Here is a 144,179-nt window from a genome sequence, read left to right as displayed (position 1 = left end):
AGCTGCGGGGTATCCGGTAGACGCAGTATTGGAATGGGCAAGGGATTGGTAGGAGAACCCATTTCACTATGCGTAGAATCTCAAGAAGGTCTGCGGGGTGAAGATCAGGCCATGAAAGTAGGGGAGCGTAGGAGGGGATAAGAGGATAGTTTAAGTCCCTTGGGTTAGCAGGCAATGTGGGAGCGGTAATACTACCGCTTTGGTCAGAGATGTCTTGATAGATTTTATCGATTTTTGTGATAAAAAACTGATCGAGTTCATCACATTTGCTACTGGACAAGGGCGGAGGTTTAGCTGTGGTGTGAGCGCCAGCAAGATTTTTGACCAAGCCAAAGAGTACTTTGGATTTATTTGCTGCTTCAGTTATCGTTTTAGTGACATAGTTGGCCCTAGTTAGGGCGCAGGCTTTATGATAGCGCTTTAATTTGCTTTTATAGGTGAGACCTGCTGTGGGAGAGTAGTCCTTTCTCCAAATACGTTCCAGTTTTTTACGCTGCGATTCATCCGCTTTTAATGCTTCGTTGAACCAGGGTGCCGTTGTTTTGTGTTCAGCCACCTTCTTATTGGAAATCGGAAGGCAGATGTCAATAGCCTCAAGGAGCCAGGAATTTGTGATACCTGCTCCAGTATCCATATCGATCGACTTAAGAGGATCGGTGGGAAGGTGAGTCGCAAGGATATTATTAAGAGAGATAATGTCCAGCTTATTCCAGTTCCTTTTGCTAGTGACTGATGGAACTCTGCAGTGAGGCAATACGTCAGTGGGTGTAAACATAAATCTGATGAGATAGTGGTCAGACCAAAGGACGGGTAAGGCAGGAGAACAATGTAGATAAGGAACATTGGAGAAAATAGGGTCCAAGAAGTGACCACAGCTGTGCGTGGGGCCACGATTATGTAGAGTGATATTCATAGCTTCCAAGTCGGCAATTAAGTTCCTGCTTATACTATTCTTAGAATCCTCCAGGTGAACATTAAAGTCGCCTACAATCAAAAAATTACTGGAAGTTGTAAGAATAGAAGCTATGTAGTCGGAAAGTTGTGTCGACCAGGCATTCACAGGGCCGGGAGAGCGGTAGACCAAATGGCCCGTAAGAGTAACCCTAGGATGAAGGGCAAGTTTAAAACGCGCTGCCTCGCAATTACTTAAAATATCAGGATCAAGCAGGCATTGGAAGGTGTTTAAATATGATCGCAATGCCACCCCCGATTTTATTGGGTCTGTCGCTCCTAGCAATGGCGTAATTAGAAGGTAGTGCTTCCGCTATGTCTGGACCAGCGCTTTCATGCAGCCATGTCTCAGTAACAAATAGAGCGTCAGGTAGTTCCTCAATTAAAAGATCAAAAATCTCACGTCTATCATCCCCTTTGGTATCGCTTTGTTCGCCCTAAGTTGGCAGGGTATGCCCAGACGTGTGTCCCTTGCTCACTCTGACACTTGATTCAAGATAGCCTGGCTGATGAAGGGTATGAACCCGAAACCGGTCCCAGGATGCTTGTTTCCGGGCCAGGGAAGACATGGCTTGGCAGTTTGGGCTGGACTGTTCCCACGAGGCACAGGGTCAGACTGATTTGCATATGGCCATGTCTGAACTGCGGTGGTGGAGTGAGCTAAAGAATGATTATGGATTAAACCCAGATCAGTTGACTGGGGGTGAGTGTTTGATTTGCTCAAGCGCTCCATCCATCATCCCCTTTGGTATCACTTTGTTTGCCCTAAATTGGCAGAGTATGCCCAGATGCGGGTCCCTTGCTCACTCTGCCACTGGTTTTAAGATAGCCTGGCTGATGAGGGTCCCAGGATGCTTGTTTCCGGTCCAGGGAAGACATGGCTTGGCAGTTCGGGCTCCATGAGGCACAGAATCAGACTGATTTGCATTTGGCCATGTCTGAACTGGGGTGGTGGAATGAGCTGAAGAATGATCATTGATTAAACCCAGATAAGTTGACTGGGGGTGAGTGTTCGATTTGCTCAAGCGCGCCGTCCATCATCCCCTTTGGTGTCGTTAGATAGCGACCTGGCATTAAAATATAAACATCTAAGTGTTTGTGGTTCTTCTGTCTCTGTGTGGGCACGGTCAGAAAACACTAAGCTATGCCACTTACAGCCACGGCAGGAAAACGGGCCCTCAGTGTTTCCTGGATGGGCTTTTATGCACTGCGTATTGGTGTTTCTCGGATTTAGAGATATCCCTAACAAAGACTCCCTTGAGTAGTGTTCTACGGTACTTATGTCTGTTTCGGCTGGGTTGCGGGGAGGAGGGGTCGTGGCCCCTTGTCCAGGCCGGGCGCAGGCACGCTTGCCTTAGACTTGCCTTGGGCGCGCATGCTGCGTGCATCTGCTGCGCGAATGTTGACACATCGGTCCTATATAGGGGGAAGCGCAGGAAAGTTCCTCCCCCCTCCTGGACCGGAAGTGCCTCACCGGAGTCCCTGATGCTGCCTGCCCCGCCTTCCACACATATACGGCACAGGGCGGGGAACCCGGTGCAGCCTATGGTCAGATGAGGAGTGAGGGCTAAAGCAAGTAAGTGCAAAGAACAAAATAAAATACAATGCGCAGAGCTTAAAATAAGTTTGATAAAAGATTAAGAAACATTTATTTAACAATGCAGATTTTGTAAAAGCAGTTCAGTTTTAAGTCTTTATGTGATGCAGAATGTCATCTGTTGTCTGGCCTTCAGCTGTTGTCTGGCCTTCAGGTGTTGCGTTTTATTTCATCTTCTTCAGATGACCTTCTTTTAGCCTTAGCCAATACGTGTTTCGTCGTTTCTGGGAGATATGCCTATGACATCATAAGTGCTAAAACAACGCAGATACCAACGTTGTCAAAAAAATGGTACGACAGGGTTTTCATAGAGCGATTACAGTGCGTGCTCTTATATAAATTCAGTAAACAACAACAGGAGTATAACCCATAGACCGAATTGAGATCTGGGTGTATCTGTATTTAAGAACAACAATATCTCAATCGGATTTAATGAGAAATACAAATATACGTGTATGTACAAGACATTACAGGATCACAAAGGAATGAGAGTCTCTTGGAATCAAGTTTTTTAGAAAGTGCATGTAGCATCATATATATATATTTTTTAAAAGGAACATTTCATACAGGACAGTTGTAGAAGCACTGTTAGCATAAAATGCTGTGGCAACCCAAGGGGGCTTTTTGCACTTTGGTAATCGTAAGACAAACAGTGACGGCGCGAGTGACAAGTGAAAAAAACACAGCGACAGACGCAAGGTGTCAAAGTGGAAGACAATATGTAGAGAATCAATGGTTCGTCGTCAATAAATGAAGAGGAATGTTTTTGTTTGGGAACCAAGGTTGAGGGTGCGACGTGAGTTGCACTGTACGTTAGGATCTTCATCAGGACCAGGTTGCCAAATTCGGAAAGTGATGTGACCACGGCATGGAGCGCTCAAGGTGGTCCAAGATTTTGGCTACTTTGGGTGGAGGGGCTGGATTGAGCCAAGGAGTCGAGGAGTACTCCTCGGTGTAGCGGCAGGGGATGCCGTGTTCTCGAGTACGAGGTCATGCAGAATGGCTTGTAAACTGAACTGCAGAATTGGAGCTCCGAACTGCAGTGGGAATTCCGTTGGTTCAATCAATCAATCAATCATCGCATTTATATAGCGCACTACTCACCCAGAGGGTCTCAAGGCGCTGGGGGAGGGGGGTCTGCTACTGCTCGAACAACCAGGTCTTGAGTTGCTTCCTGAAGGCAAGGTGGTCCTGGGTCAGGTGGAGGTGGGTGGGGAGGGAGTTCCATGTCTTGGCGGCGAGGTAGGAGAAGGAACGTCCCCCTGTGGTGGCTCTTCGGATGCGGGGGACGGCGGCGAGGGCGTGGCTGGTCGATCGAAGCTGGCGTTTCGGAGCGTAGAAGTTGAGGCGGCTGTTGAGGTATCCTGGGCCTTGGTTGTGTAGGGCTTTGTGTGCGTGGGTGGGGAGACGGAAGGTGATTCTCTTGTTGACCGGGAGCCAGTGCAGGTCTCTCAGGTGTCTGGAGATGTGGCTGCGACGGGGGATGTCTAGGATGAGTCGTGCTGAGGCGTTCTGGATCCGCTGGAGTCTCTTCTGGAGTTTGGCGGTGGTTCCGGCGTAGAGGGAGTTGCCGTAGTCCAGACGGCTGGTGACGAGGGCCTGGGTGACCGTCTTCCTGGTCTCGGTGGGGATCCACCGGAAGATCTTACGTAGCATGCGCAGGATGTTGAAGCACGACGAGGAGACGGCGTTGACTTGTCTGGTCATGGAGAGGGAGGAGTCCAGGATGAAGCCCAGGTTGCGTGCGTGGTCACAAATAGGAGTGGTGGAGCAGGTTCGGGCCGCCGATCTCCTGCTCGGGTCCCGGTATGGTGATCTCTGTCTGGACGTGGTTTTCAGGACTCCAACGAGTGAATCAGGGGACCATCGGGGCAGAAGTCTCAAGACTTGGTTATAGTGATTACACCCCGGAACCAGAGTGTTCTGGCGAGGCAACGGGAGTACAGTAAAGGCTGACGGGGTAGGCGTGGTCTACCATCGCAGGGAGGAGTGGGAGGGGACGGGTGGGTGGGGAGAGTGTTGACTCGCTGAATGATACATATTGTCTTCCACTTTTGTCACCTTGCGTCCGTCACTGTTTTTTTTCACTTGTCACTCGCGCCGTCACTCTTTGTCTTACGATCACCAAAGTGCACAAAGCCCCCTCGGGTTGCCACAGCATTTTATGCGAACAGTGCTTCTACTACTGCCCTGTATGAAATATTTCTTTTAAAAAAGATAATTATATATGATGCAACATGCACTTTCCAAACAAACTTGATACCGAGAGTCTCTCATTCCTTTGTGATCCTGTATTGTCTTGTACATACGCGTATATTTGTCTTTCTCATTAAATCCAATTGAGATATTGTTGTTCTTAAATACTTATATAAATTCAGGCGCTTAGAGCACCGTCACACTCAGGGGCAGATTTACGAGCCCCTTGTGAAATATTTACCCCGCCGTTGTGTCACTTCTGTGACGCAGCAGCAGCATTAAACCATGCGCCATGTTGCACCTTATTTACAATGTGACGCATCTAGGGAGATGCGTCACATTATAAAGCCCTGCGCCACATTAAACCTGCGCCAGGTTTAATGTATGCAGGGTGGGCGTTCCGTTGGAAAAAGCCTTGAAATAAAAGTGACGCAGTGAAATCTCCGAGATTTCACTGAGTCACTTTTCCGACACCACTACGTCAAAACCCTGCGGTTGCTTGAAGCAGGCGTAAAGCGTGACGCAGCATGTTAGGTATAGGCAGCCCCTGAGCGTTGCTAGAGTTGCGTCGCACTTGCGACACGACTCCAACAATGCGCCGCCATTATGCCATCAAATGCATCACGCATCTGTTTATCCTTGCACCACGATTCGCCGCATTTTAAATGTGTTGCATCTCTGGGGGCACAAGGGTAAACTTGCGTGACGCATCTTACCTGGCGCATCCCTGCTTATATGCAGGGATGTGCCACTCCTTGTAAATATGCCCCTCTGTGTATATCCTGGTTCACCACCGAGCTCCAGAACTCCAAACACGCATGCCACAAACTGGAGAATAAATGTCTCCACGAACGCACACCGGACAGCCACTCAGCCCACAAGGACACCACCAGCAGACATCACCACCTCATCAGATTAGCCAAGAGATCCTCCTTCAAAGACCGCCTGGATAACAACGCACACAACAGCAAAGAGCTTTTCAGCATTGTGAAGGAACTTTCCAACCCCAACGCCAACACCAATGACGTCCCGCCCTCACAAGAACTGTGCAACTCACTGGCCACCTTCTTCCACCGCAAGATGGCTGACATCCATGACAGCTTCTACACCATGACCGCCACAACTACGCCGGACTTCACCCAACCTGCGCGCACCACCCACACCACCCGCCTGACCTCCTGGGCCAATGCCAATGACGACGAGACACTCAAGGTCATGACCTGACCTCCACCCACTCAGGTTCTCCGTCAGACCCGTGCCCACACCACGTATTTAGCAAAGCAAACGCAGCCATTGCACCCCAACTCTGAAAGGTCATCAACATCTCCTTCGAAACAGCGACATTCCCTGACAGCTGGAAGCAGACCGAAATCAACGCCCTCCTCAAGAAGCCCAAGGCGGACCCCAAGGATCTCAAGAACTTCCGGCCCATCTCCCTTCTCCCGTACCCAGTGAAGGTCATCGAGAAAATGGTCAACATGCAACTGACCCGCCACCTCGAAGACAACAACATCCTAGACCCATCCCAGTTCGGATTCAGACGAAAGCACAGCACCGAGACAGCCCTCATCGCTGCCATAGATGACATCAGGCACCAACTAGACAACAGCGAAACATCAGCCCTCATCCTGTTAGACCTGTCAGCCACCTTCGACACGGTCTGCCACCGCACTCTAAAGACATGTCTCTAAGAAGCCGAAATCCAAGAGAAGGCCCTCGACTGGACCACATCCTTCCTCACCGGCAGAACCCAGAGCGTGCACCTCCCACCCTACCGATCCAAAGACATCATCTGCGGCAACCCCCAGGGCTCATCCATCAGCCCGACGCTGTTCTACGTCTACATGGCCCCCCTCGCACAAGTTGCCCGACAGCACGACCTCAACATCATCTCATACGCCGATGACACCCAGCTTATCCTCTCCCTCACCAAGGACCCGCACACCGTCAAAACCAACCTCCACGAGGGAATGAAGCAGGGGCGGCTCTAGGTTCAAGGCGGCCCTGGGCAGGTCCGGGCGGGGCAGAGTGCGGAGGCCAGTGAAGAGGTGGGGGGGTGGGGCGTCAGGGTGTTTGGAAGTGGAACAGAGCCGGAGGCCGCCAAATCCCTTCCAGGGGCCGCCACACAAATATGCACCCATCCTCAGAGGATTATTATATTAAGGATATATATTGGCATGGGGGCCCCAGGGGTCTGGTGGCCCTGTGCAGGTGCACAGCTTGCACATGCTTAAGGCCGCCCCTGAATGAAGGCCGTTGCAGACTGGAAGAGGAGCAGCCGTCTGAAGCTGAACTCGGACAAGACGGAGGTCCTCATCCTCGGACCCACCCTCTCAGCCTGGGACGACTCCTAGTGGCTGACCACTCTGGGAACAGCACCGACACCCACTGACCATGCACGCAACTTAGGATTCATCCTCAACTCCTCCCTCTCCATGTCGAAGCTGGTCAGCGCGGTCTCCTCCTCCTGCTATAACACCTTCCGCATGCTCCACAGGATCTACAAGTGGACCCCAACTGAAACCAGAAGAACAGTGACACAGGCCCTCGTCAGCAGCAGGCTGGACTATGGCAACACACTCTACGCAGGCATCCCAGCCAAACACCTGCGTCGACTACAACGCATCCAAAACGCCTCCACCCGATTGATCCTAAACTTCCCCCGCAGCAGCCACACCACCCCGCACCTGAAAGACCTACACTGGCTGCCCGTCAACAACAGGATCACTTTCAAGCTCCTCACCTATGCACACAAAGCACTCCACAACGCCGGACCGACCTACCTGAACAGCAGACTCAACTTCTACACCCCCACCAACCAGCTCCGCTCCACCATCCTCGCCCTCGCCGCTGTCCCCGCATTCAACGAAAGACCTCCGGCAGCAGATCAGTCTCCTACCCCGCCGCCAAGACCTGGAACACCCTCCCGACCCACCTACGGCAGACCCAAGACTTACTCATCTTCAGAAGACTCCTCAAGACCTGGCTCTTCGAGCAGTAGCGCCCCCACCCCTCCCCCACCCACCCTTCCCCCCTCCGCGTCTTGAGACACTCACAGGTAAGTTGCGTGCTTTACAAATTCTTTGATTGATTGATTGATCCTGGTTGTCATTGCAAACATGGAAACACATGCCAAATTCATTTCTAGAGTTCGTATGGCTGTAATCATGAGACATACTGTGCAAGACTAATGAGAAATCATGCACGGTGATGGAACATCCATTGCATTAAGCTCAAGCATGTGAGTAAAGCTATTGTGACATGTGACAAATTATGTGGCAAATGTGGATTTTCCTTATGTCTATCCCTCCCACCCAGATTATAATGTGAAGGACAGTTCTATCTGAGTCCTAGATAATAAAAAGAAAAATTGAATTCTCTCTGGGTATGCTTACTCAGAAGGCATATTGTACCTGGTCTCTTGTAGGGGTTCTGTAGTCAGACCTGTGTTCGACAAGAGACATTGCAGCAATAGCGCGTGGCCCGAGAAGCACGCAAAAGAGGTACGCAATATTTCACATTTGTGAGTAGAAATCCTAATAAAATTGGGACAGGTTAAGAAACAGTAGAGCAGTGCCACCTTGTAGACAAAACACTTTATAACCCATAGGGGAAAACATGAACTTTAAATAACTTCCCTTTCAAGCAAGTCATTTTACCTATTATGCTTTAAAGCCTGTGGCTAAGCTGCGAAACTCGAGCTGGAGTGGGGTGCCTGTTATGTCGTTTATACGTTTGCCTATCTTGCGCCAGAATTTTTTAACCTTGGGACAGTGTAAGGTCAGGTGTGCTAGGTCGCCTTTCTGTTTGTTGCAGTTCCAGCATGTGTCATTTTTTCGCGGATTCCTATGGAGGCTAGGCGGGCGGGGGTCCAGTATGCTTTGTGTATCAGCCAGAAATTGGTTTGGTCTAGGGTGGTCGTTACTTTCTTTCTCGAGGTGGATGTCCAGAGGACGGACTTTTCTTTCTCACTGAGTTCCCTGCCCATTAGTGATTCCCAGTAGGCCGTGGCCTTGTTGTTAAGTTTGGTGGATCTTGGGCACAGGGCTTTGTAGAGGTATGCTACCTGCTGTCCTGTTCTATTTAGGTTGGTAGCGTATTGCAGTATTGAAGGTGTTTGTTTGTTGAGGTCTGCTTTGCTAATTGCTACTTTGATCTTAAGAAAGTTGTCTAGCTCAATGCTGTCTAGTTTGTGTTCGGTCATGAGTGAGTCAAAGGTGGTGTGTGTGCCTTGGGTGTGTAGTTGACTAGCTGTGGAGATGCTGTGCCTGTACCAGGAGTGCATGTCTAGTGTTCTATCCCTATATTTGATCTTGGGGTTGTGCCATATGGACTCTCACTGAGTGTTCCTCACGCTTGTATGCAACATCCTGTCTATGTTGAGGAGGGCCGTCTTGGTGTTCCTCAGTATGGGGTTGTGCGTGATTGCGGGATGTTTGGTTGCACGGTGGTCAAGACAGTACTGACAACTGGAAAGACACGGGGAAGGCCTCTTTCAAAACCTGGTTCAACTGGGTCACCTTTCTAAGGGGGGCAGACACCATAAGGCCAACCACACACCGAAGACACACACAAAGTGCGAAATGTGGCTCTCCCTGGACAACTACCTGTCCTCGCACAAGCCGCCGTAGACATCGCAGCAAGCAACGCTCCTGCAGGAGTCATAATCCGGTCCTAGAATAGTAACGCACGCCCTCCAGTACCACAACCAAACTAAACTCTCCCTATGCCTCCCACCTTTTGCTCCTTCTCTTTCTCTTTTCCTGCCACTGAGGGGGTGGACAATCAATGGCCGTGAAAGGGACAATCTTACCGGCCACACGAATGTATACATAGCTCGACCGCAAATGCGGGGAGGGCGGGAACGACGGGGCAGAAAGCCGAGATGTAACCCACAAGAAGACAGGAACAACAGGACGCAATGCCAAGACTACGCAGCCAGTCAGAAATGCCAAATGCCAATGTTATGTTATGTGATATTGTTACTTCTGTGCCCCCCCCAGGGGCGTCTCTTCTGCCTCTCGTCTAATTGCTACCCATGTAAGTGTAATGCACCGTGTATATATAATTTCAATAAAAAATTTACTGTAATAAAAAAAAAACACCCATGGCAGCTTCATTTATACAGAAAAAACAAAATAAAAATGGATAAATACAGACAAAATTTGCAAAAAATAAATGTGGATAAATACAGACGGAAATGTAGAAAATATAAATACCATACAACCGGGAGCCCTATATATAATATATACAGCCCCTCGTATGGTGAGGCCATCAAGATGTGTAACTGCCTCACATCAGCAGAGGAGCTGAGGCAGGAATGGCCAGGTGTATATGCAGGACCAAGGGACACTCTCCATCCACAGTCCAAAACAACCCTTTTAAAAAAAAAAGAATTGGACACCGAGAATTGCATCCAGTCTACCTCACCCGAACAAGACTAGACCTGACAGATCTCTACTCCACCTGCTGTGGCCCCTAAATTCCTCTCATCTGGTATACAGATGGCATGACCAGGAGGAACAAAGAGGAAGGCCAGATGGGCTGGGGCAGGTATAAGTACCTCACCCAGTCCCTCTGGGCGCCCAAATTGACGTGGTGCCATACTTTGGGAACTCCCAGAGGTTCCCGTCGGCTAGAACGTGGTGATGTGCCTAATGTGGCACTAAGTTGGCCACCCTTTGAATGGGCAAACTGCGCGCAGCCTCATTTCACAACTTCCTGCAATACTTATCGCTTTCCAGGACATATCATTTCAAAACTGGGCTGTAAAATACACCGTTTTGCCCCGTTTGTATCCTAATGTTTTTGGGTCAAGCCTCTTACCCTGATGGAAAAGGAGACTGACTAAAGAGCCATTGGTACAATTAAGGGTAGGCATTTCAAACCACCAACTTTGAAGTCAAACTAGGGTCAAATAAACTGAGTAAAATTGATAGATGATAGTGTATGCAAAAAAATAATGTTGTACCTATTTAAATTGTTTTGAGCTGTCTGTGCTTAGACAAAACATCCAAAAAGCAAGCATTCATAGGGATCCAATGCTTACCTTGTTGCCAACCCATAGCAATACAGTGTCCTTTCCCCACAATCCATTTAATATTGATTTAATGACTTCAGATGCAAATTATAGGATCACTAAAAAGGTAACGCCACATGGACATGGGCAACTGTGTACATTTCAGCTACTCTTTATCCATTTCAAAGAGCAGCTCGGGGCAGCTTGGAAACTGGAAACAGGGAGTAGGTCCCCTACCACCCAGGAGGACTATTTCAGCCCCCACAGAAAGATCTATACATGTATTTATGTATGGAGCTCCATGCTTCAATAGTGGATATCCAGCTATATACCAAACAAGTGCACTACAGAGCAGTAGCGGCTGCTACCGGACTGGGGTGGTCGGACTGCTCGAACAGCCAGCTCAAGACCTGGCTGTTCGAGCAGTAACTTACCCCTCCCCCAGCGCCTTGAAACCCTCCCGGGTGAGTAGTGTGCTTTACAAATGCCGTGATTGACTGATTGATTGATTGAAAGAAATGCCATTTTAAAAAAAAGGACTTACCTTTAATGTCCGGGCAACTGCCTCCACCCCTCCTCCTATCTCTTCTCCTATAGCACACTGCTCTGTTTAGCATCCCCTTTGTGCCAAGGGGTGCTACATGGATTCAAATGTTGCACTAAAGCCAAAGTACCCATTTGTTTAACGCAGACATCAATCTACTAAAAGGAACAGACTAGGCATGGCATAAAAAAGAATGCCTTTGACACAAGTACGAAGTTGAGGCAATGTATGGCCTCATGTATAAAGAATCAATTCAGTCAAATTAGTCAAATATCTTTATTCGGTACTTAAAAAGATACCATTAAAGAACATGAAAATACAGACATACAATATTTAAAAAGCATATTTTAAAATTACATTTTAAGAGCAATAAAAATAGGTCTAAAAAGGGGCGAAATTAACATTAGATCATTGGGGATCTTATACAGACATTGATTCAGTCTATGAATTAATGTGGGCCGATATTTCCCTGGTATTCCTTAATCTCATGGCCACCTTAATAAAACTTATAATACATAACAGAGTATATGGGTCTGAGGCTTTTTGCAGAAAAAGGAGGGCTGCTTTAGCATGTCTCAGTTTTTTATTTTTCAAGATCCTTACTAAAAACTTCCGTCTGGGAACTGAGTAAAAAGCACATAATAAAACAAAGTGAAGGGTATCCTGCGGAGACCTAGTGTCGCAGCCGCAGGTACCCTTCAACTCTACCGAGCGTGTGAAGCCTGCAGGAACAGACAGTAAATGGTGAAGGAGATTCAGTCGGAACCTAGTCATATAGAATCTTTCCTGCGCATTGTGCATCACCGCTAGGTATGGTTCCATTCCAGGTGTTGTTTTTAGTAAACTATGGGCCACAACGGATGTTTTCCCGGTTTCAACGTGGGCTCTTCTGGCGGATGCCCAGTCAGTAAAAAGTTTTTTGACCAAGGTTTTATTCAGGTTGGTCGTGGACTCCGGCTCAGAGAACAAATTCTTGTAACCAATTTCTTCCATAGTGTCTTTTACATATTTGAGCCATGGGATTTGTCCCCCTCTGTCCCGGCTCAGGCAATCCTTAATGATCTGTCTGCTGAGGCCAGCCTCTGGATTAGTCCAGATGTTTATCCAGGCCAGGATGGGTCGAACCATAGTTCTATCCTCAATATATGGCTCGCCCAGTTCCATGTGTGTTATGTATGAGGGTGTGCTCTGAGGAACCTTTAATAGTCTTTTAAAAAATTTATTTTCCTCAGCCTGTATCTGGTGCACATGATTGATTTTGCAGCCCCAGACTTCTGCCCCGTATGACACATTGGAGCAAGAAACCGCTCTATATAAATTCAGAATCTGTTCCGGTGACCATCTGCCTAGCCTCCTCCCATATGCCATTATGGCACCCGTTGAGGCCACCAGTTTCACTACATGTTTTTCGGCCAGATTTCTGAATTCCAGTTTCTCATCGAAAAGCACGCCTAGATAAGAGAAGGACTTAACTCTTCCTAGTCTATGTGGTCCTATGCTATGTGAAAAGTCCTTTTTGGTGTTTGTACCTGTGGACATAACAAATGACTTATCCAGGTTAGCTGAGAGATCCAGTGAATTCATGAAGTTGACGAAACCATCAATTAACTTTTGTAAACCCAGTGGGGTGCGGGCTAGCAACACTGCGTCGTCCGCATACAAGAGGACGGGTACCGAACGCTGGCCTATTTGGGGGGAGTCTACTCCCAACTTCATAAGTTCTCGGTCCAGATTATTAATATACAATGAAAATAAAAAAGGAGCTAATATACAGCCCTGCTGGACACCGCTTGTACAAGGAAATGGCTCTGTCTTCATTCCTTCTTTGTTATAACGGACAGAAGCTGTGGTCTCCCAGTGTAATGCCTTCAATGTGTCAACTAACCCTTGATCCACCCCCAGAGAGATCATCAGGGCCCATAGCTTCTGTCTGTTGACACGATCAAAGGCCGCTGAGAGGTCCATAAAGCCCATATGAATAGTCCCTTTGGCGGCAATGGTATATTTAGCAGTGAGAAGGTACAAGTTTAAGCATTGATCTGTTGTGGATCTCCCTTCTCTGAACCCATATTGTACATCTGTTAAAATGTGATTGTCCTCTGCCCAAGTTTGTAGGCGATTTAAAATCACACGTCCCAAAACCTTAGCCGTTACATCTATTAATGATATAGGACGGTAGCATTGGGGGTCGTCCCGGCTACCCTTCTTATGAATTGGGACGATGACTGCCGAGGACCAAGAACGAGGCAGTCCTGCCACTACTGCCTTGTTCAAGACCCTAGTGAGGATGGGTGCCCACAAGTCAATATTGCTCAGATAGAGGTCTGGGGGGATGCCATCAGGGCCTGGCGCTTTGTTTTTTGAGAGCCCTTGGATTGCTGCTTTTACTTCTCCCAACGAAAAATCTAAGCTTACGGGTGTTGCTATTTTTGCGCCTTCCTCTTGCAATACCGTCCCAGTGTGGTTGTACAGGCTAAGATAGTGATTGTACCATTGCTCAGGGAGAATTGCATTCACTATATCTGGGCCCCTCGGATCTTTAAAACACGGGTCGTTGATGACTCTCCAAAATGCTGTGATATCACCCCTCTCTGCTGCTTCCCTTAGGTCCTCCCATGCTTGATTTTGTAAAGATCTTTTGCGCGCTTTCTGGGCTTTTTTATAATTGGATCTGCTGCCTGCTATTTTAGCTTTGTCCTTTGGTTGACCAGCAAGGCATTTTTTCAAGTCTTTCAATGCCTTGGTACAATCATGATCGAACCAACGTGGGGTCTGAGGCAGTTTAGCTCCTGTGGGGGATTTCAATAGGGTATCCACGAGTTGGGCGATTTCTTCAAAGGCCCTGACCACAGTTTGGCCGCCCTTATTTTCATCCAGGCAATCATTTAATTGTTTTTGGCCTTTCGTTACAAGATTGAAGTAAAATGTATCTCCCTTAATCTTGGCCCATTTAAGTCTTCTCCCTTGTGCCGTTGCCTGTTCTATGACATCGGGTACACCCTCTGCTGTTCTAAGGTTCATGCATTTGAGAACCAATACCAACTGGTTATGGTCACTGAAGGGGCTATGTGCAATATTCCAGTAAATGACTCTTATACCATGCTGAGACACAAACTTGTTTGCGCCAGCCCCTGCAGGACTCCTATCTATATCCTCCCCTACTACAAAAGGGGTATCCAACTTGTCTGGTGTGGTTTCTACCCTTGATTCAGCTACATGCCCAATCCTTAGTATATCATTCGAGTCAGCTGCTATAGATTTATGAGTAGGTACCACAACAGAACTGCCTGTCTCTGCTAAGGGGGTAAGTGACAACCACCCTGATCGTCAGGAATCTATCTCTAAACTGTCCCTAATAGGCTGAAGTGGGCACATTTTATTACACTCGAGTCAGTCGACATTATCCAAGGCATAGAACCTGTTCCAATGTGCATGCATTGCAACTGCAGGATCGTAGAGAGGGAATGCCTGCCAGGGAGTCTGCCAGTTATCTGCTCTATTTAGCTGCACAGGGTGCAGAGCCCTATTTGCCTGACCCCTGTTTAAATGTGTAGGTCTCTGTGGGGAGGGTAGGGGGTAAAAATAGGATAAGTGTATGGGGTATATGTTAGTTAGTGGTCCCAACATTGGGGAGTTGCATATATGGGTTACTACAGAGGTGTCCCTGAAGTTTATTGCAATAACATCCCCCGCAATGGTTTTTGCTCCATTTCCTATCCATTGCCCCCTTCTTACAGACAATATTTCCCCAGAGATGTGTGATGGTAATGGCTTGTTGGCTCTTAGCCATTGTATGCATTTATTCCTTAGCTCCACTTCATTTTCTCTTTTGCCTTCCTTTAGAGGCGGCACACCTGTTAACACGACTACATAGGGTAATGCTTCAGGTGGTAAATTAATTGACCGGAAGCGTACTCCCGTTTTTACCCTAGCTGCAACTATTGGGGTGGTAGTCTTTACTTGGATAGGTGTCTCCTTTGGGGTATTGCCTGCAGTGTCCTTACTAGGTGGCAGGGAGCTCTTCCCTTGATCGCAAACATCTATCTACTAAAAGGAACAGACTAGGCATGGCATAAAAAAGAATGCCTTTGACACAGGTACGAAGTTGAGGCAATGTATGGCCTCATGTATAAAGAATCAATTCACTAAAAGTGATCACAAGTTGTGCTCCCATTTTATCTGAATTATTTTTGATTTTGCTAACTGGCCTATGTACTCTTAGAACCGTTCACAAAATACAGAATCGTAATGGGTTGCAATTAGACCTACCTTATCAATATACATGAGAAAAGGGTTGAAAAATGTGACCCACCTCAATTAACCACAAGCACACCACCATGTCTGTGATTACATTTAAATAAAGCAATATTGTATTTCCATATGCAGGACATTTTCCTTAACCCCTTGCATGCTAATGACGAACCCCAGCCGTCATGCACTACGGTGCTCGTGTGCTGATGACGGCTGGGGTTCGTCATGGCCCGCCCCTGTTCATTTGTTTACCGCACAGGGGCGGAAACGGGCCAGCAGTGAAGGGGTTAAAGGAAAACAGAATGTTTTTAAGTAAAATAAAAAGATATGCAAAACATGTTTAGGAGTAACACTGCCTACTCCTAAAAACATTTATGTCAACATTCAGAAAGGGGAAGGGGTCCATTTGGGTCTGTTCCTGTTTGTGAATGGCTTACTACCTCCTTTGAGTCTGTGGTAAACACAACTTCAAGTATTGTTGATCATCTGGGACTAGATATGCAGCCCATCACCAAGATACTAGAGACAAAACCCCTGCTACTATGGCCCTTCATCTGAGAAAAAAAATGTAGCCAAACTAACCCAAGAGATGACAAGGGACTGCATGCAAGATTGCAGCTGCTCACTGAGATGAAGAATACTCTGTAAAGTATTGGAGTCAATGAAATGCATCTCTGGGAGTTCCCGGAGGATATGGCAAGATTCCCCAAAAATACTTTAAAGCAACTGGTTGAGGAACAAATCTGGCTAGCCACTTTGGTGGAAGGGTATACTCAGATGTGAGTCCCTTGCTCATTGCACCATCAGGATTCAGGCAAGCCGGGCCGAAGACGGCTGAAATGCCAGAAACCGGTCCCCGGAAGCTTGTTTCCTTCCCAGTATAAGAATTGGCTTGGTAGTTTGGTCTGCCCTGTTCCCATGATGCACTGGGCCAGGGTCAGACTAATTTGCATGTAGCCAGGTTCTGAGCTGGGATGGTGCAGTGAGCTAAAAAACGGTGATGGATCAAGCCCTGATCTTTGGACTGGGTAAGAGTGGTCTGCTTAATTCAGACACTCTGTTCATCACTACCCCCTTTTCTGAATCACTTTGGTGGATGAGCCACGCTCAATGGTTGCACTCTACATATCTCACACTTCTCACCAGGGTCCAAAAGGGTATCTGGGTTGGTTTCATAATTGGGATCATAATTCATACCATAGATTTCTAGTAACACTTTTTCATTTCTCTGTTTTTTCTCATCTGCTGGCATTTACAGAAAGTTCTAAGTGGGTTCAACATGACATCAACTGTCCTCGGGACAATGCTGCTGTGCAATCCTCTTTGAAGTGCTGGCCTGTCTTCGTATATCACAGTCTACAATCTTCTGATGGGAATGAACGATATGAAGACCTGCTATTTCTTACCGTCCTACCTAGCCTATGCTGTCGAAATATACAAAACACTTCCTGGCAATCTGGGGGATTGAGAAGCATATGATATGTAGTTGTGGTCATTGTCTTTTAATCTGCTGTATTTAATTGTTTTAACTTTTTATCTTATTTTTTCTTATATCTTTGGCTTTTATATTTATCTTATGCCCTATAGTGTTTTTAATTGCTTGCCATAAATTATTTATTATGTGCTTTCATGGCTACATTGACGTGTGTAGAATTTTTGGGAGTCGGAGGTAAACTATTAATGTTCAGTCGCATTAATACATTCTATAAGAAATGGATATTAGTAAGGGATGTCCTAAACACATCCCTTCTAACTACTGAGTCCTTATTGCTCCCTAAACTCATTTAATGATTCAGAAAACCTTTTAGCTGTTGAAAAGTCACAGATTTACCAAATTAGAGCATTTGCGATCGTTAAATTACTATGGGCCAGATGCATCAAGCATCCATTTTGCGATTCCTTATTAGCGAAAAATAAGGAATCGCTAATAAGGAATAGCAAAATGGAATGCATCAAACAATCACTATAAAAATAGCGATTCCTTAGAATTCCTTAATTGCGACTCCCCTAGAGGCCCAAAGGAATGAATGGGAAGACAATCTCAATTTGCGAATCGCAATTAGCGATTCGCAAATTGAGATTGCGAGTTCAAGGGTGCAGGGGTGTCCAAAAAACAACCTGTTACACCCCTGAATGTGAACTGTGCACATATGTTGCGCACACACATGCCCTTAGGGCATGTGTGTGCGCAACATGAAACTTTGAAAAATGCACAAAAGTGCATTTTTCAGAGTTTTTGCAAATTACCATGAAGTTGTACTTCGTGGTAATTTGCGTGCCCTATTAGCGAATTCGCTATTTTTGATACTTTCATGCATTGCATTTAAGGAATCTCAATTTGAGATTCCTTAAATGCAAACAATCGCAATTTTGCGAATTCTCTATTTGCGATTTTTGCATTTGGGATGATGCATCCCAAATGCAAAAATTGCACTCGCAAAGGGCCAGATTCTGAGAATCTGGCCCTTTTGCGAGCGCATTTCGCTTGATGCATCTGGCCCTTTGGGTATACATTTCACACTTTGTATGTGTGCTGTCCTGTCCAGCACACACATTTACTGTATGACATGTTAAACACGTCTAACCATAGTATTTTGCACTGGAATGATCACCTTCCAATATTTCACCCTATAACCTCCCAGTGCAAACCTTCTGCTTCCGAGCACACACACATCTTTGTACTGTGCTGCAAAGGTGCTGGCATGGTGCTAGACAGCCTGCCTGTGTGTGTGCCAGAGAAGAGAGCAGCAGCACCATATCTTAGACGATTTCTCTCTGCTGTGCCCACCTTCTGCAATACAATAAAATACAATCCAACCAAGCAATCGTTTTTTTTGCTTTGCTGCATTGCAGAATGTTTTAGAAAATCCGCCATATGTATGTGTTGTTAGAATTTAACTTTTGCTAAAATATTACGGCATGCATTTGTTGCTGTACACGGCATCGATGCAAATGTGACTTTTTCTTATCTTATTCTTGCATTAGACAAGTTTTCCCACTTCCCACCTTGCTTCTTGAAGACATGTGGCAGCAGAAGCTACAATGGGCAGTGTTTGAAGCACAATCACACTGGCTCCCTCTCTGACGGACATCTTTGCACTGGTTTGCAGCTTACCCAACCGAGCGAAGGCCTGGGAACCTTTAGCCACTTTGAACCCCTCAACTTGGAAGCCTGTTTGACTGTTATTGGGCTGTAGAGGACCATGAACAATACAGGACAGGGAAACAGTGGATCTGAGCACCACAGTGATGGGATCCGTGGTTGTGGAGGTAGGTCCCTTGTTACGCACTGCTGCTTGGACGATGAATCAGAGAAGAGATGTGTAACCGGTCTACCTCTTCGCGGTGCTGCTGGAACCAGGGGTTCTGGGGGTGCTGTAGCACCACCAAACTTGGAGACACTTCAGAAAGATAATGGACAATAACAGGCCCAGCCTCTGAGCAGGTCTATTGAGTGCAGGGTTTGCTGTATATTCATATAGTAAGTCACAGAATCCACATCCAATACTTCTTACAGTTCACTGTGTACAGTTTTATTGTGTACATCCATCCTTATTGTGCCTGTCTGCAAAGTGCTGTCATTAGGTAACTTAAACTTTAGGAGCATTCTTTCAGGTCAACAGGGTGGGTGCAAGAAGGAAGCATGAGAAAGGAGATTCATCACACATACATGTAAACAGCCATTATCTATATCCATTTTTAAAGATGCATATATTTACAAAGAGGCCTATTCAGGCATCATAGTGAGAGAATATGACGGCAACACATGATTTGTAAGTAGGATAACCTGATAAAGCAAGCATGTTATTTTTCCTTTGTGTAATGCCCAAGGCTAAAATCTCAACAATATATGGTTGGTGTGGTAAATATCACCTTTTAAATTACAATTAACTCAATGCACACACATGAAACACTGTATCTTTGGCCAGTGGTATCTGTCCTTCACTATTGTGTTTATTTATGCATTTTCACCTGGGTACATCGATACACTTTTCTGGTTGTGTTATATTATGGTATGTTACATTGGACTCCATTGCTCTAGACTATGGTAAGCTATGCTATATATATGCACCTGACCATCTATGTTGTTTTTTTTTCTTCTGGTTTGATGTTCTTTGGAATCTGTGCAGTTGGTGAATGAAACCACTGAACCTCTTCTGTTTACTATCAAATAGTAAATTGATGACTTGTTAAAGGCTAATTCCTGGTTCTCCTGGTTGTAAGATGTAGTTGACCTGTGTCAACACAAGGTATGTAGAATGTAGTGCTTATAAACGTAACATGCCTATAGGAGCTACAAAGAACAAAACGTTTGAGCTCAATTAATTCTTGCTTGTCAGTAAGACCATAAGTTCCCAACTTTATTGAGAATAAATACTGGACAGCTCAGGGGTAGGTACCACAGGCGCAATTGCTTACAATAATTACAACACACATACTGCAGGTCTTCCTCACGAGGCAGGTGGGATGTGATTTAGCTGAACACTTTCTTTGACGTTGGCACTGGAACAGACACATTTTTGCAAAGTGTTTTGCTCAGCGGGCTCTCACCCGTGAAAAGGCGCTGCCAGGGATGTTTTTGTTTTTGTTGTTGTGTGTGATATCATAGGGCACACAATGCAGTTTTGTTGGCACCAGGCTCTCTCTGCAAATAGTGTGGGTCGGGAGGTTGTGGAAAGATGGCTGGCCTGAGTTATTCTTAGGGACATTATCATATTGCACGAAGCTAGGACAAGGCATCATTTCTACAGGAAACACCGATTTATGATGTTAGTATTATTCTTGTCACTATCAGCCTGATTCATGAACGGGCCGTTTTGCGAGGCTCAAATAGCGAATCATAAGGAATCGCTATTTGAGACTCGCAAAACGGTATTCATGTAGGAATCGCAATATTAATTGCGATTCCCACTGATTCCTTATTTGCGATTAGCTAATTGCTAATCGCAAATAAGGAATAACTCCCCATGCATTCCTATGGGCCAAAAGGCCCATAGGAATGCATGGGGAGTCATTCCTCATTTGCGATTAGCAATTAGCTAATCGCAAATGAGATTGCGAGTACAAGGGTGCCAGGGGTGTCCAAAGGACACCCTGTAGCACCCCTGCAATGGAAATTAACACAGGTGTTGCACACACACATGTCCAAAGGACATGTGTGTGTAACGTGCAACTCAGAAAAATGCATTTAAATGCATTTTTCGGAGTTTTCGCTATTTACTACGAGGTTTGACCTCGCGGTAAATTGCGGCCCGAAAATGCGATTTCGCAATTGTAAAATGGATGATGAATTACATTTAAGGAATCTCAAATAGAGATTCCTTAAATGTAAATCCTCGCAAATATGCGAATGAGCAAATAGCGATTTTTGTTTTTGATGTTGAATCCCAAATGCAAACATTGCACTTGCAAAGGGCCAGATTCTCAGAATCTGGCCCTTTGCGAGACGATTTAGGCTTCATGAATTAGGCTGTATACGTCTTATGGGAATTTGTATTTTTTTAATGACTCCATTTGGTTGATATCTGCTTATTCCCCTGACATATTTATGATGGATTTCTGCCTTGGCTCAATATTCTTCAATGGCTTAAGAAGGTTCCTCTTGTGTGTGCAGGCATCCCATTGAGACAAAATGTACCAAGCATTTGCAATGCAATAGGCCTCGCATTTACGTGAGTTTAAGCCACTGGCATTGTAAATCACAATGCCTTTTATTTATGTTTTAAAAACGCAAAAAAGAATAAAAGGCATTGTCATTTGCAAAGTCAATAGCTCAAAATCGCGTAAATGCGAGACCTATTGCATTGCAAATGCTTGTTTCTAGTTCGTATGGTGCCAACCAGTACCATATGCGTTAAGTTCAAGTTGACTAGTGACCAGACGCTGCTCTAATATCATTACTAAATGCATGTGTGTATTGTCTGCCTAGCAGAGCTCCATGTTCAGTGTGAGTGTAGCTTCACTACATCAATGGATCCCATTCTGGACGGCCTGGTACAAAATATCACAAGACTGAGGTTGCAGCTTAGCCTTCCCAGGCAAGGACGCATATTGCTGGCACTGCCGTACTGGGAGAAACTTTGTTATTTCTTTTCTGATATTAAGTAGTCCTTTATGCATTTAAACATAGCAGGTTCCATGGGGTGGGGGTTGAAAGAACCTAAACAGGAGCATCCACCTTTGAAAAGCATGTTAAAATTGGTCGAAATACCAGCTGTTACTACAAGTAGGCGAAAAGAAAAGGCCCTAATGTTAAAGAATCTGATGGAGAGAACATGCAGGATATATATACAATTATGCTCATGGAAAGTATTTACTGCCAATTCATATACAGTAAACACAAGTACAGCCAATGAAGATTGCTGAATATTTCCGTGTACACCACCACATCCGGTCCATATTTGTAGGAGCGCAACTCACTATACTGTAACATCTACACAGTATGGTTCTTTTTCCTAATAGAAACCAGCACTTAGATAATCTATATGTGGAACTGCCCTTGCCCAGCAGTCTAGGATACAAGTTACTAAAGACCAGCAAATGGTGAAGTATTCTCCACAGCCAGCCACTGTGTAGAGCTGGGGGTGGTGAGTGTTAATCTGTAGCCTTGTAAACATCTTCCAGTCCAGAAAATTGGTTTAGCAATTTGGCCAACCTGGATTGCCTCGATATTGGTATGTACATCTTTTCAAAAACACTACAGACCACCTAGATCATTTAATCAGGACTCAGAGGGCTTCAGGGAAGGTAGCTAATTTTTGCAGGGAAAAGCAGGTTTGGAGGACAAGGAACACCACTGTGTAGGTGGCTACTGAACGGTGGCTGTTTTCAGTCTTAGTGCAGTGTCTGGGGTGACCAGATGGTTTTGGATTTCTTTTCTGTGGTGCAATCTGCAGTGACCTTCTGTTGAGAGCCTTGGCATTTATTATATTACAAATTAAGCACTGGTAGGTCCCCATTTGTAATGGTACAGATGAACGGAAAAGAATGAACTGGAATGAGGATAAGTCAAGCTTCCGACCCTTGACTTTTTCGTGCCATCTTTGTAAACAAATGCATTCTTCTGGACCAGTGAATATTTGATTGGTAAATTTAATTGCAAAAGACTCACAAATGATGGACATAATACATAACAAATCAAAACATTCACTCCCAGTCAAGAGATGTGGGTTAAATCCATTGTTCTTTTGCTCACCATGCCATCCCATTTTAGACCCAGCCATATGTAAATCAGTCTTGGGCCTGGGCCTTATGGGTACAGTCCAGCCCGAATTGCCAGGCCAGGTCCTCCCTGGACCATAAACAAGCATCCTAGGAGCTGTTTCAGGGTTTCACCCTTCATCAGCCAGGGTAGCTTGAATCCAGTGGCACAGAGAGCCCGGGACCCACGTCTGGGCATACCGGGCGCACTTAGGGCAAGAAAGCAAAAGACACACAAATGGTGGAAGGAATGCAAAACAAATCAAAACTTTCACCCCCGGCAAGAGATCTGGGTTAAATCTATTATTCTTTTGCACACCATGCCACCTCAATGCGAATGCCTATCCGGTAGGCAGACACATTGATAAACTACTGGTTTGGGCTTTGATAGAGGATCATATTGGATGATTCACCCATGGTTCCGCCCATGCAGTTCTTCTAAAAGGGCAGATATGCATGACAGTCCGTCTCTTTGTGGAGCAGAGCCACGTCATTTTTCCATTTCTATCCAAGAAGCCTGTTTACTTCATATTTGAAATGCCCAAAACCCCTGAGTTGCATCCAAAGGTGTTTCCATGGAAATGGTCAACTAGTGTAGGGGGCATCTTGTAAGTGAATATCAGCAGTGGTTCCAGGTCCATTTGGCAGCTCAAATAGGATGCACTGTAATTGTATCGGGCAAACTCACCGATCAATGACAGCTTACTATAAGGCATGCTGTAAAAGTATTAGATGTCACTTCCTTACATCCTCACTTGGAGCAAGTAAAAGCTCTCTGGGCTTGCTGTTGGTAAGCCAGGACTGTCCAACATTAGCCAACGAGGGGTTGATCCACGGCTGACCTTCAGGATATCTACAGGAGATATGCTCAAATACATTGAATCTAAATGGGAATCATATGCAAAGTCAGGGGTTACATTCAGTGCCACTGGAATTATGGGATTCTGCAGCCACAGTTTTTTGCCACACTTGCCACACAATCCATCCGCTGCTGCATAACCTACAGATTTTAACAAAAATCTTTGCTCCTAGCTCAAAAGGATAAAAGTAAGGCAACACATGTTTGTGCACAGTGGAAGGCCCTTCATTTGTTAAACTGGTACTAATGAGGTGAAATCTATATCCAGACAGTATTAAAATGTGTAAAAAGAGCACAAAATAATAAAGTAAAACTATAAAAACCAGTGCCACATTATGCCCCACAATTTGCCATTTCTTGATACATACTTAATTCAAACCTGCCGCATAGTTTGGTTCTCCGCTGTTGCATAATTCCATTGGCCTATTTATATTGAAAATCGGGCATGGATTTAGCTCTCGTATACCAACATTGGGCTCCCTTCTTTAAACCCTAACCCTGATTGATTGTGCAAATTAATTAAAAGACCGTCATTGCTTCACAGCCATGTTGGGTACGTCACACATCTTCACTCTGGTTTGTTCCGTCGGGTTGTCAGTGGCTGTAACAACTTGTTTGCAATGAAGGGTGTTGAACTTAAGGAGTGCAGGGGAGGCAAGCCCGGGCGCACCGCCACCCTGCGAGCAGCACCTCGTTTCACGTTGACCTCCTGGCTTTCAATTCAGCTCACATATCATCTTGAAGGACAGAATACATTGATACAAACTATGTTATAATGTATAAAGTATGTGGGCCATGAGGGAAACTTTCTTTTGTGGTATGTATACTTTCCTCTCTTCTCCCTGGCTCTAAGTAAATTAAGAGGGGGTCCCCAAATTTATGTTTTTTGCATCCTTCCTCCCAGACCCTTGTCCAGCATCCTCACCAACATCAGATCTACCAAACCCTAGTACAGTTCGGAAAAGAGTGATTTCTATATTTATATTGCGTGAGAACTACCCACAGGGCACCCAGGTGCTAGACTCAGAAATCACAAAGACACATATTCAGATATTTACTTGAGATCAGAATCAAAGTGGTTCTGAGCTCCAGAGGCTGCCAGGTCCAGGCCTTAACAGTAAGAAACGTGAAGGCACTGCAGTAATAGAATGTGGGGTCACCGGCATTAATGAAACGTGGGGTCACCGGCAGATGTGCAGGGTGGGATAGGGGTTTTACAGGGATCCGTGGCGTAACTAAACTAGAGGGGGCCCCCCTGCAAACTACACGGAGGCTCCCCCCCATCCTCCGTGCCAGTCTAGAGCTTTCAGGCCAGCGACTCGCCATACTACAAGGGATCCGGGGCTATTGTTACGCCACTGTCACCAATACAGCCGTTATAAGTATCACTGGATGGTGGAGTTAAAGGTTGGGATTAGTTTGCCAGCAGGCTATCATAGGTGGTGGTCCATTCATTACAGGGTCCCTACCATCAGTAGGCCGGGGAAGTTTGCCCAATTTTAGGTGGGTTTCCTGATGCAGACTCCTGTCATGATATACAACATCGGGCCCACTCATCGTTCAGGTTTGACCAAAGTGCATCCACTGCTCCTTCTCGTGTCCGTTTTAAAATATTAGACAATGCAACAATGCAGTATTTCAAAAGCAGATGTAACTACAAAGAGCACATTTTGATAATACATTTTTATTAGTACATAATAGCAATCTTAAGAGGCATTGCATAGCTTCATACACCATTGACCCCAATTCCATCGCAGTCTCTCTCTCTCTCTCTCTCTCTCTCTCTCTCTCTCTCAGTCAGTCTCTCTCTTTCAGTCAGTCAGTCTATCTCTCTCTGTCATTCAGTCTCTCTCAGTCAGTCAGTCAGTCTCTCTCAGTCAGTCTATCAGTCAGTCAGTCAGTCTCTCTCAGTCACTCAGTCTCTCTCAGTCAGTCAGTCTGTCAGTTAGTCTCTCTCTCTCTCTCTCTCTCTCTCTCTCTCTCTCTGTCAGTCAGTCGGTTTCTCTCTCTCTCTCTGTCAGTCTCTCTCAGTCAGTCCCTCTCTCTGTCAGTCTCTCTCTCAGTCTCTCTCTCTGTCAGTCTCTCTCCCTGTCAGTCCCTCTGTCTGTCAGTCTCTCTCTCAGACACTCTCTGTCAGTCTCTCTATCTCTCTATTTCTGTCAGTCTCTCTCAGTCAGTCAGTCTCTCAGTCAGTCTCTCTCTTTCTGTCAGTCTCTCTCTTTTTGTCAGTCAGTCTCTCCCTTTCTGTCAGTCAGTCTCTCACAGTCTCTCTATGTCAGTTTCTCTCAGTCAGTCTCTCTCTCTCAGTCAGCCAGTCTCTCTCTCTCCCAGCCAGTCTCGCTCTCTCTCTCTCTCTGTCAGTCAGTCTCTCTCTGTCATTCCCTCTCGCGCTCTCTTATTCTCTCTCTCTGTCAGTCTCTCTCTCTGTCAGTCAGTCACTCTCTCTGTCAGAGTCCCAGTCTCTCTCTCTCTGTCAGTCTCTCTCTGTCAGTCAGTCTCGCTCTCAATCAGTCACTCCCAGTCAGTCAGTCTCTCTCTCTTAGTCAGTCAGTCTCTCTCTCTTAGTCAGTCTCTCTCTCTGTCAGTCCCTTTCTCTGCCAGTCCCTCTCTCTGTCAGTCTCTCTCGCAGTCTCTCTTTCTCAGTCAGTCTATCTCCCTGTCAGTTCCCCTCTCTGTCAGTTTCTCTGTCAGTCTCTCTCTCTCAGCCTTTCTCTCTCAGTCTCTCTCTCTCTCAGTCAGTCAGTCTTCCAGACAGTCTCTCTCTCCCTCTGTCAGTCTCTCTCAGTCAGTCATTCTTTCTCTCGCAGTCAGCCGGTCTCTCTTAGTCAGTCTCTCTCTCTCTCTCTTAGTCATTGACTCTCTGTCAGTCTCTCTCTCTCTGTCAGCCAGTCTCTCTCTCTGTCAGTCAGTCTCTCTCTGTGAGTCTATCGCTCTCAGTCAGTCTCTCTCTGTCAGTCAGTCTCTCTCTCTGTCAGTCAGTCTCTCTCTCTCTCTCTCTCTCTCTCTGTCAGTCTCTCTCTCAGCCACTCAGTCTCTCAGTTTCCCTCTCTCTTAGTCTCTCTCTCTGTCAGTCAGTCTCTCTCTCTCCCATTCAGCCTCTCTCTCTCTCTCTTCCAGTCAGTCTCTCTCTCTCAGTCATTCTCTCTCTACCTCAGTCAGTCTCTCTCTCTGTCAGTCTTTCTCTCAGTCAGTCTCTCTCAGTCAGCCAGTCTTTCTGGCAGTCAATCAGTCTATTTCTCTCAGTCAGTCAGTCTCTGCCTCTCTCTATCAGTCTCTCTGTCAGTCAGTCTGTTATGTTATGTTATGTTATGTTAGAACTATATTTCTTGAGCGCACGGCTACCCAGATCGGGTGTCCCGGCGCTTTGGCAGAGAGTCCTGAACACAACCAAGAAAAACCCAGCGGCAGAAACACTGTAGTCTCTCTCTCTGTCAGTCAGTATCTCTCTACCTCAGACAGTCAGTCTCTGTCAGTCAGTCAGTCTCTCTCTCTGTCAGTCAGTCTCACTCTCAATCAGTCTCTCTCTCTCTGTCAGTCAGTCAGTCACTCTCTCAGTCAGCCAGTCTCTCTCTCTCTCTCTCTCTCTCTCTCTCTCTCTCTCAGTTTCTCAGCCAGTCAGTCTCTCGGTCAGTCAGTATTTAGTCTCTGAGTCAGTCAGTCAGTCTCTACTCTCTCTCTACTCTCTCTCTCTCTTCATTCTCTCTCTCAACTCTGTCCACTCTATCTCCACTACCTTTCTCTCCACTCTCTCTCTCCACTGTCTCTCTCTACTTTATCTCTCTCTACTCTCTCTCCACTCTCTCTCTCACTCCACTGTCTCACTCCACTGTCTCCCTCCACTCTCTCTCTACTCTCTCTCTACTCTCTCTCTACTCTCTCTCCACTGTCTCCCTCCACTGTCTCCCTCCGCTCTCTCTCTACTCTCTCTCCACTCTCTCTCCACTCTCTCTCCACCCTCTCTCCCTTCTCTCTCTCTCTACTCTCTCTCCACATTCTGTCTCTCTCCACTGTCTCTCTCCACTGTCTCTCTCCACTCTCTCTCCACTCTCTCACTACCCTCTTTCCACCCTCTCCCCACTCTCTCTCTCCACTCTCTCTCTCCTCTCTTTCTCTCTCCACTCTCTCTCCACTCTCTCACTACCCTCTTTCCACCCTCTCCCCACTCTCTCTCTCCACTCTCTCTCTCCTCTCTTTCTCCCTCCACTCTCTCTCTACTCTCTCTCTACTCTCTCTCCACTGTCTCCCTCCACTGTCTCCCTCCGCTCTCTCTCTACTCTCTCTTCACTCTCTCTCCACTCTCTCTCCACCCTCTCTCCCTTCTCTCTCTCTCTACTCTCTCTCCACATTCTGTCTCTCTCCACTGTCTCTCTCCACTGTCTCTCTCCACTCTCTCTCCACTCTCTCACTACCCTCTTTCCACCCTCTCCCCTCTCTCTCTCTCCACTCTCTCTCTCCACTCTCTCCACTCTCTCTCTCCACTCTCTCTCTACTCTCTCACTCCACTCTCTCTCCACTCTATCTCCACTCTCTCTCTCCACTCTCTCTCTCTCAAATGTCTCCACTCTCTCTTTCCACTCTCTCTCCACTGTCACTCTCTCGCTCACTCTCTCCACTGTCTCTCCACTCTCTCTTGCTCACTCTATCCACTGTCTCTCCACGCTCTCTCCAGTCTCTCTCTCTCTCTCCACTGTCTCTCTCAACTCTCCACTCTCTCTCTCTGCACTCTCTTTCTCCACGCTCTACCTCTACTCCTTCTCCACTGTCTCTCCCCACTCTCTCTCTACTCTCTCTCCACTGTCTCTCTCCACTCTGTCTCCACTCTTTCCACTCTCTCCACTCTCTCTCTCTCTCCCCTCTCTCCACTCTCTCTCCACTATCTCCATCTACTCTCTCTACTCTCTCTACTCTCTCTCTCTCCGCTCTCTCTCTCTCCTCTCTCTCCACTCTCTCTCTCTCCACTCTCTCTCTGCACTCTCTCTCTCTCCACTCTCTCCTCTCTTTCTCTCTCCACTCTCTACACTCTCTCTCTCCACTCTCTCTCCTCACTCTCTCTCTACTCTCTCACTCCACTCTTTCTCCTCTGTCTCTCCACTGTCACTCTCTCGCTCACTCTCTCCACTGTCTCTCCACTCTCTCTTGCTCACTCTATCCACTGTCTCTCCACGCTCTCTCCAGTCTCTCTCTCTCTCTCCACTGTCTCTCTCAACTCTCCACTCTCTCTCTGCACTCTCTTTCTCCACGCTCTACCTCTACTCCTTCTCCACTGTCTCTCCCCACTCTCTCTCTACTCTCTCTCCACTGTCTCTCTCCACTCTGTCTCCACTCTTTCCACTCTCTCCACTCTCTCTCTCTCTCCCCTCTCTCCACTCTCTCTCCACTATCTCCATCTACTCTCTCTACTCTCTCTACTCTCTCTCTCTCCGCTCTCTCTCTCTCCTCTCTCTCCACTCTCTCTCTCTCCACTCTCTCTCTGCACTCTCTCTCTCTCCACTCTCTCCTCTCTTTCTCTCTCCACTCTCTACACTCTCTCTCTCTCTCTCTCTCTCCACTCTCTCTCCACTCTCTCTCCACTCACTCTCCTCACTCTCTCTCTACTCTCTCACTCCACTCTTTCTCCCCTGTCTCTCCACTGTCACTCTCTCGCTCACTCTCTCCACTGTCTCTCCACTCTCTCTTGCTCACTCTATCCACTGTCTCTCCACGCTCTCTCGAGTCTCTCTCTCTCAACTCTCCACTCTCTCTCTGCACTCTCTTTCTCCACTCTCTCTCTATATTCTTTCTCCACTGTCTCTTTCCACTCTCTCTCTCTACTCTCTCTCCACTGTCTCTCTCCACTCTGTCTCCACTCTCTCCACTCTCTCCATTCTATCTCTCTCCCCTCTCTCCACTCTCTCTCCACTATCTTCATCTACTCTCCCTACTCTCTCTCCACTGTCTCTCTCTCCACTCTCTCTCTACTCTCTCTCTCCGCTCTCTCTCTCTCTCTCCACTCTCCACTCTCTCTCTCCACCCTCTCTCTCCACTCTCTCTCTACTCTCGCTCCACTCTCTCTCCACTCTCTCTCTCCACTCTCTCTCTCCACCCTAGCTCTCTACTCTCTCTCTCCTCTCTCTCTCTCTCTCTCTCTCTCTCTCTCTCTCTCTCTCTCCGATCTCTCCACTCTCTCCCACTCTCTCTCACAAAGTAGTGTGCGTTCCATGGGCGTCCACAGAAATGTTTTTAACTTCATCACCTTGCACCCTTCTCCCCTCTGCCTTGCACCCTTCTCTTCTCCACCGTGAACCCTTCTCCCCTCCTCCTTGCACTCTTCTCCCCATTCCCCTTGTACCCTACTCCACCTCCGCCTTGCACCCTTCTCCTCTCTGCCTTGCACCCTTCTCCCCTCTGCCTTGTACCCTTCTCCTCTCTGCATTGCACCCTTCTCCCCTCTGAATTGCACCCTTCTCCTCTCTGCCTTGCACCCTTCTCCCCTCTGCAAGTTATAGAAGGTCTTGTGATAACTTGCCTGCATATATCTAATTTTACATAAAGTCTACGTATTTTTTTATAGAAATACCGCCTGGTGTCCATTTGTGGGGGATTCAGTGGATTTATTGTGTGTGATTACAAATACTTAACTGACAGCGCTCCTGAGATTAGCCTTGACTGCTCACGCCACGCAGCCTAAAGGGTGAGCAGGGGTTATTCTTAAGGGGTAATTTCCTTGCCCTGACTTAGAGGAGAGGGTCCCTGCTTGTCACAAGTACATACCTGTGCCAACCAGAGACCCCCAATTCTAACAAAGTTCAGTCCATGTACATAAATACTACTTTTCACAGAATTCATTGAGACGTCCAGTTAAAACATATAGCTAACTGGTGCCTGCACCATGACAGGAGACATACCGCCTCGTTGTAGGAGGACTGTGTGCGGCGAAGGCGTTGTCTGTGTAGCGAGATAATAAGGGCATCCTGACAATTAGCCGTAATTAGCAGCGTCAGCGAGTACAATAGGAATGAAAAAGCAGATCGCTGCAGCCTGGTCCATCTGTCTAGGCGCCTAATTACTGCCCCCTGCTAGGATTACAGCGCGCATCCGGCTTTACACTCAGGGACCTTATCCCAGGGTCCTCTTTTACCATGGTATGTTCAAAACGTACCTCTCTCCCCGCCACACTTCCCACCTCTCGCGTGGATTCTGCAATGGGAATTGTGTACCAAGGATCATGTTGCTCCTTACAACCATGCAGCAGTTAACATCGTAACATGTTTATCTCTGCAAACCGTGTGAGATTTTTACATAACATAAATGCCCTATAAACAAAACTTCTACATAGGATATGCCGTATAACCTTTGCAAATAAGTCACAATATGGCCTCCCTAGGGAAGGCGTAGAGAAGCAATTTGGCCCTGTAATTATATCTAATTGGGATAAGTAATGGACCAGAGGTTGCACGATTCGTACATATAAGAACAGCCTTAGACAGTAACAGACCATAGAACACATAATTTCAGCGTCATTTTTCCATTTCTATTAGTTTGAGGCCACAATTCACAGGGGGCGTGTCACACCCTAAAGTGAAGGGGGTTAAAACCAATAGGGATGTGACATGCGGACGCCATTGACTTGGACCAAAGCATCGGCAGGCCGAACTGAGACATCAGACAAGTGAATAGAAGGCGCATGGGATGACAATGGAGGTTTGCTGTATGAAATCCTTAGAGTTGTCCATCATGCGGCTCATCTTTAAGGATTTGTTGATGGAAGTGACTGACCAGCCATTGACTGGAACTCATGTACCATTAATTTCCAGGTGTGCCCTGAGCCTTTGGTTCAAAGGCGTTCACACTTACATTGTTTCAAGAAGGCTGAAAAATATTCACAAAATACTTCCTTCACAAGCAAACCAACTACCTGCATCTCCTTGGCTGTGGGCTTCCACTATCCATTAATCCCCTTCAAGGTGCATAGAAACTATCCGTTCTCTCGAGCTGGAGATTTGTTGTAGGGTCCTGTCGTGGAACCGGAATCTTGCTCACAGACTAGACTGCAGCTCAACGGCCTCAGCTCTTATGCAGCTTGATGGATTCATTAGCGCCGCCTCCTGGCGGGGGCCAGTCACCGCGCCAGAGGTGCCTGTGTCCTCCATTCCAAGCGTGCCCACTGTGCCCCTTACAAACAAGCATTAGCTGCGCGGCAGTAAAGCTGCGCTGCCGTGCAAGCCATCATCTGCATTTAAAAAAAATGCACTCCTCGCCCGGCAGCAGGGGGAGGGGGTCTCTGCGATTCCCTAGCGAGAGGGTGCGACCATATGGCACCACCATATGGTGATACGCAATCTCGCAATGGAATCGCCAAGATGTTCATTCGTTGCATTGCAAGCAATGCAACTCGTGCACATTTTTGCTCCCAAAGCTGTGGCGATGGCTACAGGTCTCTGTCCTGGCAGGACCTAAAAAGGGTTTTAAGTAGGAGAGAAATAATATCTTTAGATCAATCATGAAAACTGAGAGCAGGACATCAGCTCCTGAACTCTTCATTAGATCAGTCTTTAAAACGGATTATCATAATGAATGAATGAATGACTACACATTTGTATAGTGCATGGTTACCCGGAGGCATCCCAGCGCTTCAGTGGTCCATTCATCCCCGATGATTTAGGGGAATAAAAAAGTTTTCAGCATATTCCTAAACCTAAGATGGTTCTCCTCCAGCCAAATAGCATCGGGCAGGCTGTTCCAAAGTTTTGCCGACTGTACAGCAAAACGCCTGCCACCCATACGGCTTTTCCTTATCCTAGGGACTGCCAGTAAGTTCTTATTACTGGATCTAAGGGTCCTAGCGGAATAGAGGTTGAATGAGATCAGGTTCTGTCTTGGTCAGGGCTTTATGAACGATGGTCATAGCCTTAAATTCAATCCTTTGTTGTACTAGCAGCCAGTGTAGTTGCCGGAGCGCTGGTTTAGCTGAGGTTCTTCATGTGATCTGTAAAAGCATCCGGGCTGCACAGTTCTGTACAGTCTGTAGGACCCTAAGTGTCCCCTGTGGGGCCCCTAGGTAGACTGCGTTGGAGTAGTCAAGGCGAGTTAAAATCAGGGCCTGTACTAATATCCGCCTCGCTTCGAACAGAAGTAGCCCAATGATTTTCCTGAGTGATCTCATCAGGGCGTAGCAAGTAGCTGCTACCTTCCGAGCTTGCACAAAAAAATTAAGCGCTGGGTCCAGCCATACTCCCAGACTCTTAAGTCTCTCCTTTGGGGAGGGGGCTGGCCCAGAGTATTCGGCCACCATCCCTCCACCGAGGAGGGTGCATTATGTCTTAGCATCATAACCTCTGTTTTTGCTCCGTTGAGTTTCAGGAAGGAATCATCCATCCGCTCGCGGACTCTGCTGAGGCAGGAGGAAAGCTTGTGATAGGTCGACTCCTGCCCAGAAAGAGTGATGATAAGCTGAGTATCATCAGCATAGGTCACCAATTGCATCCCCCAAGGTAACAACACCCAGCCAATGGTCTCATATATATTAAATAAGGTTGGGCTGAGGATACCCTGGGGAACGCCACAGTGTAGATGCATAGGGGGGAAAGAGTTGTCATCCTCAAATTCCGAAAAAGTCCGCTCGGAGAGGAAGGATTGTAGCCACCTCAGTGCGGTCCCAGTGATACCTATATTACTCATTCTTTTAATCAAATAGAATGGTTAACAGTATCAAAGGCCGCACTGAGGTCTAATAACAGTATGGCCGCACAACTGCCTCCATCAATCTTCCTTGCTTCCTCAACTACTGCAATAAGGGCAGTTTCAGTGCCCTGTTTGCACCTAAACCCGGTCTGGGTTGGATGTAGTAAGTTGTTATTTTCGATAAAAGTGGATATCAGGGAATTTACATATTTTTCGCAAGCTTACTGATCGTAGGCAGCAAAGAGAGAGGGCGATAGTTGGCCCATTCATCAGGATTGAGATTGGGTTTCTTCAGTAACGCCTTTACTCTTGCTTGTTTCCAGAGAGAGGGACTAACCCAGCTGCCAGGGAGGTATTAATCACCTCCAGAATCACCGGGGCCACCGTGTCTGAGACCAAATTAAGAACAGTTGGTAGTGCTGCATCAACCGGTGAGCCTGATTTCAAGTTGTCCAAAAGCGACTGAACCTTCAGACAGTCGAGAGGGGGGAATATCTCAAGTAGGGTCAAATATGGGGCCGGGGGGAGAAGTGGTCCTAGAGGGGTCCCCAAAAATGTCACATAAATGTCTGCTACCTTCGAAGCAAAGAAGTTTGCTAACTCCCTGCAGCGTGTGTGGGCAAGAAGAGGGTCAATAGTGGGGGTCGGAGGGGTAACTAAGGACTTAAATATTTTGAAGATTTCGCTGGAAGAGCTAGCGGCAGAAGTAATTTTTTCTTGGTAGTAGTTGGACTGGGTAGCTTTAGCAGCCCGTTTGTAGTTACGTAGCGCAGTCCTATAGCTATTTTTACTGGCTTCAAGGTAATCTTTCCTCCACATCCTCTCTTTCTGCTTGCAAAGCTGTTTAAGAGTTCTGAGCTCTGGAGTTAACCAGGCTTTTTTGTTTGCCCCACTACAATGAGAGAGTTCAGCTTTTGGTAGGGCCAGGCCCAGTGATACCTCCAGCCAATGATTATAGCGATCATTTGCTTCTGAGGGATCATTACTAGATTCAGGTAGGGTTTCTATAAGGTTGGCAATCCATTTATCTGTTGATAGTTTGGACCACACTCAACTTGTTTTTTTTGAAAGATCACTGACTTCATCAGCCCACATGTCCTCTCCTCCGAGAACTACATTCTACTGGGAGACTTCAACTTCCACCTGGAAAAGAAAAACGACAGCAATACCTCCACCCTTCTGGACAACCTGGCAAATCTCGGACTCAAAGAACTTGTTGACACCCCCACTCATGTAGCCGGACATACGCTCAACTCTGTCTTCACCTCCTGCAAACACATCTCCTTCGACCACACTACAGCTCTCCACTGGACGGACCACAGATGTGTTCACTTCAGCTACAAAACCACCACGATCCACAACCCCGCACAACCTATTCCTCGAAGAAACTGGAACAAAATCACCACCGACCAACTCCTCACATCGCTCAACCAAAACCCTCCCGCCCTCTCATCTGACCCAAACGAAGCTGCCACACAAACTCAAACAATGGATCACTCACAGCGTTGGCGAATTAGCACCCTTGAAAAACCACCAGATCAAACAAGGTAACAAAAAGGCCCCCTGGTTCAACGATGACCTTAAGAAATCCAAGAAACTATGCTGCACTCTCGAAAAAACATGGAGAAAAAACCTAACCACTGACAACCTGACCACCTTCAAGGCAGCCACCCGCAAACCCCACCAATTGATCCGAGCCACCAAGAAATCAGCATTCAAGGATCGACTCGACAACAATGCCCATAACAGCAAGGAACTTTTCAACATCGTCAAAGAATTTACCAACCCCACCGCAGCCTCAAACGACATCACTCCCTCCCAAGACCTCTGCGACTCATTATCCTCTTTCTTCTACAACAAAATTGCCGACATACATAACAGCTTTAAGAACATCTCCATAGAACAGTCCACTCCACCCACCTCCCAACCTGAACCGCTCTCTAACAACCTTAGCGCCTGGAACCCAATCACCACTGAAGACACCATCCGCCTAATGAACTCCATCCGTTCAGGTTCGCCAACCGACCCCATGTCCCCACCCCATCTTTAACAAAGCAGACTCCATCATCGCACCCCATCGCCGTGATATCATCAACTGCTCCTTCAACTCCGCTACCTTCCCAGAAAACTGTAAACACACCGAACTCAGCGCCCTCCTGAAGAAACCCACAGCAGACCCCTCTGAGCTTAAGAACTACCGCCCCATTTCCCTCCTCCCATTCCCTGCCAAAGTCATTGAGAAAGCCGTCAATAGCCAGCTCGCCGCCTTCCTTGAATCCAACAACTCCCTCGACTCTTCACAGTCCGGCTTTCCGAGCCATACACAGCACCGAAACCGCCCTCATTGCAGCGACAGACGACATCCGAACTCTACTGGACAACGGAGAAACAGTTGCCTTCATCCTACTCGACCTCTCCGGCGTCTTCGACACAGTCTGCCATAGCACCCTCATACACCGCCTCAGCAACGTCGGAATACAAGGAAAAGCCTTGGACTGGATCATCTCGTTCCTCGCCGGAAGAACCCAGAGAGTCCGTCTCCCCCCTTTCAAATCAGAGGCCACCGAAGTCATCTGCGGAGTACCACAAGGATCATCACTCAGTTCCACCCTCTTCAACGTCTACATGAGTCCCCTCGCATCCATCGCGCGACAACACAACCTCAACATCATCTCCTACGCTGACGACAACCAGCTGATCCTTTCCCTCACCAAAGACCCTAACATCGCCTAAAACTCAACTCAGACAAAATGGAAGTTTTCATCCTAGGATCTTCCCCCTCTGCCTGGGACGACTCATGGTGGCCACCGGCCCTGGGCACAGCTCCCATACCCACGGACCACGCATGCAACCTAGGCTTCATCCTTGACTCCTCCCTCTCGATGACCAGACAAGTTAACACTGTCTCATCTTCCTGCTTCAACGTACTTCGTATGCTTAAAAAAATCTTCCGTTGGATCCCCACCGAAACAAGAAAGACGGTCATCCACGCACTGGTCACTTGCCGACTGGACTATAGAAACACCCTCTACGCCGGAACCACAGCCAAATTACAGAAAAAACTCCAATTCATCCAAAATGCATCAGCCAGACTCATACTGGACATCCCTCGCCAAGCTCACATTACCGGCCACCTGAAAGACCTCCACTGGCTTCCCGTCAACAAGAGAATAACGTTCCGTCTCCTCACCCATGCACACAAGGCCCTCTACAAACTAGGACCCGAATGCCTCAACACACGACTGTCCTTCTACACACCCACCCGCCAACTAAGATCTTCCAACCAAGCGCTCGCCACAGTTCCGCCCATCCACAGATCCACCATGGGAGGAAGAACTTTCTCCTACCTGGCGGCCAAGACCTGGAATTCTCTCCCCACTCACCTCCGCCTCACACAGAACCACTTTTCTTTCAGAAAGGAACTTAAAACCTGGCTATTCGATAAAAAACGCTCCCCTTCCCGCAAGCGCCTTGAGACCCTCTGGGTGAGTAGTGCGCTATACAAATTCCTGAACTTGAACTTGAACTTGGCCTGGCTGTTCCTGGCGAGTAAGGGAAAAGGACAGGAGGGTGTGGTCAGACCAAGGAACTATGGTGGATTTTTTTAACGCAAGCGTGCTTAAGTTAGTGTAACAATGATCAAGTGTGTGTGGGGCCTTTGATAATTTGTTTGAATTGGACCATGTCCAATGCTGTCATCAGACTCTGACATGCTGGAGTGTCAGATTTATCTAACTGGATGTTAAAATCTCCTAATACAGTGACATTTGGAACTTTACTGGACAAATTGATAGCACAGCTTGAAAGTTCTTCACAAAATTGTCCCATCGCCCCCGGAGGCCTGTAAACCAAGAGCCCCGAAATAGTGCATATTGGAGATAGAGTGACTGAGAACATCATACACTCCGCCCCAGCGATGGTGACCTCCACTCTACAACCTACGGATTTTTTATGCACAATGGCGATCCCTCCCCCCTCCGTCTTGTGGTGGTTTCTAGTAGATTATTATTGGCACTCACGCTTCATTTTGATGGTGAATTTGCTCGCTCTTAAAGATCATACGCAATATAAGATATTTGACAAATATTTGCATAGACTTAGGAACATGTGGCTAAGATGCAGTAATGGAACCCATTTTCCCCAAAAATGTCCTAGGGACCACTTCATACACTTTACCCTCTCATTCACTCTCACACTCACTCTTGAATACAGATTGTGCTCATTTGTTGATTCAACAACACTCTGATCTTTGAAACCTACATGATGTTATTCGTCTATTGCCACTGGCCATCACCCCACAGAGAACATTGTACCTACACTTCTGCCTTTCTGTGAAGTTGAGGCAGCCGATTACTTACCCAGGCATGACTGAATAGTCGTCCCACCCACCCTAAAGGCTAATAACAAGCAAGTCTATTACTTGGCTCTTTCCACCAAAGGTGAATTGGATAATTTAAAAAAAATATAGATTTTTCAACATGAAGGCTTCCGAGTTGTCAATGTTGGTTGCAGCTGATCCCTGACTCACTCTGAACCTGTCCTGCCGATTTACAGGGGTGCCACTGAGGAAACAGTTCCAGGAGGCTATCGAAGGCTCTGTCCCACTGGACAACCAAGCTGCTATCTCATCTTTTACTTCAGTGTCTCTGCCAGATCTGCCCAATGTTTTGTTCCCTTATTTCAATGCCGTTTCCTTCTGTGAAACGTCTGCCCTTAAAGCATTTAAAATTCTATAAAAACACATAATCATAGCTGCAGCACCTAAAAGCAAACTTTATTCACTTCTTTTATCGCAGTGTCATACAACGTTTCATGTTAGCCGAAGCCTTGGCCTCATGAGCAAGCGACAGATCAGAAGAAGATGGTTCTGAGATCACGTGGTATTTTCCCACCAATGACAGCTCCCGAAGACAGGAGACTCCTGAATGATCTGAGCGTAGAGATGGCTAATTTTAGGTCAGGGTGAGGATGGGGCTGGGATCACATGAGAATTCCGACCAATGGCAGCACTTTATTTAGTAGTGACAGCTGATTCAGGCCAGAGTCTCTCTGTTACTGCAGGGGGAGGAAGTAGGGCAGATCAAACCCAGTGTTAGAGGAAGCAAGAATTATTCACCAATATCAAGTCAGGTGAGTGAGAGAACAAACCAGGATGGCTCTGAAACAGTGATTCACCAATGTCAAGCCAGGTTAGTGAGAACCAATCAGGATGGCTCTGAATCAGTGATTCACCAATCTCAAGCCAAGTGAGTGAGAGAACCATCCAGGATGGCTCTGAAACAGTGATTCACCAATGTCAAGCCAGGTGAGTGAGAATCAACTAGGACGGCTCTGAAACAGTGATTTACCAATCTCAAGCCAGCTTAGTGAGTATCAACCAGGATGGCTCTGAAACAGTGATTCAACAATCTCAAGCCAGGTGACTGAGAGAACCAACCAGGATGGCTCTGAAACAGTGACTCTCTGTAAGATCACTCATAGCAGCAATTTAGAGAGGGCCAACGTGAATAATCCTTCAAATCATGGATGTCTGGCATAGATCCACGAAATTATTCACAGACCAATGTCCTAAAATTGTAAGCATGTGAAATGTAGAGCAATGGTGAATATGTGAAATCGAATGTCTCATTTGACCTAAAATGATGTACATGACTCTATTATTTCTACCATCCCAATAATTTACCCAGTGCCAAAGATCCTCAGACAAGTTCAAGTTATTCTATGGACATGAAATGGATTTGACCCCCTGGACCTACGCTGGAGATCCCCTTGTTAAAGGGATAAACCCATCACTTTGGACAAAGAAGATACACGCTGCACGATTTTCCCTAATTGTGTGTTTTGGAAGAAAGCAGCTGAGGCCATATAAACAAAGGATGGCAGACTGGAAATGGATGCGCCCATGAACAGCAAGACGTCCAGTGCAGTACAGGACACATCAACCTTTTATTAGTTGCCTCGCTCAGAAGGTAGAGGCTTGAGTTTCAGTACATTTTATCATATATCAATTTATCATACATAACCGGAGCAGACACTGCGCATGCGCAGTTGCAGGTCTAAGATGCTTGTTGCGCTACAGCAAAGGCACTACTGCTGACTAGAAGGCTGGTAAATGGTTGTGCTATACACGAAGGGTACGACCTGGGACCCTCATGGCAGGAGTACAGCTTATTTGATAACTGTAAGCTTTCGTGCCACCAATGTTGGGAAGTCCAGTGCTGCAGGCATCCTGACTGATGCATCCTTTGAAACTGTACGACTTCACAGGTTCACCTGCAAAACAAGAGCAACATGTACACCATGATCAGCAAAGAGTAGAGTAAAGGCCAATTCATTTATGATATTCCTACATAGGGTGGAATTTGACACCATTACATTCCAACCTCTTTCTTAACACAGGCCACAGCCTCAAGGCACCCTCCTGTTTCAACACCCTCTGTATGCTTCGCAAGATCTACAGATGGATACCCACCAAAACCAGAAGGACGGTCACACAAGCCCTCATCACCAGCAGGCTGGACTACAGCAATGCCCTCTATGCGGGAACCACAACCAAACTCCAGAAGAGATGCCAGCACATACAAAATGCCTCCGAACGCCTCATGCTCAAAATCCCCCGCCACAGCCACATCACTGCCCACCTGAAGGACCTCCACTGGCTTCCTGTCAAAAAGAGGATCACCTTCAAGCTCCTCACCCACGCGCACAAAGCACTCCACAACGCCGGACCAGCATACCTCAACATATGACTCACCTTCTACACCCCCAACCGCCAGCTCCACTCCGCTGACCTCGCCCTCGCCCTCGCTGCCGTCCCATGCATCCACTGAGCAACCACCAGAGGCAAATCCTTCTCCCACCTCGCTGCCAAGACTTGGAACACCCTCCTCATCCACCTGCAACAGACCAGGACCTGCTGACCTTCGGAGACTCCTCAAGACCTGGCTGTTTGCTCAGTAGCGGCTCCCCCCTCCAGCGCCTTTAGACCCTCACGGGTGAGGCGTGCGCTCTACAAATGTTTGATTGATTGATTGATTGATTGACTATGTTCAATCTGCAAACTCTAGAATTAGATTGTGCCCTTCACATTTCCAAACACAGAAGAGTAGGCTTTTTTGGGTTGGTTTATGACCCAATGCATTTCTTCTTTTATAGTACCTCTTTTTTCTTTTAGGATATACTTAGAGGAGGAGCTGAATTATTTAAGGATGCTGCAAAAGAAATAAGGACCAGCAAATGTTGTCTATGCCTACTACCTTTCTACCCTACACACATCTTTTGTGTATCCCTATTTGAGTAGGAATACTCAGAATAAGAGGGGTTCATTGTTGGCATGTTAGGATGGATGTTAGCATAGGTCCCTTTCTTCTTATTTATTATTGATCAACTTGATCTAAGTTCCTCTACATGTTTTATGGCAAGAAAATCCCCAAAGCCAGTGCATCTGACTTGGATTTTTATTAAAGTCATTTGAGGTTCAAAGGCACAGGGTGGCACCATTATACCATGGATGTGAAATTGTGATGGAAAAGTGACTATGGGAACTACATTATCCATAAACACCAATGCTGCCTTACTTTAAAGTCGACAGCATGTGACATCACAATATGCTTTAGTCCTGTATTGATATCATTAGCTTTAGTTAGCGCTTTACATAAGGACACAGCGAGTTTCACAGTAGTTACATAATGGATAAATAAACAATACAGGAGTAAATTAGCGAACACGAAAGTCAGGATAGGAAAGACCAGGGACAGCAGGTAATCCACAGGGAGGAGACAGCAGCAGGGAAGAAAATGAGACAAATGTATGTGATCTGGCTGGGTAGGTGGCGGCCATAGCGATGTGCCAGGGCATGAGGCATAGAACAGTGAATTGAAGAGAGTTGAAGAGGTTTTCTTTTCCTTTTTACCCCATTTAAATATTAATTTATGTGACAGTAGGAGTAGTGTAACAAATATATGGATATATAACTACATATAAATGAATACGTGTGTGTGGAAAATGATAAAGAGATATAAAGTTGTGTTTTAGAAATTCCCATATTTACCTGTTTGGATAAATAATTAGAAACACTGACTTTTAAGTATCGCTGTACATAAAGCTCCTTTCTCATATATATTTATATATATGTGTATGTGTGAATGGATTTGTATGTACCTACCACTAGCAATAATGCCACCAACACAATATAGGGCAAAGACAAGTCTGAATAAATGATTCCTTTGCTCAACCCTCTTTAGCTGGCAAAGAGCAGGCAGGCTTAACTTAGGAGACAGGTGTATAAAGCATTTAAATACACCAAGATATTAAATAACAACACCCAATAAAAATCCAACACCAATTTATAAGAATAGGACATATTTTTTTCTTTATAATGACACAAAAACATAAAAAAAACAATGAAGGAATACTTAAGTTATGAATAAGCACTTTCTAGTGCTTAAAAATGAAAGTGCCAGATTGGGACATCTGTTCGCCCTTGACTGGGAAAAAGTCAATGTTTAAGGCCAACTGTGATGAAGCCCTGGTCGGATACACTAAGAGGGAGTCCTTAGCCACAATTTTACCTTCACACTTAAAAACATTTCTAGAGCTTTTTCTCTCGACTGTGAGCAAGGCAATTAATCAGGCTGGGTTTGCTGGGCTAGTTCAGGTGAGGTGAGGTATTTCCTGGAGGATTGAGCTCCGGAGAGTTCAGCAGGACGAACCTGAAATCCAGCTAAGTCACAGTTAAACGTAGTCAACTTGTTGGAAAGTGTCTCTTCTGACATGCATAACCTTCATTTTTCGTCTAGAAAAAGATGGGATTTTAAAATGAAAGAGCACGGGGCCCCAGCTAACCAGGATCCCAGTGCCAGTGCTCTTTCCTAAAACTGCACTGTGGTTGGCCCAACTTCAGACACCTCTGTAAGTCCCTAGTAAATAGTACCCCTGGTACCTAGGGCATTGGGACAGAAGAGGGTCCACTAGGGTTGCATCACAAATGTGCCACCCTAGGCACCCCTCACCAAGGAATATGCTACATTGCATGCGGTACAATGCATGTGATTACAACGCGGTTGTTACAACAACTGTGTTGTTAAAACGCATACCATTACATCGCAAGTCATTTCTGCGACTTGCTTTAGGGGACGCACTGTACTTCGGAATAGTCTAATTTACTATTCCAACTCCAGCCTACGCAACAGTAGGGAAGGTGTTGGAATAGTAAATTATACTATTCCTTAGTTTGGAGCGCCTGCTACAGTAAGTCATAGAAACGACTTTCATTGTAATGGTTAGCGTTATAACAATGCTGTCGCATGCTTTGTACGCATGCGATGTAAACGCTGCTACCCCTCACCAAGACCATGCAAGCTGCCATTAAAGGATGCATGTCTAGGTGCAGAGAAAGCTGAACAGTCGAAATGGCACACATCCCTGTGTGCCATGCCCTCAGTCATTGTATGAGGTATAGGTAAGTCTCCCCTACTGCAGGCCTCATTGCCCAAGTATGGTCACATCCGTCTGAGCAGATATGACCCTAGAATATCTATATCCATTCTTCAGTCTTGTATATTCCAGATAGTGGAGGATGCCAAACGCCCTGTCCTGCTTTACATATGGCGGGAGGATGGGTGGGAAAGTTAATTAGATTAGGAGGTGGACCCACATTCAGCCAGCCAGCCCCTAAGGTTGGAAAGGTGATGTGTACCCCACTTTTCAGTTTTCTCCATCTTTTTTGAGAGGCAATCAGCCAATTAGGGTTAGGGTTGTGTAGACACCTTGAACACCTACCACATTGCCACCTACCTTTAAGTACTTACCCAGTAACACCCCTAAATTGAGTATTTAGGTGGCACCCTTGGACCTCAACCTTTAGATATGATGGCCCTAAGAAGAAAACGGACAAAGAGCTGCTGATCTGAGAACGGAGTACCTGCTGTGGAATTGTGGCGCAAAACCCTGCCTACTGCTTCAAAGGACTTGACCATCATGGTGTGCTGACTCATTCTGCTGCTGTGAGGCCTCAAAGAACCAGAGAGCACCTTCATCGCTTTGACAAATGCCAAAGAAGTCCCTTGGAGTAGAAGTACTACTCCTCTGTAGCCGTAGGCACTGAACCAGCAGAGTCCAAGGTTCCAGAGTCTCCGAGTTGCTTCTCAAAAGTGGAGACTATAGTTCCCACAATGCACGTGCCCAAATCCTTTAAAGTTCAGCTGAAGGCGGCCAGCTGGGTTCTTCTTGCTGGCAATGATACAGGTGGAGCTCTTATAACCTGTGCTTTCAGGTACTCTACTCCTTTTATTTTTGAAGGCAGACAAAGTCATTAGGGCTGCACTTCCTTGGAGTGTATGTAACAGGCACAGTCATACAGAGTGTAGTAATCTTGGTGCAGATCAGGTTTCCAGCAGGGCAATCCTTAGTCTTCCAGTCTGGAGCAGAAGTTCTGAGTTGCTATGACAAGCAGGGGGGCACCTCTGACCAATGGGGTAGAGGGAGCCACCCAAAAGCTTCTTCCAAAGTGTGGCATATGCTTGTCCCACAAAGCATTGCACTCTAAAATTGAACATGGTTACTTTTTCTCTGTCTAGTGAAGATCTGGCTAAGCCAACCTACTGGTGTGGCTCATTCACCTTCACACACCCTCTACCAGACCATATCCAAATTCCATTCCTGGGGGTCCCATCTACATGGGGGATACAGGGCGTGGGGGTAGGCCTGGCTTGCATCTTTACTGCCCTTCTCTGTTTGAAGATCAGTTTGAAACCCATAACAGAGACCCATAAGCATAAAAAAAATAACCTATATGTAAACTATGCAGTGACCTATATACATGTTAAGCATAAAATAATATGTATATTTTAACCATAAGTAATAAATATATGTGATAAGATCTAAAAAATATCTATATATTTTGAAATCATAAGTAGTATATATATATATTTGTAGAAAAAATCTAAGTATAAAAAAACAATAAAACTAAACAGGCCCGATTCACAAAGATAAAATGAGACAAAATTCAAACTTACAAGTAGTAAATGCCCTTTTTGAATACCGAAAGACGTAAAGTTAGACTTTCTTCTAATTTTACCTTTGTGAATCGGGCCCTAAATGTTTACATACACAGACATATGCTGTCATTTGTGTTATGTGTATGATTATTATATAGAAAAGAGCCAACTCTTGAGTAGTCTTTTGGAGATAGGATAGTTATCCATGGATTTTATGTTTGGGGTAGTGAATTAGATGGTTTAGCTTCTTTTACAGAGAAAGATTTACCACAAATGTTTTTTGTGATTCCAAGTTTTCTTACTTCTTTGGATGCTTTAGTAGTTGGTACCAGACAGTCGGGCCAGGAGCAGAGCGGTTGAATATTTCAGTTTTGGATGCATTTGATTTGGGATTTATTTATGTTTTTAAACGGTATTATATAGCACTGGCTAGACCCAAGGGTGATAGCTCCAGGTCATCCACTGATTGAGTTTCCAATGTCTTTGGGGCGTTCCAATTTAAAAAATATTTGTGCGTCATCTGCGTAGTTATAGCACATGAGGTGAAATTAATTGATCATTTCCAGTAATTACTTCATGGCGATGTTGAAAAGTATGGGTGAGATGACAGACTCTCGACGGACCATTGCTTTTGTGAAGTACAGTTTGGATGAGCAAGGGGAAGTATGGATGACATTGTTATGTTTTGAGAGGAGGTTGTGATCCAGTCCAGGGAAGTCCCCTCTATGCTGACTTCGTATAGTCTTTGTATTAGATTGTTCTGATGAACTGCATTGAAGGCAGCTGAAAGGTCAACGAGTAGGAGTGTAGGGACCACATTCTGGCAAATTGTATTTTTAAGGTCATCGCAGATGCAGATGGAGATGAGGGCAGGTTCTGTGCCTCTTTCTGGACAGAATCCTCAATGAAAGTTGTAAAGTATGGAGTTGTCTTTGATGAATTGTGACATCTTGGTAAATTCTGCTTTTCCTATCAGTTTGCCCAAGAAAGGTCATTTTGTATTGGGCCTGTAGTAATTGTGGTCATGTGGGTCCAGGTTTGTTTTCTTTACTTATGGGCATATGTATGCATTCTGTAGTTAAAGAATTACTGATGAATATTCTGACTGGTGTGGCAGCAGAGGTGGTTAAAGAAATGTTCTTGAACATTTGTGGTGGACAAGTGTCAGAAGGGCAGTCGGCTGGCTTGCTTGGTTTGACTAGATCCATAAATTCAGTTTATGACAGTTGTTTGAAGGAATTTAGAGGTTGTGCTAACTACTCCTTGAGAAGATTGTTGGAAATGAGTTGGTGTTGGTGGTTTCCTTAGCTTTATATATTTCAACATAACTGCTATGTTTGTGTAATGATTAGCCAGGTTGTCAGTAAATTCTTGAGAAATGGGCGGGGGTTTTTCTGTGCATTTAGGTAAACGAAATTCAGTGAGAATTTTATTTAAAAAAATATTTGCACATTTAAACATTTTGAATTCGGTTTGAATAGTACCTTTATTTTTTCACTTTTTTGATTGTTGACTTGTATATTCTGTTAAGTTTGTGTAGGTGAAGTTTGTCAATACATTGTTCCGGCAAATCAAACTACACTTCACTGATGAAGAACAACTAGGCTGAAATATATCAGCTGTTCTTGGTGATCCCTGTTAGTGAGGACATGGGCTTGAAGATTAGGCCAACACTTTTGGGTAGGATGAAGTATGAAGCATTTTGTTGTTCTCTGTCTGTGATGGTACAATGAACAAACACATGCTGGACATGCTGTAATAGCAGTGAATGCAACAGATGGAGTTTAAGAGAAGTAATAGTAGACACATGAAGGAAGAATGATAGAAGAAGGCTGATTTTAGGAGAAAGAGGATCAATTGTGATAAATGGGATGTAAGGTGAGTTTAAGAGATGAAGGACAGCTGCATAATTTGAAGGAAGTAAGGAGGAGATTAAGGATGACTGGACGGAATTGAAAAGAGGAAGGATGAATGGATGAAACAGAAGAATATTAGAGAAGATGATGAATAGAAGAATTGGGGGGGGGGTGAAAGAAAGAAATGGAGTTCCCTAACGGTTACATTGAGAAGATGGGTAAGAAAAAGTGAAGATGGCTGCAGTAAATAGAGAAAACATTCATACTCAATCATATGAATAGATAAGATGATGGCACAGGGAGGAGATGGATGTGGATGTAGCAGAGCGAGGATGGAGTAAAAGTATTCTGATAGGAGGTAATGAGGAGCAATAGAGGTGCCAAAGTTGGACCTGGGGCATTAGGATACATTATGGAACTGGAGAATCAATGAGAGTGATGGTGGACGGAAGGAGAAATAAGGGATATAATAAGGAATAAGAGGTTGAATGGAGAAGGCAAATGACTTGAGGAGAAGGAAGTCAATAGAAGCAGATGGAGCATGAATGGGGGAGATTGGCTTAATAATGCAGATAAAGGAACAATGGGAAACCTGGGTGGTAAAAGGTTAAGTTGGACAGTCGATGTTTCAGAGACTATGTATTTGCCAGGACTATTCAGCCACTTACGTATGTACTTTCCATCTATAAAATATATCAAAATGAACACAGATCATAATTCACATTTTGAAAGTCCCTACACCTAATCTAAATCGGGCTTTTTACAATAAATATAAACAAGACACAACTAGGGTCAAAAAATATTTTACACTTTTACAAAATTATAGGTGGCTTTTAATGATGAGTAAGGAGAGAATGCCCTTATTGACATTGCCTGTCTCCCACATGACTCCTTGTGAAATAGGAATTCTCAGCATACCATGAACAGTCAACATGAGTAATCCATTAAAGCAGTGGTGTCCGATAGAGGTTCTTGAAAACATTTACATAGTACTTGCCTACAATCGTAAGTATGTGAGATGTAATGCAATTTTTAATGTGTAAAATACTACATAATATAATACCATATAATGTAAAATAATATACTATATTATAATATTCAATAACTGTGATCAATATATATAAAGATCTGCTTGATGTGTATGATCTTGCATTATCTCCCAGACACCCATTAGTCAACAGAGTGCCACAGCTCCTCAGCCAGGTTCATGCTATTCAGAGAACTGGGATGGATCTGGGCCACCGCTAAGTATGCTGAAGACCCCTGTTTTATAGGAATAAATCCATCCCCTTGGACATGGTGAAACAGTAGAAGAGATGGAAAATGAATGGAGGCTAGATAATGGAAAAGGAGATAGTTGTAGAACATGCAGATGAAGACAGAGGTGGTGGATTGATTACAGGGATTTGGCTTGATGGAGGGAATGTGGATGCAAAAAAAAGATGGAAGATGAAAGGAGGAGACAGTCAATAAATGTTGGAAATGGAAATGAATGGAGGAAATGGCATATGAATGAAGAACATTCGGATGCACATAAATGTGGTGGGAATGGGGATGAAGAGAGAAGATGGAGCGTGAATGACAAGATGAGGAATTACTGGATGCACTTGGGGAAATGATTGAAATGGATATTGTCTTTTGGAGATAAAAGAGGAAAAAGGATGGTGAAGCAGGTGGTAGATGGATAGATGAGATCAGAGGAGGAGGGCAGAATATGGAGGATACACTATAATGATGTTTGAGTGAAGCATGATGAATGATGGGATGGAAGATGGATAGATCAAATGCTAAATAATGCAATATATATAGGATATGGAAGACACATTCATCAGAGGGAGATGGATCGAAAAGATGGCAATAATGTAGGGCATACTGGGATGCATGATAAAGGAGAGAATTACTGGAAGATCTAAGGGGTAAATAGAGGAGACAGATTTTAATGGTAGATGTTGGTGACTGCAATCAGCAGGTGGCTGAAATGGAGCAAATAAGGGACAAAGGGCACAACCGGTTAAAAACAAAGGTATTAAATGAAATAGGTTAATCTTTTTCCTACAAGCACCATACTTAAGACAGTTGTCAAAGTCAGTTTGCCATGCCTATCTGAGCAGGTTACCTGGTCGCGAACCCGTTCCGGAGAAGCTGCCGCAATGGAAATGTGGCCCTGTGCACAAAATCTCTTGGACAGCAGTGCAGCCACTCGCTGACGTATCATTGCTGCAATCACCACACTTGTAACCATTGGGGATGAGGTCTAAGTTGGCCGACACTGCAGAGGACAAAAGGAGAACCAGGTTGGTTTCATGACACCTCAGACATCAGTAACACAAAAAGGGTGGTATTCAGCATGTTATTTTGTGTGTCTTGTTTCTTTAGAATTGAGGTGTGTGTAGCACTATTTAAGGAAAGACCATTGCATGCAATTACACTGAGTTTCTGCACAGGACACAGATGTCGTCTGACCTCTAAAGCCAGAAAAACAACACATTCTATATACATGAACAAAGCTGGTCTGCAAATCTTTAGTTCGTCTCTGGAGCATTTCTTGAGAGGATTTAATTGCAGCACAAAAAGGATAATCCGAACATGGGAAGATTGGTTCTATACACATAGATATCAATATATGGATGGATAAATGGCAACTAAGCAGAAGTGTTTGAAAGTTGTAACCTGTGGCTTCATAAAAGCCTATGTTGATTGATTATTTCAAAGAGCTGCATAAGTGTTTCACTGATTTTTAATAGAAACATTAAGGAGTCTCAGCTTAGGCTTCTGTAAACTATCTAAACAACAAGGTGGAGAAAAAGGGCACAGATGTAGGAGATGTCTTGGTAAGGGTCAACAAGCCTCTTATATCAGTGACCAGCAAAAACTCCAAAAGCCTCCAAACCTTGTATTGGACTGGTCCAAGGCAACTGAATTACTCTGGTACTGGAATATACAATCTCACTGCTGACCTAGCTGGAGTAGAGAGGAAGAGGTGTCACTTCTTTATGTATGTGAGTTGTTGGCTGGCCATGATGTCCTGTCTAGGGGACTTAAGAAAACTGCACAATATGTTATTTTATGTTATATTATTTTTATATAGCGCAAACCACCAACCAATCTCTAAGCACTTCTAGAGAAAGTGAACAAGCCGCTAGAATATGGATAACTAGCGGCAGCGGATGCAGAGATTATGTAGATGTTGAGAAGATGTCAATCAGTGTGGCTTCTTAGACTGCTGTGAACGATGCTGAGGCTACCCAGAATGGGACGTAGGTAGAGGCTCAGCAAACCCATAAGGGCCACTCCTCTAGACTAAGAGGACTGGGGTTAGGAACATAGGAACATCCCTTATCAAATATTAGCTAGGAAAAAACAGGGCATTAACACCCAGTAAATATTTGCAGTCACCAATGAGACACCTGTTAAAAGCTGTCTTGGCAATAATGTATGGAACTCTAAATTGGTCCTTGTGGATTCCTACTACTAGCCTACAACACAGTCTGAGATCCATGACCAAAGTCTGAGATCCTTGACCATGAAAAGAAGAACAAGAGGTGTCACCAAAAGAACTTAGCTGGGAAGAGGAGGAGTGAGATCAGTCTGAAGTGCATGAGGTATGAGGGTCTGAGGATGGCTTCTTCAGCAGAGGGTTTATCTCTGCGTGTTTCTCATTGTCAGGGAAGGTGGCGGTTTCGATGGGGCTGTTGATGGGGTGGCATAGCTGCGGGGCGTTGGCAGCGGCTGCTCTGTGGAAGATGTGGTACGGGCAGGGTCCGTCTGGGCACCTGAGTGGTGCTCTTCATAGTATTGAGTGTGTCCTCTGTAGAGAGTGGGGTCGAGCAGACCATGGCCTGTTGGGGTGCATCTTGATTGTGTACGATGGTGGCGGGCGTGATGACTGGATCAGGGGTGTTCAAGCTGTCGTAGAGCTTCATAAACTTGTTGTGGAGGTTTGTTGCAAAAGTCTTTGGAGGGGGGCACTTCTGTGGTCTCACTGTTGCGCCTGGCGAACTTCTTGATGATGGCAAAGAGTTCCTTGCTATTATGTGCATTGGCACTGATTCTGTCTTCGAAGGCTGTCTTAGTGGTTTGACGGCGGTTTGAAGGTTGCTTGAGTTTCCGGCATTTTGTTGTGCCTCCATATATTTATAAGACGTTTGCAGGTGCATCTGGACTCGTGGAAGCAGGAGTAAAATAGCTGGCCTTCTTGGAGTGTTGTTTGCCTGGCCTTTTCTTGAGGGGTGCCAGGGTGTCGGCGCAGTTGAAAAACAATCGGTGGAGTTTGCACACTGTGGTGTTGGCGTCCGTGGGCATTGGCGGAGGGGTGGTGCTGAGGGAGTTCACAAGAAGTTCTTTGGTGGCTTTGATCTAGCTTCGATGGCGGCGATGATAGTAGTGTGTACAATGGGTGTGGTGAAGGAGAGATGCATGCATTGATGGTTTGTCCAGGAAAGTTTGGTAGTGAGGCTGTAGTTGAAGCTCCCGCTGGCAGAGAAGACGGGATTGAGCGTGTGTCCAACTATGTGGGTCGGTGCAGTGACTAGCTGCTTGAGTCTGATGTTGGTGAGGTTGACCAGGAGAGAGGTGGTATTGTGGTAATGGGTTGTACAAGTGGAAGTTGAGGTCTCCGAGTAGAATGTAGTCGGTGGATGCGTGAGCCTGGGGTGCAATGACATCTACAATGGCATCGGTGAAGTGGTGCCAGGGGCCGGGGGGCCTTTAGAGGAGGGTGCCATGGAGGGTGATGTTGGGGTTTGTCTGGATCTGGAAGTAAGGTCTTCCTTGGTGCTGTTGGTTCTGGCTGCGGGAGATCACAGCAGCAACAAGGGAGAGGACAGGAAAAAAAGCTGAAAGTCTACAAAGGGATAGTCCACTGTACACCCAAAAGTCCAAAAGTGCACTAACAGGGTGCGAGGAAAGGCAGCACCACCCAGTCGCCTCCTCCAATCTGAAAGGGGCAACCAGATTCTGTGTTCCCCAGTGAGTAACAGCAAATCAAGCTGTGCACCCAAGTGCCTGGGTATGACCCAACCCCGAGCCCCCGGCACCTGCAGGTAATGGCAGCCAATATCAGTGACTTGAGCCAGTTAGTGGAATCCCCCACCAGTCTCCTGCACTGTCCTCAGCGATGTGGGTCCGCCGTAGTGCAGGGATTGCTGACGGCACGATGATAACCAACCACAGGCACTAGGCCTGGGACCGACACGACCCCCCTGGCCTACTCCACTCCCCGTCCCACATTCTACTCACCTGGACATCGACACCAGGGCTCACATCGCTGTGCTTTCTCTGAATGTGTGACTCATCCAGTAGGATCCTCAGCCAGGCCAGATTTCACAAGCCTGGGTACAGCAGTTTCTCCGAGTCAGCTGGGGAACATCTCTCTGCAGGTGATGCAACAGGGCTCTTAGGCGCGAAGACGTAGCACTCCTACAACACAGGTTCGACGCAACTCAGGGGCCTCACCCTCCACAGCATCCGGGCAGCACCACCTCCTCCGACCTGTGATGCAGAGAGGTGCGGCTCACCATCGGCAATCTCCTCTATGCACCCTGTTGTAGTGGTGGCGTGTGTTATGCAATGCAGACTTCCCCACATTTGTGCGCAGGATCAACTCCACTGATCACAGCTCCAAAGGGCACCAGGCGATCTTCTCACACAGGTCAGCAATGTGTCTCCAAGCAACATGCCAGACTTCGCCACCAGGAAAGGGGGATCGCTGACACCCCAATGTCTACAGCCATGGACCACAAGCCTGGGCCGGATGCGGCCCACCTCCACTGGCAGGCCACAGTAACTCCACATCCCCGTTGGTTCCCATTCCGGGTCTCAGATGCAGGCCCTACAAGACCACCAGGACCCGCGCTTCAAGGCATTGGCTGCCAGGGTGGGTAAGGATGGCGCAATGAAAAGTGCGGCATCCTTTTCAGTAATGAGGCTCTGAATAGGCATTTCCTCTTCCCATGGGACTCTGGCTGGTCATCCTGGCTGTTAGGGACTTGGGGGGGAGGGTTGTTGACCTGTGCTAAACTTGGTCCTGGCTGCTCCATTATGTATTCTTTTGTTTTTATTTTATTTTATTTTCCTAACAGTTGTGTATTTGTAGGCTCTTTTTGCCTCTAGAGGCCAAAAAGTGACGATGGGCTGACTAGCGTACTTTTATTTGCTGCTAATTGGCCGGCCGGCACTTTTTTTATTGCTGTGACACTAGAGTTAGCGGCAATTTTGTACACCGCCACCTGCTGATCCTTACATCATGTAATGACGTATAGTAACAGCGGTTAACAAAATTGCTGCTAACTAGCGTCAAAACTGGTTAGCTGCAATTCTTGTAAATATACACCTTTATGTTTTCCTCCGTGTTGCATGGAAACAAACTTCTTTCTGTTCAGAAACACCACTGTTTCATTTTCTATGTCCTGCGGGGCTCCCTCTCAGACTCCAGCTGAAAACTCTGGCTACTTCACATTGTTCCTGTGGCAACAAACTTTACACATGGCTCACTACACCAGGTGCAACACTGTGCCACCGGTGTAGTATGAAATGTAATGGAGTTGTACTATATGATCACCTGGGGGCAGAGGGCTTATTTCATCCTTCACAGCTTCCCTCCATAGTATAATAGCATGGATCTTGCTTCAGTAAAGGATTTGTTTCCGCACATGATATATACTCACTCTAAGACTATCCACTTACAATGTGTTTATGCTTTTTTCTTTTCTCTCTCCAGCTTTGCCTTTAAAGACGTTTGCTCCTTTGTGATGTTTCAATGCTCTCTGCAAGCCAGACCTATAAAGCTTGGCATGTTCCCAATCCCCAAGGCTGGAGAGATTCACTGCAGCAGCAGTACATACCTGGCAAACTTTCCCCATTGCACTGGTCTGAGCTGCAGCAATTTGCAGCAATCTTCATGGCAAAATGGTTGTTCCTGAAGGAGATTTCTTTCATGCAGACCTTACGCTTGTTTGGGTCCAGGCAGCCCTTGAACGCATTCTGGATGGTCAACTTTCCTGGTAACAAAGATAATGCCCAGAGGTCACAGAACAGCCAAGCACAAAGCAAGAACCATTTTTAACACCTGCTCTTCCCTTGTCTCCAGTAGATCTATACAACAGATATTTCTATTTGCATTAGGATAGTACAAAGTAGGCCCCCCTACTTGAATGTTAACAAAAACAAGGTGCCCAACTGTAGTTTCTTCCTAACTTCTATGCACATAAATTGAGTTTTGGTAAGATTGGAGTCATCCCTAAATTTTCTCTCAACTAAACTAGTGAACGCTGTCACTTACAGTGGTACACTCTTAGGCAATGTATAGCTTCTTTTAAAAAATACCACACCTGCTATTTCCCTCTGGGGTTGTCTGGAGGCACTTTTGCATGTTACAGGTGTTACCCCCACGAGATCCTGTGATACGAGTCCATGATCTGTCATATTGTGATGAACAAGGAATAACACTTCAAACTTACGGGCAAATTGATGAAAAAGTGGCGCAGCGCAGCAAGTCGTCTTCCTGTGCTGCTCTGCATCACTGGGAAAGGACAGGAATGCCCCTGACTTTTACCCCTGTGCTGGTGCAAATTGGGCTGCCTAGCGCCAATGCAGGCATCCCTTGCACCAAGGTGCCTGCATTTCATGCATGATTGATTTTGTGCATGAAGGGACATTTCTCTTTCTATGTGTGCTGCAAAATGCGATTTGCACTGCTTTTTATTACTTTAGGTTTTTTGAGCCACACAAAGCGACTTAAAAATCTGACTTATATCTTTGCGTCATTCATGTCCCATGTTGCATGGTGCAAACATCATGCAACACTCTCATACATATGCCCTTTAAGTACTAATACAACCTTAGGACCCTGCGCCCACACCTGAACCCCCAAGAATCCTTTAAACTTGGTCTAAACTGACTGTACTGCGCCGTCTTTAATACATCTGAAATGCACTTCTCTGATTGCTTGGAGTACACCTGCACTTTGTCCGCATTTACTCCCTTGTACCATCACCTTGTTCAAAACACCAGAAAAGTAACTTTTAAGGAAAATAAACTTTAGTAGAAGGATTATAAAAATCAACCAATTATTAGGTTGTATATTATGTCAATAGACTTTGGTTTAATTTGGATTAAGGTTAGTAATCCAATAAAAGGTATGGATTATGGTAAGTGCTGCAGCAACACTGTATTAACACAATTATATTTATTTAATTGAAATTTTGCAACAGAGTAATGACATGAAAAAAGATGTTATAAAGCGCACAAATACCCTAAGGTGTTGTAGCGCTCTAAGCAGAACATCAGAAACTAGTCCTATTCCGTAAACGCCGTAGAGTACAGAATAAGATTTCTGTTAATACTAATAGTATATTGAATTTAAAATGCGAGTCAATGACAAAATAGAAGGGTATGGATGGTAATAGAGTTAGATCCGTGCTTATAATTGTTGGACCTGGCCCTCTCTGCATAGTCACCTCAAACATTTTGCCTTCGTCATTTCTACTTTGCTTAATACATTTTCTTTGGCTTTAGGACTCTGTGCACTTTACCACTGCTAACTAGTGCTAAAGTGCTTGTGATCTCTCGCTAAAACATTGGCCTCTTTAATTTATTTGTTAATCCCTAGTAAATGGTACTACATGTGTCAAGGGCCTGTAAATTAAATGCTACAAGTGATCCTGCAGCACTCATTGTCTCATAGTACTTTAAAGCTTGTCTTAGGCCCGCCACTGCAACCCTCAGTGCAGTTTTAAACTGTAATTTCGCCATGGCAAAATACACCTTTTAAATACACATAAGTCACCCCGAAAGAAGTACCTAAAGGCCCTAAAGGCTTAGAGGACAGTTTGCCTTGTATTTAAAAAGTAGGACATGTAGGTCTAAGTTTTAAAGTTGTCAGTTCTGCAAGACCTATCTCTCTAATGGACCAATGAGAATGAGCTGCATACTTTTGGTTAGGGAAAGGAGCTCAGCAGGGCTGTATTTTGGCTCCTTGTGGAGCTCTCCTCAGCTACAGCCTGCAGCTTCATCCCAATGGAGTCTTCCGACTTCCAAAAAGTTGTACATGTTTGAAGAAAAAACCTTCTATACAACTTCATTCAGTGCATTCCCAACAACGAAGCTTCATCAACAGACACCACCTGCTGCCTCCACTGAACCCTACCTCCTCAGGAACCTTTCTTTTTCAAGTTCAAAAGTAACCTAAGACTGGGCCTAATCCACCCCTTCTAACGATCTGTGCTCCATCGTGGTCGAACTTAACTTTTAACTATGATCTGGTCTTGTGCAACCAGATGCCCATATTTGCTGCTTTGATCTTTTAGGCACTTTTTTCACTGAAAAACTTGAATAATCACAGCTTTGATTCTTCTGGTTGGATTTATTTCGTTTTGTGGTCATTTGATTAATCACAATTTACTCTATTTTTATAAATTTTGTTCTGATTTTACTTGTGTTGTGATTTCCCAAAGCTATTCTATCACTGAAGCAGTAGTTGGCCAAAATATTGAGTCATACATATCGAGGCAAACAAATATCATATTTTTAATATTGTGACACATTAATATTTTGATGCAGAAATATAGTGGCTATAAATATTGATTTATGATCGTTAGCAATATTATTGGCGTTGTTAATATTGTTAGCAACAATATTTTTGTAAAAAATATGTTTTTTAAATTATTTGCATGTGTTTTAGTACATATTTTAATTGTATATGTTATATATTGTGTGTGTAATTGTTTTTAGGAATTTTAAATGATAGTTTTTAACTTTAAGTTATTTATAATTTTTTAATAAAATTGGTAATAGCAATTTAAAATGTTGTAGTTGGTTGTAAGGTTTGCAGGGGTACAGGCTGGGAAGTTAGTTACGTATAATTAAGTAATAATAACTATCAATTATTTAATTATTAACTAATTATGTAAATTGTGTACTTATTTTATGTTGTAACTTATAAATCAGGTCCTGATTTCTTTGCTTGTAGGTATATAGGGTGGGAAGTTAATTAAGTAACATTTTATTAATTCATTCATAATTGATAATTAATTATGTAAACTGTGTGATTATTATATATTTTTAGTGTTACTCTGGGTGTATACTTTTGTGTATGTAAGACATACAGGGTGTTTAGTTAATTTGGTAATAATTCAGCAATTATCAATTTGGTAGTAAATATTTAATTGACAATTCATTAGGTAAATTGTTAATTTTTTTAATGTTATATTTTAAGTGCAGGTTGCTGTGTTTGTATATGTATAGGATGGGATGTAAATAAAGTAATAATCAATCTTCAATTAATTATTCATTTTTAAAAACACATTTAATGTATTAATACTTATATGTTGTGTTGTTTGTAGGGGTATAGGATGGGAAGTTATTTCATTATAATTAGCTAATCCATTTTAATAATGTTCTAATAATTATTTTATATATTACTTAATATGTTGATTTCGTTTTCTATTATAATTACATTTTAATTGTGTGTTGCCATGTCTGAGGGAGTATAATGTGGGATTTTGATGAAATCATTAATTAATTACACATTTTTAATTACTTATTAATTCGTTTTAATAATGAATAATTTTTATGTTTTTCCTATTGTTTCACAGTCTGGTGTGGGAATAGTACAATTTACCCCTTCTGTGGAAATAGTATATTTATTCCTTAGTGATGTGGGGATGTTAGTTGTATAGGGAGTGATGGCGCCTGTCCATATCTGTGTGTAATACGTTGTTCTGATAGATTGTGCAGTGCAAAAGGTAGGGGAAAACATCCTGCAACCCCTAACTTGTGAAGGATCAAAGAATCCTACTTGTAGCTGTAACAAAAAATCCTATGCACACGCTGTTAGTGTTCTGTAAAAGTTCCTCATGCAATTTGTGCACAGACACTAGTAAAGTCTTATAAAGACTTTTCTTCGTCTTTTTATTCAACCAAAAACGTCCAGCCAACACGTGTTTCATCACTTGGGGATTACCCTCGACTTGTTCAGGGCTGTTTAGGTTTTCGTATCTTATGTTGAGTAATCGCTACGCTGCTTGTAATTCCGACCCGGCTACATATACAAGGTAATGACATGTGACCAAGGTCGCTGAGATGACCGAAATGGGTTGCGCGATAGCTGACGGAAGAATAAGGAAAATATTACCGCATTTGCAGTCTGCACTTGTTTTGTTGCTGAAGTAAACATAACTTGGGGAAATATATACATATATACATATGCTTTTTACATTAGTAAATAAAAAACACAAAAAAATATATAATATAACTATATGTATTTAATATTAGTTGTTTGTTATAGATATGTATATATAAACATACATATTTATGTTTTTATTTGTGTATGTTTATATAAGTATATATTTATTTTTAATATTAAATGTTAGTAATTTTGTACAACATACATTATATTACAGTTATGTATTAAAGGTTTTAAGTTTTACTCTTTTTAGCTATATATTTATGCAAAAAATGATATTTTGTCATTTTTTAACGATATTAGTGTAAACAATATTTATGTCATCCATATTTTTTTATATGTCAACAATATTTGTGACACCATTTTTGTGTGACGCAATATTTATATGTTTTTATATTCTGTCACTGATCCCTCAAGATGATTTGATGCTGCTCTCATTTTTGGTTTAAAAGATGCTGGATAGGAGATAAAATATTTCTAAAACCTTTTTCTTTCGTCAAGTTTTGCAGGCAGAAATGTTATCTATTTTTCATCCATGGTCTGCTAAAATCATTCAACATATTTCAATAATTTTGATTTACCACCTCCTTCTGAAGGCTATCTGCTATGAGAGTCTGCTCATTTTTTGAAAGTTTAAAAAGTTGTCTTTTGTGGACTGGATCTCTGAGGGAGCAGATCATAGATCTAGATTGCAGGGAGGGATCTGACCTGATTATATATCTGGCTCTCATTTTACCCAAAGAGGGAGCTTATTGTAGTCCATATCTCTGAAAGGGAGATAAACTGTAGGTCTGGTTCTCATCTCCCTCGGAGATGGAGCTTATCATAGTCTGGATCTATAACAAGGAGTTAGTCTGACTGTTGTTTTGATTCTCGGGAGCGCATTGTAGTCTGGATCTATGAAAGAGAGAGGATCTGTCTGTAGGTCTGGTTCTCAGCTCCATCAAAGAGGGAGCTTATCATTGTCTGGATGTATGAAAAGGATCTGATCGGACTGTAGGTTTGGTTCTCATGATCTCATAGTGGTCTAGATCTATGACAGAGAGCAGATCTGTCTGTAGGTCTGGTTCTCAGAGAGATAGCTCATCATAGTGTGGAATAATGTCTGGGAGCAGATCTGGCAAAGGGCTGGGTCTCAACTCCCTCAGAGATGGAGCTGATCATAGTCTGGATCTATGAAAAGGAGCTGATCTGAGTTTAGCTTTGATTCTGGGGACCTCATTGTGATCTGGATTTATGAAAGGAAGCTGACCTGTCTGTAGGCCTGGTGCTCAACTTGCTCAAAGAGGGAGCATAGCATTGTTTGGATCTGTGAAAGGGAGCTGATTTTACTGTAATTGTGGTTCTTGGGAGCTCATTGTGGTCTTCATCTATAAAAAGAAGATGATCTGTCTGTAGGTCTGGTTCTGTAAGAGAGGGAACTTATTATTTTTTGGATCTATTACAGGAAGCTAATCTGACTGAAGGTTTGTTTCTCATCTACCTCAGAGACGGAACTTATCATTGTATGGATCTTTGAAATGGTGCTGATCTGACTGTAGGTTTGGTTCTGGGAAAGCTCACTGTAGTCTGGATCTATGATAGGAAGCTGATCTGTCTGTAGGTTTGGTTCTCATCTCCCTCAAAGAGGTAGCTTATCATAGTTTGGATCTACAAAAAGGAACTGATCTGTTTGTAGGTTTGGTTCTCAAGTCCCTGAAAGAGGGATCTTATCATTATCTGGATTCATGAAAAGGAGCTGATCTGACTGTAGGTTGGTTCTTGTGAGCTCATTGTGCTCTGGATCTATGAAAGGGGGCTGGCCTATCTGTAGGTCTAGCTCCAATATAGGGAGCTTATCATTATCTGGATCTATGAAAAGGAGCTGATATGACTGTAGGCTTGGTTCTCAGCTCCCTCAGAGAAGGAACTGATTATAGTCTGACTGTAGGTTTGGTTCTTGGAAGCCCATTGTGGTCTGGATCTGTAAGAGGGAGGTGATCTGTCTGTTGGTCTGGTTCTTAGCTCCCTAAAATAGGGAGCTTATCACTCTCTGGATCTGTGATAGGGAGCTGTTAAGACTGTAGGTTTAGTTCTCAGGATCTCATTGTGGTCTGAGTCTATGAAAGGGAGCTGATCTGTCTGGAGTTGGTTCTCAGCTGCGTCAGAGAGGGAGCGTATTATTGTCTGGATGTTTTTCATGGATCCGATCTGACTGAAGGTCAGTTTCTTACTTACCTTAGAGAGGTAGCTTAATAAAGTCTGGATCTATGATTGGAAGCTGATCTGACTGTAGGTTTGGTTCACAGCTCCGTCAGATTGGTAACTTATCATAGTCTGGATCTGTGACAGAGAGCTGATCTGATAATAGGTTTGGTTCTCAGCTCACTCAAATAGGGAGCTTATCATTGACTGGATTGATAAAAGAGAGCTGATCTGACTGTAGCTTTGGTTCTCGGGAGCCCGTTGTGGTCTGTATTGTATCTATGAAAGGGAGATGATCTGTCTGTAGGTCTGGTTCGCAGCTCCCTCAGAGAGGGAGTTCATCATACTCTGGATCAATAAGCGGAGCTGATCTGACTGTAGGTTTGGTTCTCTGTAGCTCATTCTGGTCTGGTTGTCTGATAGGTAGATGCTCTGACTGTAGGTCTAGGTCTTGAAAAAGGGGTGGGGTTTAAGTCTTTGGTTGGCAAGAACTTGCAGTCTTATAGGGGTGTCAAGGAATAATGTCAGTAAGTTAGACAAAATGTTCCCAATAAGTCTCAACTTTCCTCCATTTACAACCCTCTGGAAAAACGAAATTTTGAGGATGCTTCTAAAAATACAATTCATGATCCTCAGTATGAATGTTTTCATTTGTAGAAAGAAATGGTTACTTCACATTAAACATGTTCCAAAAGTACCAGGGTGCCCAGAATCATATCACAGCATTTATTCAAATTACTTACCAATTATGGTAGTCTCCACTAATTTTATGCACATCGTGACATCAGAGGCACAGTTTTGGGAAGGTCCTGAGCACATGGCAGACCCATTGATGGAGCACGTCTCACACTGCAGGGAATATACTGCAAAGAAAAACATGTCGTTACGTCTGAGTTTTCAATATTCGATGTGATGTTTCTATCAACGGCTTATAGGGACTCATTAAAAGATGGCGATACTGGATTCGGTATTGCCGATTCTGGGGGTATTGGTAATAGAATTTGAAATGAGGTGTGTGTACAGAAACTAATAAATATTTAATTATATAGGCTACAACGAAAAATAAGATATATCCTGCATGAGGATGACCAATCACAGCAGAGAACCAGCACTGACCAGCTGGAACTTTCTCACAAACCAGGTTCTATGATGTCACATTACATGGCCAGAGTTCCAATGAATAAAGTAGCAGTCAAAGATACTACACACTTCAGTCAATAAAACACTTTGACTTAAGAGTACAAGGTCAAAGCTGTTAAACCTTGCATCTTTGGTGTGGCTTCCTGACTTTTTTGCCTTCTGGTCCACTCTTTTGCTGACTTCATTTTTGCTGGCTTTAGGATTTTGGGTTCTTTACCACTGCTGACCAGTGCTAATGTGCATGTGCCCTGTCCCTAAAGCATGATAGCATTGGCTAATCCACAATTGGCATATTTAAATTACTTATAACTCCCCTGTAAAGTGCACTACATGTACCCAGGGCCTGTAAATTAAATGCTACTAGTGGGCCTGCAGCAAAGATTGTGCCACCCACTTCACTAGTCCTTTAAACATGTCTCAGGCCTGCCATTGCAGAGTCTGTGTGTAATCTATGTTCACCTGGGAAGTTAATCCTCTTGCCAGGCCAAAACTTTCCTTTTTAATACAAATGTCACCCCTAAGGTAGGCCCTAGACTACCCTAACAGTAGGGTGCACTGCATTTAAAAAGCAGTACATGTACTTTTAAGTTTTACGTGTCCGGGTAGCAAACCACTATTAAATACATTTTTCACTACTGCAAGGCCTATCCCTTCCATAGGTTAACATTGGGATTGCCTCATTACAATTTATAAGTTTAATTTCCAATTGGGAAAAGATAGACATTTCAGGTTTGGTGTCTCTGGACTCACAATTTACAATCACAACTTATGGTAAAGTTGGATTTTAAATTGCAAGTCCGAAAATTCCACCTTTCGAAAGGTGGCATTTTCTTATTTTAACCCTTTGGCTTTGTACAGTTCCTCTAGAAAGCCACACACAAAGGGACCTTAGGTGAGCCTGATGTGACATCCACATCCTGATCAATCATTACCATCCTAATATGTCATCCTGGGCACGATTAGAGGGAGGAACTGGCACCTGCACCTGATTGGGATGTGCCTGTTACCACACAAAGAGCTGCAACCCCCCTGTAGAGTCTGGAGCCAGTGCAGGAAGGGCAGTGAGGGCAGGGACATTGTGCACTTCAAAGGCCTGTCTTTGATGTCTCCCCCACTTAAAAGACACAACTGGATATAAATAAAGGTCTCCTGTCACCACCAACTCAATATACCTCTGGAATTGGGAACATTCTGCCAGGAAGATGAACTGCTGTGCAACTGAAAGGACTGTCACTCTGATGGATTCTTCTGGACTGGAGAGGACTGAACCTGCATTTCTACATCTTCAGAACCAATTGACTCTCTTCTGCTCTCTCTTTTCTATACTTGCTCTCTTCTCTTTTGCTCCGTCTTTTCGAGCTACCCGCCGCTGCTACCCCCGTGGCCCCACCCCGTCCAGTGTGTCCTTCCTGCTCCCGCCTCCCAGCTGACCACCCTCCCCCGACCTCCAATTCAAGGCACGCAAAAAGCAAACCTGTATGTGTCCGTCCGCGACCAGACCTCAACTAGTGCCAGGGATCCTGGTCCTCTGAACTGCCTCTGTTACGACTGCAGCACCCTCCGTGCTCTCAACCCTGGACACAACAAAAACTGTCAGCTTTCGACGCTTAGCAACACCCAAGGCCGATCTCACCCAAGGCCGATCTTCTGCCGACACTGATGCTGCACCTTCACCAACCTCCAGACCCCAGCAGCAACCCCCAGCCTACCGGACGTCATCGCACGCAAACCAATAAACTGCATTCTCCTCAACATGTGCTCCCTACACAGGTACGCCATCAAAATCTGGGACCTCCTCAACACCCACACACCCAAGATCACTTTCCTCACAGAAACCTAGACCAACACCAACTCCGCGCCAAACATCGTAACCGCCATTCCAGACGGACACAATATCCTGAGAAAAAAACTCCCCACCAGCCCAGGAGGAGTCATCGCCATCGTCCACAAAAGCTCCTTCCACATGATAACCACTGATCCGGAAGACGCGTCGACGCCCATGGGACATCTCACTTTCAGATCCAGACCAACCCTAAAATGACTCCCTGTGGAATCCTAATCTACAGGCTGCCTGGCACCCATGCTCCTTTAACCTATGCCATCACTGACCTCATCGCACCCCACACCCTCGCCTCCACAGATTACATACTACTCTGAGACTTAAACTTCCACCAGGACAACCACGATGAACTCAACACCACCGACCTTCTAGAGAACCTTGCCGTTATAGGACTAAAGCAACTTGGCACTGCCCCCACGCACACAGTAGGACACACACTCAACTCCAAATTCGCAGAAGGAAACAGCATTTCCTACAACAACAACACTGAAATCGTTTGGATGGACCTCCACTGCATCCCTTTCTCCTTCAGAAAACCCACCGTACACAAGCACACTCAATCAAGCAAGCTGAAACAAAGTCACAGAAGAACAGCTCACCTCCACCAGCACTCCACCTCCAATGATGCCATACGCTAATAACACCAAGGCACACAACCTCCACTGCTGGATCACTAACTGCACCAATACACTCACCCCCTCAAGAAAGCTACAGGACAACACAACAAGAAAGCAAGCTGGTTCATCCCTGCAATCCAAGAATCCAAGAGCTCCTGCCAACTACTCAAAAAGACATGGAGGAACAGCTAAGCCCCAGAAACACGCTCTGCGTACACAAAACCTACCACAGTACACCACCAACCCATTAAATCCACAAAGAAGAATGTAAATGTAAAATGTAAATGTAAATGTAAATGTATAGGCATTTATATAGCGCACTACTTACCCGTAGGGTCCCAAGGTGCTTCGACCGCTGCGAAACCCTTCCTGGCTTCCCTGAGAGATGGTCCCTTAATGGGTATCTCCAGGGTGAGACCAGGCATCCCCGGCGGTCTGGTGGGGCCGTTAGTGAAGATGAGGCAAGCTAATGCCCAGAGTTGCCGAGTGTGATCGCTGATCAGAGTGGGCACCGAGGCGAGAGAATTATCGAGTCCGCTGACCCTGGTCCAGAAACCTGCCGTGCCGGGAATCGAACCCTGGTCCCGGGCCATCCTCTGCTCTCGGGTCTGCCTCCTCTAACCAGTCAGCCACACTACCTCGAACACAGAATCCGCACCAAAGCCCTCATTTCAAAAGAACTATTCTCTATCATCCAGTAATTTGCCACACCTGTCAGCAAAACAACAGACGTCCCAACCTCCCAGGATCACTGCAATAGACTCCAAAAATTTTTTTACCTCAATATTAGGATGCTCTACAACAACTTTGACAACCAAGATCTCAGCATCGCTTTAGGCCCCGCTCCCAGTGATGCCACCCAACAGACCCTACTCACTTGGACCCTCCTCACGACAGAAGACACCTTAAAGACCATGAAGGGCACCCACTTGAAGCACCCTCAGGCCCCTGTCCCACCCACATCTTCCACAGGGCCACTACAGCCATCATACCTGATCCATGCAAGACGATCAACTGCTCCCTCGAGACACCACATTCCCTTATGACTGGAAACATGCCGAAAGTAACCCCCTCCTGAAGAAACCCTATGCAGACCCGATGGAACTCAAGAATTTCAGGCCCATCTCACTGCTTATTTTCACAACCAAGGTAATCGAAAAGGCTGTTAACAAACAGCTATCAAACTTCATTGACGGTAACAATGTCCTGGACATCTCCCAATCTGGAGTCTGCAGCAACCACAGCACTTGACACCGCCCAACTCGCTGCAACCGACGACATTTGTGCCCTCCTCGAACAGGGCCAAATGGTAGCCCTCAGCCTCCTGGACCTCCCAGCTGCCTTCGACACCGTCTCCCACTGCACACTAACCACCAGACTTCACGACCCCAGCATCCGAGGAAAGGCCCTCAACATGAAATGCTCATTTCGACCCCTCACAGTCCGCCTTCCGAGCAAACCACAGCACCGAGACCACCCTCATCGCAGCCACCGATGACATCAGGTCCCTGCTCGACAACGGGAAAACGGCTGCCCTCATCCTCCTGGACCTCTCAGCGGCCTTCGACACCGTCTGCCAACGCACCCTGATACAGCGCCTCAGCAACACCGGAACCCAAGGAGCGGCCCTAGAGTGGATCATCTCGTTCCTCGCCGGAAGAACCCAGAGAGTCCGCCTCCCCGTTCTGCTCTGAGGCCACCAAAATCATCTCCGGTGTCCGCAAGGATCCTCACTCAGCCCCACCCTCTTCAACGTCTACATGAGCCCTCTCGCAGCCATTGCACGCCAATACAACCTCAACATCATCTCCTATGCCTACGACACCCAACTGATCCTCTCCCTCACCAACGACCCCACCACCGCCAAAGCCAACCTCCAGAAAGGTATGAAAGACATCACAGAATGGATGAAGATCAGCCATCTGAAACTGAACTCAGACAAGACGGAAGTCCTCATCCTCGGACCATCTCCCTCCGTGTGGGACGACTCCTGGTGGCTCCCTGCCCTGGGCAGCGCACCCAAACAAACGGACCACGCACGGAACCTTGGCTTCATCCTGGACTCTGCTGGAACCACAGCCAAACTCCAGAAAAGACTCCAGCGCATTCAGAACGCCTCAGCACGACTCATCCTGGACATCCTTCGCTGCAGCCACATCTCTACCCACCTGAAAGACTTGCACTGGCTCCCCGTTAACAAAAGGATCACGTTGAGACTCCTCACCCATGCACACAAGGGTCTCCACGACATGGGCCCGAAGTACCTCAACAGCCAACTCACTTTCTACACACCCACCTGCTAGCTCCAATCCGCCACCCTCGCCTCCGTCCCACGCATTCGGAAATCCTGGCAGCCAAGACATGTAACTCCCTCCCCACTCACCTATGGCTGACCCTGGATCACCTGTCCTACAGGAAACAACTCAAGACCTGGCTGATGGAGCAGTAGCGACCCCCCCTCAGCGCCTTGAGACCCTCACGGGTGAGTAGCGGGCTATACAAATTCTGTGATTGATTGATTGATTGATTTCTCACAAGCAGAACTCAACGAATCAGATTCCCGTCCTACCTCTCAGAACCAACTGAGACCAGTTTTGGATTACCCCAGGGAACCCCCCTCAGCCCCACCGTCTTCAACATCAATATTGCCCCCCTCGCAGCCATTATCAGAAACCACAGGCTCAACATCGTATCCTACACCGACAACACCCAGCTCACGCTCTCCCTCACCAAGGAACCCACCATCACCAGGCACAAATTCCAAGAAGGGATGATAGCCGTCGCCACCTGAATGAAGAAGAGCTGACTGAAACTCATCTCTGAGAAAACAGAAGTTCTCATCTTTGGCTCCAAACCCTCAGCATGGGACAAAACATGAAGGCCATTCGCCCTCGGAAATCTCCTTCGCCCCGACAGACCATGAACAAAACCTTGGCATTATATTGGACTTATCACCCACTATGAACCTCGAGATCAATGCCCTATCCCCAGCATGCTTCAACACCCTCCGCATACTCTGAAAAAACTTTCAGATGTATCCCCTCTGAATCCATAAAAATGGTCATGCACACCCTCATCACTAGCAGACTGGACTACGGCAACGCCTTCTACATGAGAATCAACCAAAAACATCCCCCTTCACAACGACATAACCCAACATCTCCACAATCTCCAATCGAAAGAAGAATAAACTTCAAGCTCCTCAAGCATGTATACAAGGGCCATCCACAATATAGGACCAGCATATTTAAACAACTGCCTCTCCTTCCACGCACCCAACAGAAACCTCTGATCAAAAGACCTCTCTCTGGCCACCATCCCACCCATCTAAAATACCAGAACGGTCCTTCTACTACCTCACAGCCATAATCTGGAACAACCCCCTCACCTGTGGCAAAGCCCTACATTGCTCCAGTTCAGAAAGGACCACGTGACCTGGCTCTTCAGATGACCTCAGCACCCAATGGAGCTGCCCCCAGCTCCTTGAGACCCTCATGGGTGAGTAGCTGTGGTTTACAAAGTCCCTGATTGATTGCTTGATTGCTGTCTTGCCTCCTGTTATGATGCTGCTGCATTGCCGCTGTGGGCAAAAACATTGCTGTGTGGCTCGTTGAGGATGTATTGTCATAAAGAGTTTGTCCTGTCGCATTTACAACTGTAAATTGCCCGTGGGTCCCCTTTAATGTATGTAGTTTGGATTAGAACCAACACATCACATGCACCTGAAGTGATCAACACTGATGTATTGCCTCCTCTGCTCCTCGCATCGTGTTTTTGACGTTGATGTATCCTCCATCCAAAGGTAGTTTTTTAGTGGGACAGGTTTAGTCCTTGTATCTGACCTGTGCTCTTTCGTGGTCAGCCTGAACTTGTGCATTTACCCCAGTCAACGCATGACCAGATGTCCTCGGTTGGCTCTATTCTCTTTTAAGAACTGGGGGGCATATTAACAACAACTAGCGATATTTATCGCTAAATAAGCTTAGGGAAATTTGTTCTATCGCCGTGCATCACCGGATTTTATCGCAGAGATAACGTTCTATTCACAACATTTATATCAAATGCGATAAAATATCCGGATACAGCAGCGAAATGTGTGAATATCGCTGGGAATCTAGCGATATTCAGGCATTATCGCTGATAGGGTTTTAACCTGAATATCCACCTATTGTTGATAATATGCCCCTAAATCTTTGTCATTTTGGTCGTGTTTTGAATTGAGCTCTATGTTGATGCAGATCATTTTTGTGTGGGGTTTTCACAATTTTACAGTTATAAGTGTTGCACAAATGCTTTACACATTGCCTCCTAAGTTAAGCTTCCCTGCTCTGTGAAAAGGTACCAGAGGGTGAGCACAGGTTAATTTATGGTGTGTATCTGACTTACCCTGACTAGGATAGTGGTCCCTACTTGGACCCAATTTCTAACAACAACAGGCAGCCTATTTAGGGGGGGAACATTTTTAACCAGAAATAGCAATCCACCCTAGAGCAGGCAGCACTGTAACTCCTATCCACCGGAGGATCTGGTGGACAAGAGGGAGGAGAGAAAACTAAAGCTAGAGCTTATGACGATGAAGAAGGGCAAGGAGCAGACCCTCTCCCTTGCTAGGCTTGAGAAAGAGGAAGGTCTAGAGGAGATGAGGCTGGCCATGGAGGAAATGAAGATCGTTCATGAGCTAAGCTTGAGAGAGCTAGATAGCAACCGTGGAGAAGTGTGGCTCACTGGTGTGGAGAAGTGTGGCTCACTGGTTAGAGCAGGCAGACCCTGAAGCAGAGGTCAGACCCGGGACCAGGGTTCAATTCCCGACGCGGCAGGGTCTTGAGCTCAAATGTCCACGGACTCGATAATTCTCGCTTCGGTGACCTGACCTAATCTTGGGTTCACACTCTGCAACTCTGGGCATTAAGCTTGCTTAATCTCCACAACTGCCCCCTGCGGCGGGATGCCTGGCTTTCACCTTGGGGATGCCTGTTAGGGGCTATCTCACAGGGAAAAGCCAGGACGGGTACCCAAGGCAAGCGCCGAGATGCCTCCGGGTAGTCGAGCGCTATACAAGAACATACAAAAAAAAAAAAAAAAAAAAAAAAAATGGTTGCAGCATAACTACAGTGTCTGAACATGAGTACAGATTCCATATCACAAAAGATATAGTGCAAAATTATGTAGAGGGAGATGACATAGATAAATGGTTGTGATCTTATGAAGTGGCTTTAAAAGTGCACAGGGTCTCAGAGCAGTTCAGGGGGTGGGGTCATCTTTGGCGGTGAATGCCCACAATGGGGAGGGACACGCTCCTTATACTAGAAGTGAGGGATCAGACCAATTATGCTGTCATAAAGACCATTTTAGTCTATAAGTTTGGGCTGGCATCGGGGAAGTATAGGCAATCAAAAACTCTCTGCATAAACAATGGTTAGATTTTCTGGATTATGCTGGTAAGGCACCAAAGGGCTGGGTGAGGGACAGCAAAGTTAATGATTATGAAGGGTTGTACAACTTGTTTTTGAAGGAGCACGTTCCTGATACTTGCTTTTCATCGCTGCACCAACACCTGATTGATATCATGCTTACTCACTATAGAAAGCTTGCTGAGGAGGGGTACCTCTGGCTCATGACTCGAGTGTCAAAAAAGGTATCTGGGGGGGACTCCCAAAGAGGTGGTCACAGTTCTCACCAGAAGAAGGAGGAGAGAGATAAAAGACTGAGGACCATATGTAGGTAATTGTAATTTACCGAAAATACAGAATTTTACCGATTCAGTATTTTCGAATCGGTAAATGCAATGTAGATAAAAAGTCGGTAAAACATACCGAATCGTTAAGATTCGGTATTCCTATGGGCCTGGAAGCCCATAGGAATGAATGTCAACTACCGAATCGGTAAAATTGGGATAGACTCAAGGGTGGCAGGGTGTCACATTGACACCCTGTTGCACCCCTGAATAGTGATGATGTGCACATGTCTGTCACATGTCACAGGTGTAAATGCACAGATTTGCATTTACACAGGTATTCGTTATTTACCACCAACTGATAGTTGGTGGTACAGCATAGCTTGAACAGCTAATCCAGAAGTCAGAATAACTGTTCCCAGCATTCCAGGACATTACTTTGTCAGCAGTAGAATGAAAAACATATTAAAGGTTAACACAAGTACACAACAATTTAAATACAGTGAAATAGGTAATAAGCACTTGTAAAACAAGATGATCCATGTGGCCTCAAATACTACTAAGTATAGACAATGGGTCACTAACAATGGGAAGGTGTGGAGACTCTGAGGGATACAGAAGCTAGTATGACTATGATAAGGAGTTAGCTGGTTCCTCCAGAACAGAACAGGTATTTCCTATGCATTCCACCAGGTTGTTGTGGCTGACAACAGAGCGTGGCTCTTGTTCCATTTGAGTGAGCGGCATTTCAGGTCTTCTGAAAGTTGCAGTCAGCCCTGCCATGCCAGTTGACTGTTTGTTAGGAAATTGCCTGGAAAACCGAACCTGGAAGGAAGTGGAGCTCAAGGCCCATCTGCGAATCCATAGGTTATTGTGCCTTTGTTTTACATCCTTGTATTCTGTTGGTGATTTTGTGTACCCTACCCATTGTAATCACCGATTGTGCATCATTATAATGCCCCCATTTTCAGCTGCCCTTTATTTCAGCTCCCTTGGCATACCTTTCTCAGACTGTGTGTTCTGAGTAACTTTCTCCCTTTCTAGGTATGCTCTGACAAGGCATTTTGTTCTAGGAACTTCATCTCCAAGACTCTTGTGCATGGCGGCCATTTTGGGAAGGGCTTATGTATAAAACAAGCACTGTGCATTAGCGCAGTCTAAGTATTCTCTTCCCTGGCTTTGGAGGCAATTTCGGCAGGAGTTTCGGATCGCTGCCGTTGCTCTAGGTCTGGCCTCCTTTCAGGAATCCGACGGCCAATGTCCTTTGAAAATAAGACGAGAATCTTGAAAGCTAGTCTGAATGGATCATCCGTAATTATGTAATTATGGAGAAGTGTGGCTCAATGGTTAGAGCGGCAGACCCTGATGCAGAGGTCTGGCCCGGAACCAGGATTTAATTCCTGCCTCGGTGGGTCTTGGGCTCAATTTCCTCGGACCTGATAATTCTCGCCTCGGTGCCTATTCTAATCATGGGTCCCACTCTGCAACTCTGGGCAATAGCTTGCTTAATCTCCACAACGGCCCCAAAAGCGCTGGGATGCCTGGCTTCACCTTGGGGGTGCCCAGGAGTGGACATTTCACAAGGAAAAACCAGGAAGGGTTCCACAGCGGTATGCGTACAGCGCCATGAAACCCCAGTTGGGGTATAAGTGCGCTTTACAAGTACAAATTAATTTCATTTCATTTCATGCCATTCATTGAACTACTGTAGATTTGTGATTTTACCAATCTTGGAAGTAGAAGCGCATTGCGCTAAGCTTACTCAACACATCCAGTGGACATCATTTTTGGAAATATTATCCTGAGTGGCAAAGGAAGACCTGCATAGTTGTTTTGGTACATTGAAAGAAACTAAAGGGAGATGATCGTGGGGACCCGGAGAGCTCTGGTGGCGCGCCATTGCAGCAACAATTTGACCGGGTCCTGGAGGCGATCGCGACCACGCCCTCGGCCCTCCAGCAGGACATTGCCCAGGTTGCGACGAGTCTGGGCCTCCTTAGAGCGGACCATGGCAAGCTTTCGGATAGAGTCAAGGAAGTGGAAGGCTCGGTAAAGACCTTGGAGCCAGCACAGAGAGCCCTGGCCGCGACGATGAAGGATGCCTTATCCCGGATTGAGGCCCTGGAGCGGCGAGCGGAGGATGCGGAGGGGCGCAATAGGCGGAATAACATTCGAGTGGTGGGCCTGCCAGAGAAGATTGAAGATGGCGACATGGTGGCCTACTTGGAAGCCTGGCTCCGGGACACGGTGGCCCCGGAAGGCCTGTCCTCCTTCTACACCCTGGAGCGAGCGCACAGAGTCCCAGCGAGGCTGCCGCAGTAGGGCCGTGCCCCGCGTCCTGTGGTGGCACTTTTGCTGCACTTTCGGGACAGAGACCTTATCCTTAATGCCGCCAGACATAATGGCCCCTACAAGGTGGAGAATAGCCAAGTGAATATTTTCCCGGACTACACATATGAGACCCAGCGCAGGCGGTTCTCTTTCCTGGCGGTCAAGCGCGAGCTCCGGAGCGAGGGCATCCAATACTCGCTCCTGTTTCCAGCAAGGCTCCGCATAATCGTTGATGACAAGACTCAGTTCTTTGATTCCCCGGAAGACGTCTGTAGTTGGCTCGAACTCTATAGGGCTGGAAAGGATGGCTTTGGCTCATCCTCTCAACTGGCAGTGGAACCTGGACAGCGGCGGCGGTCCAAGAGAATTCGGAGTCGCCGTGGCCAGACTGGCAGACCTTCGACTGTGGAGACGTCGGCGGAGCGGAAGGGAGTGTTGGAGATGTTGTCTACGCTGTCTGGCTCGCGAGAGGGTCCCATCGTAGAGGAGGCGGACCTTGGAGACGAGGGAGCACCAACGGACTCGGAGGAGTCGGTGACCGATAGTGTCCACACGCCGGTGATCACTCCGAACTCAGTTGAGGACCTTTTGGATGGACAGGGATGACGGGGTGAGCTACTTCCATTTGGGTGGGGGCCCGCGGCGGGGGTGGCGGGGGTAGGCGATTGCTCATGAACTCCGGTGTAATGGGGGTGGGGTGCCCTGCTCATGACATAGTCTTTTGTTTTGGGCTCACTTTAGTCTCGGTAGCTCGAGAATCGAGGGCCCATTGCCCGCGCCCAGCCCGCACCTAGCCCTTAAGGCCTTCCTGCGGTGGCGACTGCAGGATTAGTTGGGGACTGTGGGTTTGTTGGGGGTATGGTTTGGATGGGAACTAGATGGTACTATTTGGGTCCTGTTCTGGGGAGGGTGGGCAAGGGTTTGGTTCGAACCGGGGTTGTTGTTTTTTGGTTGGGGAAAATGGCCGCCATCAGTGCTGGGTTGATTGTTGCTCTTTCTTTGTTGGGACCCGGGTGGAGAGACTTGGCACGGACGATATGGGACAATGGCTGATGTTGCTAATGTGAAATGCATCACCTGGAATGTACGGGGGCTTCACACTATGTCTAGATGTCACAAAGTCCACGCTTATTTAGTGCGTAGAGGGGTACAAATGGCGCTGCTGCAGGAGACCCATCCTAACAAGGCGGAAGGGGAGGCGCTACAGCGTAGGTGGAGAGGGCAGGTCTTTTGCACTTCGTACTCAGCGTATGCCAGGGGGGCGCTGATCTGGATCAGAGCTGGGGTTCCTTTTCAGGTTACGAAATCGGTGGTGGATCCGGAGGGTCGCTACGTGGCCATCTCAGGCACACTGGGGGGGAGGGACCTAAACGTTTGCTGTGTTTATGCGCCTAATGTGGACCAGCTTGCCTTCCTTTCCAGGTTATCGGGCTCGTTGGCCCACTTTTTCTCCGGGCCCCTCCTGCTCGGAGGGGATTTCAATTCAATAGTGGATGTGGAGGCTGACCGCTCGCACCCCCCCTCCCTGACTCTCCGGTTCGCCGTATGGCTAAAGGTAGGAGGGACTGGCAGATGCACTGGGGACTTACGGACATCTGGAGGGCACAGCACCCCGACACTAGGGACTACTCCTACTTCTCGGGCCTGCACGAGTTGCACGTCGACTGGACGGGTTTCTGGGCTCGGAAGAATTGGTCTCAGCAGCGGTCCGGTCTGAATATCTGACCAGGACTATCTCAGATCATAACCCTCTCCTGCTGGACCTTCGCTGGTTTCCCGGGGTTCCTGCTGTACCCACCTGGAAAATGCGTCCGTAAATCTTGGAGGACATAGTCTTCAAAGCGGACCTAGGAGATAAAATCTCGGAATACTTCGCGTCCAATGGGGGCACTGCGGGATCGAGGGCGCTGGAATGGGACGCCTTTAAGGTGGTGGTCAGGGGCTACTGCATTTCTAAAAAGGTGGGCATGCGGCGAATCATCCTGGATGATATGACTGTGGCCGATCAGAAACTCCGTGAGTTGGAACTCCGCCGCCCCGGGCGTCCCGAACTTCAGGAGCGCACGGCAGCGCCGGAGGAGGCGGTAGCGGCAGATGTCGAGCGGTTGCGCTGCTTTGACTATAAGGCCTATACTGTTAGGTCGCTCGCGGAGGGGGACAGATCAGGCGCATTGCTGGCGTGGCTAGCTAATCCCACGTGCCAGTCCTCTCTAACGACGTCCATGCGCACGGCGGAAGGGGCCGAAGTGCACACTCAGCCTGAGATCCTGAGTTGTTACCTGCGCTACTATGCACGCTTGTACCGCAGTCGCTCTGCCAGGGACCCCGACCTGATCGATGACTACCTGCGACCACTGGAGCTCCCAATGGTGGAGCCAGACGTAGCGAAAGCTCTGGGCTCCGACATCGAACTGGGGGAAATTCGCAGCGCCATTAAAAAGATGGCGAGGAATAAGACCCCGGGACTAGACGGCCTTCCGATTGAATTTTATGCCGCTTACGCCGATCTCCTGGCACCGAGGCTGTTGATAGTTTACAGAGAGGCGAAGCGGCTGGGTCGGCTCCCCGGCTCGATGTGCGAGGCCTTAGTGGTTCCCCTCCTCAAACCGGGAAGGGACTCGTCCGATCCGGCGTCCTACCGTCCTTTATCAATGTTGACGGTCGATTATAAGATACTGAGCAGCATATTGGCATTGAGGTTGCTAGGTCACATGAGCTCTCTGGTACACGAAGACCAGGCCGGATTCATTCCCAAGCGAAACACGACCATGAACATCTGTAGGCTGTTCCGCTTGCTGGGAGAACCGCTCGTGGACGCCCCATGCCCGGTAGTCCTTTCGGTAGACTTGGAGAAGGCTTTTGACAGCCTGGAATGGGACTACCTACGCACTGTTTTGCTACGGTTCGGCCTCGGTGAGGGCTTCGTTAGATGGACCACGGTCCTGTATGCCTCGGCGTCGGCCAGGGTACGGGCGGGCCCGCTGATCTCCTCGCAATACCCGGTGGAGAGAGGCACGAGGCAGGGTTGTTCGTTATCCCCGCTTCTCTTCGCGCTAGCGGTGGAGCCACTGGCGCTGCTACTCCGGTCGGGGGCCCATTTTACCGGTTTGTGGACATCTTCGGGCCCACATTATATCTCGTTGTACGCCGATGACCTGCTGCTCTTTCTTGAGGATCCGGTTGCTGCCTTGAATGGGGCTGCATCGGCGCTCACGGCATTTGGGGAGGTCTCGGGCCTTCGGGTGAATTGGGCTAAGACCTGTCTCTTCCCGGTTCGCAAGGGTACGCCCAGCCCTGATATCAGCAAGGAGATTAGGTGGGAACCTGACTGCTTTAAGTACCTGGGGGTGTACGTCTACCACAAACCGACTGACCTCCTGGATGGGAACATAGCTCGCAGCACTCGCGCGCTGCGTGGTAGCATGGACTTCTGGGCTACTCTACCGCTCTCGGTGGCGGGGCGGATCGCTCTGCTTAAAATGGTGGCGCTCCCCCGGTTGCTGTACTATTTCCGGGCACTGCCGATTTGGATCCCGCCGGCCACCTTTCATCTGTTACGGTCAATGGTGGTGGGATTCCTCTGGGGTTCGGGCCGCCGGAGAGTGGCCCTCAAGACCCTGACGAGGCCGAAAGCTGAGGGTGGGCTTGCGGTGCCGGACTTTGAGAAGTATTACTTGGCAGCGCAGCTGCAGACCTTCACCCAGGAGGTCGCCAGAGAGTTCCGAGGCCCAGAGGACAGGAGGGGCACAGGGATGGCTAGGCATGTTATTTCCTTCATAGCGCTGCGACAACGTTTGGCCTTGCAGGACCTGTCGCTCGAAGAAAGGACCATTCGATTATGCTGGAACCGTGCCCACGCCCGGGGCCAGTTGCGGATACCATATGCACCCAAAATGCCTCTGGGTATGCTGACGGCCCTGCCTCACGGCGGTGATTGGTCACGACTAGCGGACTGGGAGGACGCGGGTCTACAGTTGGTGGGTGACCTTTACGAGGACGGGGCGCTTTTGCCCTTTCAGGAGCTCATTGACCGCTTCGAGGTTCCTCGCGGCGATTTTCTTTTGCACACTGCCCTGGCCCGAGCGATTCAGGCACACTGGAAACACGGACTGGAGGAACCTCCTACATCTCCGATGTGCCAGTATGTTATGATGTCCGCGGGAACGGTTAAGACGGTTACCTGCCTGTACGGCAGACTGATCAATGAGGGGTTGACCCCCCTCACTAGGGGCCCGATTCACAGAACTATCTTAAGACAAAATACTAAACTTACTACTTTTGGTGTTCACAGAAGTTAGGATTTTGTCTTAAGTTTCTCTTAAGACAGACTTAAGACAAAATCCGAACTTAAGTCTGTCTTAAGTCAGTCTTAAGTTTGTCTTAAGACAAACTTAAGACAAAATCCTAACTTCTGTGAATACCAAAAGTAGTAAGTTTAGGATTTTGTCTGAAGTTAGTTCTGTGAATCGGGCCCTAGCTTAAGAACCCGTTGGGAAGAGGACATAGGAAAGGAGATTCCGGAGACGACCTGGTCGCAACTCGTGAGGCGGGCCTGGAAGGGCACGCGCCACGCCCGCTTTCAATTGGTCCACTACTATGTACTCCACAGGGCATACTTGACCCCGGCGAAGATCCAACAATATTTTGCCACGGACTCTGCGGACTGCCCTAGGTGCCGTGCGCCTGGTGCAGACCTCCTCCACATGTTGTGGTCTTGCCCGGGGCTGTCCTCCTATTGGCTTGAGGTGGGGGATACCCTGAAGGAGGTAACGGGGAGGTCCTTATCGGTCGATGCGGCAGTGGGGCTCCTGCACTGGTTTCCGCATACCCCCAAAAATGAAATCACTAGTAAATTCATTGATCTGGGGCTTCTCCTTGCTAAGCGGGAGGTAACCAGGAACTGGAAGGCGCGGGTTGGTCCAACGGGGCTCGATGGCACAGCGAACTTCTGAAATGGGCGGCGGGGGAAAGCACGCTGCGGTACCAGTTAGCTAGGAGACAACACAGCGAGAAGGCGCAGGAGGCAGCGCTAGAATGGGAGACATTAGTGCAGGCCCTCAGGGATTATTGCGCTCCCAGCGATTCCGAAAGTGAGGATGCAGCTCGCCCCGAGTCCCGATAGACGATTGCACTTTACATGTTTGTAGCTTTCCCCGGAGGTCCCCTCATAGATCCTCCTACGGCTATTGCCGTGCACTGATGGCGGGGTTGAGGGGGGTTCTGCTTAGCTCATAGTGTTTTGAGGGGGGGTTTTCTTTTGCCTTTTTTGTAGGATGGTTTAGAAAAGCAGATGATGGATAGTGGATCATCCGGACCGGCTTTGACTTTCTGTTGAGTCCCCACTGGTAATCGCCGCCCGACCCTCGGGTTGTGGGCTAAATGGCTGTGTACTGGACCATCTTGCTGAGGGACGAAGGGATGATTCTATTAATTTTGATTGAACTTATAATGCTGGTCCGCATTGTAAAATGTTACCGATTCCTGCAATAAAAATATATTTAAAAAAAAAAAAAAAATTGAAAGAAACTAAAGGGAGGGGGGACTAAACAAGGCTCAAAGGAAGAACTAAGATTAACAGTGATAATAACTGTTTTACAGTGTTCTACTTTGAGACCCGCTCAAGTCTTCAAGAGTGGAGTCTGGTAGGTGTTAATAGGGTATGAGGACATTGGTTGACAAGCAGACCTTTGCAAGGCTATTGGCCTAGTATCAAGAATTCCTCAGATATGTTCTGTAGAACTTGTGTATGACATGCTAGTCCAGCGGGAAGACACGGCAGAGGATAAAATAGCCCCTTAATCCTTTGCCTGTCATTAGCACCCCCCCTGAAATGGTGGGCCACAACATTGTAGGGCCTATGGTTCTGCAAAATGCAATCCCTCTGAGGAATACTACCGCAACCACAGTGGCAAAGGCCCTTATGGGGATTTTTACCCGAGTGGGTTTCCCTAAGGAAGTTATGTCTAACAGGGTAACAAACTTTATGTCTTCCTATATGCAGTAAACATGCAAGTAATGTAGGGCAACATACAGGTTCTCTACCCCCCACCATCTGCAAACCAATGGGATTCTTGAGAGGTTCAGCAACACCCCGAAATGAGGCCTGCCTGAGACCCCAAGGAAAAAGTGTGATATCCTCTCACCATGTCTGTTGTTCGCTTCCAGAGAGGTGCTACAAAGAGGAGGGCGTTTCAGCCCATTTGAACTGCTGTATAGGCACCCAGTAAGAGGACCGCTGAGTCTGGTGAAAGAAGGGTGGAAGCAAACTTCCAAGAATGTACTGCAGGATGCAGTGAGCTACATTCGGGCCATCAGAAGCCAGAAGGATAAATTATGGAAGTAAGCTTCCAGTCACGTTGAAGCCAGCCAGTGTAGTGTAGTTCCTATATTCCCAATAGGCTCTGTGCATTGGAATAATATATCCTGGAGATTAGACGTAGGACTGAGGTCGACTAGGTCTCTACTGAATATACTGGACTTAATTGTGTGTGCCAGCTAGCTCAGAGGTCACTAGAAATGTTCTCGAATTCACAAGAAGGGATTAGTCTCTGACAACCGCATAAACATGACAACTTTGTTTCCCCAAGATAAAACATGTCTTCAGAGTCGTGGAAACAATAGATAGATATTTCACTCAGTCAATCATGCATGCTTCGTTTCACTAGAGGTGCAGAGAAATAGATAGATGGGCGTTTCCAATAAAAAGATTTATTGAACAGTCTTCTTTCTCAAGCATAAGAAATTAACTGCTACAATCGTAACACAGTTTGTAAAATATAATGTGTACAGTATAAATAGTACAATAAAATATTACTGTAAGAACATTGTATGGCTCCTAACCCTTAGAGAAATACATACATAAATACCAGAGGCTAAAAGTACTCAACTGATGCTTCTAAAATACGCCTACCCCGGTGTACCTAACCTAAGCTTAGTACAAGGGAAGAAGTAAGTGAGGTGTAGCATAAATGTAGTATTTTTTGCCAAGAATCTGCACAAGATATCTCTAAGGGTCTAATCAGCTCCGTACCTTAGTTTAGAATGAAGAAGGCTGGTCTCGGGACTCGATTTCCCAACAACCCTCAAGGGTAGCTTGGAAACACTGGAGCTGGATTTCTCTGCAGGAGAAAAGACAGCGTCTCTCTTAGTGCGTCTGCTGGAGGGTCGGCTTCCTTCGGCACTTGCTGCAGCAGGCTGCGTTGGGCAAGTAGATAGGGCAAGTAGATAGTCGAACTGCTCCAAACCACTGTGTGTTTGCTTGGGCAAGTGTGGGCATATTTATACCTTGAAGGTAGCTGGTTTGACGTATGGTTGGACATAATAACGTTATCAAAGAGTCTCGGTTCTTTGAAAACTCCATGAGTTCTTGGATGAATCAGTGCTCAAGCAAGGGAAAGTCCCTGACTGCTGAAGGCGGGTTTTTCCAAGAAATCGTTGTGGATTTTCGGAACTAGTGGAAGTAGCCCTGCCGTATGTGGACTGCATGAGCTATGTCTAAATATCGTTATGATTTCTATGCCTATATAAGGATATAGTGATTTATAATTATATAAGGGCATGAATCGGGAAACTTACAATATAGTCCTAAAATAATACATAGCACCCACTCCACGCTATTATGTTCATATAAGAGTAAATACTAAAACATATAATCTAGAGTATGTGTTTACAACCCCAAAAAATCATATAAAATGCATTTTAGAAATGGTTTCACACGAAAAAATGAACATTTTGTATAGTAAATATGTAAAGGAAATGACGTTATTGTAAGCATATGATATGATATTAGCAATGCTAACTGAATGAAGCACGGAAATTACATTTATGAAAGGGCTCTTAGTTACAGAAGAAAAAATGTTGAGACCATCCCATAGCAGAATATATAAACCATTTTTGTTAGTGGATTTAGGCTAATATTGCTTCTAGGAAGTGTTCAAGGAATTACTTGTTCTCTAAGAATAGTTCTACTTGAAGCAGATTACTTAGTGCCAAATTTCAGTCTGTTTTGGAAAAAAATTTTTTACGCCGTAGTAAGTAGAGTTCCAAACATGGAAACTTTTATCTTGAAAAAGTGAAGGTCGAATTTCAGAGTTCGTAAGAACGCTGTGTGCTTAATTTCAAAAGTTGTTCTTGGTGTTAGGAGGAAACATTAATTCATCAAGGCTGGCAAAGAAATCGTCTACCACAGTAGATGAAAGTTCGACTACTTCATTAAAAAGGTCAATTGTGCACAGATGCGAAGCATCGCCGTCAGCGTCAGCTGCGTTAGCAATGTTCATATCAGATGGTACCTGTGTGCCATTTCATCCGCGTATCTCACCTGCAGTTGGATTTGCTGGTGAGATCTCAATGAATGCCGTCATCAGGATTGGTAGCCGTTGGGGCAACACAACACGTGAGCCATTACCGGACCCAGTAATGCGTCAGCATCCGTTGGCGCAACCGATGGTAGTGTTAGACAGACATCTATCACGCATTACTCTCCACAAAGCAGGCATCGTAGAACAGGTAAGATGCAATCTTGCCAGATTGGTCTGAATCACAGGAACCATGTGGTATTCAGATCTCCAAAACGAGCCAAGCCAAGGATCTGTGTTATTCTGTCATGGTACCTCATCGCCTGTAGCGCATGTTCCATGCTGGCTTGGGTATCGTTGGTGGCTGGATTTGCCATAACGGAGCAGTAGGAATAAAAGTAAGATCCCTGCTACGAGTCCCAAAATAAGAAGCAGGCCCGAACACAGAGTGGATGAAGTTAGGGAAAATGCCCAGGACTGCTTCAAAGAGTGCTAACAATCCTGAAAAAATCGTCTTAAATACATGTGCAATATCGCTGGTATCAGAAATGTTAAAGATACGACCTAACATTTCTGCGAAAGGTATTGGGCAGTTTGTTGATAATAATGCATGTATCTATGCAGAGGACCTTGCAAAGTGCAGATCATACGTTTCTCTGGACGAGGTCAGTGGCACAGTTTTTTGCAAAAGAATGGCTTTCATTCTGCTTAAAGTATTGATTCGTATAGAAGAGATGTTCAGTAAAGGCCATAGTGGCGACTGCCCGTCTGTCTTGGCTTTAGGGAACAATACATGCATACAACAAGTGGTCCTGGCTGACACAGTAACGAGATAGCTTATTCCACAACAGCTGTGATCATTTAAAATAACGTAGCTGCCATTATAAAGCTGCCTCAAAATTGGATCTATCACCGCTGTGGGCGAACCCTACATGTGGCAAGAAAGGTTATTGGAAGAAACTTTGCAGGCTCCGTGTAAATTAATACACAATAGTGTACCGCTTAGTGAGTTTTCACAATCTTTACCACTAAGAAATACTTCCTATCCCCCACACCAACATTTGTGTGTGTATGGTAAATCCCCGGTCGACTTAATGTGTTCTTTACCCAACCTTTCATAGAGGCCTGCTGTTATGTGTTTTGATCAATACTGAAACTGGAAAGTCGTCACTGGTATTGTGATGGTGCCATGTATTATCCATTCAACTGATGGTTTCTCAGAAACGGTCAATGGTAATCTCTACAAATTTTCAATGCTCAGCACCGTATAGTCTGCTCCCCTCTTTGCTAATGAGATTCAGTTTCTGTAAGGTTAAATACAGTAAACAGTGACGTAGTGTTGATTAAACGCCAGGGCACATAGCCAGAACGAAGGTTTTGCAACGTCCAGCCTAATAGCAATTATAGAACGTAATTGAGACTGGCCATGTTGTAACATTAGCAAGTCCTGTTCCATTATGTCTATGGCAGATGATACAATGCTGTCCAAAGAATAAATTCTGGACAACAGAGTTGTTAACCCATTGTCAACTACAGAGAGGGATTTCTCTATATTAATACGACCAATTTCTCGTATTCTTTCAGCTGTTTCCATTTGCGTGATTTTACAAGCTTCATTGTAAGAAGCGTATATACATGTGAATATGAACCGTTTATGACGTGGATTACGAGGACCTAGTAAGAATTCTCGTAAATCAACGCCATCTTTAAGCAAAGATAAGTGTTGTTTTATGTCTGGAAGTGTGGATCTCTGTAGCCACTCAAGGCATAGTTTTCCTACATTATAAGTTGTTATTATCCCTGGATGTTGTCTTTTGGATATATCTTAGATCTGGCCGAGTTACTGTAAATCCTTGTGTCTTGTTCAGGAATCTATCTTGACAGTTATTCGTGTCTGTGGGCCAGATTAACCATTTTTCCCATTCAGGATTTGTTCCGTTCTGTTATAAAATATAATTCACGTCTACCTCCTTATCTGAAGTTCAATTACTATCAGGTGTGGGCTTAGGTATGGACGGTTTGTTCAAATCTTTTATCTTAGCAAAGGCAAGACAAGATGTCTGTTGAAAAGTGTCATTTAGGAACATCAATTGTTCTGGGATGATGCAGGCTCTGAACAATGCTTCTAAACCTTGTACCTGCCAGTCTTTTGTGCCCCAAACTGTTTTTGTCTCAATGTTGTCTTTCCAAATGTTAAAGCCTAAGGTGGACAATTGAGCATAAAGGCAGCAGAATAAATTTGTTTAGTATTTGTCAACATACTTTTCATGCCTGTCTTATTCACATTTTTAGAGTGAAAACTTTCCGGGTTTGTAACATTAAAACCGTTAAAATATGGACATTTTCTAAGACACGTATTTGAACTACCTTTTGGTGGTGTTGGACAATGTTCCCATTGATTAAAAGTTAAAACATTTCTAGGGTTTGCAGATTTATGCAAGTAATAATTGCCAAAATGATTAAAACAATACATTTCTTCATAATTTGATGAACCTTCTAAGTATTCATGTTTTGTAAACATTTCTAAGTCTGCCATCATGTTATTAACAGTCTCAAAGTCCAACTCATCAGAAAATGTGCTAGGTGAGATGAAATCACTCAAGGAAACCTTAAATTGAGGAAGAATCTTTAGCAGCTCAACAGGGCCATAAATGTCGTAATCAGTTGTATCCCATGCTATTCCACCAGGAAGTGGGACCGCTGTGATGTTCACTGATGACAGGTCTCGTTGTTCACGATGAGATGATTTGTGTGGCTTCAGAAGCAATTTGATGTTCTTACTTGCAGTTTCCATTTTAATGTGCTTTCCATCTATCAGCTTCCCCAAACTTAACACCTAACACAATCCAAAGTTCAACCTATGGTGAAACCAGATATGTATTTATAAGCTCTTGACCAAGTTTTTTTCCTTTTTCCTTGAAAGAGTTGTTTGCTGACGTAGTTTCCGGTTCACTGGGAAAAGTTATCGAAGTTGATAAAATAGCCGGAGGCAGTTCTGTCAATTGCCGGTATTGCATCCGGATTTTTCGAAATCGCTGGTCTTGCTTGTTCCCTTGAGATGTTTGTATAGTCAGATGCTACATCACTGTAGACGGGAGTTTCTTGACAAACTGTTATTTGGGTATCAAGAGGCACAAGTTCCATGGCCTTTGTTGCATAGTCCTTCTTTTCTCACTGCAGGTTTATCAAAGGTGATAAGTCTTTCAGTTTGAACCTCTTGGATTGTAGCAAGATTTGGTCATCTGCTACATCTTGGCAGTCCCCTGGGCCTACTACTTATCGGCCACATGGTGTGGTTTTACCAAGTCAATTGACACAGACCGGTTCACCTTTTTTCAAGCAAGGGGCGGCAGTATTACTGTTCTTGATTCGTGGATTGCTAGTACAGGTACTGGTTTTCTGTAAGAAGGTCCAAATTCCTTCTTGTCCGCTATTTTCTCCCTGACCAGATCCCCAATCTTTGGAATCCAGACAGTTCTTGCTGGGACAGGTGGTTTTTCTTCAGTGGACATTTGTTTTTCGCTGGTATTACATAGACTTCTTCTTGTTTCATTTAAGTCCTGTAAAACAGCCAAACGATCTTTGATATCAAATGGTTTTTGTTCCACCACTGAAGTGTGACGATCGAGATCTTGGACCAACATTTTAGTACCAAAAAGGATTTCATATGAAGTGATTCCACCCAGAGAATTTCTTGGCTGGTTATTAAGACTACGTTGGACATTTATTAGATGTTTGACCCACCCATCACCCAAACCTAATACCCTAGCTGTTATAGATTGCTTTATGTCACGTTATTTTCTCTCCACTACCGAACTTCCCTCAGGATGGAATGGAGTCGAAAATCGCAATGCAACGCCCAAGCTGGCCATGGCCTCCTTGTAAGCCCTGGAGCTAAAAGCAGGACCCTGGTCGGAATGTAGCGTGCCGATTGCGTATGTGTCAATAAATACTTGCAAATCTTTTATAACAGTTCGAGGATCAGCTGAGCGCTGGGGCCACATTCAAATGAATCTCATCTTAATTTTTTTGGGACCGCATTCGTTCATGGTGACCTCTGCGTGTAGAAAGCCTAATGCTGTCTAACAGTGGTGTCTGCACTGGGATGGCTATGTTGTAGTCAGGAATTTGGTGGTGTTCAAAGCTGTGGTCTCTGTAGCAGACATCACAATTAATTCTAAATTCGTAATTGTGGAGACTCATCCCTGGCTACCAGTACATCTTTTCTAGTTCTATTAGCGATTTTGAGATCCCTTGATATATCAGACCCTCTCCCATATGTGCTTCGAAAACTAGAGCACCTCTCCAGTTCCTCTTTGGAATTATCCTATCCCCCACTCCAGGGATTCGAGCAAAAGGAACAGAGTTTGCATCAATTATGTATGTATACTCGAGTGGATAATTTAAAGGTAACGTGGCTCCACTGCCTTTACTCGTGGCATTGACAGCGAGCATGGTTTCACCGTCTATTGTTGTTTTCAAACGATTGATTGTAGCTACGGAAGCCTTTTGCACAGCTGCCTTTGCGGCTTCATCAGCCAATGAATTCCCTTCAACGTGAACGCCATCTCATTGATGACTCAGTGTATGAATCACGTGAGTCTTTTGTAGTTCTGTCTTCAAAAGAACTACTTGTTCCCAAAGCATTTTATACTTTATTGTGCCACCATTTTGAACCCAGGTCTGCAGATATTCATTGTAAATCCTGACGCAGTTATACGAATCGTACACTATTAGTGTGGGGAATTCGCGATCTATATGTTGTAGCGCCATCTTGAATGCCTGTAGTTCAGCTCGCTGAGCTGTACCGTCTCCGAGAGATTGAGTTTTTGTGACCATAGGTCTGAATTTAACATCGTGCCAGCAACCTTTGACAATCACGCACGCAGCACTGTGAGCTTGTTTGCCCCGAATCGCGGGCTGTGCTGATCCGTCTGTATATATTATACAGCTGTAATGTTCTACAGGTAGATTTTGAGTAGGCAGAGGACATTCTTGTTCGTATTGGGGAAATTCTTGTGTTTTTAAGTAAGGGTCAAAAACGTATTCAACGTCTGTTGCAGCAAGAGAATTAACCCATTGTATCCATCTCGGATGTAGAGCTTTAGGATTTGGAATGCTTGCCTTCGTCACTGCCTCTAAGGCAGGTACAGGTGTAACGACTTTAATGCGTTTACCTTGTGCGAGGGCTCTCTCCTTTGTTCAGCAGTCTGAACCGCTGTCAGAATCTTTTCTGTTGAAGTGAATTTCATTTCAGCTTGTGTGTACAAGTGTGATTTGTAAGCTATTGGTACCTTTTCATCTTCATTAAAGGTTAGGTATGTGAATCTGCATCTCCCTGGGATGATTCGGATTACAAGGTTGCATACATTTTCGGGTGTTTGTAAGTGTGTTGTTGCCAAAATGTCTGTTTGTACTTAACGCAAAATTTCGGTGTGTTTTTGAGTCCAATTAGTAGGTTTGAAATCAGGTTTGATTAATTCGTAGAGAGGTTTAACCCTTTCTACTTAATTGAGAATGTAAGTTCTTCCAACGTTTAGGAATCCTAGAATTGACTGTAGGTTTGTCAGCGTTTTTGGAGTTTGGGTCATCGCACATTTTTCTAAAAAGTTTGCTGCCAGGCTTTTGCCTTCACTCGAAAGTTCATATCCTAAGAATAGGACATTGAGGTGGGCAATTCGTGATTTCTTAAAATTGAATTTATACTCTTCTTAGGCGAACCCAAGTATTATGGTGTCACTCTGTTCAAGTGCCTGTCCAAATGATCATCTGTAAGGTAGATGTCATCGACATAAGATAATGCTTCATCATCATACATTTGTAGTAACTCTGTTACTCTGGCTGAAAATCATCCTGGACTATTCTTCAATCCCTGGGGAGACAGCAAAATTGTCGCTATGTCCCCATGATTAAGAAAGCGGTCAAGTACCTGCTTTCTGGTGCAATCTTTTGACAGAAGAAACTGTTTGAAATGTCTAATGTTGTTTTGTATTTTTTGTGCACAATGTTATTCATCAGTGCTGCACTGTGTGCACTCTGTACTGCAAAGGTTTTGCTACAAGAGTTTAAATGTCTGTAGTCCAAAACTAGACGATATGTATTGTCTGGTTTGGAGACAGGAAAAAAAGGATTGTTCATTGACGAGGTGCATGTTTAAATCTCCCCTTGGTATTTAAGTTGATCTAAGATCTCCCTGAGTTCTTTTTTAGCTTCCTGCTTTACTGGATACTGCCTCTGAGCAGTATGTTGATTTTTTAACTGGATTTTATGGTGAGGAGAATCCTCATCACATCCCACATCATTTTTATATAATGCTGGAGCCTGGGCCACAGCCCATTTTCTGGCATATGTGTTTATTTATGAGTAGGAATATAATTAGAGAAGGCTGGTATAATGATTTCTTCACGTAGGGGTAGGTTGCACACCTATTTTATACTCAAATTATCGTGTTCCTTAACTAATCCAAGCGTGCTCGATGGCGACGTGCCCAGCCCTAATGACACGTAAGGGTAAAACATAGCAACATAGGGGCCCTGGTAGTGCCCCTGGCCTCGGCACTGTAGCTATAGTGAAAGCAGAAGTCAATATTCCACTTCTCAATTTAACTCCTTGTGCATCATATTTTTCACTGTTATTCCTCATTTGATCATGTATTCGTTCTTACATCATTCTTCATCCACTTGCAAGGAAATGCCAATTTCCTGTGCTTCTAATACTCTCGATGGGCCATACGTGCCTCTTCATACAAGAATACGTAAAAACGCCAATTTCATCTGAAGCAGTTTATTTAAAAACCCAATGCATTTCGGGCCTCTGTGGGCCCTTCGTCAGGGGTAACTGGAAAGATCAATTAAATACAATTAATATACTGTACATCACATATGTCAAAGTAAAACATATTCTTTTACATCTTTTCCATGTTCAGCCAGCAGTACTGTCCTACAAACTGTTCTCAAAGGGCTCCATAATCGTCATCTCATATACTGCTGTAATATAAAACACTCAGGTCTTATAAGTAGGCCTAAGCGCAAACAACATTAACCGATAATCCCGTCAGTGAACCCTTCACACATCCTCACCCCTCCTGACACGTTTACATTTCACTCCATCCCTCCGGTTAAACACTCCTTCATAGTACCCAGCTGCAATGCACGTTTAAAGAAACCGATTTCTAGAAACAGAATTCCCAATAATGCGTCGAATTTATACTGTCATTCATAATATTTAATTAAGGCAATGCTTTGTGTTAAATAAACTTCATGGCTATATTCCTACGCTCTCTCAAACATTCTGCCCATTACAGTAATCAAGGAACGCTTGAAGCCCTCTGTTGCTGCCCCATCTGCAGTGAAACTCATTTCATTGAGCTCCAGATGTTGAATGTGTGCGACTCTGATCAACGTGTACCTGGCGGGGTGCATCCTCCTTCTGAGAGTACCCCTGCTTCATTCACAGTTTCTCAATTGTTCCCTCTTTGGCCTTCAAAGGGGCGGACCAACAGCCCTCTCCTCACCCAGCCTACACCGACGACATTGTATTGCCAGGTAGTATTGCCTGCCTCTGGCCTAGGTGATGAGAGTTATTGACTGGGTTGGAGGGACGCTTCTGAGAATGTTTGGAAGTAAGTCAAGAAACGGCTTGATGCCCCTGTTCTTTTCAGAACTGGGATGGTGATAGAAGGCCCTTGTGAACCCCTTTGGTGTGACCTACTATTGCCCTCAGCCTGTTTCTGCTCTGCATGTTGTGGGTAAACTTTTTGAGTAGCTGCCAAACCCCTTTGATGACTGGCTCCTAATTCTTTTTTTTACCTTTATTTTTTTAAATATCACAGTAGTCATTAGAGTGCATATTGACAGCTACTTTGGGGAACTCAGTCCCAAGCACTTATGGAATCAATAGTTATAAGGCAGTGATTAACAATAGGTTTGGAATCAGGGGTATACATTTACCTACTACCCATCCCATTTTGCTTCTCTCTTCCCCCTCCCCTTCATACGTTGCTTAATTAGCAGCGATTTCATGCTAGACTTCCCTGTCTTGAACAACTCAAACCACTCACTAAGGTCGTCCTGACTTTTGTCATTACTGCAGTTTAATTTCATGTGAGCTTCTTCTGTTGGGGTCCACTCACAAATGTTCCTATGCCATGCTTTTATATCCGGGTCTCTCTGTCCCATATAAGTGATAACATCACTTGTAGCAATTTGTACGCCATTTTTAGTCACCAGGATTTCTTGACTTATTTCAACAAACATTGCCATGGCTGCCCCTCAGTGCAAAGACCTGTGCTCTTCTGCACTCGCTCCACCATCTGACTCCACAACTGCTCCACCCTGGGGCAGCTACATTCTAAATGTAAAACTACTGCCCCAAGTTCATCACATTTAGGGCACGTGTCAGCCCTGGTCTTTGTAATACGGCGTAGTCTCATTAGTGTTGTAGGTAGGTGTGGTGAAAAAATGTATAGTGTATCAGTTGGAATATCGCATTGCAGGACACTTTGTTTGTGCGCACGCATATAGCTGCCCAAGTCTTATCATCCAGCGGCCCGTCTAAGTCTGTATCTGAAGCTGCTCTTGCATGAGGGGTAAGGCCAGTTGAGTCCATCCTCATAGCTTTGTATAGCTTTGTATAGGAGGGAGATCAGCCTACACCGAGAACCACAATTGAGCAGTATATCCAGTGTGAGAGTTTGCGGTTTATCAGAGTGTGTGGGCCAGGTTATCTTTGCGATTTCCATGAGGTTGATGTAGTTTAGGTATTGTTCTTGTTCCAACGCAAAGTCCCTGCATGCCTGCTCGTATGTGATAAATGATTCAGTCGGGTAGAGTTCTGCTAAGACTTCACATCCCCCCTCCCTCCACACCTGGAAGGACATGTGTAAACTCATTTCCCACACTGTGGCTAGTATCCATAAAGAACGCTCTCTGCGGAATGGGTCCTGTGGCAGAACCTTCTCCACGTATCATATAGTTGCCAGATAGGTGCAGTGTGCTCACCTATGTAAGGCGTATCTTTGGGAGTTCCCATGCCCTGCATCGATGCCACTTGAAGGTTATCGGGGTGATTCCGCCCGCCAGTACTCATTTCTCACAGTTGTCTTGTTGTAAATGAATCTCGGACCCTAGTATACATTTCCCGATTCATGCCCTTATATAGGTATACTTTATAATTTCCTTAAATAGGCATAGAAATCATTACCATATTTGGCCCAAACCAGACAGCCCAAATACTGCATGGATACTTCCACTAAGCTCCAAGAATTAACAACATTTTCTTGGAAAAACCCACCTTCAGCAGCCTGGGACTTACCCCTGCTTGAATATTAAGTTCTCCTAGAACTCCTGGCGTTTTCCAAGAAATTAGCCTTTGAGTGACGTTATTAAGTCCAAACATGCGTCAAACTCGGCACCTTCAAAGTATAAATATGCCTCGATTTGCCGAAACAAACACACGGTGGTTTGGAGCAGATCAACTGTCTACTTGCCCGACGCCCTGCAGCAGCAAATGCCGAAGGAAGCCGACCCTCCAGCAGACGCACTGCAAGACTCCTGCCGAGAAATCCAGCTCCAGTGTTTCCAGGCTACCCTTGTGAGTATCTGGGAAATCAAGTCCCGGGAACGAGATACAAGACCTCCTTCATTCTAGAGCACAGGTACGGAGCTGATTAGACCTCTTAGAAAATTATTGGAATCAGATTCCTAGCAGAGAACTCCTAAAACTTAAGCTACTCCTCTTATACTTCCTCCCTCGTACTAGACCTAGGTTAGGTACACCGGTTAGGCATATTTAGAAGCACCAGTTGAGTATTTTAGTCATCCTTTTATCATTTTTTTTTTTAAATCTGTTTATTAGTTTTCCACCACAAACAAGTAACATGGTGACCAAATACATCAATACTTGCATCTTCTACAGTGCACAGACAAGAAGAATCCAGAGTCCATGCGACAACATTGATAACAGATCTGTTCAGGATATATAAGGACAAATCTTTAGACAAGAGCCAAACAGTACCAATAGTCGTAGTCAGCACCAGAAACCCAACTGCATTGTAGACATTCCTGTACCACATGGCCACATATTACCAAATCAACCTATCCCCCTCCCAACAACCCACCCACAACCCACCCACTCTCACCGGCTTGTCAAACTCTACAGCATATCAGGTCACAAATATACATGGAAACAATACTAATTAATCAGGGCTCCATTCTTCCAGCAATCCACAACAATAGGACTAAGCTAGGGGGGACAGACCCACGCACATCCATTTATAGCCATTGACACACTCGGTTACTCAGATCCACTCCCAATTTGTTCACCTGATTCCGAACCCAAGTCCGCATCCGCAATCCTGAGATTCGCAACCAGTCCCTCCCACGCCCGCGCCGCCTCCAGTGCCCTATCATTGTGGGACCTCTGGGCCTGCTGCAGGCCAACCACGCTCTCACTCCCCGCCCATGTAAGTAATGCTGCTTTCCACCCGGCAAACCTAGGTCCCTTGGTTGCCCTCCAATGGATCGTGATCTCCCTCTTAGCCAGCAGCAATCCCAGATCTAGAAATGTACTAGTTATTTTCGTTTTGCTAGTGTGAGGGAACCAATCAAATAAGCAGGAACCCTTGTCTGGGTTAATCTGCCGCTCCGTAATATCACACAATAGTGCCACTACATCCTCCCAATATGTGGCTTATTGCGGACAACCCCACAACATATGCTCCAAGTCTGCATTCACTAACATACAACGGGGGCACTGTGCTGTATCCACATGAAAGTACTGGTTAATCTTCGTCGGGGTGAGGTATGCCCTATGCAGTAAAAAGAAGTGAACCAATTGGAATCTGGCATTTCTTGTGCTCTTCCAAGCTCTTTTAACTAACTGCGGCCAGACTGTGTCCGGTATATCCTTACCAATGTCCGCCACCCACTGTTCACGTATTTTCTGCAGTGGCGGTAAGCCCTCCCCAAGCATTCGCCGGTATAAGCAGGTGACGGCTTTATAAGTACCCGCCACCATCACCACGTAGTGGCATGCGGAGCTCACCGTCGGCTCGGACAGGCCCCCTCCCCAATATTTCTGAATGGCAGCCACCAGAGCCATATGGAGTAAATAGTGGCCCCGCGGGAGGCCGAACCTCTCATGCAGCGCACCATAGGGCATCAAAGCGTCGTCCTCGTACAGGTCTCCCACTACCTGCAGGCCCAGCGACTCCCACTCCATCAGCGCTGACCAATCCCCCCCCCCCGTGCGGAAGAGCAGTACACATACCTAGTGTTATTTCTGGAGCATATGGCCACTGCATTCCAACTCTACGGTGGTACCACCGCCAACAAAGCCGCAAAGTGAAAAGATGCCCAAGGCACAGTTTACCTCCTACTCCTACTGGCATTTACGTGCAAGAAACATACATTTTCCTGATGCCCTTATTGCCAGAGATAACATTACATCACTTTAATGTTGAAAGAACCTGTTTTATTTAAACATCCCAAATATTTTCTGTGGGTACCCTCGTTGTCAGTGAAGGTTTACTCTGTAACCCAACAATTAAAAAGTACTTTGTCTACAACTGTAGAGTATTTTGTATTGGTTTTGCTCTTGATTTTGCCAACAAAGCCGCAAAGTACACTCCTCGACAGACAAGGAACTCATAAATAGTCTTTGTTGGAGAATCACAAACGACAATACGTGCCGAGGGATATCCGGCTCAACATCCCGCTCAGGACCCCGGAATTCCAGTGCCACCGCCTGGGTGAGACCCTGGAACTGTGCTGCCAAATAAATCAAAATCCGGCACTGCAAGGCCCTTCTCTGCCCTCAGGCACACTAACGTATCAAGCGCTACTCTCCTGCTCCCGTGTCCCCGGATGAAACCACCAACCATAGACCAGAGTTGTCGAAAATAAACTGCAGGAATCCACACCGACAGGGTTCGGAAATAATAGAGCAATCGGGGCAATGCCACCATTTTCAAAAGGGCCACACAACCCGCCACCTAGAGCGGCAAGGTTCCCCAAAACTGCATGCTACTCTTAAGTCTCCGTAGCACCCTGCCAATGTTACCATCCACTAAGTCTTCCTGGGAATGGTATATATGCATCCCCAGGTAGGGAAGACATCGGGCTCCCACGTTATGCCCTGCACAGTAGCAGGTGGGTCGCATTTCGGGTCAACCGGAAAAATGCAAGTCTTATCCCAGTTTACTCCAAGGCCAGAAATTTCCCCAAACCTATGAAGCAACTCATGCACCCCTTCCAGGGCAACCTCTGCATCCCTCAAAAACATCAAGAGATCATCAGCATACAATGATATAAAATGCATGGTGCCACGGAGGCACAGGCCCTGGTACGCCCTCCCTAACCTGGCTCGAATAGCCAATGGCTCTATGGCAAGAGCAAATAACAGGTGGGACAGGGGTCAACCCTGCCGAGTACCCCGCCCCACTGGATCTGACGAAAAGACAACCGCCCAACCCGCACCCTAACGCTTGCCGATGAATACAACATCTCCGTCCATCTCACATACCCTCCCCAAGTCCAAAGGCCCTCATAATAAAGAACAGTTAAGGCCACTCCAGGCTGTCGAAGGCTTTCACAACATCCACTGAGAGGATCACCGCCAGCCTCTCCTCATCATACGTCGCACCCAGAAATCGTAGCAAGTGGCGTACATTACTAGCAGTATTACGGGTAGGGATAAATCCGGCCTGATCCGGATGAATCAAACGCCCCATATGCGGGAGGAGTCGAGTGGCCAGTATACGGCTCAAGATTTTATAATCCGTAGTGAGCATGGACAATGGGCGATACGCCGAGGGGTCCTCAGAGGCTTTCCCCGGCTTAAGTAGGGGGATGATCACCGCCTCTCTAGCAGAGGTCGGTAAAACTCCCAACTCCCTGGCCTCACGAAAGATCAACAGCAGTGTAGGGGCTAGGACATCGATATAGGTCAAATAAAACTAGATGGGCATACCGCCCATACCCGGCGTCTTGTTACGCGCCATCTGCTTGATAGCGCACCTAATCTCAGACAACGTGATTTCCTGACCAAGGCAGTCAGCTTGTCCCGCTTCTATGCTATGCATTTCTAGGTTCCCCCAGAAACTTTCGCATATCAGCTTCGTCAGCCTGCAACCTACTGCAATACAGTTCTGCATAATAGTCACAAAATCGGGCATTAAGCCGATGTTGAGTTTACTCCATGCACCCCGTCGGGGAGGCCAACGCCAATATAGGCGCACTCTTAGGGTGGGGACTAGCCAACCACGCCAGCAAAGTAAACCCCTTATCACTTTCAGCTTGCGCTCGGGCCAGATAAGCTCTATGATCGAAACACCTCAGGCGTTCCACCACTGCAGCCACATCCTCTTTAGAGCTCTAAACCAGTTCCCGTGCCCCCGAGGTGGCCGAATGGGTTCGCTCGGCCCCTGGAAGCTTCCCCTTTGCTAGGTCAATTTCCCGTAACAACACCTTCGGAGCTCCCACCTATTTAGTAATACACAAGCCCTGATTCACCACTTTAAAAGTGTCCCACTCAATTGCCTTCGATGTAGCGGTGCCCTCATTCTCACTAAAATAGTGTTCTATCCCCGTCTTCAGCTCATCCCGGAAGGCCGGGTCTTCCATCATCTCCAGACGCAGCCCCGAGGATGGCACGGCTTGACGCTCTGGGGCTCCGGGGCCCAGCAAAAGCTCACCAACAATGGGTTATGATAAGAGATGGTTCGTGATAAATACTCACTATTAGCCACCATGGTAGCAAGCCCAGCACTACAGAGGAACGCAAGACGCACATGCAGAACATGCAAGGCCGAGAAATAGGAATAATCCCTCTCTCCAGGGTGCTGTACGTGCCACACATCAATGAGTCACCAGTCCTCTTGCCACTGGCGTCTAACCTTCGACAACTTATGTATTGGGGCATCAGGCAATGGGGGGTGGGAACGATCCATATGTACGTCAGTAATGGAGTTAAAGTCACCCCCCAACAGCACCGGATTCATAAGGTAGCCAGCCAGACATTCGAGCAAAGAAAGTCGCCTGTTCCACATTAGGGGCATATATACTGCACAGAGTGACATATTGCCCGTGAAAGTGTCCAGCAACTACTACATATCTGCCCTCAGGATCTATCAATTGGTCAGTTAGTTGGAAGGGGACTCCCGCCCGAACCCAAATCAAGACCCCCCTCGCAAAAGCCGAATAAGTAGTATAATAAAGTTGCCCTCTCCACCTACGCTGCAGTGCTAATCCTTCCGCTTTAGTCAGATGCGTCTCCTGCAGGAACACTATATGCGCGCCCCTACGAACCAGATAAGAATGAACCTTATATCGCCGCTGCACAGAGTGTAACCCCTGTTCATTCCAAGTCATACATTTGACATCAGGTAAGGGCCCCATAGTTGACATGTAAATGCATTCTACAGTGCTGAATCTTCCCAGACACGCCGGTGAGTACCATACCCCTACCAACCCATCCAACACCCCCAAAAACCCCGACCCCACCCCTAGCATTAGCCACCCACCCCAGAACAGGCACTAACATAGTGAATCCCATCCAAACCAACCACAACAAACGCCTTCAAAGCAGTAACAAAGGCGCGCTAACTGGGAACCATCCAGTGGGGGTAGGGCAGAACCAAGTAGAACACCAACAGACAGCCAACACATCCAACACCAATCCCCAAAAATGTCCGAGCCCCCAGCCATGAGAGCAACAGCGCCTCCCAATAAATACAGTAGAATGGGTCCACAGTCAGGTGGCCCCCCCGGACACCCACAGCCCCAGAACCCCAGGAGCCACCAGCCCGGCATACACCAGCATCACTCCGCCCAGCAACTGCACCCCCAGGAGAAGGCAAAGAGTCTACCGTACATAACAATTTATGGAGCGTCCACCATTTCAACTGCCACGCCCGGCATCACCTGAGGGAGAATTTGGCTACCAGTCTCAGACATCTCAGCTTTCGTGTCATCGGCTCCCTTCTCCCCTCTCCGAGCCCGCCGGTGTGGACGGCCCAGCTCCAGCAAGATCCACAACAGCCTGCAGCGCCGCCAACCTCTCCGCTTCCGTCTGAGATGTAGAAGGGCCACCAGGAACTGATAGTTGTCGTTTAGCCCGGCGAGGCCGACGATGCCTCTACTCTGCCGCCAGGCCGTGTGAGGGTAGACCAGCCGCCCCCTTCCCAGCTCATATTCCTCCAACCACGTCCTCTTCTAGGCTATCACTAAAGTGTGTTTTGCCATCCAGCAACCGGCCAGGGAACATCAAAGAACGTCAAAGAATATTAGATACCTTCGCTGCTAAGCAGACGCATGTCCGCCAAAAAGGATGTCCTCTGTACCTCAAAGGTATAATCCGGGAATAGTGTGACGTTGCAATTTTCAACAATATAGGGGCCCGAAGTCCTGGCCTCCTGAAGAAGCAAATCCCTGTCCCTGTAGTGAAGGAGACATGCCACCACCGGTCTAGGCGGGCGTCCCGGATCCGGCAGACACGCCGGCACTCTGTGGGCCCGTTCCAGCGTGCAAAATTGCGACAGACTCTCCGGCGCAACCACTTCCCGAAACCAGAGCTCCAAGTAGGCCACCATATCAGACCCCTCAATGCTTTCCGGAAGGCCCACCACTCGAATGTTGTTGCTTCTGTTGCGGCCTTCCGCATCCTCAGGGCGCTTTTTGAGGGTCCGCAGTCGGGACAGGACATCACCAATTTGAGTATCCAGTTTACGCTTCCCAGGCTCAATGTCATCTAACTTGACCTCTGCCTGCCGCACCCTGTCAGCCAGTTTAGCATGATCGGCCTTCAGGAGCCCCAGACTGGTCGCCATCCTGTCAGCCAGTTTAGCATGATCGGCCTTCAGGAGCCCCAGACTGGTCGCCACCTGCGCTATATCCTGCTGTAAGGCTGCCCTAGTGTCCGTGATAGCTTGCAGAATCTGCTCCACCTGGTGCTGCAGGAGTAATCCAGGGGGGGCAGCCAGCGGGTCCCGCCCCGTCTCCGATTCTGCTGCAGGTTAGGAGTTGCCCCCTTGTTTCCCCCAGGGCTTCCCCATAGCCCAATTCCGCAGCCGCTACACCACACAGATAGAGGGGCACAGGCAGGTCCACGGCGCCACACACCGCTGGGCAGAAATTAAGAAAGGACAGCCAAGCCAGATAATCACCACAGCGTATCCAGGGCAAATAGTAGGTACCACCAGCTCCACCACACAGTCAAGGCGAGGTCCCCAGAGTCCCGAGATCAGGAGTCGCCGTTGTCAATAGGGGCATCGCTCCCAGCAGGGACAAGGCAGCAGGCCTCTAATGCGACAGTCCACCAAGTCGACAGAGTTCAACCCAGGTTCCCAAAGGCCTCAATGAGCAACATCCCAGGACCACCAGCATTGTCCCGCTACGCAGGTGCCCCAAGGCTGCACGGCACCATTCCAGCACGTCCCCACATAGGCACTGCCAGCCCTCTCGGTACGGCCGCTTCCCGGGAGCAGCCCCCCAGATGCAGTCAGCCCAGGGCAGGGTCACACCACACAGCCCCTCCGAGGCTCCCGCACTCAACCGCAACCAGCCTCCACCGTCGGCAGCTCTCCCTCGCAGTTCTGAGCCAAGCCCCGCAGTGGGGCCCCGCACTCTCACTCCACCATCCGCTGACCCAGGTACAGTGCAGGTGTCCCTGACTCCCCCTCTCCGCCGCATCAGCCAAGGTCCCAGGGGTCACCGCAGGCCTCTCACTCCACCAGCAGAGCGCTCGTCGCTGCCCAGAAGGGGGCCCGCTCCATCCGCTCCCAGTCACTCTCTTCAGGGCCCCTCAGCCTCCGCACCCTCCGCTCTAGGCAGGCCCTCTCACCCAGCACCGTGGAACCCCGGTAGCACACAGCACCAAGTCCACGCCGGCGGGTACGACCGCTCACACCCCTCCCAGCCAGCCGACAATTACCGGGCTCCACCGAAGATCTTCCCGCTCCCGGAGGCCGCCACCAGTTGCTCAGGCTCCATCTCCTCTTGGGTCCCGTACAGCTCACCCTCCGTAGCGCAGCGCAGAACGGATCTGCAGTTCTCAAGTAAGAGCCAGCCGGGGCCCGCCGGGGCACGTACCAATCCCGCTCCTTCACCGCAGCACTGCTCCAGGGCATCCAGCCAGCCCCACCTTCGCAGGTCTAGTCAGCAAGGCCCCTCTCTCAATACTCCACCACAGCCCCTGCCTCGCAGTTCAGCACCGTCGAGGGTCCGCACTCCATTTTTGGGGCCAACAGTCTCCAACGCTCCCTGCAGTCCACTCAGCCCCAGGTACAATCTCCAGAGCTTTACTGCGCCATCAACACCATCGCCGCCATTTTGTCCAGTGGCCAGGCCCAGACACAAGTTCTTCCCTGGGACTCCCGATCATCGGGGAGGCGCCTCCCAGCTCGAGATGTGCCAGGGCAGCCCTCAACACCCCTCCGCTCACTCAGGATAATGCAAGGGTGACCCGAGGAGTCCCCAAAGCAGGAGAAATTGCGGGGTTGGTGTGGAGCTGCAGGCTTACACCTCTTCCTCCATCGGCTCTGAAGCCACCCCCCATAGTCATACTTTTATCATTGTATGTATTTTATACATTTTATGCACTTTATGGTTCAGAAACCATATCATGCTTTTACAGTACTACTTTATAATACTGTTCGTATTATATGCAATGTACTTCATAGTAAGCTTTACTATTGTAGCAGTTCATTTTCAATGCTTGAGAAAGAAGACTGTTCAATAAATACCTTTTTATTGAAAACGCCCGTCTCTCTATTCCTCTTGCACCTCTGGTGAAACTAAGCATGCATGATTGACTGAGTAAAATAGTTATCTATTGTTTCCACGACTATAGAGATTTGATTTCGTATTTTGGGAAACAAAGTTGTCATGTTTGAGGTGGTTGTCAGAAACTAATCTCTTCTTGTTCATTCGTCAAAGTTTCTAGTGACCTCTGAGCTAGATGGCACTCACAATTAAGTCTAATATAACCAGTAGAGACCTAGTAGACTTCAGTCCTACGTCTAAGCTACAGGATATATTATTCCAATGCGCAGAGCCTATTGGGAATATAAGAACTACACTACATGGCGCCCAACGTTTGGTAAGGCGATAATTTAACGCTAGATACTAGAGTAACACAGTCGTGCTTTTCACATAGGCCCCTCTTTCCCGTAAAAACTGCAATAGACGCCTGGAGTGGGTGAAAGGGCATAATATCCGCCAAAACCTAGTAGGACGAGAATCCTATGTATTAGTTTTTGGTTTATTCAACGTTGAAGGATACAGTGTTCCAAAAATATTGTGCACCTATCCTTTGTTTCCTTGGAAACTTGTCCTGCAAAACTTTCAGTAAATAAAAATGTCGGAGAGTGATGACGAAAGGGAGAGAGCTATAATAGCAGCTCAAGCAGTCTTAGATGACACAACTCCCCAACAAAATGACCCGGATGCTATATTCATCCTGGCAAATATTAGGAAACCATAACTATAAAACTTATAGAAAATGGAGTATCATCAAGAGGTGGTAAAGTTATATTTGTGATAGAGGCACATGAATATTGGCAGACAGAGGTATTCTATTATTATTATTATTATTTAATTTCTTGTAGAGCGCTAACAATCATCCCAAAGGGATATCACGGCGCTGTGATTACTAAAGTGCGAATGCAGTGGGCATAGTTGAGGGGATTAGTCAAAGTGGGGGAAAAGGAAGGTTTTTAGTTGTTTCCTAAATGCCAAGTGGCATTCTGTGAGTCGGAGGGCCATGGGCAGTTCGTTCCACTTGATTGCAGCGATGTGGGAAAAAGCTCGCTCACCCATCCTGGCACTCTTTACCCGGGGGATTCTTGCCCGTGCCGAGAATTGTGAGCGGAGGTTCCTGGTGGGAGCGTAGAACTGAATCCTGTTTCTAAGGATGAGAGGGCCTGTCTTGTGCAATGCTCTATGTGTAATACACATCATTTTAAAAGTTGCTCTATGCTTCATTGGCAACCAATGTAGATCACGCAGACAACTCGTGGCCGAGTCGAATTTTCTTTTCATGCAGATAGCCTTGGCCGCTGCGTTCTGCACCATTTGGAGCTTGGTGAATAAGTACTCTGCCATGCCTACAGACAGGGAGTTTCCATAGTCCAGCCTACTCATCAAGAGAGACTGGACTAGGATCTTTCTACACTCTATTGGAATCCATGGAAAGACTCTTTTAAGCATTTTCAGTGTTGCAAAGCCTTTACCGCATATAGCGGCTACATGAGTTTTCATGGAGAGGGAGGTGTCAATTGTTATTCCAAGATTCCTTGCTATTGGTGTCGGGGCAGGAGGGATACCCAGGGCTTCTGGCCACCAGGTGTCGTTCCACAATTGAGTGTGGCCCCCAAACAGCAGTATCTCTGATTTGTCTGCGTTTAGCTTAAGGTAGTGTTTGTGCATCCATTCAGCCAAATCAGAGAGACAGTTTAGAAATCTGTCTTTGGGGTTATTCTTCTCGTCCAAGATTACAGTGAGTTGAGTGTCGTCGGCATAGGAACAGATTTCAACACCCCACTTTCTGCCAATTCCAGCCAGGGAAGACACAAAAACGTTGAACAGAGTAGGGCTTAGCGAGGCCCCCTGTGGGACCCCGTATTTGAGGATCTGGCGAGGGGATGAGAACTTGCCCAAGTGCACTGATTGTGATCTTTCTGATAGGAAAGACCGCAGCCATCCCAGTGCTCTGTCCCTAATGCCCCTAGATGCTAAGGTCTCCAGGAGCAGATTGTGTGGGACGGTGTCAAATGCCGCCGAGAGGTCCAACAGGATTAGGGCAACAGTTTTCCCCTGGTCCACATGCATTCTGATGTTGTCAAGCACGGCCATGAGAGTTGTTTCCGTGCTGTTGTTGGCCCTAAAACCTGTTTGTGTGATATCCAGCAGGTTATTCGTTTCGAGAAAACTGACCAGTTGCCTGTTAACCAGTTTCTCTAGAACTTTCGACAAGTAGGGAAGTTGGGAAATGGGTCTGTAATTGGCCGGGTTATTGATATCTAAGCCTGCTTTTTTTAAAAGGGGGGTGACTGTGGCGTTCTTCCAGCTGGATGGAAATTCTGCCGCTTCTAGCGAATGATTTAACACTTGAGTCACTGCAGGGCAGATTAACACCTTGGCTGCTAATGGTTTTCCCCTCCTGTGCTGGAGGCTTTGTAAGGCCATTGTTCATGACGAGCTGAGCTCGTCATGAGCATCGAAGGGGTTAAAGGGATGAGTTGTTGGAAAATATGATGAGGGCAAGGGTCCAGGGGGGAGCCGGATTTAATTTCAAGCATCGCTTTGCCCACTTCCTCTTCAGAGAATGGGCCGAAGCTAGTGCAGCAGGCTTGGGAGGTGGGTGGCTCGTGGTCCACCGGGCAGCCCGCATTGGGGTTGGGGAAGGAAGAATAGATCTTGTCTATTCATGGATTGCTTTTCCACAAGCAAAGCCAGTAACACGGGAGTTCCACTACTACAAAACAGAGGAACCTCCAGCGGAATATGTTCCTTTTGAGGACGATGAAATTCCACTAACTTACCAAGAACATCAGCTCTGGTTTAAAGGCGCCCTAAAACATCAAAATCACATTACCAGGCTCGGTCGACTAGGTAGACCATGAGCTACATGGCCGGTTCTAGCCAGCTATACACCACATCCTGACATTGAAGAAATGTCAGATAGAGAACTTTTAGCTCAACTAAAACAATTAATAAAAAATACATAGACAATTGGTTCAATATGTCATGAGGACTTTAACAGTCCAACCAGCAATAAAAATTCCTTAACACACCCCGTACCGGGGGAATACAAACAAAATAAAACCACAGACTATACAGTCAGTCATTGGCAAGTTACCCACCAAAAAGGGAACAAATTCCGTTTTGGCTAGCACAAAAAATTACTCAAATAGAGGCAGTATTTCCCGATAGTACACCTCATGAAAAACACAGAATTCCGACAATCTGTTTACCAATGGGAATTGCACCGCATGTGGAGGACTGTGACACTTGGGGTACAGTCTTTGCTTCAATCTAGACAAAAACACATGATGTACCGTCCATGGCGGCAATACCAGACGTTCTGAGACAAATTCAGATCAAATATGGCCCAGAACCAGCCTTAAATCTGGGTATGAAATTACTGAAAGATCTCAAACAGGTTTCAGCAATATTATTAGATAACATTAGAGGTGAAACAGCATCCGTGGCAATCCGCCAGAAGTTAAAAGAAACAGATATAGCAGACCAACCATATGAACTTGCCAGAATTATTTAAAAATCATGTGAAGAATTAGGTAGAGATAGTTTGGGTGGAAAACCATTGAAGCTTCAACTAACTGAAAATCCTGAAAAAACATTTATTAAGAATAATCTCACTACTCCAAAGAAGAAGTGGGAGAGTAATAAACAAACTCTTCCTAGAGAAAAATATTCTCAACCCAGAGGAAGGTCTCCCCAACAGAGAGACAAGTCTCCCCAAAGGGAGCCCTCTGAAACGAGATATAATCTTAGGAATAGGGATAATTTGAAAAAACCTGATAGATATCAAGATACTAAAACACGTCCCTCTCGATCTTTTCAGACTTCCACGCAGAAATCGGAAAGAAGAGGACGGTCAGAACACAAGGAAGAACGCGTCAAGTCCAAAGACGAGGAACCCGTTCACCAAAGTAAAAAAAACTCAGTTTTCCAAAAAGAAGGTAGCAAGCATAAAAGTTAGACATGCCGAGGATCTTGAGGACACAACTCAAGAACGGGGAGTGGGCTCAGACAATGCTAGACAGCGCAGTGGAAGTAACAATAGTTCGCAAGATCCTGAAGTATCATCTGGAGACAGTGGACTTGAATGAATGCATTCAGGTTGAAACTGCAGACACCAGGGTTAGTGTATCCCATAAGTTATATGAAGTAACACTCCGGATGGAGGGGAATATAACTAGAAAAATAAGAGCACTGTTTTGGCAGAAGCTCTCTAAGAGCTATGACATTCTTCTAGCTGAACAAGACTAGCCACCTGAATTTGTCAGGGAGTGCCCACATGGCGAAGAGCTAATTATGCCAGCCTTCTCTAATCACATTCCAATTCATAAAAAATATACATATGCCAGAAAATGGACAGTAGCCCAAGCTCCAGCATTATATAAAAATCACGCAGGATGGGATGAGGATTCTCCTCACCATAAAATCCAGTTAAAAAACCATCCCACTGCAGAAAGGCAGTACCCAGTTAAGCAAGAAGGTCAGGGAGATTATAAATCAACTTGAATTCCAAGGGGTGATTGAAACATGCACCTAGTCTATGAATAATCATTTGTTTCCTGTATCCAAACCAGACAATTCATATCGTCTAGTATTGGATTACAGACACTTAAACTCTTGTTGCAAAACATTTGCAGTACAAAACTCACACAGTGCAGCACTGATGAATAACATTGTGCGCAAAAAAACGACATTAGAGATTTCAAATGGATTTTTCTGTCAAAATATTGCACCAGAAAGCAGGCATTTGACCGCTTTCTCAATTTTGGGGACACAGCGACAATTTTGTCGACTCCCCCAAGGATTCAAGAATAGCCCAGGGTTATTTTCAGCGTTACTCCAAACATACGATGATGAGGCATTATCCTATGTCGATGACATCTATCTTACAGATGACGACTTGGAAAAACACTTGAAAAGAGTGAACACCATAATACTTGGGTTCGCTTCTGAGGGGTATAAATTCAATTTTAAAAAAATCAAGAATTGCCCACCTAAATTTCATATTCCTGGGATATGAGTTGTCAAGTGAAGGCAAAAGCCTAGCAGCAAACTTTCTAGAGAAATGTGCGCTGCTCCAACCTCCAAAGACGCTGAAAAACTTACAGTCAATTCTAGGTTTCCTGAATTTTGGAAGAACGTACGTTCTGAATTACGCAGAGAGGGTTAAACCTCTCTGCAGATTAATCAAACCTGATTTTAAACAAACACATTGGACTCAAACACACACAGAAATGTTGCTTTCAGTCCAAACCGACATGTTAGCAAAAACTAAACTAGACACACGCGAAAACGTGCGCAACCTTGTAATCCGAATCATCCCAGGAAGATGCGGATTCACGCACCTAACCTTTAATGAAGGAGAAACGGTACCAATAGCTTACAAAACACACTTGTACACACAAGCAGAAATGAAGTTCATTCTACAGTGAAAATTCGGACAGCGGTTCAAACTGCTGTAGCAAAAGAGAGAGCTCTCGCTCAGGGTAAACGCATATTCATCGTTACACCTGTACCTGCCTTAGAGGCAGTGACAAGAGCAAGGACTCCTAATTCGAAAGCTTCACATCCGAGATGGATACAATGGGTTAACTCTCTTGCTGCAACAGGCGTTCAATACTTTTTTGACCCTAGTCTAAAGACACAAGAATTTCTCGAATATGAACACAAATGTCCTCTGCCGATCGAAATTCTTCCTCTTGAACATTATGGCTGTATAATATATACAGATGGATCAGCACAGCCCGCAATTGGGGGTAAACAAGCCTATAGTACTGTGTGCGTGATTGTTAAAGGTCGCTGGCGCAAAGGCAAATTTAGACCTATGGTCACAAAAACTCAATCACTCGGAGACTGTACAGCTCAGCGAGTTGAATTACAGGCTTTCAAGATGGCGCTTGAAAATACCGATCGCGAATTCCCCTCACTTATAGTGTGCGATTCGTATTACTGCGTCCAATCTTACAATGAGTATCTGCAGAACTGGGTTCAAAACGGATTTAAAGACGCTAAAGGTGGAACAATCAAGCATAAGTTGCTCTGGGAACAAGTGGTTCTTTTACAGAAAGAACTACAAAAGACTCACGTGATACATACACTGAGTCATCAGCGTGATGGCGTTCGCGTTGCAGGGAATTCCTTGGCTGATAAAGCTGCAAAGTCAGCTGTGCAAGCGGCTTCAGTAGCTACAATTAAACGCTCAAAAAGATGGATAGATGGTGAAACGCTATTAGCAGTAAAAGCCTTAATGGATGGCAATCATGCAGCGTTGCCTCTAAACTATCCACTCGGAAATACATACATAATTGATGCAAACTCCGTTCCTTTTACTCAAATCCCTGGAGTGGGGGACAGAGTAATTCCAATGTGATTCAAAAAGCACATTTGGGAGAGGGTCTGAGACATAAGGGATCTTGAAATCTTTAATAGAGTTAGAAAAGATGTACTGGTGGCCAAGACTGGGAGTTGATGTATACAATTTCGCAATTAATTGCCCATACTGCAACAGAGATCGCAGTAACGAACCGCCCCAGACACCTGACTACAGAGTAGCCATCCAGATACAGACACCTCTGTTAGACAGCATAAGGCTATCTACCCGCAGGCGTCCCTACAGACAAATTCGGTCCCACAACTACTAGGACGAGATTTATTTGGTTATGGCCCCAGCTCTCGGCTGACGCCAGAACTGTTATAAAGGATTTGCGAGTCTTTATCGGCACATACGCAATAGGCACGCTACATTCTGATCAGGGTCCTGCGTTTAGCTCTCGAGCTTACAAGGAGGCCATGGTTAGTCTGGGCATTGCATTGCAGTATTCTAGTCACTTCCATCCTGAGGGTAATGCAGAAGTGGAAAGAAAAAACTGTGACATAAAGCAATCCATAACAGCAAAGGTATCAGGTTCGGGTGATGGGTGGGTCAAACATCTAATAAGTGTCCAACGTAGCCTTACCAATCTGCCAAGAAATTCTCTGGGGGGAATCACTCCTTATGAACTACTATTTGGTACTAGAATGATGATCAAGGATCTCGATTGTCAGACTTCAGTGGTGAAACAGAAACCCTTTGATATCAAAGATCGTTTGGCTGTCTTACAGGACTTAAATGAAACAAGAAGAAGTCTGAGTAACACAACACAAAAGCCAACAGCCACTGAAGATAAACCACCTGTCCCAGCAACACCTGTCTGGATTCCAGAAATTGGGGATCTAGTCAGGGAAAAGATAGCGGTGAATAAGGAATTTCGGATTTCTTACAGAAAAGCAGTACCTGTTTTAGCAATCCAAGGAACGAGATCAGTAGTACTACCGCCCCTTGCAGGTAAAAAGGAGAACAGAGTTGTGTCCATTAACCTGGTAAAACCACAACATGTGGCCAATAATAAGTAGTAGGCCAAGTGGACTCCCAAGATGTAGCAGACAGCCAAATCTTGCTACAATCCAAGAGGTTCAAACTGAAAGACTTATCACTTTTGATAAACCTGCAGTAAGAAAAGAAGGACTATGCAATAAAACAATGGAACTCGTGCCTCTTGAAACCCAAATATCTGTTTGACCAGAAACACCAGTCTCCAATGATGTAGCACCTGAATACACTAACATGACAAAGGAGAAATCAGTTACAACAATTTCAACAAACCCCGATATATTAAGTCAACATGGACTTTAACATATACACACAAATGTTGGAATAAGGGGAAGGAAGTATTCCTTGGTGGGAAAAATTGTAAAAACTCACTAAGTGGTACACTTTTGTTCTGCAAATAACCTTTCATGCCTCCTGCACGGTACTCCCTCCACACTGAAAGAACCCGTTTTCAGGCAGCTATCCAATGGCAGTTATGTTATGTTGAATGATCTCAGCTGCTGTGGAATGGTGCCAGGAAAAGTTTATCTGGTTAGTGTGTCGTCCATGGTCACTTGTTGTATGCAAGTATTGTATCCAACTCGCAGGTCAGACAGTCAGACGGCAATATGGCCTTCACTGAATATCTCTTCTATACGAATTGATACTTTAAGCAGACTACAGTCTATTCTTTTGTTCTTCCAGGAGTTTCAGGACTCTAGGTAATGCCAAAATGAGAGAGGCTATATAAAAGAGAGCATCCTCCGCATACAAAGAGATTAGTGCAAGTTTTCACCGCCCCACTGTTCTATCTCTCCTCGCACCCAAACCACCAGTGGCTTGATGGCTAATGCAAAGAGCTGCTGTGAGAGTGGGCATCCCTGACGCGTCCCCCACTGCAATGCCCACTCCACCGATTGAGCTCGACCAACCCACACCTTTGCATGCAGCCCTTTGTGCAGTATTTTAACCCATCGGCTGAACTGCGGCCTGAAGCCCACCTTCTTAAATACTTCCAGGAGGTACCCCAATAAACTGTTTCAAAGGCCTTTGCAAGGTGTATTGACACCAGGGAAAGCTACTCATCTCTATGGTTCACCATGTGCATTATATAGGTTAACCGTCGTAGATTCATTAAGATGACCCAGTATAAATCCGCACTGGTCCTTATAAATCAATTGTGGCATATGCAGGTCCAAGCGCGTTGCCAACAATTTGCATAATATATTTGCATCTGAGTTGATCATAGTGAGTGGGTGGTATGAGGCCGGGTCCAGACTATCCCCTCCTGGTTTCAAGATCATACATATATCTACCTCTCTCATGGTGGGGAGTAAGATTCTGCGGTGAAAGGACTCCCTTTAAACATGCACTAGTGGTTGCGTCACTGTGGCAGAGTATGCTCGGTAGAACTCAGGTGGGATCCCAATTGCTCCAGGTGCCTTAGGTCCTTGGAAGCTTCAGTAGAGTCTCCTGTACTTACTCCAGGGACAGCTGAGCATCAATTATTGACCGACGGAGGGAGACACATCAGTGCTCTGTTGTATTATAGTATCTACCTCCATGTGGATCAGTTATGTTTTATTCAGTCACTGTTCCCTAATTACATTGTCTCGTGTCGCTTCTCAGCCGCTTGATAATCCATAACAGCAAATAAGTAAGTAAAAACCGCTTCACCGCGAGAGAAGCAAGTTTCCGCTGCACGTGGCCTTGTGATAATGAATAGAGTGCACTGTACTGAATTAACATTTATGTTTGCTGACAGATCCGTGTAAAAGGCCATAACTCATCTTGGACAATGGAAACTGAAATCAGTGAAAATACAAGGAGCAGACAACAACTTGCGACCTTCGGAAAACTTGTGAAATAAACAATAAGCCACTTCCCTCTGGTAATTAATTGTAAGAGACTATTAAAACAAGCATTTGCAATGCAATAGGTCTCTCATTTATGCGAGACCTATTGCATTGGAAACAGGAGTCCAATGTGGGAGAAGGCACGAATGGTAATGCAGTGGGGGGGAAGTAGGGAGGCCCAGAAGTCACGGACTCTGGGAGGGGGGCCATGACAAGAAAATAGTGTTTAAAGTAAAGGGGCCAGTAGCCATGGAAGGATACTAATGACGACATGGCCTTCATGTTCATGGACTAACAGGCCTAAAACCAATCGGAAGGCAGCTTTTTGGACCTAAACCAATGAAAAAAATGGGTGGAGAGTGGGCGGAGTTTCCACAAAGCTTCCAAACCATACTGAATGCTGCATGCATCGCAAAGCGAGCAGCACATGCGCGCTGTTGCTATAGGCTCCACCTAAAAAGGTAAACACAAAACTACAACTACCCCCATGCAGCGTGGTTGGAAAAACAGTTCTTTTCAGTTCTCACTTAGCATATTTTCCTTATGAGGAAACTACATGATAAGATTAGAAAGACAGTTCTGAGCTGCCTGAAGCTGGGGATACCATTGTTTACCTAGATATATGTATTTTTTAGTTTACCTTGCAGCCCCTCCAGTATTGTGTTTTCAAAAATAGGAACCTCCAAAAGCAAATGACTGATGTAGAAAGGAAAATATATGCGCTTCCCTCTCTATTTGTGCTTGAGACTGCAGTGTCTGGTTAATGGGAGTGTTCTTTTTATATGCCTCGGACATTCCTGTCGGTGTGAGGAATGAAGCAGTTACGAAAACTCCCTTGTTTACGCTGATATCCCACAAGGAAAAAAAAACTACTGAAAAGACTGGTACGGCTGGGACTAAATCAGTTCCTTATCGCATAGTTAAGCACATATAATTTAGAAAGGAAAAAAAACTTTGGAAAACCAATTAATATTGAGAGGAAGCTCAAACCCTGAAGAAACCACACAAGGGAAAGATTGCAATATGGCTCAGGGACAAACGCCTACAGGAGAGACAGCAAACTAAAACGCTAAGGTGAGAGTTACAACAAAGAAACCAAGAAGAAGCAACCTTGTAGGGGTGTTGTGACATGCATGCACTGTTGTGGGGAGAAGGGTGAGGTTGTGTGGGGAAGGGCACAGGGACATTAATAACAGCACAGCGGGCACCAAAAAATGAAGCAGACAGTTTTCAGTGTTTAAGAGCATTGCTAACATGGAAGGAGCACACAGGGCAGATACTGACTGCTGGTCCCAGCACAGACTCCTTCACAATAAATCGCTATATTAGAGAAGCAAACCCACTGCTTCACTGCACCATCCCACGTCACTTACCTCATTTATCTAACATTCTAACCTTCTGCGAGTATTCAAAACCAAAACTCAGCTCTAAAAGTTAACAACAGCTGTGGTGCTGAAGAAAAAAGCACAGACATGTGGGATGGGTGATGTGGTGTGGGGATGGCATTGGGAGATAAACAAAATTAAGTTAGGGGCCAAGCTGAAAAATGAAGCGACCAGAAAGATTTCATGGCAGGAACAGGAGCAGAGGCAGGGAAATCAAAAAAGGAGTACTCTTGAAGTTTGGGAAATACACGTGAAGTGCATAAGCACTTGTAACAGGGCGGTCCCAATGGGAGGATACAAATGCCTAAAAGGAGGGATTAGTTAGCCTATCCACCAATCAAACACAGGCATTTATAAAGGACATTAGGATAATCAACTGAAAACATGGGGGTTGCCTAAAGCCCATATTCTAAGTGCATCATGCCTCGCAGAGGAGCGCATGCGCTGCCCAGGCCCGACCTAAAAACATGGCGACTTCTTATTTCGATGTGAACTGCCATGAAACTGCTGCTAAATATGCCTTGAAACTTTCTTTCCCATGTTTCGATTCCAGCAATGGTTAATAATGTGATTGTAAAAATACAGGTAAATCTGTAATTTCCTTCAGCACCCCACATGATTCTTCAGAGGTATGGAAAGTATTTAAGTTCAATGGACAGCACAAACTTTACATACATTGTATGTGTGCGTATGCACTGATAAGTGGTGAATACATTGAGGATGGGTCATCCCATATTGTCCTGTTTGCAGTGTGTGCCTCCCACTGGGTCACAGTGTCTGTTACACAAACAGCCTGCAATGAGAACTGCAGTAGGGAGACTCTTCCGTGACTACGGGAGCTCTTTGTTTGCTACAATTAACTACATTTAAATCTAAAACAAATCAAAATCTGGTATTTTCTGCAGCATACCTAGAAGTAGCAAATCATGATTATTTAATGATTGTCTGTTACCTGTACACTATAGCGCTGTCTGGTTCATTTTCCCAGGCATGACTGCACTCGCTACCATTCTCGCCGTGAGGGCAACAGCTTTGCTTTATTTTACCCACCTGCTCACGCGCACAGCGCAGTGAGGGCAACGACCGGACCAACAGCGCAGCTCTCCCCACACAGTGAAGGACTTCAGTCCCCAGGTGCCCCAGGGACTAGCGGCGCACCCAGGACATCACTGGCTGCGCCCGGAGGCGCTATTAAACACTGGAGCACCGAGCGCTCCGTGGGGGGCACTTTCCAGGCAAAACTGCACTCGCTACCATTCTCGCCGTGAGGGCAACGGCTTTGCTTCATTTTGCCCACCTGCTCACCTGCACAGCGCCGTGATGGCAATGGCCGGACCAACACCGCAGCTCTCCCCACACAGCGAAGGACTTCAGTCCCCAGGTGCCCCAGGGACTAGCGGCGCACCCGGGACGTCACTGGCTGCGGCCGGAGGCACTATTAAAAATCGGAGCGCCGAGCGCTCTGTGGGGGGCACTCTCCAGGCAAGACTGCACTCGCTACCATTCTCACCGTGAGGGCAACAGCTTTGCTTCATTTTGCCCACCTGCCCACCTGCACAGCACTGTGAGGGCAACGGCCGGACCAACACGGCAGCTCTCCCCACACAGCGAAGGACTTCAGTCCCCAGGTGCCCCAGGGACTAGCGGCGCACCCAGGACGTCAAACACCAAAACACCTCCCGTCCCGCGGGACGCGCACGGGTGATGCCGGGCTAAGCCCGGGCAAAGAGCGGGCCGTCTGTGGCCGTCCGGGGCAGGACATGGCTGGGCTGTGCCACCCCCATAACATCGGCTTCAAGGAAAGGTACTGTCTCCCACCAATCTTATTTTGTTAAGCAATCATGGGTAAAAAGAGAACTGAGGTTTCTAAACCCAATGGAGGGGGAGTGGCGACCCTGGATTTATACTTGGTGAAAGTTTCTAGCATGCTCAATGATGAAATCGAAAGAACTGAGAGGAGGCTTTCTTTGGACCCAGGCCGTATTGTTGATGCCATGGTACATGACATTCCAGATGGCCCTGCCTCCCAGCTAGAGACTCCATCCCCAGGTCTACCACAGGACTTGATTGACCTGGTTGTACCACCAAACATGTCTCCGAGCTGTCATGATCAGTCCCAAAATGTATTCCCCCTAGACTGCATTGTAGATGCCTCATCCAGCTCATCCCCATCGCCTACCCCACCTATGAGACGATGTACAAGGGCTGGGGGGCTGGTTCCACCTAGCAATACCATAAAACAGAAGAGGGGACGGATTCCAAAAGCAAAGAATAAATCATCCAGACAGTTACCCGTAAACATTCAGCCATCTCTGGAGGATTTATCTAGTTCACTCTGGGTAATTCTCAAAGAGAAACTAGATTTCCCTTCGGCTCCCATCATGTCCAGGTTAACTTTCAGTGAGGATAGGGTGATAGCTTTGGAGCAGAATAGTGGGCTAATACTGCAGCATAATGCCCCCTTCGTACGACCAACATCAGTACCCCTGGAGTCTGTTGGGCAGCCAACCACTCCTAAGAGGCAGGCCACTCTGATGCCCCCATCCCAGCCTATACATGATCCTCCTCTTAATGCTGAGGGTTTTACCACTAAGGTCCTAGACCTTAAATCAGCTGCCCCCAAACACCCCGGCGATATGGTACATATAGAGAAAGGGGCCCCTCTTGCTACCCCTGCTTCAAGCTCGACTGTCGCTATAACCACTCACAAACCTTCACTAGAGAGAGCAGCATTCCAGTTTATTCCTGAGGCCCTCCCATTAGTACTTGTTTTAGCCAATGCTCCTCTCTTGGGTCCTGTCCAAGTGGAAACAGCAGCCACCTTAATTGACAAAGCAATGTACTGCAAAGTGACCATAACCCTCTCTGTTCGATATTCCAAGCCCAAAAGGGGGTCAGAGACGAGCCTCCAAGAGTAGGGTTAACCACACTAGATATCGTTGTTTCTAATAACATGTGCCATGTCAAATGGAATAAACGTATTGAGAACCCCGCAAATCTGGTCGAGCTCAAAGCAGAGGTCGTGAGTGAATTGGCCCGACTCAATCCCCAAATTAGCAGCCCGGATTTCCCCCTAATTATGCTAGAGGCACATTCCCATCTCTTTTCTAGGCTTTAACCCTTCTTTTTGAGGGATAGGAACCCAGGAAATAGAGGCACAAAGCCGTCAATGGCCAAGTGGTATAATGAGTCATGTAAATCTGCTCACCAAAATCTGAGTGTGGAATTAAAAACAAAGATACCCACCAGAGTGAGAGAGGCTAGGGATCTATATAGACATGTCCAGAAGGTATCAAAAAGACAGTGGTATGAGGATAGATGGCAGTACTTGAAATATGCTTGTGAAGTTAATGATTCCAAGCAGTTTAGTACAGCATTAGATTGTGTGTCCGGAGGCAGAGCTCCAGGCATGGATAGTATCCTGGCCAACGTCTATCTAAGTGACAGATCGCCCTGGTGCCAGTATTTCGCACTGTTAGCAAACTCAGTGGCTAGGGGTGCTCCCATTCCATCTTCGTGGAAGGGAGCCTAAATAATTCCTGTTTTCAAGAAGGGTGATAAATCCCTCCCAAGTAATTACAGGCCCATTAGTCTTATTGATTCAGCACAAAAACGTATTGGGCGACTAGTACAAAACAAAGTTCAGACTTGGATAGAGGAACATAATATTTTATCCCCTTTTCAAGCAGGCTTCCGCCCCTGTACTAGCTCTATCGACCAAGTCTTCTATTTTATTACACTATATTGAAGAAACGTGGTCTTGACTGAAGGGTCACTTTACGCAGTTTTTGTCGACTTGAAATCCGCTTTAGATTTGGTCCCTCGCTGTAAACTTTGGAAAGTTCTTGCTGAGCTGGGAATGGCCCCTGAGCTACTGACCATCCTCGTCCGCTTACATGAGAGCAACTTTGCTGGAATCAGATGGGGGGCACAGGGTGAGGTTACTGACACATTCCCTGTTGAGCGTGGTGTTCGGCAGGGTTGTGTCTTGGCCCCCACCCTGTTTTCGTTATATATTAACGGAATAGTTGACCATCTTTCTAGTTCCACCACCAATGCCCCTATAATAGCTGGGGTTCACGTTCCTGTCCTCATGTTCGTGGACGACACGTTGATTATCTCACGGACTCCGAGTGGGCTACAGAAGGCTGTCAACGCCTTCGGGGACTTTTGCCAACTGCGTGGACTTGAGATTAATACAACAAAAACCAAGTTCATGTCCCTCAATTAGCACAAATCTTTTAAAGGTAGAATTTTTCTGAACAACACACCCCTAGAGCAGGTGGAGGCTTTCACCTACCTAGGTATTCTACTCCAGAGTAACATGCATTGGAAACGTCACTCGGACATGGCCAATCTAAAATTTCACCAGCTTTCAGGTGCCCTATTGTCTAAACACGAATCCTCGCTCACAAAGCCAATCACCCCAGTTTTGGAGATATACAACATGAAAGTGTTAAGTGCTACCCTGTATGTATCAGAGTTGTGGGGTTTAACCAACCTGAGTCAACTAGCAAAAGCAGAGAATAAAACTTTACGTAGTTTAGTCGGTGTTCCCCAAAGCACCCCGACCGTTCCGCTTTTACTTGACTGAGGAAGGAAAAATGTTGTAGACATAGCGAGGTTATGCCCTCTTTTGTACTGGAGGCGAATCTGGACCACCCCTGAACTCACACACTATGTCCAGGCCCTGAAGGATGTGATCTCGGTAAATCGTTTTCACAAAATCCACAGGCTCAAAGAGCTACGAAGCTTTTGATAAAGCTAGATCTAACCCCTTTATGGGATGAACTGGACACATCAACCTTCCCCTCAAAAAAACAATTGAAAGTCATATACTGGGAAGTGGCCCTGACTTCATTGCATAGAGCCTGCATGAACACCAACTTAACTGGCCATTTTCTAAACTATAAATCAGTGCCTTTTTGTGAAGCTTATTGGGATATCATCGAGAGCCCACTAGATCGTAAACTTTTTTTTCAGTTTAGGGTAGGGTCACTTCCAGTTAAAGCTTTTACTTACAAATGGGTGCACCCCCCTGATGACAAATGTCATAAGTGTTTAGACATGGTTGAGACAATAGCCCACCTATTCTTTGTATGCCCCCTCTATGTTGGCCCACAACGTAAATGGCTGAAACCCACCTGCTTAAACCTGGGCCCCTCGGCGGCACACGTTTCTTGCTGCTACCCGCTGCTTGCTAGTACGGTGAATGATGCTATTAATGCTGTTCTTTTATTATGAATAATTTTTATTGGATTGAATATGAATTTGAACTTGATTTTTAATCAATAGTAATCTTTGGAATTTCATAACTTTTTATCTTGTGTATGGTTATGTACTATTTATTCTGTTTTGTGATATATGTAGAGTGCATGCTTTTATGACATACTGTTGACTAAAGCTTTTTGAAATTGATTGATTTTTTATGTGCACATAAACAATCATCAATGGCATTTTTCTCATTCTATGTGTGCTGCACACATCGAAAAAGCAAACACAATTGAATGTATTTCTCCTTGTTACGCCATTCTTACCCCTGCTATTGCATGGCATCAGCCTCAGAATAACACCTCCTTGTAAATCTGAGGCAGTATCAAAAGCAATGGGAGTTGTGGTGCAACGACCACAGGGACATGCATTGCACATCCCTTTCATGCAGCTGCCTGCACGAAAGGGTACCATATTTACAAAATGGCATTAAGCTGCAAAAAGAGACGAAATCCCCTTGTAAATATGCCTCTAAATTTGCTTCATTCCTTCAACAGACGCATTCAGGCTGGTAATTTTAATTGCTACCTGTTCCTCCTGTGGTGCAAAGGTGTTTATGGTATTTTAGGGTTCCAATTTGGCACAGGTTAAGCTCACCTTGGCTGGAGGGTCTACCCTCTTTCTTCTCTGGTACATTTCTGGCAGGTGTGCACCATCACAGTCACCCTTGCGCCATATTGGAAGGGTGTCTGATTATTGCTGCAGTAGATATAAATCGATACATCTTCAAGATGTTGAAATAAGAATATAAATATGAGTATACCTCTCTATATACACCAACCTTCCTAATTTTGTATTTACCGGTATTCTGGGTACATTATTCTGGCAGGACGATATTTAAAACTGGATATAGTGATAGACCACTTACAAACTCACTGCTTAAATCGGGGGATAGTAACAGCATCAAGTTGTCACCGGCACAAAGTAAATAATAACACCTCTAAATCTCCAAAACAACACCATAAACTTCTATTCAAACAGCAGCTTTAAAAAATGTTTGTACTTTCAATCATTTTGTTTTCAAACATCAGCATATCACTTTCTCAAAGTGCACATTTTTCTGTGAAATATGCCCTTTTTATTCTGGGTAAAAAACTCCAAGGACATCTTATCTTTTTCACAAAGTCTGTGTGACTGGTAGAATGGGCTTTGCAGGGTGACACTTTTCAGTGTGACACTGTAAAACTAACTGTGGAGACAGGTGGATGCGTTGCAAGTTCCCCTGGCGATCAGAATGTGTGTGTGTGTGTAAGTGTGTGGTCCTCCCGTTGGTTAGTCTGTCTGCTACTATAAGGGTCTAGATATGCGTGTTGCTGCCTTATTCAATGTGGCTGGATCCTCTGAATTACATACTGATATAAACTGCACTTCTGGGAGCTACTTCCAGGGTACTGGTGAGCTACTTGTAGCTCCCAAGCTACCCATTGAGATCCCTGCTTTAATGCACGTTTCCTCTTTGAATGTGTACCGTAGAATGCAGCACCCTGCAAAGGAAAAACAACGACAAATTACAACTTTTCTCCTCATTATGGCTGCCTCAGGGTGGCGCAGAAGGGCATTTGCATTAATACACTTGGGTGGTTGCTTTGGAGTTCCTATGCACCACCCATTGAAAGCCCCATGGTGCAAATGGACACATTTATCAAGGAGATGTGTCGGCATTGCACCACACAACGGGATGTAACCGCGACCAACTCCAAAGTTAGATTTATCAAGCCAAACAAGGCCACCTTGTGTGGCCCTGAGTGGCTGGATAATGAATTTGGAACAACTCAACGAATTGCTGCCTTGCGTTTTTCTGCCCCAGGGAGGCATTCCATGGTTGAAGTGTGATGTTCCCACGTGCCCAACCATGGATTTTGGTGCATCCCCAGATTTACTGTTACTGGCATATCTGGGAATGTGTCAAACTGCTAGTCCCTCCCAGGAGAGGTGTAACAAGGAGAAATATCATTATTTGTCCTTGTTTGTTTCATTTTCTATGTGTGATGCAGAATACAGCACACATAGAAAGAAGAAATGTCTAGGAGGATTGTTTGGTGCTGGAAGGTGTTTCTTCCTGCAGAAATGAATCCTGCTTATAACGTAGGCACCCTTGCACCATGCAGAAGGGTGCCTGAGTCTGCTCTGGGAAGCACAGCGAAGAGACAGAAATGCACTGTATAATCTTAAATATGCATATTCCTGCCCGCTCCATGTCACGCAATGCAGCAATGTAGCTTTCTGCGCTGCGTGATTTTTTGTAAATATGCCCAAAGTACCTCAAGGCAGCGGATAGCTACACATTGCATTATATTCCAATGAAAATCTTGATTTGTGTTGAACTAAAAATCCCACCAGTAGATTTTGCATCTTGTTTACATTAAAAAAATGTAAATCTGAAACAAAGTCTTGGTAATCTTACCCATAGAGTATAATTGATGGTAAGCCAATACACTTGCCCACGATGGACTTCAATGTTTGTATGAGCGCCAACCTGAATCATGGGAGAAATTTACCCCATGAACTCAAACATCTTTAAAATGCTATTTTGCTTTTCAGCATATTCAGAAAAAGGGATAAAATACAAAAAAGTTCTTCGTTTTCCCTTGTCTTTCTGTTCACATCCGTTTCGGGACCCATTCCTTTACTCCTGATTTTCATACGATTTGCAAACAAACATTCAGTGGCATACCAAGAAATTAATGAGCTGTTGCTAAAAACAAAAGAAATACAGTGATGTGAATACATAAAACTGCTCAACACGTGCCAAAATATGTGTAACGGAAAACCAGACGAAAGGCCCGATTCACAGAATTAACTTAAGACAAAATCCTAAACTTACTACCATTTACTCATTTTGGTATTCACAGAAGGCACTTACTCATTGATGAGTTCACAGAAGGCACTTACTCATTTTGGTATTCACAGAAGGCACTTACTCATTGATGAGTAAGTACCTTCTGTGAATACCAAAATGAGTAAGTGCCTTCTGTGAATACCAAAATGAGTAAGTGCCTTCTGTGAATACCAAAATGAGTAAGTGCCTTCTGTGAATACCAAAATGAAAGTAAGTTTAGGATTTTGTTTTAAGTTAGTTCTTTGAATCAGGCCCAGGGAGAGCAGTGCAATTTCAAAGCCACATCTACCCCAAATATCTCAGAAGAAACATTTCTGCATGCTGATGAGAAGGACCATTTATGAGAAATGAAAAGTAAGCCCTGAGAAGAGCATTCCCACCACACCTTCGGCGACCACAGCAGCCAGCAGAAGTGTGAGGAAGGCCCTCATGGTGAAGAGGATGGAGCTGTGCAGCACAGGTTCCTTGGAGCTGAGCTGATCTGCAGGTGCTCTCAGCCTATCCTGCTCTGCAGCTGGTTTTTAAACCCCTGAGGTGGAGGGAGGGAGGTCCTGACGGGAACCCAGTGAGGGAAACAAGCAGAGGTGGCAGAGTGCCTTTGGTCTTTGCAGTGAGGTGTGACTGGCTGCACTTTTCAGGAATTCAGGCTCCGCCCCTAAAACTATGGGAAAGTTTCATGCATTTTTTTTTCAATTTCTCTCACCACAAAGTGCTTTTAATAATTGAGCAGCTTTTCTGGTCTTAAATTACTTTGTTCACTGAAGCATAGGTGCTGCGGATTTATTGATGGGTAACTGTGAAAAATGGATATATATATTTACTGAGGGACTGAGTGACATTAAATAGAGCACAAGAGCGAAGCAAAAGTTGTAAATGATATCACTTCGAAAGAAAAACGCCACCATTCTTCAGAGTTCAACTTCTACAACTTTTTCTTATCCGTTGCCTCTAATTTTATCTCCCCCTACTGTTATCAGCTGTGCATGAGTAGAGAATTATGGGGGAGTCATACAAAACACGTTTATACATATCCTGCCCTGCCAAGCCCTGCCTTACACTTGGTGTCCTGCCAGATACCTCACCACCCTTATTGCCATGCCTCAACCAAATAATAAAAAAAATAAAAATATATATATCAGGCCTCCTTCCACCCTTCAACATTACCTGCCACATTGTATGACTCTTCTCCTCCCATATATATACAAAAAGATATGTAATATTCAACCAACCCTCAACATTTATACTTTCCTGCCCAAATAATAAAAAGCCTTGGTCGGATTTATCAGTATTTGAATCAGTGACCGCAGCACATGGCGAGTGCAGTAATACGTCATATTTACCATCATATGGCATGTACCTGCTCTCTATCTGCACCGGTGCCCCATGCGCCACCTAGTGCCAATACAGGCCCCCTTTCACCATGGTGCAAGGATGCCTGCGCTGTAGACAGGATTGTTTTTGTGCAGAAGGGCACTTCTTGCGGCAAAAAAACAATACTTAAAAGTGTGTACCTTTTTCCAAGTGAGCTTCTGCAGCACACTTCGAAAGAAGAAAAAAGGAGGATAAATAAAGATATTTCTTCTCAATGCCCCACTCTCGGGGAGGCTCGGCATGTTAACGCATTCCCAGGTTTGCTAGTCTTGATACATTTTGGAATGGGCCAAAATCCATAGATGGATGCCTGAGAAAACCTACTCTCCTCCCATGTAATGCCTTTCCATTGCAACGCATTTAGCAGTCTTAAATTAGGATTTTGTTTTAAATTAGGATTTTGTCTTAAATTAGGATTCTGTACTAAGTTAGGATTTTGTCTTAAGTTAGGATTTTTTCTTAAATTAGGATTTTGTCCTAAATTAGGATTTTGTCTTAAATTAGGGTTTTATCTTAAGTTAAACTTAAAACAAACTTAAGTTAAACATTGGGGGCCCTGATGGGGCCCCCAAAGACAAATTCCCAAAGCCTCTCTGTGTCGGATAGGCCGGCACAGAAAGGCTGTGGGAATATGCCATCGTAATCCCTAAACTGGTAAGAGGGATTACTGAAGGCTTTCCGAATAGCACACAGGCTCTCCAAGGCCTTTGGAAGTCATTTGGTAAAACGATTTGGATTCCATTCTTACCGACCCCATCAAAATGGGTCGGTGATAAAGGAACCTGACCAGCCAATTATGATGCGGGCTGAAGGGCGCCGACACACAGTCAGAGCCTTTTCAGCTGCATCATAATTGGGCCCAAAGTAGTGAATCACTGGATTGGGAATCTGATATGTCTACTAATTGTTCTCTAGGAGACCAATAAATAATGAGTTCCTCTTTCATGATGCCCAGTCTGAAAACACAGGCAAATAGATCCATCAATGACCACTGTCATAACCAAGACACAGAGCCTCACATGTGCTTAATCACTTGTTGCAACCTCCTTCAGCTCACACTTCACTCAACAAGACACACTGCTCTTCCGGCTTTCCACTGAGCACACTCCCCATCCCTCTCTGACACTTCTGTGCTTTGCACCCCCCTACAGTGCCTTCTCTTCGAGTACCCACTCAGCATAAACCTTCCTGTCCACACCTCCTCCTGAAAGATATATAAATCATACATGTAGTTTTGTAGAGCATGAACCAGTCTACAAAGTACCTCAAAATACTGTGCAGAAGTCAATTAGATTTAGAAATAGGAAAATTGACAATGAACCATTTCACAAACAGGAGAATGTCCCAACTGTGTATGTTGGAGCTCTGGATCAGTTTATACATACATAATTTCATAGAAAAGGGAAATACGCTGTTAATCATTGCATGGTGACCTTAGGGGCTAGGCCCAGAGCCATGGTTGAGGAGGTAGGTGTTATGAGTATACTCTTATCTAAGAGCAATGAAGAAAAGAGGTCCATGTCTGTAAATAATATTAGATTGTGGCGTAGGACAATCGTATCGTATCGTATCGTAAGGGGTGCTTATAGAGCGCACTGACACCATGGGTTTCCTGGCGCTGGTTGGAAGTAGAGGGGACAGAAAGACTAGCCAGATTGGGGGAAGAGCCAAGTTTTTAAAGACTTACGAAAAAGAGTTAGAGAGTTAGAAGTTTTAAGAGAGAGAGGGAAGGAGTTCCAAAGCTTGGGGGCCAGGTAAGCAAATCTCCGGCCGCCAGATCTACAAAGCTTATAGGGGGGAACAGTCAAGAGATGGAGGTGGGAGGATCTCAGATTGCGGGATGAGCAATAGGGTCTGATGAGGGATTTGATGAAAGCAGGGCAGGGGCCAGCTAATGACTTAAAGATAAGGCAGCCAGTCTTAAATGCTGCCCTGGAGATGACTGGGAGCCAGTGGAGTTTGACAAGAAGGGGCCTGGCGGATTGCCACTTCGGAATCCCTAAGGCCAATCTCGCCGCCTGATTTTGGACCACTTGCAGTCTCGCCGTCGATGTTTTGGGCAGACCGTGGTAGATCGAGTTAGAAAAATCTAGGCGGGAGAGGACGAGGGCCATGATAACCTGCAGGAGGGCATCGGGTGTGAAGAGGTATGCCACTTTCCTGATCCTGGGCAGTTGGTAGATACAGGATGAGACCACGGTCCCTACCTGCGGCCCGAGGGGTAAGGCGGAATCGATGGTGACCCCCAGGCTCTTCACCGAGGCTACAGGAGTGGGAGAGGGGCCTAGGTCCGCCGGCCAGAATTGAGGCCCCCAGAAGGTAGCGCTCCTACCGGGAAGGAGGAGCTCCGTCTTTCCGGGGTTCAGCTTTAACTGATTTTGGCCCATCCACTGGAGAATGTGGGACATAACTGCCTGAAAGTTGGAAATAGCAGAGGGGGAATTAAGAGAAAAGATGAGTTGCAGGTCATCCGCGTAGTTAAACACGGTGACGTCCCACTGCCTCAAAGAGAAAAGAAGGGGGCGAAGATAAAGATTGAAAAGAAGGGGGGACAAAGAAGAACCCTGGGGGACCCCGCAGAGCTAGTGCTCTCTGGGAGCCCTGAAGGCGCCCAGGCTGAGGGTCTGGGACCTGCCGGTCAGAAAAGATCTGACCCAGGCCAGCGCCAGGCCCTGGATGCCAGCCTGTTCGACACGGTGGAGGAGGATGTTGTGGTCCACCGTGTCGAAGGCGGCTGACAGATCTAGTAATACCACGGCCTGGGGAACAGCCTTGTCAACACCGTCTCTCAGGGCGTCCAGCACGGCCAAGATCACTGTCTCTGTAGAGTGGCCGGGTCTGAAGCCTGCCTGGTTGGCCTCGAGGAAGTTGGAACTCTCGATAAATTGTGAGAGACAGGTGGTGACAATCCCTAGATTCTCCCAGATTGCATTTCTGCCTTCTATTCTATGCATTGCCTTTCAACAAGTTTCATGTTGTATACCTACCACTTACATATATTAATACAGAGATATAGTAAGACTGAGGCATCATATGATAGTTGGCGTGCTCAACCGTCATGGATATCAATTTATCAAAATGCAGGGGTAACGGAAGTGACATTACATGCCCTTTACTTTCACTCACAAACAAAAATGCTTTCATATACACAAGCATTCATACTTACACACACTCTCACATAAACACACCCTCACCCAAATGAGGATGAGCTGTCACTGGTTTCCTTTCACTGATTTTGCTACATCTGAGCCTAGGGGTTGCAATGGCAGTGCCAGGCGTCACAGAGGGGAAGCTAGGGATTGCAGCTGCGTTCATGCCAACAACTAGTTGGTCCATGAACAGCAAAGGTTCCCATGCTTATGCACCCCTTTTCATCAGCAGCAGACACCTCTGTGCTCCCTACTGTTGTCAATGGTTTAGCATGTTGTTGGACACACAGCTGTTAGGTCCCATAGATGGGAATAAAATAGTAGTACTTGTTATACTTAAGAATTGTTACAAGTCACAAGTGTCAAAATATGGAGCACATTTGCAATGATTTTGTGATGTGTTTGCGTTGGTATTTACAAACCAACACAAATGTCGATTTGCATTGGTTTGTTACCAACAGTCACGCAAGGCAGCACAATACAGTGCCTTGCATTACTTTGCATCAAACCAGAATTAGGTGGTGCACAGCCATTCCTGTGTGTCCATCAATTGATTCTGAAGAAAATCCATATCTACAAAGACTTATAGAGAAGGTCAAAATCCTGCACATTATTTATATATCTACTCGTTTTTATTCCTTTGTATGTGTGCTACATTCTACAGCATGCATGCAAAGAGGTAATCACTTTGAAGCACAGTTTTTGTGCCGGAAGGTACCTCTTTCTGCACAAAAGCTCTGCTGACTACAATGCCAACACCCTTGCACAATATAGCACAAAGGAGCCTGCATTGGTGCGTGGCTGCAGTAAGTGCACCAGCACAGGAAGGAAGCAAAACTGTGCAACTTCTTTGCAGATATGGCACAGACCTGCACTCTTTTTGATGCAAGGCAGCACAGCAACTTTGCTTCATGCCCTGTGTTGTATCAAAGCGGTAAAAAAGGGGGTGGTGATGGACGGAGCATCTGAACCAATCAAACACTCACACCCAGTCAACAGATCTGGGTTTAATCCATCACCGTTCTTTAGCCCACTCTGCCACCCCAGTTTAGACAAGGCATGGCTTGGCAGTTCGGGCTGGACTGTTCCCATGAGGCACAGGGTCAGACTGATTTGCATATGGCCATGTCTGAACTGGGGTGGCAGAGTGGGCTAAAGAATGGTGATGGATTAAACCCAGATCTGTTGACTGGGTGTGAGTGTTTGATTGGTTCAGATGCTCCATCCATCACCACCCCCTTTTGTACCGCTTTGTTCGCCATAAGTTGGCAGGGTATGCTCAGACGTGAGTCCCTTGCTCACTTTGCCACTGGGTTAAAAAAAGCCTGGCTGAAGACGGCTGTAATGCCAGAAACCAGTCCTAGGAAGCTTTTTTCCGGTCCAGGGAAGGCATGGCTTGGCAGTTTGGGCTGTACTGTTGCCATGAGGCACAGGGTCAGACTGATTTGCATATGGCCATGTCTGAACTGGGGTGGCAGAGTGGGCTAAAGAACAGTGATGGATTAAACCCAGATCTGTTGACTGGGTGTGAGTGTTTGATTGGTTCAGATGCTCTGTCCATCACCACCCCCTATTGTTATGTTGTGTCAAAGCTTTGTAAATGTGGGCCTATGAGATGTGGTAAAATAACAAAACACTTATTTAATTCAGTGTTTCGCAATGCAGGTCCTGGAGGGCTTGGTCCATGCCAAAACTCTACGATATACTTTTAAATAAATTCATGTATATTTATTGGAAATGTACTGGCATTCAGTGATTCTTCTGACACTATTGTAAATATCTCTTCATCCTGGGCCTAATTTGGACACCTCTGGAATCAGGCCAAATAAACCAAGTTGTAGTTTAGTGAATATGAGTCCTCTGCAGGTGCACAAGAGGCCTCATGCATTTAGACAATGAAGAAACTCTACTGTACCCTTCTCCTGGCTGAGGGTACTGCATCAGCTGCATATACTGACCTTGCCTGCCAACCTGCTGAGAGCAGGGTGATGATGTACACCCATGAAATGTCAAAGCAGGCTCCAAAAATGAGCTGAACCGTGCCCTGCCAGTAGCTCGCTTTGTGACTTAGGCTTTGAGCCAAGGCAAGGACATCCAGGTCTGGAGAACATTGTGGCTCAGCCTGCAGCTTTGGGCTAAGATGGAGATCTCTGTTCCTGGTGGGATGGCTTTGGTGCAGGATGTGGTTTCATGGGTCATCCACCTGCTCTGAAGGAAGCGTGCAACACCTGCCACAACTGCGTAGACTCAGACTCCAAGGTCCGGCATTACTTCTGTACTAAGAACACAGTGATCTGATACCATTCTGAAGACTGCAGGAACTGTTCCTTCCAACTTAGACTGCAGAGCGGGCATCTGCTGGATGTACTGCTATGTACAGATGGGAGAGATGGCACAAGGTCTTGAGTGAGTACACTCTGTTCTCAGCACCTGTGCTGACTGACAGCAGCCAGCTGGTTTCTCAGTGCTTTGTTGTGCATCTGCTGGACGTTCAAGTCCCTCTGGCTTTTTAGGCTGGGGACAGGATCCCTCAAAACCACAAAAGTTAAAATGTTTCATAAGTGAAAGCTGGTGTACTAATTATATTGAAATTGACAAAGCCACAATGACCAGCACCCCTGCTTAGTTACAGACCAGCTCACCATCTCTGGTGGTTCTCAGCACACCCATAGCCCGGACACCATCAGACTGCAGACCAAGCAGTGCAAAAAGAAAAAAAAAGACAGTATGCCTTTTCCATCTATGTAGCCAGGATCTGGAACAACATCCTTGTATCCACCAGGACCACCCTAATGCTCTTAGACTTTAGAAAAGAGTTGAATATTCACCTTGTCAAAGAATACTACATCAGAATGCATTAACTGCCCAGAGCATAGCTACTTCTCCTATCACTCCTTGACATTATGTTTGTCTTTGACACTGTACAGTACTCTGCTGCCTTTAAGCTAGTGTGTGTGCTAAAGAAATACCATGTACATACATGCATATGCTTACAATAGCAAATGTAGTTCTTTTGCAGACAGAGCTGTAAATGTGTAATTTTATGCTCAATGATATGAAAAGTGTGAATGCTACAGTCAATGTAATGATATAGCTTTGAAGTTCGCTTCCAAGGTTGTTAAATGCCCTCTACTGAGTTAAAGGTCAAAGCCTTAGGCAAGGTACTGTATTGAGAGCCAAAGGCTATAATGCTATTAGAATAGTTCATACACGGAAGGAGGGTGGAATATTCTAAATAACAGAAGGCCTGTAATACCTTTATTGGCCCTCTATCTCTCCTTTGGCTTCAATAGATCTGCCAATACTGCTAATATAAATATTCATATAATTTCAGCTCCTCTTCCACTTGAAGCATGCTTGGAGTGCAGGGATGTGGGTAAAAGTGGTACATAGGGCAGGCACTTGAGCTGTAGAAGCATCCTTCAGGTGTTCTCCACCCTTACACCAAGGCCGGACATGTTGGGCTACTTTTCAGCCATGTTTACAGAAGAATATCATGCTGTAAAAGTTTACCTATAACTACGCAAAGATATGGACAGACTAAAACCTAACAAAAATGTTTAAATATTCGTGACTCTGTAAAAAACATGGAAGAACAAGTCAAGACTAAAATTCATAGCCTTTTGTTCCAGAGCATATTTGAAACATTGAAAGAAGACGCCACTAGGGATTCTCCCAGCATCAGGGGCCCAGGGGACTGTCTGGAGTACAAATGTATATATTTGTGGACATGCCTCCACCAAAGCAAGGCACAATCAGAGCAACACCTCACTTCAGGCACTCAAGACATGATGCATCACTTGAATGGCACCCAGTTAGTTTCCACACGTGAACTTAGGAAGTGTTACCTTGAGCTGGAGCTTGTGTTATGTTACCATACCTACTACTCACAGGTGTCCTCTCACATGCAACTAAGTCAGTTTGCGAGTTTCTTCTGCGGCTGTATTTTATCAGGAAGAAATATGACGAATAATCACATTCTAAACTACAGGGATGGCATTCTCCCCTTCAAGTAATTCAAAGAGACCCCAGAGCTTCTATAGGGCCTTCAAAGTGGTGACTCAGTTGTGGCATCTGCAAGCTCTCACTCAGGTGCCATAGGCAGAACCTTTGGAGCAATGCAAACATCAAAGAAGGACAAGTGGTTGCCTCTCCAAGATTCATCCCTCAGGTCATGGCTGGGTATGCCAGCCCTTGGTTTTGCCACCATCCTGCCCGGTATGATCTTGTGCCAAGACACACTATTGTTTATGCCAGTCGAAGCCTGCCAGGCCCATAGAAAGCAGGTTTATGGGCTTGTGAATTGGCCTCTTGATCATGTCTCACTGTTCAGTATGTCCTGTGCCAGTTTGTACAAAACACAAGGCAAGTCTCACGTTTTGAAAGAAAAGTCCTGAGATTCCATCAAAATTGTTTTTAAATTGTTGAACTGACTGGGAAATATGGGAAAACATTGCTATTGATTTCTTGGGTCAAATTGCCAGGGCCAGCATCTCCCATTGGTGACAGACTAAGACCTTTTAAGGCATGGGAAATTGCTCAGGACCCCCACCATCCAAATCCCCCCAATAAAGTGACTTCTGCAGTAAATAAGTCTCTCTCTTTCTCTATCTCAGCATTTCTCCCTCTAACCGCTGTACGCTGTTTCTCTAGATAGCTACACTACACCACTCTAGCTGCCTAGTCACCTCATTTTCCATTACTTAGGGGCTGATTATGAGTTTGTTGGTCCGAATGGCGTAAAACTGCCTGAACTGTGCCACTGCCATGTTGGTGCAAGGCTGTCTGTTGTATCACAAGTTGCATCTGCAGATCTGCCTCTGCCGGCTCAGTGGTTCAGCCAGTGGTCTTACGCTCGCTTCGCGGTTGGGAATCATGTCATCGGTTCACCGCCGGGCACCACCTGCTCCACAAGCCCGACCGCCTAGCGTATCATGAGTACAAAAAGGCATTGGCAGATAGTTGGTCCTGTGCCATCTTCCAATGCCTGCGTTATAAGCAGCAAATTGCAACACAATTTCTAATGTAAAGAACCAACATTCTAATTCAAACACCTTATCCACATGAAGTAACATAACAAATTAACACGTTTTCTGACCAGCCCATAAGACAGCTTCAAAATTCAGACAACAATCCCTTTTGAAGACTAACAAAATAATATTATTTTCCATCCTCCTCATTACCATCACCATTACCTTGAACACACATTTAGCATCAGCCACAAATCACGTCTGTCACTTCCTTGTCCCAATCCTGCAGGCTAAACCCCTACATCACATCACTCATTTCTTCATTCACATTGTAATAGTTATTTGCACAACAGCACCATGTCTCCCATAAAACCAGCATTCAGCACAGAGGAGTCCATTATCATGGTGGATAAAATCATCTGAGCCGAACCCCAGATTTTCGGTGCCCAAGTCCAGAGTACTGCTCACACACAGGAAATGTGGACCAGGATAGTCAACAAAGTGAACGGTGTCGGCAACACCCTACACACATAGGGAGATATCAGGAAGTTTTGAAAGGACCTCAGGTCCCGAATCAAGAACAAATATACCAACTATCACATGCAGGTCCAGAGGATTGGCGGTGGCCCTCCCAGTGCACCATATCAACTCCAATCCTTAGAGGAGCAGGTTTTTCTAAACTTTCACACTGAGGGCAGGACTGGAAAATCTGGTGGAATCCACACTGGTAAGTGATTACAATCCAAATGTATTGATTACACATGAATGTGTACTTTAACAAGATTGCCCTGCCTATCCACTTGTCTATCGACCCTTACAATATCCATTACTGAAACTATTGTATATCAAAGTCTCTTTTGTGGCTGCGTAAATAAGGGCAAACGATTCACCAAGCACAGAAATTCGTGCCCAGACAGATATGCAAATGGAATCTGTAAGTGCAGTACCATCTCTTTTTTTAAAAACTTTTTTTTGTTAAAAAGAGGAGATATTGCAATCATACATTCAAGTAAAATACATATAATCCGAAAGAGAAAAAAAAATTAAAATCATATAGCATACTCATATATTGCATAAATAGCAAAAATTGACACAGGCGTATATACAAAATTCCGCAATAGCTTTCCTTGCTGAGCTTCTTTTCTAGGCAATAAATTTGTTTATGTAATTTCTTTGCTTGAGAGCAAGATATCTTAACACTCTCCAACTCTAAGTCCCCCCAGACAGATCTATATTTCCGAAGAGCCTGAACTCCCCTACTTTAGCCAGAGCCTTCTCTCTTTCCCTAATTTCTTTATGCATTAACTACCATTCCCTCTCCGTAGGGGGTTTAGGAGAGATCCATGCTATAGCTATTGCTAGTCGTGCAGCAACAATCATTATTGACAATATAGGACCCTTCCGCCCAGCATCTTTCTATATCCTAACATACTCTCTGTTATTGACAACCTATAATCCCCACCTAATATATTCGAGATAGTCACTAGGATCTTATCCCAGAACCCCTTCAAAAAAGGGCAGAGCACAAACATGTGTACAATGTCTGCTGCATGTTGCCCTCATTTAGCGCAGTTCTGATGGGCCCTTCCCTGAGGCCCACCCCAGACATTCCCATCTTGAGACCATCGAGAATTTTTTTCTGGCCTATAATAGAGACGACACAGTGTCCGAAATTGCTGCAGCTGTAGATTAGTTGATTGTACAAATCGAGAAATATTATCAAAAGCTATCTTCATCTTGTCAATAGTAATAGCCTCCCCCAAGTTCTCACTCCATTTAAGTGCCAGTTTCTCACACCCATCTGCCCTGTTCTGACACAACATTTGATATGCCTTGCTAATAGTTGCTTGCTGATTCTGACCATAGATAAATTCCCACATACTAGCCCCACTAACCATCCGCATTTCTAAACTCCTAGCCAAATAATCCCTAACCTGTAAATATTTTTAAAAAAAAGACATTGTAGAATATTAAATGTTACAGAGTGGTTCTCGAATGTCTTCATGCCATTGCTATCAAACAGTTGTCCCAAAAAGTGTACCACATATTTGGCCCATTGAAGGGCTGTGTTATCTTGATAGATGCTGGGCAGCATTGGATTACCCCATATAGGAAGTTTACTATGCATTAAGGGGAGAGAGAGACTGGTCTCAATATTTTTCCATATATAAACAGAGTCCTATATGGTCTTAAACCGTGTGCGTTTTAAGTAGTTGGGGTCCTTAATGCGATAGAGAAACAGCTTACTCCCAGCTTGCAAAATCAGCCACTGCCAGGCCTACGTTAGCTCAGGATTCAGGAGGCTCTGCAAACGGCCAACAAAAGCCCCCAAAAAATAGAGTTTAAAATCGGGTAGGTCTAGCCCTCCCTGTTTATATGGAAGTTTCATTAATCCTACGGCTCTTCTTGCTTACCGATACACCCACATCAAGCTACAGAGAACGCCGTCTAATTTAAAAAAAATTTTTTGGGAATACGCAAAGAAATAAACCTAAAAAGATAAAGAAATTTGGTGAGCATCTTCATTTTAATGACATTGCATCTGCCCAAGAAACTTAGTGGAAGTTTATTCAATAAAAACAAAATTTAGAGAATATATTAGCTTGATTTTGGAAGAGATTTGTACCCCCAAATAAGTAGCCTTCTCACAAACACCCTTGACTACATCCTCTGGCTGAAAATTTAACAGAACTTGAGTTTTATTCCGATTTAGCTTGTACCCGGAGAAACGCCCAAACTGTTTTGCCTCTCTATCTATATGTTCTATAGCCTCCTTTGGTTTCTCAGTAAACATAGTTATATCATCGGCATATGCCGTCAGCTTAAGGGAGCGCTGCTCAATATTCAATGGGAGGATCTCATTATTAGCCAAAAGTGTCCGAATAAATGGCTCTATGTAATGAGCAAATAAAAGAGGTGACAGGGGAAAGCCCTGCCTCGTACCGTGAGGCAGGGCTAATAGAAAAAGGGGTGGTTTGAATATTAGAATAGAGTAATTTGGATTTCGGGTCCCTATACATAGCAGCTATCAGTTTCCGAAAGTTCTCTTTAATCCCAAATGCCAAAAGTGTTGCCAAAGATAGTCCCAGGCCACCCGGTCAAAAGCTTTCTCTGCATGCAATAATATCATACCTAGTTGAATTTTTTATTTCACTGCAGCATCAAAGGCAGCTATTGCAGTATTAACATGGGCAGTTGTATCTCTCCCGGTGATGAACCCATGCTGCTGGGGAGAGACCAAATTGGCAATCATAGGGGCTAACCGGGTTGCCATTATCTTGGCGAACACTTTTGCCTCTGTTTTAATTAAAGATATTGGACTGTACGAGGCTTGTTCCTCAGGGTCTTTATCTTTCTTTAAAAAGAAAATTATATTAGCAATTTTCCATGAATCAGGTACCTGTCATGTCCTGCCAATTTGAGAAATAACATTGCGCTTTACCGGAGCCAGAAGATTTTTAATATGCTTGTACAACTCCGCAGGGAGAGCATCATCGCCTGCCGCTTTACCTAATAAAAGCCCCCCTATTGCATTCAAAACTTCCTCTATTGTAACCTCCTTTACTAAAGAGAGGGAATCTTCCTTAGTCAAGGTTGGTAAATTGCTCTGCTGCAAATAATTAATCATATCAATCGTATCCTGGCTGACCTTCGGAGAGTATAATTGTTGATAAAAAGTAGAAAATTGATTAGCTATCTCCCCGGGTTCCCTATAAAGGACACCACCATCCCCTTTTATATCCTTAATCTTAGCTTTGAGCTGACTATCTCTAAGTTGATGAGCCAATACTTTCCCAATCCTATCACCATATTTGTATTATAGTGTCTTGTGTTTATTAAAACAGGCTGCTACTTTTTCCATTACTACACTACTTATAAAAGCCTTCTGCTCCAAGATCAGTCGATACAGATGGTCTTGTTCTGTCCTTTGATGATGGACTGCATCGGCATGATCCAGTTCACAAATAATATGCTTATGAAAAGCATCCTTGACTTGGCCGTTCCGTTCCCTATTATGTTAATATATAAACTGTTGAATCCCTCCCCTAATGTATAACTTCATAGCATCCCATACGGTCAGAAGCGAGGTTGAACCAATATTGTCTATAAGATAATCAGAGATTTGTTTACCAATAAAGGTCCCAAATTCCGCATTTGTAACCAAATGCCTAGGGAACGTAAATGATCGAACAGTTTTAATAGCAGTTTTAGCTTGAAAAGAAAAAATTATGGGGTTATGATCAGATATAATTTTTGGGCATATCTGCTAATGCCAATAAAGTATCTGAAACATAGGCCATATCGATTCTTGAATATTGACGATGTGGTGCTGAGTAATACGTAGAGCCTGGTTTATTTAAGTGTAAAGTCCGCCATGCATTCTACAAGGAGTATAATCTGGCCAATTCTAAGATAGAAGCCCTCACCTTCGTCATTCTTGGGACCTGCAGTTGACCAGTGGAGTCTACCCTATGAGGAATAACACAATTAAAATCCCCCATCAATACCGTCCCCCCTGCCAGCCTGCTAACTCTAGGCAGATATTATCAAATATAGTTGGAACATCAACGTTCGGTCCATATAAGACACAGAAAACATAGTTAACACTATTAATTTCTATTTGAGCAATAGCCCACCTTCCCTTTTGATCTGCTAAAACTTTATGAACTTGGCACCCCAGCGTTTTTGACACGAAAATAGCGGCTCCCCTAATCGATATACTTTGAGAGGTACATACAACTACGTCTAGACCAAGCTGTTCTAAGAGACGCCGGTCCCTATAGGCTAAATGCGTTTACGTCAAAAGTGCCTCATGGGGTTTATATGTCTTAAGCTCTTCCCGAACGAATTGCCTTTTGGATTCTCTATTCGGGCCAGCTACATTCAATGCTAAACATCTAATTACTGCCATATCTTTTAAATAACATCCGCCAAAAACATAATAAAGCAATACTCTGCTTTTTTACTTTTCTCCCCACTTTTTAAATACCCCACCCCCTTTGCAGCTCCCTCCCCTGCCCTCTTCAAGGCCAACCTCCCCGTTTCCCACAGAAGAAATCCCCCCCCCCCCCCCCAAAAAACAGCTGCCGTTAAAAATGGCAGCTGGCATCTTTCCGGCCCAAGCACAGCCCTTTCTGGCCCAGCATGAACAGACATAGAAGGTAGGCTTACTCCCTACTGATAACCCTACTAAATCCCCATAATGAAAGAGTAAAGAAAAAAAAAACACCTGTGATTCCACCCTCATAGCATCATATTGTACAGCAGCTCAGCCCCAAGGATCCACCAATCCGAACTGCACTTGCGACATCAGAGCACAATCTCCAGGTACTGATTAACAGCTACCCAATTATACAGTCTGCCACTTTGTTAGCGCCAATTTGGCCTCTACAGCTGAAACAAAAAAAAAATGGCTTTCCATCTTTCACAACTTTCAGCTTAGCAGGTTCTTGGAGAAACGCCTGGACTCCAGCAGCCTTAAACAGATCAATTAATTCTCTCAGGTTCCATCTTCTTTCCATAGTTGCCGGGCTTAAATCTGACCTAAAGAATATCGATAGAGAATCCACAGCCACCGGGGCATTAGGGCGGGCCTTAAAGGACAATGTTTGTCTCAACAAAAAGTTTCTAAAAAAAAACAAGATGGGGCAAGGATAACGGGTATTGGCCTTCTGTATGATAAGAGGGAGCCTATGTGCTCTCTGAATTTGGCAGTCCCAATCCCAATCTGATAGATCGGGAAAGGCTTTCTGGAAAAGTCGAACAACAAAACCTTGGGGGTCGAATCTTTATTTCCCTCTGGTACCCCAAATAATCTCAAGTTATTGCGCCTCTGCCTGTTTTCCAGGTCCTCAATTTTAGCGAAAAAAGGAATGAAGTTGCTGTTCAAGTACCTCTAAAGAGTGTGCAACTGCAGTGACTGTCTCCTCCACTTCAGCAACTCTACTTTGCAGCTCCATCACATCTTTAGCAACATTAGCAACTCTATTTGTGACCTCATCGAGTGACACCTTTATACTTAAATAATCCGCCCTGACTTGTGCGTGATGTGCTTGTGCCTCTCCACGTTGCTCCTGTAGAGCTTGCAAAATAGCAGCTAACGAAGGCTCCTTCCCTGTGCTCAAAGTACTTCCGCTAGGTTCTATTTCTTCCATGCTTGCAATTGATTGCGACTGTGGCAGCCTGCCACGGGGTGCAGGGATGAATTGCACCTTCCATTTTACTAAGGTAGCATGCATTACGGCCGGTTTATGGCAAGAATGCATGCTCCCATAAGGCAGGCCTTTCAAAAGACAGGGTGCCCGGTTCTAAATGTGAGGATGCCCCTGTAAAAGCAGGGTACCCCTACAATCTTTGAAATTCATTCTACCGGATTCTAAGTGCATCAGCCATTATGACATATAGAGTGGCCATGCGTCACTATGTGATGACCATCTCTAAACTGGCTGGAACAAACCCTGTCATGTTTGGTATCAAACATGTTGAAATCATACCCTCACATCGTAATCAGAGTGGGATGTATGATTCCATGCACAGTAAAGCTCCTCTTGGAGGCCCTCTGTGCTCCCGGTACACGTCTTCCAGAACCGGACTGCAAGCTAGGGCTGCTGCTGACCAAAACATGTATCTGCCCTCCTGCTGCTGAGCCAAGCTCGGGCAGGAGAAGGTAGAGCAATAGATATCAAGTCAAGTCAAGTCAAGTCAAAATTTATATAGAGCACTACATACCCAGAGGGTCTCAAGGCGCTTGAGGGAGGAGGGAGGTTTACTTATCGAATCTCCAGGTTTTAAGCTGTTTTCTGAAGGCTAGGTGGTTTTGAGTGAGGCGCAGGTGGATGGGAAGGGAATTCCAGGTTTTGGCCGCTAAGTAGGAGAAGGATCTTCCCCCCATGGTGGCTTTGTGGATGCGCGGGACGGCGGCGAGTGCTTGGTTGGACGACCGTAGCTGGCGGGTGGGGGTGTAGAAGGAAAGGCGCGTGTTGAGGCAATCCGGTCCAAGTTCGTAGAGGGCTTTGTGTGCGTGGGTGAGGAGACGGAACGTTATCCTTTTGTTGACGGGGAGCCAGTGCAGGTCTTTCAGGTGACCGGAGATGTGGTCTTTGCGAGGGATGTCTAGTATGAGTCTGGCTGAAGCATTTTGGATGCGTTGGAGTTTTTTCTGTAGTTTTGCGGTGGTACCGGCGTAAAGGGTGTTTCTGTAGTCTAGACGGCTAGTAATTAGTGCGTGGGTGACGGTTTTCCTTGTTTCGGTGGGGATCCAGCAAAATGTTTTTTTGAGCATGCGTAGGATGTTGAAGCATGATGAGGAGACTGCGCTGACTTGTCTGGTCATCGAGAGTGAGGAGTCCAGGATGATGCCCAGGTTCCGTGCGTGGTCAGTCGGTATGGGGGCTTTTCCTAGGGCCGTTGGCCACCACGAGCCGTCCCAAGCTGAAGGGGATGCGCCTAAGATGAGGACTTCTGTTTTGTCCGAGTTCAGTTTCAGACGGCTGTGCTTCATCCATTCGGCTACTTCTTTCATCCCTTCATGTAGGTTGGTTTTGGCGGTGTTTGGGTCTTTGGTGAGTGAGAGGATCAGCTGGGTGTCATCAGCGTAGGAAATGATGTTGAGGTTGTGTCGACGTGCGATGGTTGCGAGCGGGCTCATGTAAACGTTGAAGAGGGTGGGGCTGAGTGATGATCCTTGCGGGACGCCGCAGATGACTTCGGAGGCCTCTGACTTAAAAGGGGGGAGGCGGACTCTCTGAGTTCTTCCAGCGAGGAACGAGATGATCCAGTCCAATGCTTTTCCTTGAATTCTGATGTTTCTGAGGCGTTGTATCAGGGTGCTATGGCCGACTGTGTCGAAGGCTGCAGAGAGGTCAAGGAGGATGAGGGCAACAGTGCCTCCGTTGTCCAGTAGAGTTCGAATGTCATCTGTTGCTGCGATGAGTGCGGTCTCAGTGCTGTGTTTTGCTCGGAAGCCGGACTGTGAGGAGTCGAGGGATTTGTTGGTTTCGAGGAAGGCGGCGAGCTGGTTGTTGACAGCTTTCTCGATGACTTTGGCCGGGAATGGTAGGAGCGAGATGGGGCGGTAGTTTTTGAGTTCGGTGGGGTCAGCTGTGGGTTTTTTCAGAAGGGCGCTGAGTTCGGCGTGTTTCCAGCTTTCCGGGAAGGTGGCGGAGTTGAGGGAGCAGTTGATGACATCTCGGAGGTGTGGTGCTATGATGGAGTCAGCTTTGTTGAAGATATGGTGAGGGCATGGGTCTGTGGGGGATCCTGAGTGGATGGAGTTCATCAGGCGGATGGTGTCCTCAGTGGAGATTGGGTTCCAGTCATTAAGGATGTTCAAGGGGGGTGAAGGTAAGGCAGAAGGTTGGGTGGGTTGGTCTCCGGGTTGGTAGTCGAAGCTGTTGTGGATGTCTGCGATTTTGTTGTGGAAGAACGAGGCTAGGGAGTCGCAAAGGGTTTGAGAGGGAGTGATGTCATTGGAGTTGGCTGAGGGGTTGGTAAATTCTTTGACGATGTTGAATAATTCCTTGCTGTTGTGGGCGTTGTTGTCTAGTCGGTCTTTAAGTGCAGCTTTCTTGGCAGTCCGGATCAGTTGGTGGTGTATGCGGGTGGCGTTTTTGAAGGCGTCCTTGGTGCTGGTGTTTGGGTCTTTTTTCCAGGCCTTCTCAAGGGAGCAACAGAGTTTCTTGGGTTTCTTAAGTCATCGTTAAACCAGGGGGCGTTCTTGCTTCCTTGCTTGATTTGGTGTTTTTTCAGGGGTGCTAGTTTGTCGGCTGTTTGGGTTAGCCATTGTGTGAGGTTGATAGCGGCTTGGTTAGGGTTCGTTGAATAGGTAGGGGGTTTTTGAAGAAGCGATGAGGAGATCTGGTCGAAGGTGATTTTGTTCCAATTTCTTCAAAGAGTTGGTTGAGGGTGGTTGCGGGTCGTGGTCTTGTTGTAAATGAAGTGGACGCAGCTGTGGTCCGTCCAGTGGAGGGGTGTGGTGTGAGTGAAGGAGATATGCTTGCTGGAAGTGAAGATAGGGTCGAGTGTGTGTCCTGCGTAATGTGTGGGGGTGTTAACAATTTGTTTGAGTCCGAGATTGGCGAGATTGTCCAGAAGGGTGGTAGTGTTACTGTCGGTGCTCTTTTCCAGATGGAAATTGAGGTCTCCCAGTAGAATGTATTCTTCTGAGGGGAGGGCGTGTGGGGTGATGAAGTCAGGTCCTGTCACAGGGAAGTGTGACCACCTACCAGACAGGGTTTAGTGTATTGGGGTAGGTTGGGGGCACGTGTTTGTGCCACTGAGAGTGCTTGAAGGGCACATTTGGTGCCCTCCTTCCTAACTCCAGTTCAACCCAGTTCAGGGATGTGTTGGCTCCTGCTCTGGCATGAAACTGGAGAAAGGACATGGGAGTATTCTACCCACTGCCCAGCCCTTCCTCAGGGAGGGACCCCTGAATTGTCCCAGCCCTTTCCTTAGGGTATTTAAGGGCTTACCTGTGGGTGGGTCATTAGATTTATCTTGGGATTCAATTCAGATTCAACTCTGCATCCTCTTCAACTGTCCGGACTCTCTGACCGCGTCGGACTGACAGTCTTGGACTGACCGCATCGAACTTCGCACTTGGACCCAAGAGTACAACTGGGAAGATTCCGACTGCTCCAGGTCTCCGCATCCTGCAAGTCTGCTGCTGCAACGCCAGTGTTCTCGCTCCTTACAGGCCCCTCACAGATCCTTTGGACACCCATGACATCCGTAGGATTCTCCCTTGGAATAAAGGAGTCACTCCCCTGCAACTGCATGCATCGCAATGTAACTGACCTATTTGCAGATCCTGTGCTCCTACGAACTCCAACAGGTTCACTAATACAGGCAGCGGTTCTACAGCTCCATCGAGGTCTTCAAAGAGAGTCTGCAGCCAGAATCCATCATCAGCACTGTTGGAACCTAGCCCCTGTGCACAGAGCCTGCTGGCCATTGCATAGGCTGGCGGTTATTGTCTCCAGACATCTTTGGGCCCTTTCAAAGGAATTTCTTTGATTCCAGTGTAATGTTATGTAATGTAATGGGGTTTTTGTAAAGCGCAGGCTGCACTTCAAGGAGCATCTTTGCGCTGTAGATAGAGAGTCAAAATCAGACGTCTGGTAGGTATGGTGGGGGAGGGGGGAACTGTCTAGACAAGGTTTTTACATTGTTGTTCGGAAAGGGTGAAGATCCAAGTTTTGAGGGTTTTTCTGAAGATTGATTCTGTGGGGATTTGACGGAGGTGATGGGGGACAGTATTCCAGGCTTTGGAGCCTAGTACCACCAAGGATTTACCTCCTTTAGTCTTGAGTCTGAATTTGGGAATGGTGAGAAGGTTGGCCCCTTTAGATCTGAGACATTGTGTGGGGTGTAGTGTTTAAACATTCTTAATATGTAGTTGGGTCCCTTTCCATTGAAAGCCCTGAAGGTGATCAGTAGAATTTTAAAGAGCACCCTTTTATAGATGGGCAGCCAGTGTAGGATGTTCATTGCTGCTGTGGCCGAGGTTCTCTTTTTCCATCCTAACACTAGTCTGGCTGCAGCATGTTGCACCATCTGTAGTTTGTGAAAGGCTTCTCTATTAGTCCCTGCATATAGACTATTACAATAGTCGATGCGGGAGGTTATGAGGGCTACTGCGACCGTTTTCCTTGCGGAGATGGGGATTAGGTCGAAAAATTTCCTGAGCCCTTTTATAATTCCAAAGCAGGACCCTGCTACAGCCGTGGCTTGCTGTTTAAAACTCAGGGAGGGGTCAAATTTGATCCCTAGGTTGCGGACTGAGGAGGCAGTACTTGGGGGGGCAATAGCGTCCTCTAGCCACCAAGAGGTGGGGTTGAAGGTATTTCCTTTACCAAAGGGTAGGATTTCAGTTTTCCCAGTATTGCACTTGAGATGGTTTAAGTTCATCCATTTGAACATGGCAGTAAGGCAGTTTTGGAGCTTTGTTTTGGCTTCACAGGTGTCATCCTCCATAACCAGAATGAGCTGTGTATCGTCTGCGTATGCGATGGTATCTATCCCAAAGGATGAGATGAGGGTGATTAGTGGGGCCATATATACATTGAAAAGCGTAGGGCTCAGGCATGAGCCCTGGGGGACTCCAGAGCCTACTAACTTTTCTTCTGACCTGTACTGTCCTAAGACCACCACTTGTCTCCTATTTGCAAGGAAGCTTTTTATCCAGCTCAGTACAGTTCCGGCAATTCCTGCCGCGGCTAGACGGTCCAACAGAATGGTATGGGACACCATGTCAAATCAAATGCCGCGGACAGGTCTAACAGCACCAGGACTGCTTTCTTTCCCTGATCTAGTGCTGCGCGGAGGGTTTCAGAGGTGAAGATTAGGGCTGATTCGGTTAAATGTTGGGATCTGAAACCTGCTTGGTTGGGGTGCCAGATGTTGTTGGATTCCAAAAAAGCGGTAAGTTGTTTATTGACTACCCTCTCCGTAAGTTTACAGAAAACCGGGAGTAGGGAAATGGGACGAAGATTTGTGAGAATAGTAGGGTCTGGTAGTGATTTTTTTTGCAAGGGTTTTAATGCTGCAAGTTTCCATTCTTCAGGGACCAGGCCTCGGTCAAGTGAGGAATTTATGATGCTGTTAACGAATGGGTTGGCGATCTCTGTTAGTGTGTGGAGAACCATCGGGGGACAGTGGTCAAAGGGGGAGCCTGATTTAATTTTGAGGATTTCTATCTCGGATTCTTCTTGGCTAACATGTTGGAAAGAGGTCAGGGTAGGTGTTATTACGCTGAAATTGTTTGCCAAGCTCTCCTCATGGTTATGAGGTTGGGGGAAGTCTTTAGTCAGCGTTAGGATTTTTCCTTCAAAGAAGTCTGCGATGGTGTTGCAGAGGGTCTGAGAGGGGGGGATGTCTTTTTGCATGGTTTTGGGGTTAGTGAAGGTGTTTACAATATTGAAGATTTCTTTTTGTTTGTTATTGCTTTTATTTATGGCTTCTGTATAGTATTCCCTTTTGGCTGTTTTATTCAAACCATGATAGTGACGACGTGCAGTTTTATAAATGTCTTGGTCAAGATCTATGTAGTTAAGACGCCACCTCCGTTCGAGCGCCCTAACCTTCCTTTGTTCCTCTTTTAAGGTGGGAGAGAACCAGGGGGCGGTCGGTCTCTGTTTTCTCCTGGTCCTCAGGCAGGGAGGGACAGACTCCTGGCCCTTGATGAGTGTGTTGATCCACTCCCTAAAGGACTGGTTATCTTTGTCGGGAGCTCCTGGCGGAGTCGGTCTAGATCTAGCTGCTCTTGTCGGGAAGTCTGATTGTCCAATCAGATCTTTCCAACAGGGTACTACTAGGGCAGGCCCTAGCAATTTGTTAGCTTTATTGGTCCGAGTGTTGACTGTCACTGGGAATTCGAACGGGACATAGCTATGGTCTGTCCAGGTTAATGTTTGTGGAGTGTCTACCTTAAGTGATTCGATATTGGAACAGATACAACCAAGTATGTGTCCTGCCTTGTGTGTGGCGGAGGTAGTAAGAATGTTTAGGCCTAGGACATTCATAGTATCAGTGAAGAATATTGTGGCCTGATCTGAGTGGGCGTCTAGATGTATGTTGGCATCTCCCAGGATGGTAAAGTTGGCTGATTTGAGGGCTAGATTGCCTATAGCTTCACCCAGGCTGTTCGTGAAGTCTGTGTGTGTGTACCAGGTGGCCGGTATATTAAAGCCCCTGAGAAGGTGAAGGAGTCATGTATTTTTAGCGCAAAGCCAACATTTTCTGCCCATTTTAGGCCTAGTATGGCAAAAGTTTGGCAGTTCAGGGTATCACGGTAGGCAATAGCCATACCTCCACCCCTCTGAATTGGTCTATCCTCTCTAGAGATTCGGTATCCTGGGGGGAGGGAGTTTGGTATGTCAGGGTTACTATTAGATGTCAACCATGTTTCCGTCATAAAGAGGCAGTCTAGCTTCTTTTCCATTATTAAATCAAATACATGTGCGGCGTGCTTTCCCATGGACCTAAAATTAATCAGCCCGCAGCGTAGGTTCCTTACTTGTGTTGGTGGCTAATTTCTAGCTTGATTGTTGGGGCCAAAGCCGTGCCTGCCGAGTCTGCAACTCCAATATCCTACCCAGGTCGTCATATCAAGTGGTTGGGTGCAGGACGATGGGCCTGGTGTTAGCGTCAGTAGGGCTTCTCTTGTATAACTACGTTTTTGGACAGAAGGGGTGGCACGAGGCACAGGTGAGGCGCGGACAGGCGCAGACGGGCTTGCCTTTGGCGCGCCCTAAGCGCGCTAGCGGCGCGCGCGCTGCGCGCGTCCGCTGTGTGTCTGGGGGAGGCACATTTGTAGGTGAAGGACAGGGGGCGTGGCCTCATGTCTATGGGCGTGGCCTGTGGTTTTGCCGAGAATGGCGGCAAAGGGAACTCTGACCCGCGGCAGCGCATACCTCGGCTGCGCGGGGAATTCTGATGCAGGTGAGGTGGGGGGGGGGAGTGCTCAGGGGGAAAGTGCTGACAAAATAAACACAGAAATTTGTTGAAAAGCAGTTTTTAAAAGACGAGCAAACTCCCGGCTTTCCGCCTCAGGAGTGTTTTGATCTCTAAAGCGGGCTCTTTAATCAGCGCGCTTTAAGTAGGGTCGAGCAGGGGGCGTGGCCTCACGTCCGTGGGCGTGGCCTGTGTTTTTGCGGAGAATGGCGGCAAAGGGAACTCCGACCCGCTGCAGCGCTTACCTTGGCTGCGCGGGGAATTCTGAGGCAGATGAGGTGGGGGGGGGGGAGTTCTCAGGGGGAAAGTGCTGACAAAATAAACTCAGAAATTTGTTTAAAAAGCAGTTTTTAAAAGACGAGCAAACTCCCGGCTTTCCGCCTCAGGAGTGTTTTGATCTCAGCGGGCTCCCACAATGGCTCCCGGCCTACTCTTACTCGCCTGCTTTCTCAATCTCTGGCAGGAGAGTACTCCTTGGAAAGGGAATACCACTTAGTCAAACTTGAGAAGGTTAGACTCCATTTCAGGCGATACCAGTTGGTCCTTGACATTGAGGCCCTGGAAGTCCAAAAAGCTTGAAAAAAGCAGAGACTAGAGTCCCATGGTGGCAGCCCTAGTGTCACTAGAGTAAGGAACATCTCTTTTGATACTATGAACCTGAGCAGGATAGTCCCTACTTACCAGGAGGAAGATGACATCCAGAAATGGATCACTGCTTCAGAGATGGCTTGTAAAGTTCAGAAGGTCCATCAAGGGCAGTGGCCAGCTATACTGTGGCTGTCCTTTGCTAACAAAGGTAGAGATAATCTCCTCACTGTTAAAGAGGAGGAGGATGAAAATGGTTCAGTTCTGAAGAGAGCACTCATTGATGGGTTTGGCTTCACCACTGAACAGTATATGATAACGGTCAGAGACAACCAGAAGGCACGCACCCAGTACTGGGTATATTTAATTGATTATGCTAATAAGCTCTGGAAGGTTGGCTTCATGAAAGCAAGGTACAGGACTATGTATGATTACACAATTTGATAATGAGGGAGTACATCCTTAATAACTGTCAGAATCAACTTTTTCCACAGAACCAAGTGGACTCTGATCTGACCTCTCCCTAAGTATTGTGAAATAAGGCAGACAAATGGGTGCACTCCAGAGTTAAGCAGAAAAACTTATGTCAGCGATTGCATCTGAACAGAGATCCACAATATGCTGGAAGTGAGGGTCCTTGAGCCTTCAGATAGCCCCTGTGCTAGTCCAGTAGTCCTTGTCCCAAAACCTCACATCAAGGGTGGAAAAAGAGAGATGTGTTTTTTTGTGGACTATAGAGGTCTCAATGAAGTCACTAGGATACACGTCCTTTTCCAAGGGCAGATGAACTGATCAATACTTTGGCCTCAGCGAAATATCTGAGCACAATTGACCTGACAGCAGGCTACATGAAAATCAGACTAGATGAGAATGCCAAGCCTTTGACAGCATTCTCAACCCCTAGTGTGCACCTGCCACATTTCAGAGGTTGGTAAACAAAGATATTGCTGTCTTTAGCTCCACCTGGGAGGATCACCTGGTCTACCTAAGAAATGTTCTGGAGGTCATGCAAAAGACAGTCCTCACTATCAAGGCCACCAAGTGCCAGATAGGGCAGAGAAAGGTTGTCTACTTGGGCCACTTGGTAGGTGGAGGCCAGGTTCAATCAACGGAGAGCAAAATCCAGACCATTATGGACTGGATTGCTCCCACTACTGAGACTGAGGTCAGAGCTTTCTTGGGACTGACTGGGTACTACAGAAGATTTTTCAAGGGATTTGGGTCCATTGTGGCTCCCCTGAATGATCTCATATCAAAGAAAAGGCCAAAGAAATGTCAGTGGACAGTTAGCAGTCAAAGGCATTTGATGACCTGAAGCAGGCCATGTGCACTGCAGGGTTTTGTGCCTGTATGTAGTAACTGTTGTATTGAGATATGGAGTCCTGATTACTCTACAACGTTCATTGTCCAGACAGATGCATCTGAGCTAGAAGTTGAGGCTGTGTTATCACAACTTAATGCAGAGGGCCAGGATCAACCAGTAGCTTTCATCAGCAGAAGGTTGACACCTAGGGGAAAGCGTTGGTTAGTCAGTGTCCATGCTTCATACAGGTCCCTGACAGTCCCTGTGGACATCAAAGCCATCCAATGGAATCTCCCTCAGAGTGAAGGAGTCACTCCCCTACCTCTGCATGCACTGCAATGTAACTGACCGGTTTGCTGATCCTGGGCTCCTACGGACTCCGACAGGTTCAGTAACACAGCGCACGTTCTACAGCTCCATCGAGGCCTGCAGCCAGTATCCCTCATCAGCACCGTTAGAACAGAGCCCCTCTGCACGGTGTTAGCTGGCCATTGCTAAGGCTGGCAACTCTTGTCTCAAGGCATCTTTGTCTCCTTTCCAAGGGACTTCTTTGATTCCAGCTGGCTTAACCGATGGATAGGGGCCTACTCTGACTCCCCTGCTTTTGGAGAGTCAAAGTGGGCTTTGCTGGTCCTAACTCTGCACCTTCTTTGTATGACATGTTGTTTGCGGTTGTCAAGGCTTGTTGGTGTGCCTGGCGGACGACGACCCTTGTAGCTCTCATCATACGGTGGGGCACAGCTCGTAAACAGCACCTGATCTTCCACAGCATCACCTGGTCCACATAGCTGCAGCTCCAAGGTCATCATCAACTCTCCTGTATCTCCCAACATCAGTGGGCATTCATCTCCTGTGCCCCCTGGTCACTCCTGGGTGGCATAGACTCTGTCCCCTTTGCTTGCAAGTACTTCTTAAGTCAAATCCATCTTTGACTTCCACTGGATACTTTCACTTTCTTCAACAGCGGCATCTTCCTGAAGTCCCCCATTGAATTTGACAGCAGTTTTCAACGCCACTTCACACCTATGCACCCCAGCTTCATTGGTGTAAGTATTTTGGTTCATTGAGGATCCACGGGTGGGGTGCCTCTCCAGCTTTCTGTTTTCCACTGGATATCTACAGGGTCCACTGGGAAGGGTCCTTCTTCTTTAAAATTGCAACCACAACTTATACATTGACTTGAATTGAGCATGCAGTTCAATCAACAAATCAATCAGTCAGAGCATTTGGAAAGCGCACTACTCAGCCGTGAGGGTCTCAAGGCGCTGGGGTGGGGTAGCTGCTACTGCTCGAATAGCCTGGTCTAGAGTAGTCTCCTGAAGATTAGCAGGTCCTGGGTCTGCCGTATGAGGATGGGGAGGGTGTTCCAGGTCTTGGCGACGAGGTAGGAGAACGATCTGCTGCCAGAGGTTGCTCTTTGGATGCGGGGGACGGTGGCGATATCGGCGGAGCTGGCATTTGAGGGTGTAGAAGGTGAGTCATTTTTGAGGTATGTCGGTCCGGTGTTATTGAGTGCTTTGTGTGAGTTGGTAAGGAGCTTGAAGGTGATCCACTTGTTAACGGGAAGCCAGTGGGGGTGTTATGTGGCTGCGGTACGGGATGTTGAGGATCAAGCGTGCCAAGACGTTCTGTATGCGTTGAAGTCGTTTCAGGAGTTTGGCTGAGGCTCCTGCATAGAGGGCTTCTCCGCAGTCCATCCTGCAGGGTTTACCCTCGGTGACATGCTTTATCATAGGGGCCGTCCCAGCTCTCTACGAACTGGGGCGTGCCTGCTAGTGATCTTGTAGCTGTCTGGGATGGCTATGGCATTTGCCTTGCGTATATTCTAGGTAGTCGGAACTTCGTCATAAGGATTTGTTATTTCAGCATGATGGCTGGACGAGGGGGTTATGACGAAGTTCCGACTACCTAGAATATACGCAAGGCAAATGCTGAATTAATTTCTCCTCTAGTTGCCTTGCAAAGCGTAATCATCTGGTTATTGCTGTGTCGAATTTCTACCTACTATGGACCCAGTCTAAGTAATTACGAGAGGCTCTGTGTTTGTAATATAATCTCCAGACAAACATGACATAGTATCTTCTGTCCTGATGATGATGCAAGTATTTTGTAACTGCGTCGAAACGTCGTCGACCTAACTGCACCATATGTTGATTTGACCTCTTAAATACTGAACAACAATGGGTTGCTATGATTGTAATCTAGTCTGTATAACCAATGAATGAGTACAGACCGCGTTTGAGCGTTTCTACATAATTGTTTGTGTCACTTGTTTTGTCTTGTCCTTTGTGGGTCACAGGCTGTGCCCACTTTTGTATAATGTTATATGGAATAATCCTAAAAATTGTATAATAAAAAACCTCCGGCTGGGCAGAGGTCATATATACTATTAAGTATTGAACTCACCTTGGGGAGCAGTGACACCTGAGCCGACCGGCTGTTTGTTCGTGTGGTTCCCCGTCGCCGCAGACCAGCGCGGCAGCCTGAGCGGGAACTACACACCCCAGCAGCCTCTGGGGCACCGCCTTCTCCCTTCACCGGACTTCCGCGCCAGGAGGCGCTTAAAGCACAGCTGTCCCCCCGGCTGAGCGGGGGTTGAACTCACCTTGGGGAGCAGTGACACCTGAGCCGACCGGCTGTTTGTTCGTGTGGTTCCCCGTCGCCGCAGACCAGCGCGGCAGCCTGAGCGGGAACTACACACCCCAGCAGCCTCTGGGGCACGGCCTTCTCCCTTCACCGAACTTCCGCGCCAGGAGGCGCTTAAAGCACAGCTGTCCCCCCGGCTGAGCGGGGGTTGAACTCACCTTGGGGAGCAGTGACACCTGAGCCGACCGGCTGTTTGTTCGTGTGGTTCCCCGTCGCCGCAGACCAGCGCGGCAGCCTGAGCGGGAACTACACACCCCAGCAGCCTCTGGGGCACCGCCTTCTCCCTTCACCGGACTTCCGCGCCAGGAGGCGCTTAAAGCACAGCTGTGCCCCCGGCTGAGCGGGGGTTGAACTCACCTTGGGGAGCAGTGACACCTGAGCCGACCGGCTGTTTGTTCGTGTGGTTCCCCGTCGCCGCAGACCAGCGCGGCAGCCTGAGCGGGAACTACACACCCCAGCAGCCTCTGGGGCACCGCCTTCTCCCTTCACCGGACTTCCGCGCCAGGAGGCGCTTAAAGCACAGCTGTCCCCCCGGCTGAGCGGGGGTTGAACTCACCTTGGGGAGCAGTGACACCTGAGCCGACCGGCTGTTTGTTCGTGTGGTTCCCCGTCGCCGCAGACCAGCGCGGCAGCCTGAGCGGGAACTACACACCCCAGCAGCCTCTGGGGCACCGCCTTCTCCCTTCACCGGACTTCCGCGCCAGGAGGCGCTTAAAGCACAGCTGTCCCCCCGGCTGAGCGGGGGTTGAACTCACCTTGGGGAGCAGTGACACCTGAGCCGACCGGCTGTTTGTTCGTGTGGTTCCCCGTCGCCGCAGACCAGCGCGGCAGCCTGAGCGGGAACTACACA

At 46.1% G+C, this 144,179-nt stretch overlaps 1 protein-coding gene across 1 annotated transcript; it reads right to left on the bottom strand.

The window, feature by feature from the left end:
- Window positions 1-39,398: 39,398 nt before the first annotated feature.
- On the bottom strand, window positions 39,399-95,221 carry LOC147701039 (protein RoBo-1-like). Its single transcript, XM_086929299.1, has 5 exons — window positions 95,101-95,221; window positions 60,240-60,359; window positions 52,973-53,128; window positions 48,247-48,399; window positions 39,399-39,550 (listed from the first exon to the last, which is right to left on the bottom strand). The coding sequence occupies exons 1-5, from the start codon at window positions 95,219-95,221 to the stop codon at window positions 39,399-39,401; spliced, it is 702 nt and encodes a 233-aa protein (XP_086785425.1).
- Between the last annotated feature and the right edge of the window lie 48,958 nt (window positions 95,222-144,179).

Source organism: Lissotriton vulgaris, chromosome 7 (genome assembly GCF_964263255.1).
Source record: "Lissotriton vulgaris chromosome 7, aLisVul1.2, whole genome shotgun sequence".
Taxonomy (NCBI): domain Eukaryota; kingdom Metazoa; phylum Chordata; class Amphibia; order Caudata; family Salamandridae; genus Lissotriton; species Lissotriton vulgaris.
This window is presented reverse-complemented; position numbering and strand designations above follow the sequence as displayed.

Bases quoted from the DNA above. Each gene is read 5' to 3' on its own strand.
- LOC147701039 (XM_086929299.1), bottom strand. From the start codon at position 95,221: ATGGCGACCAGTCTGGGGCTCCTGAAGGCCGATCATGCTAAACTGGCT. The intron at 60,360-95,100 runs GTGATGTCCTGT...TTTTCTTTGCAG, and splicing joins TAAACTGGATACTCAAATTG to TATATTCCCTGCAGTGTGAG. The intron at 39,551-48,246 runs GTAACCTGCTCA...CTTGTTTTGCAG, and splicing joins CGGAACGGGTTCGCGACCAG to GTGAACCTGTGAAGTCGTAC.